We start from the raw sequence: 144,179 nt of genomic DNA on the forward strand, positions 1-144,179 counted from the left end.
TGTTCTGTTGAGATTGTAAGATCTGGCGAGTGAGTGGATGGATCAGACTCTGTGGAAGGCACTGGTTCTTCTGGTAAATCTCTCTCTGTCGTAGCTGCGGGAGCATAGTCGCCTTCATCAAATACTTGTGGGTTGAATGGCTCTATTCCAGTTGCTTCGAAACCTTTTATGGCATTGCTTACAGTCGCTGTTTTTGTGTAGGCTCCAGAAAAAACTCGTGCAATGTTTCGATCATTTATCTGATGTCCAGGATGAGACACCAGATAATTGTCACAAGCCTGCGAGTAAGCCGTCTTCAGGGGTCCAAAGAACGACACATCAAGTGGCTGCAGTCTGTGGGACGTATGTGGTGGCAATCCAATCATGACGATTCCTTTTTCCCGACAAAAATTGACTGCCTGTAAAAAAATGTGTGAACTATGGTTGTCCACAATCAGTAAAACAGGATCACTTTTACTGGGGTTTATATGATTCACAAAATGTTGTAAGTAAACAACAAACAGATCACTATTCATCCATCCTGTTTCATTTGCGTGTCCAACAGATCCAGGAAGAAGACCACTCAGTAGCTCTGGTTTCATCCTTTTTCTTGGAAAAATCAAAAATGGTGGGACATACTGTCCACTGGCACTCATGGCACAAACTAGAGTGATATTTCTGCCCCTGTCTGCGGACGTAATTTTAGCTACACGTCTAGTACCTTTTGGAGAGATCACTTTTGGTTGTCTATTGGGCACAGTGGAAAGACCTGATTCATCCGCATTGAATATCGCTTGTGGCGCAAAACCATATTTTAGGCGAATTTCTCTTAATATTGAATAAAATTTGTGCACTGCAGCCTTATTGAAACCCATCATACGCCCTATAGAGGATGCTTCAGGAGTTCTCATCGTAAAGTTGAAGTTCTTCAAGAAGTTAGTGAGCCAATCTTCTCCGGCCATTCATGTTACGTTGTTGAACGGATGAGCTATGTTGTTCGTCTCAGCGAAATCATACACTAATCTCCTGCACTGTATTTTGGTCATTCCAAAAAGTCTCTGATTTATTTCTGTAAGATATCTTTGTAATTCTAAAAGCTGTTCATGTGAAAATGTGTTGCGAAACCTTCCCCCATGCACCGGCAAGTCTTTGTCAGCTGTATTTATGTAACGTCTCAGTGTAGCTTCCGGAATGCCATGTAAAGATGCAGCGGCGTTACATGACATTCCTTCTCTTACTGCTCGGAGGGCTGCAGTCATATTTTCTCACTCCAGCTTCTCCTTTCCGTTTTGCGTTTATAATTTCTACGCCAAGGTGCCGGAATTTAGTCCCGCAGGAGTTCTTTTACGTGCCAGTAAATCTACCGACACGAGGCTGACGTATTTGAGCACCTTCAAATACCACCGGACTGAGCCAGGATCGAACCTGCCAAGTTGGGGTCAGAAGGCCAGCGCCTTAACCGTCTGAGCCACTCAGCCCGGCAAGACTGTTTCTCACATGAACAGTTCTATGTTGCATGGTCGTCTTAACCCCAAAAGGTAATACCACAAACATGGTTTACAAAGAATTTCTGGGGTAAATGAAACTCAATTTTTGGGTGAGTTTTTGACTTTAGGCATTTTCAGAAAATGTCTTAGTACAATGCCGACGAACGATTACGTTGATCAAATTACGAAATCCACGCGAGCGAAGCCGCGGGTAATTGCTAGGTAAGGTAAGGGTTATTCTGCCTGAAGGCAGGTCCGAACCTCCGCAGAGGTGTTCCTGAGCCGGAGTTTACGTGCGGTAGGGTGGCCAGTTCCTTTCCGCTCCTCCATTCCCTTGCCCCCACCAACAGCGCGTGGCAACCCATCCAACTCCTGACCACGCCCAATGTTGCTTAACTTCGGAGATCTCACGGGATCCGGTGTTCCAACACGGCTACGGCCGTTGGCGGTAATTGTTAGTACATACATAAAAGAAATATACTATTCTATTATAAAATCAAAGACAGCTAAGCTAAATAACAAATTTGGATAACATATGTCCGCCTCTGTGGTGTAGTGGTTAGCGTGATTAGCTGCCACCCCCGGAGGCCCGGGTTCGATTCCCGGCTCTGCCACGAAATTTGAAAAGTGGTACGAGGGCTGGAACGGGGTCCACTCAGCCTCGGGAGGTCAACTGAGTAGAGGTGGGTTCGATTCCCACCTCAGCCATCCTGGAAGTGGTTTTCCGTGGTTTCCCACTTCTCCTCCAGGGGAATGCCGGGATGGTACCTAACTGAAGGCCACGGCCGCTTCCTTCCCTCTTCCTTGCCTATCCCTCCCAATCTTCCCATCCCTCCACAAGGCCCCTGTTCAGCATAGCAGGTGAGGCCGCCTGGGCGAGGTACTGGTCATACTCCCCAGTTGTATCCCCCGACCAAGAGTCTGAAGCTCCAGGACACTGCCCTTGAGGCGGTAGAGGTGGGATCCCTCGCTAAGTCCGAGGGAAAAACCGAACCTAGAGGGTAAACAGATGATGATGATGATGATGGATAACATATAATGAGAAAAGAAAGCGAAGCTCAACAATTAAAATAAAAAGATATCCGGTGCATGAAAGTAAAACAGAAAGGGGAAGAAGTCATAATGAAAAGTACCATACAAACTGAAAAAATATACGCCAATGCATAAACAGAACACAATAAATAATAAGGTAACGGAAACACAAGCATGGCAATAAACAGTAATGTATGTACATGAGCTAAAAGCAAAATATTGTGTACATTTACTCTATAACAATAAATAATAACCTAATATTAATTATAAGAAACAACAGTGTTCTTCAGCTCTACAGTAAAATGGCAAAGTTGATTGCCTACATAAATGGCATGAGTCGTTAGCTGGTTGGTGACCTACAAAAACTGCACACGCTTCTTCAGTCGGTGGTCATAGTCCGAAGTGGTACAATATGAGTGATGTGCATTCTGATATGTTTGTGATGTTTAGTGAGAAGGGGCGTGAACCTAGGAAGGTAACTGACAAAAATTATCTTAAGTCAAAACATCAATCAATCAATCAATCAATCAATCAATCAATCAATCAATCAATCAATCAATCAATCAATCGAAAGATAAATACTTTAAGAATCTAATTTCTAGGATGGCTTATGTAGAAAAAAGTCTCTTTTCCATTTCAAAAAATAATTTTTTCAGGTGTATAGGTTTTTATGCTAATATTTTACTGAGAACGAAGTTACTCTGAGACAGAAGAACGAACGCTGCAACTCGGCATGTTTAGGACGGAGGAATATTTAGACCAGAGATTCTCAAACTATTATGAGATTGTACCTCTCACTCATGGCTAAAAACTCATTGTACCCTCACGAAAAAAATGCCTAAATGATTGGTTTTAAAAATATCAGTACCTGGCTGATTATTGCGGGATTTTTAAGTGATTATAAACCATTATTTTATATCATCATCATCATCTGTTTACCCTCCAGGGCCGGCTTTTCCCTCGGACACAGCGAGGGATCCCACCTCTACCGCCTCAAGGGCAGTGTCCTGGAGCTTCAGACTCTTGGTCGGGGATACAACTGGGGAGAATGACCAGTACCTCGCCCAGGCGGCCTCACCTGCTATGCTGAACAGGGGCCTTGTGGAGGGATGGGAAGATTGGAAGGGATAGGCAAGGAAGAGGGAAGGAAGCGGCCGTGGCCTTATGTTAGGTACCATCCCGGCATTCGCCTGGAGGAGAAGTGGGAAACCACGGAAAACCACTTCCAGGATGGCTGAGGTGGGAATCGAACCCACCTCTACTCAGTTGACCTCCCGAGGCTGAGTGGACCCCGTTCCAGCCCTCATGCCACTTTTCAAATTTCGTGGCAGAGCCGGGAATCGAACCCGGGCCTCCGGGGGTGGCAGCTAATCACACTAACCACTACACCACAGAGGCGGACCATTATTTTATATACACACGTAAAAAAAATCGTGTGGCTATTTCTAACCGAGTGCAGCCCTTGTAAGGCAGACCCTCCGATGAGGGTGGGCGGCATCTGCCATGTGTAGGTAACTGCGTGTTATTGTGGTGGAGGACAGTGTTATGTGTAGTGTGTGAGTTGCAGGGATGTTGGGGACAGCACAAACACCCAGTCCCCGGGCCAATGACGGTTAAAATCCTCGACCCGGCCTGGAATCGAACCCGGGACCCTCTGAACCGAAGGCCAGTACGCTGACCGTTCAGCCAACGAGAATAAGACAATATTATGAAATTAAATATAACTTATTTGTATTACACATCACAAGAACTTTAAGAGTTTGTGTCTATATCAAGTTTAATACAATAATAATAATAATAATAATAATAATAATAATAATAATAATAATAATAATAATAATGTTATTGGATTCACGTCCCACTAACTATTTTTACGGTTTCGGAGACGCCGTAGTGCTATAATTTTGTCCCGCAGGAGTTCTTTTACGTGCCAGTAAATCCGCTAACACCAGACTGGCATAATTGAGCGCCTTCAAATACCACCGGACTGAGCCAGGAGCGAACCTGCCAAGTTGGGGTCAGAAGGCCAGCGTTCTCCCGTCTGAAAGTATCGCAAAACGCAAAATATTAAAAACTATTGCTCTATCATTAGCTTAGAAGCATTCCAACGTTTATTCCCATACTGAATGTTTCTTAGCAGGCCCTATTGTCCCAAGCGGTTATTCCCCGGGCTACGATCACGAGTCTGACATGTGACTCATCGGTTTAGTGACGTACCACGTACTGGGCGGCGCTGCATGCAAACAATCTGCTGCGCCACATTTCCTGTTAGGCAAGCCACTGCTAGTCGCCAGTCAGTGTTGGTGTAGAGTGACAGAAGGAGCGAAGTGCAAGCAACACCTGGTAAGAAAGAAGCTACTGTACATTTCTATTAGCGTGTAGTGCGATCATTGTTTCTCTTTTTAAACAGTTTTTACATTTGACGGAAGATATATAATGTAATACATGCTATCTTGGTAATCTTTAACAGCCTTTTGTATAATACGCCGTCGTTATGGCTGTTCCACTTCACTGTGTATTATGACTGTATTTATAGCTTAATCAGTAAGAGCGACAGCGCGGCGAATGGGGAAGGAAACTCGCTGTTCTCACGTTGTGCAACAAGTGATTTCTTTACCCAACGGTTTTATTGTGCAGATTTTCACGCAACGATTTAGTGGGGCCTACACCATCAAGTTCGCGTTGATGTAAGCTGGTGTTCGGGAGATGATTTGCCATTTTCACAGCAGACTGAGTAGCTCGGACGGTAGAGCCGGCATTCGCTCTTCAAGTTTGCCGGTTCGACCCTGCCTCAGCGTGACGTCTCAGAACTCACGAGTATTCAAATTCACGAATTCCAAGAAGAGGATTAGTAAGAATAGATTGCTTTACCTGGACCAGCTCTTGTTTGAATGGACAAATGTTCACCTTACTCACATACGACTGTAGATATTTGAAAATGTAATCGGAATTGTGCGGAAAGTGTGACCTCTTCTAAATGGCATCTCTGTCCGACTCTGTGGCTAAATGGTCAGTGTGCTGGCCTCTGGTCACAGGGGTCCCGGGTTCGATTCGGCAGGGTCTGGAATTTTAACCATAATTGCTTAATTTCCATGGCACGGGGGCTGGGTATATGTGGCGTCTTCATCATTTCATCCTAGTCACGGGAGTCAAATAAAACGACCTGCATCTGGCGAGCCGAACTTGTCCTCGGACACTCCCGGCACTAAACAAGCATACGCCACGCATTTCATTTCATTGACACCTCGCTTATCACGGTATCAGTCTTGTAGCCTCGCACAAAGTATACGCGATAGGAGGTTGAGAAACCCACGAACATCTGCTACAACCTGACTGTTTCACTGTCACTTAAAATGCAATTGTAACTTGTAATTATAACTTTACCGGCACACGCGAATGACAGTATTTTATAATAAAACTGTTTCTCCCGTCTTGTTTTCTCTTTTGCTTATAAAATCTATAACCGTTGCACATTAAATTTAGTTTACCCTTTTGCGAAGTAATAAAATTCTCTGTCGGGCACGGCTTGATGACACCAAGCAGAATAACGAGTAAAAATCAGTGTTATACTTCGAGAATTTGGTCTATGGTATGGTGATACATTCGAATGGTGTGTCCACGCCAAGATGTTTTCGTTAACTTTGTTAATAAACATTGTTAATGAACAATGTTCGTGAACATTTGCCTGTTAATAAACAAAATAGCGTGTTCATTAACTATTCGAGAATGTTGATAAACAAAATTTCTTTAACTTTGCGAATGAAACTTTTAACATTTCGTGTTTTCGTTAATATTTCGGTTCGCACATGCGCAAAGACGCAATTAGAACATGCAAATTCATAGCGCGGATTACTCGAAATTGAATTGCAAGCAACTCGTATACACCCAAGACAGACTCTTGATACACCATACAATACAAACACAGAATCTTAGTCATATCTAGCCTAACATTAATGGAGATGGCATTCAGATAATTTGTATCATTTTTTTGCAATTTTAGGCCCAATTACTGTCAACAAGAACTGAAAGTCATGTAGGGACATTCTCAGAAAGTTTTGAAAGCCTGCTGCATCATGAATTAAGTTTTTTTCTTGCTATTTGCTTTACGTCGCTTCGACACAGACAGGACACGAAAGGCCTAGGAATGGAAATAAAGCGGCCGTGGCCTTAAGGTACAGCCCCAGCATTTGTCTGGTGTGAAAATGGGAAACCACGGAAAACCATCTTCAGGGCTGCCGACAGTGGGGTTCGAACCCACTATCTCCCGGATGGGAGATCACAGCTGCGCGTTCTTAACCGCACGGCCAACTCGCCCAGTAATTGAAAGTTCTGACATAAGTGTCCTCTCCAAACTTAATTCTAAACGCTTTACCAATATTTTTCTTTGCCACACTTTGCGTCTGCGCTTTTCACTAATTGCACTCATTAAAATAATGAAAGCTGCAGCTGTAAGTATTTTCTTCTTCTTGACCCTATCCATTGTAACCTCACACACAGATTTTGGTGTGGACACTGCTAAAGAAGTTTGTTAACAAAAGTTTCTTTGGTGTGGACACAATGTTAGAGTTTAACATATTGAGAAGCGTTTTCTTTAACCAGAAAGTGTGGGTGAACGAACAAACACGGGTTGAAGGTTAGCGTGAGTCATCGCGCACCTCATCACTCCCGCGGTCATCGCAGGCACCCACTTTCCGGAGTCGTGAATTTTGAGACTCATTACAATGTTCATTTAGCTACTAGTTTGTAGTCGAGAGTTTTGATCCTATTTTCTACTAATTTTAGCCTGTGAGTTTTGAGGCGTAACTTGGCTCGTTGGGGTGGTATTAAATACGCCAGCCTGGTGTTGGTATATTTACTAGCACGTAAATGAACGTTCTTTTGGGACAAACTACCGGCGTCTCTGAATCTCTGAAAACCATAAACGTTGCGTGGACTTTCCTTTACATTGAATATAATTTCCGTTTCTTTACACAAGATTTCGCCACAATTCTGTGAAAGCTTGAAAATATCTTTGGAACAGAATTCCTGTTTCAGTACACATTCTCTTTGGTTTCAGTAGTCCACAGCCATTGGTGGACTACGTCTCAGACCTTGGACAGCACATCTGTTATCACAACATAAAAATAAAAAGTGACGATAGAACGTCCTATGTCGGAACTAGGCAGAGTGCAGCATGAATTCCCACCCGCATTTTCCTCCTTGATGAACTGAACAGAGTGAGAGAAGTCATTATTCTATTGAAGGATCGCCGTCTTTCCAGGGCGTTTATTACACCATGCACGACGGCATTGCGAAATGATTGGACACAAGGTTTTACATCATGGTTTCCCTAGTTTCAACTAACAACCTGAAAGTACCATTTTGCCTCCCAGAAAACTACCAATTACTTTCCCACTGATCATCAGTGAGTATACCATATTGCCTTTGCTTTCTCTTTAGAAGGCTTCCGAGGCCAAGATGGCGGGTTCGACCCTGGCTCACTCTGGTGGTATTTTAAGTTTCTCTAATAAGCTTCTGTTGAGTCTGTAGATTTACCGGTTCTTGTGGGACAATTCCAGCGCCTCGGCGTCTCTATAATCGTGAAAGTAGTAAGTGGGATGTAAAATTATTATTTGCTAGTGGTTTTTTTTTTTTTTTTTTTTTTTTTTTTTTTTTTTTTTTTTTTTTTTTTTTTGCTTTACGTCGCGCCGACACAGATAGGTCTTATGGCGACGATGGGACAGGAAAGGCCTAGGAATGGGAAGGAAGCGGCCGTGGCCTTAATTTAGGTACAGCCCAGCATTTGCCTGGTGTGAAAATGGGAAACCACGGAAAACCATCTTCAGGGCTGCCGACAGTGCTGTTCGAACCCACTATCTCCCGGTTGCTAGTGGTTTAATGTCGTACTAACACATTGAAAATTTTCGGTGACACAATTGTAGGGAAGGTATAATAGCCAGCATGAATTTCCCTGGCGTGAAGATGGAAAACAGTGGAATACGATCTTCAGGGTTCGAACCTACGAACAGCAAAATGACCCGAACCGCGGCCATCTATTATTATTATTATTATTATTATTATTATTATTATTATTATTATTATTATTATTATTGAGTCTCCGTAGCTCAGGCGGCTTTTCACCGTTGGGATCCGTGGTTCAAATCCCGGTATCTCCATGTGAGATTTGTGCTGGGCAAAGCCGAGGCAGGGCAGGTTTTTCTCCGGGCATTCCGGTTTTCTCTGTCAGTTTTAATTCCAGCAACACTCTCTAGTATCATTTCATTTCATCTGTCAGTCATTAATCATTGCCCCAGAGGAGTGCGACAGGCTTCGGCAGCCGGCACAATTCCTGTCCTCGCCGCTAGAGGGGGGCTTCATTTATTCCATTCCTGACCCGGTCGAATGACTGGAAACAGGCTGAGGATGTTTATTTCATTATTATTATTATTATTATTCGGTAGCCCGCCTGGTGGCCATGATCGTTAAGGCGCTGAAGTCTAAACGGTCTAACACCGAGGTTAGCCGGTTCGAGTCCCGTTGGTCGAAAAAATTTTCACCATCAGAATGTTGGCCGGCAGGGTAGGGGAGGTGGTGGTATACAATTTCTAATCACTAGATTGCGTGCCAAAAGCCTGGATTAAATTCCAAACCTCTCCGCAGTGCTCATATGGAGTGAGGGCATATGACGCTGTTGATGGTGATTCGTCCGTCGGATGGGGACGTTAAGCCTTGAGCAGACCCCTTGGTGCTATTCGACAGGAGTAGGCTATGTGCCGGCACCGGGTTTCACCCTCTCCCTACTATCATATATCACGTCATTCATTTCATCTCTCATTAACTCCTCTGATGAGGTTGACGTCAGGAAGGGCATCCGGTCATTAAAAAAACGCCACGACAAATTCATCTCACCTCATACCCGACCCCGTAGAGAAACGGGACAAGGGCTGGACAAACATTATTATTATTATTCGGTGAATGCAGATTGTGCCTCTCCATGTTCTGTCGTTTTGTATCTGATTCTCGATGATAAAACCAGCTTTCATCCCCTGTCACTATATTCATTATCATGAAGACGGCCTTGAGGGATGGTTATTCTCTGAACTTTGTGGTTTTCCCTATTTTAAAAAAATAGGGAGACATGACTCTGTCGTACTCCGGAGCCGTCATCGGCTAAGTTCGTGCACAATCGTCGTGGCGGGATATTTAGCCACACCCTCCCCCTTCTTGAGCTTTCCAAAATTAAGAATTTTCACTTTCCTCGAGCTCAGTGTATTGTGAACAAAAATACAGGCTCATTGATATAACTGTTCGCTCACGATGCTATTGCGTGCCCGGCTTATAATCGGTTCTAATGCTACTTGTACACATTCATTATTTCTAACATCTTAAAGAGAACATAAGTGGCTAATATTATTACTATTATTATTATTATTATTATTATTATGAAAGACTTACATCTACTTACAAATATTCACATTACCATATCTTAAAGATGGAGGCCCAATAATATTGTAGTCGAAGAAGTCAATTGTAAATATCACGTTTTCACCTGAATGTTTCATCTTAAAATGACGATTGAAGTTTTTCTTTATTAAAATATGTAGAATATACTGAGCACACAAAGTTAAAAAAATTTCACTCAAAATTCTCAAAGAAAAATCTTAATTCCACGTGTTAACAAAGTTCATCTGACTACCGCAGGCTACAGATTACTGATTGAGGGCCGGTTCTACCACCTACTGGTAAAGTAGCGCGTAATTTGCCCTCCGCGTAAAAGGATGTTTCCGTCCGACCACTCCCAGGTAGCGCTATCGGCAGCATAAATCGTCGTTACCCGGCGCGTAATTTCTCGGCCACTTCGAGGGCCCGATAAGACTTTACCTGCCGGGCAAGTTCTGAGAGCTGAACATTATTAGCTGTATTTCTGGTGATATGCAACTCAAATTAGCTTAGTATACTGAAAAAAGCAGTATACTGTAACAGTGATCGATATTGTATTGCAGGATTTTGAACATTAATGCTTCCCTTTAGTTGCAACGGTCACACCAGCCTCTCGCATCGGTAGCGCAGGGAACACATTTTATACGTCAAGCTTTCGTAAAGAAACTCTAAAAGGATGTAAAATCAAAATCTATTTGGAAATCATGTCAAATGGACTTTAATTTTCTACTTTTTTCAGTTTTCGGACACGAGATATATATTACACTATGTATCTCACCTAAACCAAGCGTTTTCGTAGCGTAATTGTTAACACGTACGCTTCGTAATACGAAGTGTGGAGGTTCGAGTCTTTATTATGACGAATCTTTTTTATTTCCATTATTAGCGTTGTGTTAATCTGTATGCCTCTTTTCATACGTTCTTATCACAATATTATGTCTACGAGGAAAATTGCTTTATATGTATGCTACCTATAGCAAGTGATGTTATGATTAATAGCATATAGGACTGTCGCCCAGGTAGCAGATTCCCTATTAGTTGTTTACATAGGCTTGTAAATTATTTCGAAGAAATTGGAAACTATTCCATTCCCGAATTCCTCTTCCTATGAATGGATATTTATCCCGATTAGTTCTTTACATTTACAGTACCTTCCAACTTTATCTTCATAAAGTTAAAAATTAAACTGAAATGCTTTATCAATAAATGGAAGCATCTGGAACTAAACGAGGTCACAGAATTAGTTGCAAATAGAGCATCGCGGAGATACTTAATCAATTCACAGAAGCCTGCAGATAGAATGCTCAAAGGCAATAAGTCCGTAAAGAAGATGTGTGTGTATACGTATATGGAAGCGTGTAAAAGAGAGTTAAGAACAACGGCAGGGAACGAATATACACTTTAAAATGTAAATTAGAAATACGATGAAAACCTGCGTACCTTCTATTACGGAGCGAGCGACTTGACCAGTCTACTACGAGAATACCTTTCAAAAACGCTGCCTTGCATGACAGGTTATGACTGGCGTAAGAAAATGCAATCTCGAGATTTTAATCCCAATTAGGTATTGATATTGAAGATCATAGATTAAAATCACGAAAGCTTGACATGAATCGTTGTCCATAACTCTTAAGACTCCCCTTATTAGGCTTTTTGGTGATAATCAGCAGACGCAAGCACAGGGAAATAAGACAATCGAAATGGGTTTCATGCATCTGACGATAGATAGCACCACACTCGAAAGCGAGAAATCGCTGAAAATCAGTCTAGCCAACTTCGTATATCGGTGTCTAGCTCCTGGTAGCTACCTAGCGCTTGCGCGGAGGTGGTTGGACGCAAGCCAAAGTACCAGCCGATTTACACCTCCAGGTAGTTTACCTCCCGGGCAGCTGCCAGCCACTTTACCAGCAGATGGTAGAACCGGCCCTGAGAAGAAAACATTCTTCTTCTTCATAGTACCGTATCAGGTCCCCCTGACGTTGGCGATCACTGTGGCGAATGCAGAACGATCTCTTGCTAGGTGGAAAAGTCTTTCAACACTGTGAATTCCAGTCCATTCTTTGATGTTTCCAAGCCATGATGTTCTCCTCCTCCCGACACCTCTTCGACCCGGTATTTTGCCTTGTACAATCCGCTGTAAGATGAGGTAACGGTCATTTCTAAGGATGTGGCCAAGATAGGAGATCTTCCGGAGTTTTATTGTTTGAACGAGTACCCGACTTGCTCTTGCCCTTCTGAGTACTTCTTGGTTCGTTAGTCGTGCAACCCACTAAATCCTGAGCATCCTACGGTGGATCCACATTTCAAAGGCTTCCAAGCGTTTCACTGATATGTTCTTGAGAGTCCATGTTTCCACACCATATAGCAAGGCTGACCATATATTAATTATTAATCATTTCTCTCCGACATTCTTAAAGAATCAAAGGTGAGCGGTCCTTGTGACACGATGCTTTCGGCACTATGAGCCGAGTGACAGTGGCTTATTCTTCTTTCGTGGCCGTATATGCACGCATAAAACGGGCACTCTCGAGCTCACTCAGTGTCGGTTCGTCCCGTCGTTAAGTGACTCACAGAATGGAAGAAAATGACACGAACTAAAAATATTGAAATGTTATAATTATAGTAAAAAAAACTGTCTTAATCGGATCCGCTGTTAAGCGGAAACTTTGCCTTTAACGGAAAATTATCTCATTACCTTGATTTGGACGTAAAATGTAATTCTGGCCGTGCTGTTAGGGGGCGCGTAGCTGTGAGCTTGCATCCGGGAGATAGTGGGGTTCGAACCGCTCTGTCGGCAGCCTTGAAGATTTTCACACTACCCAATTGCTGGGGCTGTACTTTAATTAAGGCCACGGCCGTTTCCTTTCCATTTCTAGCCCTTTCCTATCCCATCGTCGCCATAAGACTTATCTCTGTCGGTGCGACTAAAAAAATTATGTATAAAAATAAATTAAAATGATGGGGTGAAAGTACCTCATGGGATCACTGTCAGCACCTAGGTGTTAATTTAAGGAATTCACTTCATTGGAGCAGTCACCACTGCAGTAGCGGCGATTGAGAATTAAAAGTGCGGGGGCGAAAAAAATATACAGACGACAAAAAGTACCCGGGTTTATGAAATATAGCGTTCGTCGGGTGGGGGGCGGGGGGTAAATACCTAGTCTAGCCATAAATACTGTTACAAACTTTCGACACACACACACACTGTAAACCGGTTTGGCAGGTAAAGAACTACCAGTGTGCACACGTTAACCTTGAACCATTGTTAACTTGTCTGTGAAAGAAGCATCTAGCTCTAGGTTTCAACATGGAATGGGGGTAGAGATGGGGAATCTGATTCATTTAGAAGAACTTATTCATTTGAAACGATTCGCTAAAATGATTCGTTCATTCGATTACCACGTGACGGCGAGCCGAAAGTGAAACCATAGACTCAGATGAAAAAATTCGTTGTGTTATTTATAACTGCTACTGCTTTTCAAGTTTCAAGAAGGGAAATGTTCAGGGTATTTGCTAGCATTTTAACAAGAGTAATAGGTATCCTTTTTAGAGGTTACAGTCCAAAAATGATACACAACTGTCCGACTATTCCTTTCCAAACTTAAGTAGCTACCATTTGAAACTATACGACAATCGAATTTGAAATTTATAGTAGATATGAACATTTTTGTGGCCATGTTTCACACGTTAGTTCACAGTAGTTCACGAGAACGGGAACCTTGAAGTAAACTTAACCTAACATTTCGCGACGAGCCGCAAGTTGAGTGTATATTACAGTTTCCGTGAAGTATGCGACTTGAAAAATTTCTTATTAAAAAAAAAAAAAAAAAAATACTTTTGCTGCAAGGTTATGTTAGGAGTACTTGACTTGTGAACCGTACTTTAGTTCAGGTTGAATAAAAAAAAAAAGTCATTCTTCACAAGTTGTCATTGATTCAAAAATGGTGGGTACCCGATTTGGCGATAGCCTATGAATCAGAACGAAGGAGGAACCAATGAACGAGTTGCTGCCATCTCTCGATTCAGTTTTCGATTCACAAACGAGTCGATTTATTTCGTTCACTGAATCATGATTCAATCGTTCAGGGGGGTGATTATGAAAATCAGAGACTCAGAGCCTGTATCAGTGTCAGAGGTGACCATTTCGAAAAGTGATTGGCGATTTGTGTGTAAAAAAAAAAAAAAAAAATACCTGTAAGAACATACTAACAGCAAATTAAAATACTTCTCATAATATTTGCTTTTTTCACTTTTTAAGTTGTAACAGTATTTATGGCTAGACTAGGTACACCAATACTGAAATAAAGCGCTACAAAATGGGAAGTTTTTGATACTCTCTTGCAGCGAATTTCCACAGAGAGGTAAAGGTTGAGTTTACCAAGTTAAGTGCGGTAATAATAGTTTTTTTGAGATTTTGATTCAATACTATACAATAAAACTTTCACCAAAGGAACAATATTACACATGTATTAAAATTAAATAGAAGTACGATGTGATTATACAGTTAAAAACATTTAGTGTTTGATTACACACTGAGAAACTAACAGGCGCTAAAGAGACCGCCAGACTGACGAATGCGCGCGGCAAGCGGGGGAATCTTACCTCAGGGTTTACCTTGGCGGAAAAAAAAAAAAAAAAAAAAAAAAAAAAACACCACACCTTTGCTACCCGTCCTCACAGCACTGATACTTGACTACAGAACCGTTTACAATTACCGGAGGAATGTCACTGTTGAAAAGATTTGATCAATTTCTTTGGTATCCTAGAAAAATAGCTAAGGTTTTGTTTTCATTTAATAATACAGGGGACCCAACACGGAGCCCTTACTGTTTTCTAACTTTGACAGTATTAATTAGTCAGATTAAACGCACAATCAAAATACTTCAGATATTTAATAAGAATGCTATGTATTGTAAATCGTGGAGTGTATTACACAGGCTATTGTTGTAGCTAATTTTCTGTTTCCCTGAAAATGAAACATACATGTTACTAAACAGAAGTTAGTATAGAGAGTAGTTTCTTACAATTTGCTTCACGTCGCATCGACACAGCTAGGTCTTATTGTGATGATAGGATAGGAAAGGGAAGAAAGCGGCCATGGCCTTAATTATGGTAAAGCCCAGGGTTCGAACCCACTATCTCCCGCATGCAAGCACACAGCTGGGCGCCCCTAATTGCACGGCCAACTCGCCCGGTAGAGTCTGTCTTTAAACACCAATTAACATAAATAATGTGTAGTGTTTTACCAAGTACTTCATGTTTTCCATTGTGATGTTTGGCGCTGATCTGATAAAATTCTCTTGTATGCTGAGAAGAACCGTTCAACATCTTAGAAAGTCGCTGATGCATATTTTGAAAGATAAAACTAGCCGGGTGGAATATCTTCCCGGGGCTCTTCTTCTTCACCACTAATGATCTTGCAAGTACTGTAGATAGAGAACTGGAATAACCTGGATTTCGTTTCAAGATTGCATGGAGTTTGTTAGAAACTCTGACCAATGAAAGGAATCTAGCCGTCCCAGATTCAGAGAAACAATTGGCGCTGTTTTATGCTGTTAAGGCATTCGGACCTACTATATTTTACAGACAACGAGTTAGATCCAATTTCGCCAATTATTTTACTAATAGTCTGAACATTAAACGAGCTGACGCAATTTATATATTTTCTGAATAATTATCTAGATATGTACAAAAGTGTTACATTCTTCACATAATATGCAATATTACTGAGAATATGTAAAATGAAACACAGGCATAACTATATCAGAACCACAATTCGCGGACATTTTACATTTTCAGCTGTCTACTACTATTAAAGGAATGGAATACGTAATGGCATAAGAATGCAGGCATTAGTAATCACTTTAACGAGGTTGTAAAGAAACGATAAAGATCTCTTCACATGGTTATGATGGTATTTGCGTTGTATTCCGACTGTAAACGAGAGATGGCGTGTAAGTCTTTCCCAAACAGAGTATGGTTCCAATGTATGGGACCCACAGCAGGATTACTTGATACGAGGGCATGAAAATATCCAAAAGGAAATCGGCACCATTTCTTGATATCCGAAAAAAGAAATACATCATCATTGTTTGTTTGTCCACCCTTGTTCCGTTTCTCTGCGGGGTCGGGTGTGAAGTGAGATGAATCTGTCGTGGCGGGTTTTTATGACCGGATGCCCTTCCTGACGTCAACCTCATCAGAGGAGTTAATGAGATGAAATGAATGATGTGATATATGATAAAGGGAGAGGGTGAAACCCGGTGCTGGCACATAGCCTACTCCTATTGAATAGCACCCCAAGGGGTCCGACGGACGAATCACCATCAACAGCGTCATATGCCCTCCATCCATATGAGCACTGCGGAGAGGTTTGGAATTTAATCCAGGCTCTTGGCCAGCAATCTAGTGATAAATTCTATAACACCACCTCTCCTTCCCTGCCGGCCAACATTTTGATAGTGATTTTTTTTTTCGGCCAACGGGACTCGAACCGGCTAACCACGGTGTCAGACCATTCAGACTTCAGCCCTAACGATCATGGCTACCAGGCGGGCTTTTATAGACCGTTATGACTTTCAGCGTTCAGTCTGCAAGCCTCTGTGAATTTACTAAACGTCGCCACAATCCTCTATTTGCAACTAGTGTTGTGGCCTCATTTAGTCCTATACCTCTCGTCTTTTGATCGTTAGAAACTGATTTTTAATCATCATCGTCTTGGTCTCCCTCTACTTTTCTTACCCTCCATAACAGAGTCCATTATTCTACTAGGTAACCTACTCTCCATTCGCCTAACATGACCCCACCACCGAAGCCGGTTTAACTTTTATCTCCTCATTCCGAGTACCCTCCTGCCATTGTTCCCACCTGTTTTGCACCAGCAATCATTCTCGTTACATTCATGTCTATTACTTGTAACTTTTGAATAAGATATCCTGAGTCCACCCAGCTTTCACTCCCGTAAAGCAAAGTTGGTCTGAAAACAGATCGATGTCTGGGAGCTGACTTCCTTCTTACAGAATACTGTTGATAGCAACTGCGAGCTCACTGCATTAGCTTTACTACACCTTGATTCAATCTCACTTACTATACTGTGTTACCATCCTGGGAGAACACACAACCTAAATGCTTGAAATTATCTACCTGTTCCAGCTTTGTATCACCAATCTGACAATACAGTTCTGTTGAATATCTTATTTACTGACATCACTTTAGTCTTCGAAAGAGGGTGTTAAGAAAATGTTGCAAAATTTGGGCTGGGAAGACTTGGAGATTAAGAGGACGGCTGCTCGACTAAGTAGCATGTTCCAAGCTGTCATTGAAGAGATGGCGTGGAATGACAGTAGATGAATAACAATGAGTGGAGGTTTATAAGAAAGAAAAATCATATGAAAATAAGGTTGGTATTCGAGGGGACAGATAGGAGCAATATTCATCTATAGGACGAGAAATAAGGAATTGAAATAATGTATAAAGGGAAATGTTCCATAAATTCTTCTTTGAAAACATTTAAGGAAAGGTTAGGGTAAACGAGTGACAGGGAATCTGCCATCTTTGCGTAATTCATAAATGCAAAGCATCGATTCGTGTTCTCTGTATTGTAGCACATTTATTAACCTGCTACTTTCTGTCAGAATACTTGGCTGAATGGTGAGCATCTTCGGTTCAGAGGGTCCGCGCTCGTTTCCCGGCTGGGCTGGTGATTTTAATCGCGGCTGGTTACTTCCTTTGATCCGGAGACAGACGGACTGTTTGTTTTAATACATTTCTTCGTAAACACTTTTTTTCATATATAAGGGTGCATAACGCTTCCGAACAATCACAGTAACTTGACTAGTGAATGCATTTCTCAATAGGGTTGGCGTCAGGAAGGGCACTCGGCTGTAAAACAGGCCAAATCTACAAGCGGCGACCCCAGGATACTGAAGGAGGATGATGATGATAATAATAATGTTTGAAACTTGTTTTGAATTCACTTCGTATCTGTGCAGTGGATGGCTTCCCTATTCGACTATTCAGTAACCCATAAACAGTGCTAAGCCGGGGACGGTTTATGCATTTCAGCGAGGCAGTTTTATGTGTGACGTCATTTGCTACTGCGCAAGCAAAGAGAAACAGCTTCTCGCACTCGGCGTGACCTTAGATCTTGTAAATTTAAGTAAAGAGGCTTAGTTTTCTGTGGCATTCAAACTGAAGGAAAGAGAGATGCAATTTGTAGATTTCTTCAGCCATTGACCATTATTCAAATTATGGCTGCCTTACTGGTAAGATTGTAAAGATAGAATTTAGTTTCTCTTACATACGGGACGATCTTAGTGGTAGATTTTTCTAGCATCACTATAGCCAACTTCCAAAGGTAAAATAATGGTATTATAATCGAAAAATTATCTCAAATAATACAAGTAGTAATAACATAGTGATATTAAAACGTGTCTCTTAATCCTGAACCTACCGGGCGTGTTGGCCGTGCGGTTAGGGGCGCGCGGCTGCGAGCTTGCATCCGGGAGATAGTGGGTTCGAATCCCACTATCGGCAGCCCTGAAGATGGTTTTCCGTGGTTTCCCATTTTCACACCAGACAAATGCTGGGACTGTACCTTAAGACCACGGCCGCTTCCTTCCAACTCCTAGGCCTCTCCTATCCCATTGTCGCCGTAAGACCTATTTGTGTCGGTGCGACGTTAAGCCACTAGAAAAAAGAAAATCCTGAACCTTGCCGGGCTGAGTAGCTCAGATGATTAAGGCGCTATTTCTCTGAACCCAAGTTGGCAGGTTAGATCCTGGCCCAGTCCGGTGGTATTTGTAGGGGCTCATGCAGCTAGCCCCGTGTCGGTATATTTACTGAGACATCGCATTGTTCAGACGGAGCGAGGGCATTATGACGCTGCTGATGGTGATTCATCCGTCGGATGGAGAAGTTAAACCTTGAGCAGACCCGTTGGTGTTATTCCACAGGAATAAGGTATGTGCCGGCAACGGGTTTCACTCTCTCGCTTCATGCTATACTCCACTTCTTAGACACTGTTTATCCTTGCCGTCCACTTCCGGCAACTTCTAGTCCCCACCACATATTTTGCGGCTCGGTTTGAATCTGGTCCATGGACGCGAACGTTATCCTTGGGCTTTATATTCTTACGAGAAGAAGTTTGAGATGAAAGAAGAGTACTAAGGTTCATTGGGTCCAATCATTGAATTCATACCACCTAGAACGAGGAGCTCATTGCTTTCTTCTAGATGAACGTGATCCAAAAATGTTCTTTAATTACATTCGTATGAGTGGGAATTTATTTGATGAATTGTAGTCAATCCTTAAAGAAAGTTTACAGCGTCAGGACACCAACATGAGAAAATGTATTCCACCGATATTTTGAGATAAAAACTTCGAAATTGTGAAGCACACGATGTTGACCGTCTGAACGACGATTTAGTGAGCTACCAGTAAGGCCTTGCTACCTACACCTAACTTCTGTAAATTTTTTGCTATTTGCTTTACGTCGCACTGACACAGATAGGTCTTATGGCGACGATGGGACAGGAAAGGCCTAGGAGATAGAAGGAAGCGGCCGTAGGCTTAATTATGGTACAGCCCCGGCATTTGCCTGGTGTGAAAATGGGAAACCACGGAAAACCATCTTCAAGGCTGCCGACAGTAGGACTCGAACCCACTATCTCCCGAATACTGGATACTGGCCGCAGTTAAGCGACTGAAGCTATCGAGCTCGGTACTTCTGTAAATAAAACACCGGTAGTTCTCACGAATAAGAAAATGGTAATTTAATTGGAAGCAATTCTTTTGAAATAAAGACTGCAAAAAAGCCTTGATTAATTTTTTCAATGACCTGTGTTATTGTAATATTGAATAAATAGTTAACATATAACACATTCAGCCTATTACTGTACTTATCAACTTCTCTCTCTTTGGAGTCGTCCAGTTCGGCAACATTTGGAATCACTTCACGGGAAACTTCACATTTGAAGCTTTTAATTTTATTTGAATAGCTTGTCGTTCTTAAATCCCACAGACAAGGGCGATTTTGTATTTCCATTATTAACTTTTCAGCATCTATGAATGGAACCCACATTTTGAAACGAAATTTCCGAACTTGTGGCGCACACAGTGTTGACCGTCTGAACGAGCTAATGTGATTTAGATTTAGTGAGCTTCCGGTTGCCGAGAGTGGAAGACACTTCAGGCCGGTTGACAGCAGCCGGCTGTTGACGAGAGTGGACGGAAAATGCACCATACGAAGTGTGTCGTGTGAATGCTACGGGCCTTTTTCTACACCTCTTGTGGAGTGGAGTGGCATGTAAAGCAGTGGATCGTGTGAAAGGAGCCTACCAGTTACCACTTGAGAAGGCCCTTGGCCGCCTAGAGTGAGAAGAGACGGCAGTGTCTGACTTATTTCCTGACTGCGATGTTACTAGCCCTCCGTCCCTCGCCACAGCTGACCGGAAATGCATTTCTATTTGCACACTATTGGATAACGTTCGCGTGACTTACCGAGGCGCACAACAGGCCTTCCGAGATGGTGACTGCTATCTACAGGAGAGTTTTGTCTGTACGGTGCTTAGAATTTGCGAAGAATGGTATTTTTGTATAGGTCATGTCCACAGTAACTCGGAAATGCACTTTTTACTTTTCCATAATGTCTGTCTGTCTGCATGTACACGCACCACGAGAAAACGGCTGAACAGAATTTGATGAAAATCGGTATGTAAAGTCCCGGGGTGAGCCACTTCAATCTAGGCTATAAATTATTTTATTTACGTTGAGTGCAATGGTAGTTTAGGGGAAGGTCTGAAATTTAATTCTCAAATATTTATATTATTAGTGGTCGTATCGATAAATACTACATAACTAAAAATATCAAGCCCTTATCAGACCCCCCTCCTCCACACCACAGCACCAGCACCTAATGTCAACACCTCCCTTACTTGTTCTGAGCACATTTAACAAAATGAAAAGTTAAGACTAAGCAGCATCGGGCGTTCTCACCAATTGGATGGGTGACCCTCCACCCGACATCGCTTCATCCCTTCCGTTGGCCTCTGGCAACAGAGAACCAACGCGCCCCCCCCCCCCCCCAAACATTCGCACCGCAAGGGGCGCAGGCCATATTCTGGCCAGTTCGATCTCCTAAAATAGTCCACAAAGTACCAATACCCATTTTGTCACAAATACTGTATCACGATTTCAAGAAATAGCACTCGAGGCCTGAAAGAGGTCGATGGGCTATAATCCTCACTAGTCCCCCGGGACCTATGAGAATTGTGGCTTCAAACACAAATAGATGGGAACACTGCTGCGTACCGAGTATAACAGCCTGACTGAATATTGGCGGGAAATAGCTGGGGATTTCGGAAACATTCTTCTTTATCATGCCATTCCGCTGGTTCATACATTTCCTGATGCTGCTGGTACGTAACCACTGGTTCATCATAGTATTCCAGCTATTCAATCCCTACTCTGACGCGTTGTCTTGAATGAGCAGTGTGCACACTTACGACAGAGCTTAGTAGTAGTAGTAGTAGTAGTAGTAGTATATGACCCGGTCTTGAATTACAATGTAGGCCTATTCCATATTATAGCGCCACAATTCACCAAATGACTCAAATTCTCTTTTATTAAATTCTACATTATTTTTATTCCAAATTAGCAGTGAAGAGGGGGGGGGGGTTTCTCCTCTGGCTTGGAGGAAAAATTTGCCTCCAAGTCAGATAGTTTTCCGCCACCAGTGTAGCGAATTGAAATTTTTCCGACTCATCGGGTACTCATAGGAAACAGATGAGAAAAACGGCATAGTTTTAGCCCTGGGACTCTACACTATTTGACCCCTCTCCCTCCCCGAAATTAGTGGTTCATGGCTGTCTGTGGCCTGGTTATCCAGATCTGGAACTTAGAACTGTTAGATCGGCAGCGTAGTACTGTTCGTTAATAGTGAGAAAATGTGTGGTTTTTCATTTAATCGAGTATTCCATATGATAGCAGTGCTTTTAATCGCGCCATTCCTATTGACATTGTAATGACCTATGTTCATTTCTAACATAGTCTTTCTGAGGATATAAAAAGGCAGGTGGAGAGAGTGTCTGCCATTATAATGAAAACTCCCCAACCTGATTGACTGATGGTAGGCAAACGGGCCTACAATTACAATGGAAATTCCCTAACCCAGTCTTCATATGAGAAAAGATGTTTGGTGACTTCCCCGTCGCGTTTCTGGGGTAACGTTAAGTGCTATGCAATTTAATACAATCTTGCTCACGTGTTCAGTACCTAAACTAGAATGTTGTATGCAATGTAGAATTCCGTAGCGAAGCGCGGGTACATCCGATAGTATTACATATAACGTCATTCACTTAATCTCATTTACTCCTTTGATGGCATTAACGTCAGGAAGGGTATCTCGTCGTAAAACTCAGCTACGAACACTCGTCTCCCTTCATACCCGATGCCGTAGAAAAAACGGGACAATAGTTGGACAACCATTCTTCTTGTTTCGTGCAGGCCGGCTAACGACCAGCACGCTAACCATTTAGCGATGGAGCCGGACAAGAAGGTCAAAATAAATTGACTGGAAGAAATTAAGGCGGGCCTCCAAGAAATGAATATGACGGACATCATGAAAAAAAGCAGAGCCTTTAGCACAATAGTAGCCAAGCACAAATTCACGGATAAACCTAAAAGGAAAACTGGTAGGAAGCGGTCCACAGAACGCAAGATGCAACGCAGTGCATTCAAGAAGAGATTTTGGGAGGATAAGAAGGCGAAAACCATCAGGCCAATGAACAAGTTAAAACGCGCTCTTTGAGTGGGCATAACGAAGAAACAAGAAGTAGCATAGCATCGGAGGATGAAAGATAATTTAAAGTAAAAATAAATAAATGTATACCGTGTTTCATCCGCCCTTTCGCACTCTATCATTGCGAATGTTGTCCGGCTCCATGGCTAAATGCTTAGCGTGCTGGCCTTCGGTCACAGGGATCCCGGGTTCGATTCCCGGCAGGGTCGGGAATTTTAACCATAATTGGTTAATTTCGCTTGCACGGGGGCTGGGTGTATGCGTCATCTTCATCATCATTTCATCCTCATGACGACGCACAGAACGCCTACGGGTGTCAAATCAAAAGACCTGCATCTGGGTCATGGAGATAAAAACGCTGAAGTGGAGTGGGCACCATTAAATCAGATCGAGTTTCCAACGGCAGCATCAGGAAACGGCCTGGCATTGGACCAATCCGCGAGGAAGTGCGCAAGAGCTGTCTCCGGTATTTTGGGCATCTTTTACGGACAACAGCCGACAAAATCGCCAAGACAGCCGTGACCTACAGATCGTCAGGAGAACAACAAAGCGTCAACGTTTGTAAGCAAAAAAGCAAACATTTATAGGCGTGAATATTCATCCAGATGTGGTCCGAGATGGAACCGAGTGGAGGCACGGATGCATGTAGCGGGCCTCGCAACCAGGTGGGATACTTGCTAAAGAAAACTTATTAGTGAATAATATTGTATTCAAATTCTGTTTTCATTCCTGTTTTTTCAGTTGAAGATGTACTTCTGACTCAACTGTTACGTTAAACTTTCGCTTTCACAGTCTTATGCACATTCAGCCTGCTCCTTCGAGTGTAGATCGTGTCTTCAACGCTACTAACAGGAAACCGTGACTCACAACTTTCTCTTTAATAGAAATGTATCATGCTGCTTCCAAGCAGTAATTACTGTTATTGAACTCGGCTCTTGCATTCTATAATACAGAACTATAATGAGTGTCCATCGCAACAGTTCTTAGTTTGTAATGCGATAATGTATAACTGTAACTTGTCAATCACTACTGATCTGCATTTAGGGCAGTCGCCCAGGTGCCAATATTCCCTATCTTGTTTTCCTAGCCTTTGTATTGAACATTGCCTTTGGTAAGTTATTCCAATCCCTACCTCCCCTTCTTATTCCTATTGTATTGTACAGTAGTTCTAAGAACCATCATTATAAGTAACAATCAAATGAAAAAAGGAAACCACTTTTCCCTTTATGAAAATCAAATGATCATAAATATAAGTTTGTTCGCAGAACAAATCCGTGATAGTTCGATTTATCGTCCATATGCGCACTTAAACTTAAATACAGAAGTGGGGTTATATTTATATTTTCTATATTTGGTAAATTTTACTTACTTCGTACGTTACTTGATAAACTAATCACGGCCATGCAGTAATTCTCTGGTCAGTTATGAAACGAACATACAGTAGATGGCACTGGATATGCGCGCGCATATTTCGACTCGCTGACTGATAAGAGTTTTCGTGAGTAGCTCAGACGGTTAAGGCGCTGGCCTTCTGACCCCAACTTGGCAGGTTCGATCCTGGCTCAGTCCGGTGCTATTTGAAGGTGCTCAAATACGTCAGCCTCGTGTCGGTAGATTTACTGGCACGTAAAAGAACTCCTGCAGGACTAAATTCCGGCAACCTCGACGTCTCCACAATCCGTAAGAGTAGTTAGTGGGACGTAAAACAAATATTATTATTATTATTATTATTATTATTATTATTATTATTATTATTATTATTATTATTATTATTATTATTATTAAGAGTTTTCGTCCACGATCAGAAACTGTTCCAACGGTTTGCTGATGGTTCCCAACAATTCGAAAACCTTGTACGAACAATACATTAGCATTCAGCATCTCTGATAATCGCTACTACGATCGCGAATTTCAATGTGGGCATGCGTCTGATAGTTGGCAACAGTTTGTGACTGTACTATGAACAAAGCTTATGTCTCCCGGTCATGGCCATCCATCAATGGCTGCTAATTTCTGATGGCCATATGACATAGCCTGTACAGTTGCTAGGTAACACTTCTGACCATCCAACCATACCTTACATCACAGCCTGCACGGTTGCTAGGTAGCATTGTTTGACCAGCCACTCTACCTTACAGCACAGCCTGCACGGTTGCTAGGGTTACACTTCCGCCATGCTAACTTCCGTAAAGCAAATTTTCAGATTTCCCACAGTCATAAAACGTATAAAACTTTTGTAAAGGCAGGTCACTTGCCAAAAAAGGATAGAATATTTCGCACCTCAAGGATAGTCTAAATCACCAGAACTGTTCATTTTATTCCACTGGGTGATGAAACTGTCAGTTGGCGGAACCACCTTTCTACCCAGTCACACACGTCGTCGTCCGAGGCAAACCGAAGTCCACGAATGTTCGTTTTCTGCTCGAGCTGCGGCCACAAGCAGTGCACAATGCTACGAAAACAGGTTGCAGAAACTGAGGCGTGTCATGAAGCCAAAACGCCCGGGCAAGCTGTCGAACAGCATTATCCTTCTTCATGACAACGTCCGCCGCCACATTGACAACTCTATATGAGGAACATGCTTCAGAGATTTGGGTGGGAAAACTAAACAGCCACCTTCTTACAGCCTAGATCTCCCCCATGCGATTTTAACATCTGAAGAAAGAGATTCGTGGACATCGATTTGCATCGGAGGACAACGTGTGTGACTGGGTGCAGATGTGGTTCCGTCGACAACCCGCCAAATTTTTCAAGAATAGGATTGACCGTATCCTCATCCAGTGGGATAATTTCTGGTGATTACTTGCGAATAGTCTCCGGATGTTTAGGGATGGGAAATATGACCAAACATGTGTACTTCCAACGAATTATTTTTGCCACTAATTTTCCTTCTATTAAGGATTCAGTTCATTATACAATGCATATGGCACTACCGAAATTAACGTCCTTGTTACTTCCTTTAACTTAATTCCACCAGTTTCTCATAAATGCAGTGTGATTCATTAAACTGTGGTCAGTACCGAATATATTTTTAAGTTCATATTGCAGTCTTACATAATGGTGACGGAGACCACATCCCTGCTCCCAGTAGTTAAACTCCTCACAATTCACATAATAAATATATATATATGTATATTCCGAACATGGGATTAAAAAGGCAACTACAAGATGGTGTATCGACATGAAAGATCTCTTCACTGTGAGCGTTGCCATGCACAATGCAGCCTAACAGATGTATGTCGAGTCCTCATTCTGAAAGTTAGTTGGATCCTCTCTAGATCCACTCATAAACTAAGCGTCACCAAAAATTCGTTTTAGGGAAAAATTAGGGTAGTTTCCCGTTGATTTTCTAACCGAACAAACTAGTTTTGCCAAGCCCATTGAAATGGGTATGGCAACCGACGTTATGAATAACCTTTTACAGCGTCAGAGTCGGGGACTGGCTGCATTAGAGAAAAAAAAACAAGCAACAACTTGATCTAGCCCATACCAAGAGACAGAGAGAGAGAGGGAGGGAGGGAGATTTCTACTAGCGTCGTCAGAGGCAGGAAAGCCTTTTGAACGGTAAATTACCCGAGTTTTGTCCAATGTAGCAGTGGGCTCATCACTTGGATTACTACAAGCGCACTTTGCAAGCAATATCGCACCTGGGTTAGAAGATCTGAGCAGCAACAGTTAGAAAACAACTATAAATCACTAGGTTTTATGAACAAATATTAAATGACGTGTCGTAAAGTATACACAGGGAAGTACCTCATTTATATGCTGATACAATATGACGAAACTTATCGTAAGGAAATTGTATAATACCACTGTTTATGTCTCATGTGCACTGGTTTCGCTAATTTAAGTTGGAGGTAATTAAAGACGCAGTTTATAATTATACCTGTTGTGTAAGCAGGTACTGTGAAATTACTTTGGGGAATTACATATTAAGAGTTTACACCCTAACACTTAACACAGTATCGACCCTAATACAAGACGAATTATCAACAGTGAATTGCCATTTTACCACTGCACCTTCAGATTATTTCTATTAAGTGCGACAGCATTCAAGGATTAATGTTTAATGTACGGTACTGATCAGTACTGATATAGCCTTTAATGATTAGCTACTAGGCTACGTTTTACGGGTTATTAGGCTGTGTAGAATATAAACGGGGACGTAATTTGTGCAGTGGTTCAGCCGTTGTATTTCTATCCGGACGGCTGAATTTTGAATTCCACAGGGGCGTAGCCAAGGGTGGGTACTGAGGGTTAGCCCCCGCCCCTCCAAAAAATCGGTCGATCCTGGCTACACTACTGTGATCACTGATCAGGTATCGAAATGGTGCAGCAATAGACAAACGGCACATCGTCCAGCCATGTGTCGACAGTAGGTCATTGATGCCAGAGACCAACGGAGGCTGTCTTGCATTGTTCTGAGCGACCACAAGATCACAGTACAACCTGTTGACAAGGGCAATGTTTCACAGCACATGGTTCAGCGGACATTGCTGCGAATAAGAGTCGCAGACTCAGCCGTACTCCAATGATAACTGCATTCCACTGACAGCAGCGCACGAGGTGGGGCACAAAATCCTCGACACTGGACTATGGACGATTATAAAAAGGTCCATTGGTTCATTAGATCGATGGCCGAACATGTGTATACCGATTACCGTAGGAGGCTATGACACCTATTGCACTGTTGGGCTAAGACAGGCCAGTGGATGAGGTGTGATGGTGTGGACGATGTTTTTATGGTGTGCAAGGGGAGCTATAATTTCTGGCATACCAATCCATGACAGCTATGTGGTATCTGGACGTGGCGAAGTTAGGGCTCGTGGTTCTCTCTTACATTTAACCCCGTAAATTACAAGATAACTACATTTTTTAACATTCCCCACAAATAAAAATTACATGCTGTTAAATCTGGGCTACGATGGGGCCACAGATGTTTACTTACGGTCCTCGTACCAAACACACTTCAGTAAGGAGATAACTACGTTTACGGCTATTTTTATTGTTTACTGAACCTGTACGTTTGAATCTCTTGGCCAGTTGTTCTATTGTCCGATTGATAGGAATGGGTCTCCCTGGAAATTTCGCTCGAAACTTTTGTTTTGTCCTAGCGCACGCTTTTCTGCACTTAATGTAAGTATTGTGCAGATGTACACGTTCACGTAACGAATATTTTACATACATTACAGCACTATACACAATCACAATAAAACACTATACAATAAGACATACAGTACGCAGTAACTTCATTGAACACCCTGCTATCTCGGAGCTTAGCTCTCTGCAACTGCTGGAAGTCCCGGAAACCGCGCGCGCCAGCGGCCGGTAGCGGCCTGTCATCGGCGGTCAAGGTCGAGCGAGCAAGTCCTTGCTAAGCATAAATAAAGACCCTGGATAAAAGAAAGGCACTATTCTATTATAAAACAAAGGATACCTAAGCTAAATAACACATAGGGAGAACATATAAAGAAGAATGAAAGCTAAGCTGAGCAAATATAAAGAAATCCGGAGCATAAAAGTAAAAAAGAATGAGGAAAAGTCGTAGTGAGAACGTTACATCATCATCATCATCATCATCTGTTTACCCTCCAGGGTCGGCTTTTCCCTCGGACACAGCGAGGGATCACACCTCTACCGCCTCAAGGGCAGTGTCCTGGAGCTTCAGACTCTTGGTCGGGGATACAACTGGGGAGAATGACCAGTACCTCGCCCAGGCGGCCTCACCTGCTATGCTGAACAGGGGCCTTGTGGAGGGATGGGGCGATTGGATGGGACAGGCAAGGAAGAGGGAAGGAAGCGGCCGTGGCATTATGTTAGGTACCATCCCGGCATTCGCCTGGAGGAGAAGTGGGAAACCACGGAAAACCACTTCCAGGATGGCTGAGGTGGGAATCGAACCCACCTCTACTCATTTGACCTCCCGAGGCTGAGTGGACCCCGTTCCAGCCCTCATACCACTTTTCAAATTTTCGTGGCAGAGCCGGGAATCGAACCCGGGCCTCCGGGGGTGGCAGCTAATCACGCTAACCACTACACCACAGAGGCGGACAGAACGTTACATACAAACCGAAAATACAAGCAATGCATAAACGAAACACAATACATAATAAAGTGACGGAAATGCAAGTATAGCCGTAAACAGTGATCTATGTACATGAGTCAAAATCTAAATATTGTGTTCATTTACTCTAAAATATATAATAATAATTGTTACCGTGTTTTAGCGGTAGATAGAGGTGAAAGAAGGTGCGGGTGTGAATGGATCTCAAGCTACGAAATTATAGTGCATGTAAACTAAATTTAAAATTTAATAAGGTTATATTTTCCTTTCAAAATAAATAAGTAACAAGCATGGCAGGTACAGAGTAGCAAGTCAAATAAGGTAGTTACAATATTTACAGGATTTGGGCTTCGCGCCCCGAATTCACAATGTTTGGGCAATCAGCTCAGTTTTACCCCAAACACAAGTTTTAACAGAGGGGCAGAAAACCCCATTCATACCTAGGAGCCCTTGCTCCAAATTACACTGAAAAGCCTCCTCGAGGCATACCACACTCAAGAGCCACTCGCTCTCAAATTTAAGCCTCTCCCAGGCCACACCAAACTCCACCTTCAAGCTGTCCTCAACGGACATAAACACAGGGGTAAAATACCCAATCTACTGAGGTCTATTAAACGAAAAGCATGTTAATTAAATGACCTCTAAAATAACAATTTGAGAGGAGGCGAACTTGCACACCTAATACACTTTGATTAAGACCTACTTGGCGCTAGGCCGTTAATACAAGGGCTGATCCCATACTAAAGAGGTGACTTAAGAAGAGAACGATTTGTTTTACATTAACGAAGAATAGGTGGAGAAAAGTAAGTTCACCTCAAAACAATATGAGTGGGAGCTCGAGAGGGTTAGCACTCTCTATCCCAGAATGTAGCTTTACAACAGAATAGATGAAAAGAGTAGTTACATTTTAGGAAAAGGTTACATAGTGGAACGCTTCGAACCCGCCCCGAAAGTTAAACTGCTGAGCTAGCAAAGAAAGAATTTATTAATCGGCCATTACCTTATTGCTGACCGCTGCCGAGGAAAGAGGCGCTTCCCGCCTCCTGCTATGTACTTTATACACTGAAAGATGGAACAGAAGTGGCCCGGAGACCCAAAAATCAGCAGTTTATATCCTCTCGCGGAAGGTTCTAGGTGTTAGGGGAAAGAAAACACCCTCCCACAAACTTTTTATTGGCTAGGGTACAGAAACATATTCAAGTTGGGGGAAGATACCTATGATTGGTCAGAAATTAATAACAGAAATTCGAGATTGGTCAAATGCAAAACAAGGGGAAAGAGAGGGGTATACAGCCAACTTAAATAATAACAGAAAGAAATTTAACAAAGAACAAACTTTTGAAATAAAATTTTCTCCAAAGAACAGTTATTTTTCTTCCCACTAGGGTGTACTATTGTAGTTTTTCAGTGGTGTCCTCTAGAAGAGAAAGTTCACACTTCATACTTCAAGCAAAACAAAACCACATCAAAAATGACACAGTTCTAAAACTCCGAAATGTACAGGTAGTGACATCTTCTGTGAAAGTAGAAAATTAATACCATCAATAAAGTTCAGACTTCCTCCAGCAGAGGAGTTTCAACTGGCGCAAATTTTAAATTAGCGGAGTGGAGGTGTACCGCCCGGTACAACAATAATAATAATAATAATAATAATAATAATAATACTTGTTACCGAGTTTTGTGTGGTAGTTATGCGTGAAAGAAGGTGCGGGCGTGAACGGGTCTCAAACTACGGAATCAAAGTTAATGTAAAATTTAACAAGGTTATATTTTCTTTTCAAAAACAAGGAAATAACAAGCATGGCAGGTACAAAGTAGCAAGTCCAAAGGGTAGTTACAATATTCACAGGATTTGGGCTTCGTGCCCTGTCTTTACAATACTTGGGCAATCAGCTCAGTTTTACCCCAAACAAAAGTTCTAACAGAGGGGCAGAAAACCCCATTCATACCTAGGAGCCCTTGCTCCAAATTACACTGAAAAGCCTCCACGAGGCATACAACACTCAATTTTCAAAAGAGCCACTCGCTCTCAAAATTTAAGCCTCTCAGAGGCCACACCAAACTCTACCTTCAAGCTGTCCTCTAAGGATATATACACAGGGGTACAATACCCAACCTACTGAGGTCTATTAAATGAAAAGAAGGTTGATTACATGACCTCTAAAATAACAATTTGAGAGGAGGCGAACTTGCACTCCTAATACACTTTGATTAAGACCTACTTGGCGCTAGGCCGTTAATACCAGGGCTAATCCCATACTAAAGAGGTGACTTAAGAAGAGAACAATTTGTTTTACGTTAACGAAGAATAGGTTGAGAAAAATAAGTTCACCTCAAAACAATATGAGTGGGAGCTCGAGAGGGTTAGCACTCTCTATCCCAGTATGTAGCTTTAAAAGAGAATAGATGAAAATAATCGTTACATTTTAGGAAAAGGTTACATGGTGGAACGCTTCGCACCCGCCCCGAGAGTTAAACTGCTGAGCTAGCAAAGAAAGAATTTATTAATCGTCCATTACCTTGTTGTTGACCGCTGCCGAGGAAAGAGGCGCTTCCCGCCTCCTGCTATGTACTTTATACACTGAAAGATGGAACAGAAGTGGCCCGGAGACCCTAAAATCAGCAGTTTAAATACTCTCGCAGAAGGTTCTAGGCGTTAGGGGAATGAAAACACCCTCCCACGAGGATTTTATTGGTAGATCAATAAACCCCCTACACAATACTAAGAAGAAACACATAATTGGTGGAAAATTAATTCAAGAAATTCGGGATAGGCTAGATTTAAAACAAGGGGAAAGAAGGGGTTAATATTGCCAACTTAACCAATGACTGAAAGAAATTTAGCAAAGAACAAACATTTGAAATAAAAATTTCTCCAACAAAATAGTTCTTTGACTCCGCACTAGGTTGCACTATTGTTGATCTTCAGTAGTGTCCTCTAGAAGAGAAAGTTCACACTTCTTACTTCAAGCGAAACAAAACCACATCAAAAATGACACAGTTCAAAAACTCAAAATTTTCCACGTGGTGACATCTTCTGAGAAAGTAGAGAATTAATAGCGTAGATAAAGTTCAGACTTCCTCCAGCAGAGGGGTTTCAACTGGCGCTAATTTTAAATTAGTGGCGTGGAGGTGTACCACCCGGTACAATAATAATAATAATAATAATAATAATAATAATAATAATAATAATAGTTATAAGAACAGTGTTCTTCAGCTGCGCGGAAAAATGCGAATGTTCCTAGCCTACCTACCGCAATCACACAATCTATCCTACGTCACCAATCACACGAAACAATCTGCAGTGTTCAACAGATAATCTCTGCATGCAGTTTTAAATTAAGATATTGACTTAGGGTTCCTGAGAGCAGCTGGACCGAGCTCGATAGCTGCAGTCGCTTAAGTGCGTGGTTTCCCATTTTCACACCAGGAAAATGCTGGGGCTGTATCTTAATTAAGGCCACGGCCGCTTCCTTCCCACTCCTAGCCCTCTCCTGTCCCATCGTCGCCTTAAGACCTATCTGTGTCGGTGCGACGTAAAGCAACTATACTGCTAATAATAAGAGTTGGTGTCTGACATTTCTTAGAGGGAGGTCCGTTTACTGCCTGCCGAGGCGGGATAAAGGGAGTGGCTGTGTGGTTGCCATGGAAACGAGGGTGGGGCGACTGCGGTTGCCATGGAGATGAAACTTCAGGGCAGCTCGTCTTGCTGGGAGTTGCCAAATCTGTCACTGTCACTGATAACAACCTGATTGTTTGTATAAGAGAGCATCTCCTCTCCTTTCTCCCTAGTCTTCCCAGCCCAAACTTTGTAACATTTTCGTAACGCTACTCTTTTGTCTTAAATCACCCAGAACAAATCGTGTTGCTTTTCATTGAATTTTTTCCAGTTCTCGCATCAAGTAATTCTGGCAAGGGTCCCGTACACCAGAACGATACTCTAATTGTGGTCTTACCACAGACGTACATGCCCCCTGCAACCCCTAAATACCCTCATAACCATGTGCAGAGATATGTAACCTTTGTTTGCAATCCCGTTTATGTGATTACCCCAATGAAAATCTTTCCTTATATTAACACCTAAGGAATTTTCTCCCCATCGACGCAGTAATTAAAAATGAGATGATTATTTCTCTTTGTGAAACTCAGAACCTGACCTTTCATCCCTTTGCCTGCTGTCCATATTACGACTTTGTCGAGGTATTTTTGCACCCGCTCAGAATCTTGTTTCATTTTATCACAGGAGAATACTTAAGCAGTCATTTTAGAAGCCCCACTCGAGGAGTGTAGGGAAAAAAAAAAGTTTGCCTTTGTCTCTCACCGGCAAATAACGTGCGACATACTCTCACCATCGCACTGAAGGTCACTGACAGTCTGGGCGAGTTTGCCGTTCAAGCGTTGCAAGCAACACGTGGCGTAAATCGGAAACATTTTTGTTTTGTGTTACTATGTGAACATCCACAGCCTGTTTCCAGTCATTCGACCGGGTCAGGAATGGAATGAATGAATCAAGCCCTCATCTAGTGGCCAGGATAGGAATCGTGCCGGCTGCCGAAGCCTGTCGCACTCCTCTGGAACAATGACAGATGATATGAAATGGTAATGACGGAGAATGTTGCTGGAATGAAAGATAACAGGGAAAACCGGAGTACCCGGAGAAAAACCTGTCCCGCCTCCGCTTTGTCCAGCACAAATCTCACATGGAGTGACCGGGATTTCAACAGCGGAACCCAGCGGTGAGAGGCTGACGCCTGAGCCACGGAGGCTCCTTGAGTTAAATTCTTCGGCGCTAGATGCTAATGGTATCTTTTGACATGTGTTACGGGAAGCTAGTGGATTGTATTGTTGACAGTAAACAGCCGCCACGCCACTCACTGAAATATTAAAACCTTAATATTTTGATATACCGTAAAATGGGGTAACTTCGGCCACTTTCTCGTATATTTTTTAAAATAAAATGCGAAATATTCCCTCTAATTTTTCTGAAAAATATAAGTTCTGTCATGTTTGTTCTTCATTTCTAAATATGAACATAATTTTAATTGTTATTAAGTAATGAATTATGGTTATCGAAAGAGTGGCCGGAGTTACCCCATATTTTGGGGTAACTTCGGCCGCCATAAAAATAACTCAGGAAACGAAGTTTTCTTCGATGTAGTGTTACTTCGGCCACTGTGAAAGTTTTATAAAAATCTGCAGAACGCCCAGTATCAACAATCACAAACACAGTAAAACGATTTTCAGTGAAACAGAAGTATAGTGATCAGATTCACATTTTTCACAAAGAAGAAACTATTTTATTTAGTCTGAGCGTATGATATTACAAATTACGTGTTGCATTGCGTAGTTGTTTGTAATGGTACAAAAGATAATAAATAAAAGGTACGAAAATCATAAAGCCCAAAAGTATGGAGAGAGAAAAGGAGATCGGAAAAGAAGCAATGTTGTAGACTGTTCTCATAATACACTGTCTCCTAAATTAGAAAATATCTGGGCCTCAATTAAGTTCTTAAGTGCGCATCGTCTGTGTCGTCTGATATCCGTCTGTTTATCATTGAAAATAGGAGCCGTCTTTCCTCTCCCTGTCGGGATAAACTTCCCCGTTTATTGTTATTGTGGCTTTAGGAATCTCTTTTTAAGCATTCTTGAAGTAAACAGGCTGCACAATGTTTTCCCGTACGTTCTTGGCATGGCCGAAGTTACCCCGGAAGAGGACAACTTTTATCACAAAACTATTCCCTGAAGAACCTATTTGAATAAAATGCATCAAATTAGGTTGCTCAGTTACCAGACGTACTTACATTTTGACCCCATAAACCACTGGAGTGGATGATCGAATGCTGGGACTAGAGAACAGTTTGGTTTCTGCTGTTACCAGACAAGATAATAGTCGGGGCTGCGAAAAACATTGATTGACTCAAAAATGAGCCCGCCAATGTTCTTTGGACTACCGAATGTTGATAGAGCATTCTGTTGTACGTGCATTTGAGTTGTTGCAAGTGGTTTATCTTTTTCAGTATAGGAGGCAGGAGAAAATAAGTGTTGCTATTCGTCAGTGGCCGAAGTTACCCCACTTTACGGTATTCATAACTGTACATGTTAATACCCTAAAAGAGCTTTTTTGAGTGTGATATTCTGTTCGACTTGTAAAAATCTTTACTGTATACATTTTGTCTGTAGCAGAAAAATAGAACTAGGGGCCATATTTCTGGATCGCCAGATGCAGATTGGGTCTCGGTCCACAAGTGGCCACGGCTCGGCTGTGGCTCTACGCTACTGTATTCGGGAGACGGAGAGGGGATGGTTCACACCGTCGGCTGTCCTGAGAATGTTTTTCGTGGGTTTCCTTCTTTTGCACTAAGGCGAATGCCACGACAGTTGCTAGTATAGGCCACGGCCGCCAACCCTCTCACGTTTACGCACATCTCCTTTTCCGATAAAAAATCTCCTGGCCTGAGAGACGGCGTCACCGTCTAGTAGGCCCGCCGACCCCTTCAGGGGAGGAATGAAAAAGTTTAGTAGTAGCATATTTCTCTAGTGCATTCGCAAGGTCAGTCTACGTCTTTATCAGCTCACTGCTTCGAGCCGCCGAGATATTTTCAAGCAATTAATTACTGTAAAACATTATCGTTGACTTTACGGCAAAATTATTACCATTTGATTTAGAATATGTTAATTGGTCATCCAGTCCGACTCATTGGCTGAATGGTCAGCGTTGAAACCTTCGGTTCAGAGGGTCCCGGGTTCGATTCCCGACCGGATCGGGGATTTTAATAGCCTTTGATTAATTTTCCTGGCCCGGGGACTGGGTGTTTGTGTTTGTCCCAACACTTTCCTCTTCATATTCAGACAGCACACTACACTACCAACCACCACAGAAATACACAATAATGATTCTACTTCTTTTCCTGCCGCTTTTTCACACACCTGTGGGATCGCGGTTGCGAACTGCGTCGCACATGTTGATTTGGCCCTGTTTTACGGCCGGATGCCCTTTCTGACGCCAACCATCTATGGAGGGATGTAATCATTATTGCGTGTTTCTGTGGTGGTTGGTGGGGTGGTGTGTTGTGTTGTCTGAATATGATGAGGAGAGTGTTGGGACTGACATATACACCCAGTCCCCGAGCCACAAGGAGTAATCAGAAGAAATACGCAATAGTGATTACATCCCTCGATATAGGGTTGGCGTCAGGAAGGGCATCCGTAAAACAGGACCAGATCCACATGTGCGACACATTTCTCACCCGCGGCCCCACGGCTATGGGAAAAGCCGTAAAAAAAGAAGAATTGATCATTCACGCAGGTTTTTTTTTTTACAAGTTGCTTTACGTCGTACAGACAGAGATGGATCTTATGGCGACATGGGAAAGGAAGGAGCTAGGAGTGGAAAGGAAGCGACCGTGACCTTAATTAAAGTACAGCCGCAGCATTTGCCTGGTGTGAAAATGGGAAACCTCGGAAAGCCATCTTCAGGGCTGCCAACAGTGTTGTTCGAACCCACTATCTCCCGAATACTGGATACTGGCCGATATTGAGCGATGCAACTATCGAACTCAGTCCCAAGTTTAATTAAAATCTGTCTCATCCAGCCTTCCCTTACAGATAACAATAGATTAAAACATTTAGTTTCAAAGTCTCGTTAGTACAATAATTTTATGACGATTTGAAATAGGCTATCTGTAGAAACATCGCTCTTCAAGGAGAGATTCTGTTTAAGTGATTCTCAGTAAAATGCTTCCACGTTCGCTAAGAGAAGGAAAGAACGTCACATAGAAAACCTGAGCCTAAGAAGAGAATTAGAGCTAGTACGTGCAGTGTATACCACAGTCTAATATATACAGTCGCGAAGCTCTAATAAGTGTAAGGTTCATCCACTTGACAGCTGGAGCGACACTAGGACCTCTAGCGGCTAGGTAGAGATAACTTGCTAGCAGACAACAGGGAACGAATTACCACTACAGTCTAAAATGGTCATAACTTCTGAACCATTCATGCAAATAATGTCCTGGCAAGGTTATTGTAATCCTTATGAAATAGTGGAGGAGGTCAAACAATTTATTTCGATGAAGAGTTCGAGGATTATATCGAAATATTTATTTAATCTTAAGGAGTTTTTTTTTACCGCGGACTATAACATAAAATCGCTTCTAGAGGGCAAAAACGGTTCGAAATAGGTATATTCTTTCGCGGACTTTTTTGTAGAGGTATTTTTTTACAATTCGTACGCTTACATTTGGGGTCTATCGTTGACGGTTTAGGCAGCGTAAGCCAAGAAAGCAAGGGACCGACCATGGTAGAGCGCTGGCCTTCTTAGCCCAACTTGGCAGGTTCGATGTCGGTCGGTCGGTCACTTGCTTTCTTGGCTTACGCTGCCTGAACCGTCAACGATAGACCCCAAGTGTAAGCGTACGAATTGTAGAGCATAGAAACCTCTACAAAAAGGTCCGCGATGGTATATACCTATTTCGAACCGGTTGCCCTCTAGAAGCGATTTTATGTTATAGTCCGCGGTCAAGAAAAATAACTCCTTAAGACTAAATACATATTTCGATATTATCCTCGAACTCCTCATCGAAATAAGTTGTTCGACCTCCTCCACTATTTCATAAGGATTACAATAACCTTGTCAGGACATTATTTGCATGAATGGTTCAGAAGTTATGACCATTTTAGACTGTAGTGGTATTTCGTTCCCTTTTTGTCTGCTAGCAACTTGCCTCTACCTCGCCGCTTGGTACGCTGTAGTCGCCTCGGATGAAAAATATCATCAGAGCTTCGCGACTGTATGTATTAGACTGTGTTTATACCTTAACGTTATCTTTCAAAGAGGACGGTATTAATGATAGCGCTTATCTTTACGTGCATTTCCGCTACGTATCCTCCGTCCACGCCATACACCGCGACGCTTTGGTGATCGCAAGTACCATGAAATGAAGTTGAACAAGGTCAATTGTACAGATGGCTATAATTAAAAGAAACAAAACAAATCTCTCTCTCTGTGTGTGTGTGTGTGTGTGTGTGTGTGTGTGTGTGTGTGTGTGTGTGTGTGTGTGTGTGTGTGTGTGTGTGTGTGTGTGTGTGTGTGTGTGTGTGTGTGTGTGTGTTTTCTTACTAGGGTTACCAACTCTCAGAGAAACATAATTCGGACACCCCCAGTCTGTCTCGAATTTTGTCACAGATGGAGTAGGGGTGGGAGGAGTGATTATTTCTTTGTACGTGATGGAACCGCACAATAACACTTGTTAATAACAAAAGAATGAAAGGTATACTAATTATAATTTCGTGTGGCTATTTCTAGCTGGGTGCAGCCCTTCGATGAGGGTGGGTGGCATCTGCCATGCGTAGGTAACTGAGTGTTATTGTGGTGGAGGATAGTGGTGTGTGAGTTTTAGGGATGTTGGGGACAGCACAAACACCCAGTTCTCGAGCCAAGGGAATTTCATTTAAGGTTACAATCTCCGACCCGGCCAGGAATCGAACCCGGGACCGTCTGGACCAAAGGCCAGAACGCTAAGCATTTAGCCATGGAGCCGGACAATGGACAGTAAAAAAAGTAATAAGAAACCCATACACACAAATGATGTCCTTCTAGGGTTGTTCTAGCGTTGAAGAAACACCACACATAAAACTACTATGTTGTTTCACACACATCATCTCACTGTAGTGTAATAAAATACTGTAGGGCTATTGATGCTAAGGTGACAATCGAATTTCGAAATTCAACCTTACTCACGCCGCCAATATACATTATAAATAAATCTCTCCTACTATGAAACTTAATAAAGAATGGGAAAAATAATTTTAAAATTATGCTATGGGGCAAGATTTTTTAAATTTTGCGTAACCACAAGTGGTAAAGGGTTGTCACTCGTCCAAGGATTCTTCAAGATTGTCCTGCATTAAATTCTTTGTATCCGACCCCGGTAGAGAATAATGGTGTCCCGGAATTTTGTCAGTGGTTCCGTTGCTCCTAGACACTCAACAAAGAAAATTCGTTCACGAGAAGAAATAATTTCAGCGAGTCAGCAGTGAATCATGATCAATCAATATTGGAACTACGAGGCACTGTATGTAATTATTTTTTTCTTCTTCCTCTTCCTCTTCCTCTTCTTGTGCCTATATTCTGAGTCACAGGAGTAAAAGGTGGCAATCCTAACTCTTAATATCTATTGCTGTTTTCCGAAGCCAACTAACTACAACTGGGCAACCATCCCCTATTAACACTAATCTGAGGGAAAAATTGGAAGGAATTCTGAGATATGAAGGTGTCGGCCAAATGAAGACAAGGGCCACGAGGGGTATGACAATGAAAGACTCCGTAGGATTCGAGAACCTAATACGGGTCTGAAAAGTACAAGAGTTGACCAAGAGATGTTGGTTGGATACATAAAAGTGAGGAGCCTCACACAAGTCGTAGCAGTGTCAGGATTTAGTTAAGGGCTCCGTGGTCGCCAACCCAAGCCCTCAAGTTCCTGGGGCCCCCTGAAAGTCTCCTCTTATGCCAGGCAGGTGATGCCGAGGGTGTTGCTCTACTGTCCCCACCCACAGGGGGATCACGCTTGTGTAGCAAAAATGACGAAGAAGCAGATGCGCTGTAGTAACCTGATACAATAATGGGAACAGAGTTAACGTATGTGGTTTTTCTTTCTTCCAAATATTATGTAGATTGCATAAATGCCTTGAGACATACTGTCAGAGATGTCTACAGACGATTATCCACATTACCAGAGAAGATCAACGAACACGTATGTCAGTATTCTAAAAGAAGCTAACTCTGCTAGTTTAGAGACTGTCGCTTAAGTGCGGCCAGTATTCAGTACATTCGGGAGATAGTAGGTTCGAACCCTACTGTCGGCAGCCCTGAAGATGGTTTTCCGTGGTTTCCCATTTTCACACCAGGCGCTGCTTCCTTCCCACTCCTAGCCCTTCCCGGTCCCATCGTCGCCGTAAGACCTATCTGTGTCGGTGCGATGTAAAGCAACTAGCAACAAAACTCATTTAGAGACTGTGATCATTCGGCATCAGATGCAGTGGACTGGGCGTGTGATTTGAACGTCCAGCCAATGTCTTCCGAAACAAAATCTATACTCAGACTTAAGTGATGGCAAAATGAACTTCGGTTGAAAAAAAAAAAAATAAAGGCGTAATTAAACAAAGCGTCGAAGGCTATTGCATTGCATTGACTGTCTTCATGTGACCATGTAATGTCTCATGCCAAATCAGTTTCGGACTTCCTCGTGGGCGGTGTCCATTAACTTCAAACTGGTGAGCAAGATTAGCAGCTGTTCCAGATACGGGTTGCAGCACATGGCCAAGCTGTTGGAGGCGTTTTTTCTCATCTTTTCTCTGTGATAGATGCGATGCCTATTTGCTGGCGAACAGTGTCATTGTTAACATGATCCAGAAGGGTAATGTCCAATGACAAACGAAGCTTTCGCATTTCCATGCTATGTAATTGGCGTTCCGTCTTCCGTGGATGCGTTAGATGGTCGACATTCAACACTGTATAAAGCAACAAGACCATGCGGTATATTTTGGATTTCAAATGCATTGGCATTCTTCTGTCACAAAGCACGCCTGTCACTTCCCTCTACATCACCCATGCAGCCCTTATTCTGCTGATCACGTCATCACCGATCCCGACATCGTTGTATACGCAGGACCAGAGATATCGAAAATTTTCGTCTCCGATAACGCCCCTGTCAACTTGGATGGAACCAGCCGTTGCTTGGAATAGTTTCCAGGTATTCGGTCTTTTTATTTTCATTTTATTTTTTTATGTTCAGTCTAAGACCATAACAACGAAAAGAGAAACAAAGAAAGATTAACCGTAAAGGTGCAGCGTATTCCCTGCTAGGGGTTCCAGGCGTTCCTCTGACTCGGCTTCAAATTTTCTTTCGCTGCAGGTAGCGGAACTGTAGGTAGCCTGTATGTTAACTAACTGAAGGTATCAGCTATAAGTTCGGCAAACTAGAGTTTGATCGATCTAGTGAAAAAAAAAAAAAAAAAGTATGGCTTTTAGTGCCGGGAGTGGCCGAGGACAAGTTCGGCTCGCCAGATGCAGGTCTTTTGATTTGACTCCCTAAGCGACCTGCGCGTCGTGGTGAGGATGAAATGGTAATGATGACACATACGCCCAGCCCCCGTGCCAGAGAAATTAACAAATTATGGTTAAAATTCCCGACCCTGCCGGGAATCGAACCCGCGACCCCTGTGACCAGTACGCTAACCATTTAGTTAGCCATGGAGCCGGACATCGATCTAGTAGATTTTTGTGAAAGGACAAAAGCACAGACCAACCTTAGATTTATATATTAGTAAAGTTTTTTAATTATTGGTGTTCGGTTCTGTGGTGACATCAACGACGGTATGTTCTGCTCGTGTATGCATATAGACCAAGTTTATTTAGGGGGAATTCCACACTTTAATGGCTGGTCGGTTATACGAACAGCTCTACAATGAGTTGATGGGAAATGGAAGGTGAGTTACGCAACAGTAGGACTCATCCAGTGTGGTGAAGGTTGTCGTGTTGTTCACTTATTTCTACACATGCTGCGCACTGTTGCCACTCGGTCACTGGTACGAACAACGGTTTTGACCGTATTGTACTGTAAACCGTTTTTCAGTTTGATGATGATTAAAGGGGCCTAACATCTAGGTTATCGGCCCCTCGACTTTCGGCTTATTGGGCGGTGCAGTCAATCTATTGAAAGCAATTTCTATATTAATTAACCTAACCCCATGGCACTACAGCCCGTGAAGGGCCTTGGTCTACCAAGCGACCGCTGCTAAGCCCGTAGGCCTGCAGAATACGACGTGTCATGTGGTCAGCACGACGATTCCTCTCGGCCATTATTCTTGGCCTTCTAGACCGGGGCCGCTATCTCACCGCCAGATAGCTCCTCGATTCTAATCACGTATAGGCTGAGTGGATCTCGAACCAGCCCTCAGATTCAGGTAAAAAATCCCTGACATGGCCGAGAATCGAACCCGGGGCCTCGAAGTAAGAGGCAGACACGCTACCCCTACACCACGGGACCGGCTTATTTCTATATTAGACTTCAGCCCTCCCCCCACCTGTGTGTGTTATTGCTGATGTTTTGATGAAAATATGCACAGTAAAAACCATTAATTTCAGTAATGTGTTCTACATTTTCCTCATTATTTTATAATGAAAAATTCCTCCCCCACCCCCGGGCATTTTTAGTGGGGGAGGGAGGGAACCTTTGAGATACAATCGTCGGTATGGTATGGGAGAAACGGTTCTAGGACATTTCGTACCACGACCGGTTGGTTACCTGCAAAGTGTCAGTTAATGACTTTAAAATATTTAGGAGAGGACATTCCGTACCACTTGAAAGAGTGGGGAATATTGCGAAGTAAAAACGATATCCTACTGCATGTATTCATTTGTATATCCATTGTCCACTGCTGACGCAGAAGCCACCGCACTGTGTGACCACTACTGATAACTCTACGTCGGGCGTAACTGACCTGACTGGCACACGTGTTAATTCTTATGTCATATCAGTCATTCGCGGGAACCTAGATGCTTCCACCTTTAAATAGTTTCCTGTTTCCGCTTGACCTTCGAGCACATATCGTCCAGTTCATCAGTAATAGTAATATTATCATCCTTGTGCTCGTCAGGCATATTGCGGCCGAACACGGTGTATATTTCTATTGTATTGTTTCGTTTCAGGATTTATACTTTAAGAAATCGACTTTCTTATGATAATATTTACGTAAATAAAAGTGATAAGTATAGTTTAAAGGGCAATTATTAAAATAATGTACAGTAGAAGTTTCTTCAGCAAATGTTGTAAATTATTTTTGTTTCCGATTTCTAAAGTGTGCCTGTTAAACTCATTACGTTCGCTGGCGTGGAAATGAAATTCCAATTTGACATCAGGTGGTACGGATTGTCCTGGTTTAAATATTTGAAGATTACAGGAAAACCGTTCGCAGGTAGATAACGACCTAGGTGGTACGAAATGTCCTCAAAAATCAAGTGGTACGGAATGTCCGTGGTACGAAATGTCCGGACACCGGAAGAAACTACCCCTTCCTCCCCCCACCCCGCGATTTCGGATCCCGCTCCCTCTGACACTCCCGGCACTAAAAGCCATACGCTAAAAAATAGACTATGCGTAAAATAAAAAAAAAATCTGAAAATGTTTCTATAGACGGTTAAATATTTGAAAAGCTAGTTACAGTACAGTCTGGGAAATCCAAGGATCCGTTAAATCCGAGCATTATTTGATTTATTTTATGTTATTTATTTACTTATTTGTTATCATTTATTTATTTATGTATTTATTTATTTATTTTGGTAGAAGACTTCCTCGTGGACAGTCGGGATTTTCTTCTGAAGACGGAGAGCCAAGTTCTCTGCGATACGTAAAGAGTTTCACCTTGTCTTCTTGACATGGCATAAGCCCAAAAGCCCATATCATGTCTATAAGTACGGGTCTTGAAAGCATCAATGTTAACATTACTCCTCGAAGTGGCGGCCATTTACCCTGTAGTGGCAGCGATATTTTACGGATGTTGCAGACTCTTGGTATAAATTGTGCCAAAAATCGTTGACATGTTATACATACTAAAACAACACATACCGGTACTTTTATCCTCCAAAGTACAAGGAACACATACTTTTATCCTCCAAAGTACAAGGAATAAGATGATGATTATACTGAAGCAGTTTGTTATCATCCAAAAAAACCGTAAGACCAAAAATGTATTGAATTTGTTTATATTATTTATTTTGCATAAGTTTTGCACCGTATAGTAACTTTATATTTAGGTAAATTTAAAAAAAAATGACATAGAAAATCACCAGGTCATAGCAAGTAGTTACGTATCGGTATATAGTCCATTATACGTTCTTAGCTGGAAAAAATATATATCAATGTATACAACAATTGTACACTACCACTTGTACATTTCACTCGAGTCACCTGGGTGGGTCTTTCTTTTTACTCCACGATTGTCAAGCCTCCAGAAGTGCACTAGTTTATGGCAACACCCCTAGTGAATACCACCGTTACATCCTGGATACCACAATGTAGACTACTACTTCTTCTCCCCCCCCCCTCTTCTCTGGCAAGCACACAACACATAGGCGATTGTTATTCTCTGGTAAGATATTCGAGAGCATGAGAAAGGCCTCCTGCATGACCTGTTGGTCTCACAACTGGAATTGGGAACTGTTCATTTAGCAATACCCTAGCTATACTGACCATGAAGTCTCGTCTTGCTAAAGATGTACAGGATGTATGCATCACAATGTCGTATCTAGGAGATTTGAAAACATTTGCTTCCAGTACCTTCTGGTCGGTGTGGAACAACTGGCCTGGTAAATGCACTTACCTTTATTATCTACACCTCCCATGAAGATTTTGTACTTATGATTCAGTAGTGGTTTCAACCCTTCACTTCCCTTTCGGCAACGCGATTTCCCTCTAACGACTGGCACGAAATGTGTCTCGTTAGCCAGCAATTCAGTCCGCCAGAAGAACGAGGAAATGTTTCAGTATCGCTGACATGAGTACATATCAACACTTGAGGTGATTGGCGACTAGATATAGCTGGCTCAGCTGAAACTGTAATAAATACATGCGGCCGGCCGCTGAGTATGTAGCAGCTAGCACAAGACAGCGGGATTATGACGCTACTTTGGCAAAGTTTTACATTCGATTAGTGCAGCATGCTGTTATATAAACTATTTCATGGTAATGACCGAATATTTCCCCTTCGTTTGATTAGTAATTAGCACATTTCGATAAATAATAATTCGATTAACGAAATGAAATAAAGAGCATATCAAAACGCCTAATACCAGGCGTTTGCCACTTGGAGAGTTACAATGAGTTTTCTACAGCATTTCATTCCCTGCTTATTCGTACTATGGCTCCCGTCTGCTGAGATGACGCGAGTGTTTGTTGTCGTGCCTGAAACTAAAACGTTTTTGAGAAAGACGGGTCTGCCTATTAAAGCAGGGTCACATCCAGATGAACAGGAAGTAGTACGTGATGGAATTCGTGCTTTATTTTTGCATGTAAAAACAAAAGTGCTGGCACCGCCTGCCACATTCACTCGTTGAAGCAACAGAACGTGAGGGAAACATCACGAACGTGTTCAGATAACCATGTGGAACGTAAATGAATTGGTTATCAGAATTTTGGGACGAAGTGCAGTCTGACTGAGACACTAAGGAAATCATGAAAGAATGTTAGAAAGTGCTGTGTCAGTTGACAGCGATGATGATGATGATGATGATGATTAATGACATACAAAACTTGTCGCATCTGATCTCACTGATACCCGGATGTAAAAGAAACAGGTGAAATTGAAGTTGCGGAATGGATTCAGAGCGACGAACAGTATGAGCTAGACACCTCAATCACTGAAATGTTGAATGAACCGACAGAAGATAGTGAAGAAGTTTTAGTAGAGACAGCGCCTAATATGCCTCACAGCGAGAATCTCACCGTGTTGAAGGCGGCACTACGCTGCGTAGAACAAGCGGTGGCGTGCCAGATGCGACCCGTGCCACTAGCGACCGCATAATCTGTAACCGTGCCAGATGCGACCGGCGTTGACAAGCAAATTGTCATTTGATAAGATGTGCTATCACCCAAAATAAGGTAAACTAGTGTAACCGTACAACAGGGTTACAGACTCCATTCTGTATTTATTATTAGTATTATTATTATTATTATTAACCTGATTCATTAGATTTTATATATTCTATTTCTCATCATTTAGACTGTAATAATTAGGTATCGCGTATATTATTGGATTTAATCATAGGTTAAGTGAATATGTTTGTAATTATTCTGTATTGTAGTAAGTGAGATTTGTTGGTTTCATATTGTCATGCTGTGGCTTGTAACTTTGGCTAGATGAGCTGGCATAGTATTTTGCAATCGAGGCTATGTTTAACTGGGAATGTTGTGTACAAGGAGATTTCCCGGTGACGCATTCGGCATAGTCATTCTCGGACCGCTTGGGTACGCTTAGACGACACATGACTGATGACATCAGTGCGTGGACACGTGATTGCGACCAAGTGTCAGTATTCGCCAGCTACTGTATGTGGAAGTGGAAGGGATGAACAGGAGTAGGGAGAGGAGTCGTCATCGCGAGGTTATATAAAGTCAAGGCGACGGTGGGGAGAGGTATTCTGTTCTTACTCAGTTCATCAGATCTACTCAGTTCATAAGCAGTTCATATCGTGCAGATCATATGTAACAGTCAGATGTATCAAATGGAAGAAGTGGTCTTAGTGTGATGGTAAGAGCTACGAGTTGTGTTTTCAAGAGGTCCGGTAATAATCGAGGAGGTCTACAAGTGGTGCTTGTATCCGAGCAGAGACGGGTACTATGCTGATAAAGAAACATCATCTTCTTGTGAGGATGGACTTCACAAGATGTCTCCATAATATTTTCCAATTAATTAAAATAGATTGAGTGGACGTAATTACATTGGAGCTCCCTACACGCGTACATGGTATGTAGGCCAACTCCTTGTGACAAGAAGATTACAGCAGACGGCTCCCGACTTCAGCTCACAGGTTTTCCCAAGAATTTTCAAGTTCAACATCGGTGTATGCAGACAACAGGTAATTAAAGCATCAGACATGTTATGCATTCATAACATGAAGAAGAGTGTAATCAGCGGCGATATCACATCTCACTTCAAGTTCATGCCAATAGCTTTTTTGTTTAGATTAAATTTTCCTCTTCTTAGTACCGCAAATCTCACGATATATTTCTTTAGTTAAATTAAAAGACGTCAATGATTGTTCATTGTGACGTAAATTATAGTCATAAACTCAGTTTTATTTTAATTATAATAAGTGATTCCAGTTCCATGTACAATCCTCAATTGTGGAAATGCAACAGTAATTTAATATTGTCCTGATCCATATCCCTGTATATTGCCAGATATGTGAGTTTATCACCTCACGCCTTGAGATAATTGATATAAGAGGTATGCTCTACCGAATTTTGTTGTTTTTCTTAAAAAAGCAACTGGCGCTCAAACAAATGTTATTTATATTGTGTGGAAGATATGAAGGTATAAGAGTAGTGGTTGGAGTAGCAACACTAGACGAAGTACAATGCCATTTCAATAAGTCCTATAAGTAGCTACTGCCCCTACTTTACAAAACACTTCTGGGGGAAACTCGTTTTACAGCACGAAACATGGTGATGCGTTTACGTCTTTTCCCACCGGGCGAGTTGGCCATGCGGTTAGAGGCGCGCGGCCCTGAGCTTGCATTCGGGAGATAGTGGGTTCGAATCCCACTGTCGGCAGCCCTGAAGATGGTTTTCCGTGGTTTCCCATTTTCACACCAGGAAAATGCTGGGGCTGTACTTTAAGACCAGGGCCGCTTCCTTCCCATTCCTAGCCCTTTCATATCCCATCGTCGCCTTAAGACCTGTGTGTGTCGGTGCGACGTAATGCCACTAGCAATAAAAAAGATCCTAATTCTCTGAAATTATTTACGACTTAGGCCTACTTATTTATCGTGTCCTATTAATACCAGGAGTGTCCGAGGACGTGTTCGGCTTGCCTGGTGCAGGTCTTTCTACCTGACTCCCGTGGGCGGCCTGCGCGTCTGGATGTGGGATTATGATGGAGTAGGGAGAGATGTAACCCGGTTTCGGCACGTAGCCTACTCCTCTCGAATAATACCAAGGGGTCTGCTCAATGCATTACGTCGCCATCCGACGGCCGAATCACCATAAACAGCATCATATCCCCTCACTCCATTTGAACACTGCGAAAAGGTTTGGATTTGATTCCCGGCTTTTGGCATGCAATTTAGTGATTAGAAACTGTCTACCACCAACTTTCCTACCCTGCCGGCCAACATTCTGATGGTGATTTTTTTTCATCCAGGCTAAATGGCTCAGACGGTTAAGATGCTGCTCTTCCGACTCCAACTTGGCAGGTTCGATCCTGGCTCAGTCCGGTGGTATTTCAACGTGCTCAAATACGTCAGCTTTGTGTCGGTGGATTTACTGGCACGTAAAATAAGCCCTGCGGGACTAAATTCCGGGACCTCGGCGTCTCCTTAAACCATAAAAGTAGTTACTGGGACGTAAAGCCAGCAACATAATTATATTTTTCATTCGACCAACGGCACCCATGTTCACACCAGGCAAATGCTGGGGCTGTACTTTAATTAAGACCAGGGCCGCTTCCTTCCCATTCCTATTACTTTCCTAGCCCATCGTCGCCTTAAGACCTGTCTGTGTCGGTGTGACATAATACCACATGGTCGGAATCACCCCTTCTGACCCTGATGTTTTACAGTAGGCCTATATTGTATTTGGGAAACAACCAAGCATGATACAAGAGACTCCTGCATGACGCCATTGACATTAAAAATGGAATCTTCACAGGCAATAAATTATATCCATCAACCGAATGAGAATTAACAGTGGAAGCTTCTGTACGCTTTAAACGTAGTTTGATTGCGCTTGGCCTCCGAAAAGGACTGATGCACGTCTTTATTTGAGGCATGCGTGTCTGGATGGCGTAAGTGGTGGCGATATGAGAAGGTGAAACCCTGTCTCGACACATAGCTTACTCCTGTCGAATAAAAGCAAGCGGTCTGCTCAAGGCTCAACGTCTCCACCCGACGAACAAATCACTATCAACAGCGTCATCTGCCCTCACTCCATATGGAGGTTTGGGATTGAACCCAGGCTTTTGCCACAGTCTAGTGATTATAGATTGTATACCACCACTTTTCTTACCCTACCGGCCGCCCAACCTCCTCCTCCTCCTTCCTAGCGCTTTCCCAGTTACCTGGGATTGGCACTGTATGGGTTCAGCTCAATTTTACGACCAGATTCCTGACGCCAACCCTATGTGGACGGATGTATTCACTACTGCGCGTGTCTTTGGTCGTTTTGTAAGGTGGTTTGGTGGGTATAGATGAAGATGTGTATTGAGAAAAACATAAACACCCCGTCCCCCAACCAGGAGAATTTACTACACTGAGTGGCCAAAAGTCATGGGAAGACACTGAATGTGATGTTAATGACGAGTTGCTCCTCAGCGAGCCCACAAAACGGTAGCAATACGGCGGGGCACCGACTCTACAAGGTGTTGGAATCGTTCTGGAGGGGTTTGGATCCACTCACTTTGCACTGCTACCCACAACTGGTCTTGTGTAGTTGGTGCGGGGTTAAAATGAGCCAACTTCCGCCTGGATTTAACCTTATCGACACGCAGGAACCATAGCTGCATGGGACATACGCCACACTCTCACGCGCCCATCAGCTCGATAAAAGTGGAACCCGGATTCGTCGGACCATGCCACACGCCGCCACAGTTCCATGGTTCATTGCCGAAATTCGCGGGCCCGTGCACGATGTTGAGCTCTGTGTCGAGGTACGGCAAAGAGACAGGAGTTGGTCGTCGGCTGTTGGTGCAATTGTCTCCTTACAGTCATGGTATAAATGGGTCCCTGACTCCCAACATTCAACTGGATGGTGATCTGACACAGCCCATCGAGCGCCCAGTATGGTTCTGCAGAGGCGACGTGATGTCCGTTCGTTAAACACCTGTGGTCTTCCCGTGCGGCGGTTTACGCGGGTGGTAACATTCTCTCTACGTTATTGAAGATCCACCTTCGACACTGCTGACCTCGAAACTCGAATTCGTGTGCAATCTCAGCAATGCTATGACCCATACGCCGATGACCATCCCACGTTCAAAATTGCTTAACTCGCTACGCATTGCCATCTTCACGACACTTGTCTGTGACAGACTGCTCAGATACGCCGCAGCTAGCCGCAACTCTCAGGGGTCATATACGGCACATTTTCTAATGGGACACTCCTTCCCGTGACTTTTGGCCAATCAGTGTATACTCAGTTTAAATTCTGACTCAGTCGGGAATCGAACCCGGCGTTCTCTGAACAGAAGGCTAGTAGCAAGATGTTTTTTCTCTTTTGTGGTACTGTGTTGCATTGCTTAAGCATGTTAATACAGTATTTTTTTCTATTTGCTTTACGTCGCACTGACACAGATAGGTCTTATGCTGACGATGGGATAGGAGAGGCCTAGGAAGTGGAAGGAAGCGGCCGTGGCCTTAATTAAGGTACAGCCCCGGCATTTTCCTGGTGTAAAAATGGGAAACCACGGAAAACCATCTTCAGGGCTGCCGACAGTGGGGCTCGAACCCACTATCTCCCGACTACTGAATACTGGCCGCACTTAAGCGACTGCAGCTATCGAGCTCGGTTAATACAGTATTAAGAAATGCTCTCTAGTAACTGGAATTTGAAAACTTAATGATTTGATAATGTTTGGCTTTATTAGCTGTTTTATTAAAATTTAGGGGTGAAATTAAATACTTTGCAGGAGGTATTTCTCAAAGGGGCCCCGAAGAGCTTAATCCAGTGCTGCTCAAAAAATCGGATTTTTTCATTCGTGGTAGTTTCGTAGGCCTTGAGTCGGTTCCCCCTCTTTCGATGTTCTGAATTCTACACTTGTAGACTCCAAATTCAATACAGAGTCTCTATTCGTTAGATGCAAATATGTTAATCGTTATCAGTTTGAGTTCTATTTATTGATAAACACATTATTACGATCGTTTGATTTTCGCAAAGAGAAATTTGACACCATTTGGGCGTCTATGGCTGAGATTTAATTAATTTTGTCGGGTAAATACCAAATGTATCAAGATCTTTTACATGCCGACATCGTACGACATGGAGTGTCGAGTGGACTTTTTTCCGCCCTTCAAAAATACGACTACCTCTGCCGGGTTTGAACCCGCTATCTTGGGATCCGGAGGCCGACACTACCACGGAGCCACAGAGGCAGCTAACCTGTACTGATCTGGGTCCATACGAACGTTTTCTAATTAGTTTCTTCTGTTACCTCTGTGGCTTGTAAGTTGTCAGCGACGTGTAGCTACTACAGCAAGTTCGATAATAAGTGACCTCTACTGTCGTTGTTTTGTGTTGCAACACATAGTTGTTAATATTGTAAGCCGAGACTTAACCTTGCCATCGTGCTCACGGCGCAAAGTCCCTTGTTTCCTGTCTACTGTAACATCATTATGTGATGTATGCTAAGCAAAAAAGAGTACTCCGTGTTGCCAAGCGACACAGGTTAGGATGACCATATTTCAGATTGTCATCATACGGAGTCCATCTCCCATATTGCACCATTTATTCGCCACTAGCCTCTCGCGTATAATTTGTCTCATAGAGATAAAATTACAGTATTATTTAACTAGTGGCTTGTTGAGGAAACGATCTGGATTTATTGAAAACTAGCTATCGAACTACCCCCTGTGGGTGGGGAACGCAGACGAAGAATTCACCCACGGTATCCCATGCCTGTCGTAAGAGGCAACTAAAAGGGACGACCAAGGGATGATCAAGTTAGAACCATGAAACTACTTGTGATTAGTGCCACCACGCGGGGAACACCATGGGTCGCTTTTACTTGCGCGTAGTACCACTATGTTGCGTACCAAATAGTTTTGCGATTAGTACCTGTGATTAATAGCAGTATATGAGCGACACCATGGGATGAGGGAACCCATGGTTCTGGCTTGCCTATGATTAGTACCCCCCATATGAGGAACATCACGGGATAGTACGAGTCCCTGTGGTTAGTACCCTTGTGTAATAAACACCATAGGTTTGCGTTGCCTGTAAATAGCGCCGCAATGTGCAAAACACCGAAGGTCTGACATGTGTGAATTTCATTACCTGTGAGTAGTACCATAATGTGTGGAATACCGCGAGTCCACGCTACTCTTGATTAGTACCGCAACATGACAAATACCATGGTTCTACTTTCCTAGCTATAAGTACCATTGTGAGGGCCCGCTGACTTGGATTTTGGACCCCCTTTCGACTACAAGTATCATCGATTCAGTATTGTGCTATAGAAGCAGTCCCTTGGTCAGTAATACTATTGTTATACGCCAGCTTCTGTGCATGTGAAGGACTGTCGGTCGGTTCCACTGATCGTTTGAAATTCAAATCCATCCATCCATTCATTCACTCTTCGCCCTCACGTTTTGAATTTTGGTCAGTGGATATTTTTGGGCTTTTAATTTGTTATTTCATTTCGTCTCATTTCGTACAATTAGGGGGCCGATGACTTAGATGTTAGGCCCCTTTAAACAACAAGCATCATCATCATCATCATTATCATCAGCTGTCGAACTTGAGTTTGACTCGCGTTACCATATTTCAGAATTTTAAAAATCCCCTTACATCCTTTATTCTGATGATTTACACATTAATTTGAAAAGAGTATACGTTTTGAGGAAATTATACAGGGTGTATCGTTGGCTGAATGGTCAGCGTACCGGCCTTCGGTACAGTGGGTCTCGGGTTCGATTCCAAGCCGGGTGGGGGATTTTAACCTTAATTGGTTAATTCCAATGGCTCGGGGGCTGGGTGTGTGTGTGACGTATTCAGCATTAGAAATCATCCTGGGTAGGGCCCTCATCTTCACAGACATGCAGGTCGCTTAATAGGCTGTCTACGAGAAAAAGCAATGCGATCATATGAAATGTTCGATGAATTGTCAAGCGACACAGCTTCTAGTTTGCGATCTACATATGCGAAGTTCCACTGCTGGAACGAACTGGCTACAGACAACAGTAGCCAGTACAATGTATGCAACGTCCCATTAGGGCACATAACTGTAGAGCGTGCACCCCGCAATGTATAATCCTTTATCCCAGTAATGTAGTGCAGTACCCATTGCATATTCACCATAGAGTTTTTTTTACAATTTGCTTTACGTCGCACCAAAAGCATATTCATAGTTCTATGTTTTTCCGTGTAGCGAAGACATTTTCTGTATAAAATATTACCTTCTGTTTGAAGCTTGCTTTATATGAAATTCTTCGCTTTTTGTCTTCTATCTCTTTATTTTAAAACTCACAATTAAGCATTTATTGTCAATAATGCCTACAAAAATACAATATTGGTACCTAGTTAAAAAAATACGTAAGAGCAAGAAGCGAGGAATGATGAGCAATCAGTTAACACGTACAGAACATAAGCACACTAAAAATGAAACCAAATCCCATGGCACAACAGCTCCGAAGGGCCTTTGCCTGCCAAGCGACCGCTGCTCATCCCGAAGGCTTGCAGATTACAAGGTGTCGTGTGACCAACACATCGAATCCTCTCGGCCGTTATTCTTGCCTTTCTAGACCGGGGCCGCTATCTCACCGTCAGATAGCTCCTCAATTGTAATCACGTAGGCTGAGTGGACCTGGAACCAGCCCTCAGATACAGGTAAAAATCTCTGACCTGGCCGGGAATCGAACCCGGGACCTCCGGTAAGAAGCAGGCACGCTACCCTTATGCCATAGGGCCGGCACCTGAGCACACAGAAGTAGAAAATTAAGCATAATTTTCGAGTTTGCATACGAATCTCATGGCTTATCGTTTCTAATGCGCACACCTATTTTGGAGACTACATTTAGGTAAAGAGGGTGCGTTTTACAGTAGGGTAAAAAGCAGTATTTTGTTCATAAACCGTTAAACCGCTTGTACTAGTAATGCTTGCAATAAATGAACACTCTTCCCAGTTGCTGGTCATCCGTGATTCACTCAACATAAAGAGCCAGTAATAAAACCAGGGCATTGTTGCTGCATTTGACTAAACCTTATAAATTAAAAACTGCCAATAACTGTGCTTGCATATGTGAACACCCACGACGAGGTCCAGTATACGTAGATAAAATGCTTTATCGCTTAAGATAACAGTTAGGCATTGATTCTGTGACTCATCTCAGAAACTGCGTGCGACTGCGTAAAGCTGGTGATTGTTTTAAGAGGAAGTACAACTGGGCAACCATCCGCTATTAACACTAATCAGAGGAAAACAAATGGAATGGGCCCGACACTTCGAAAAATGAAGGTATCGGCCAAAGACCACGAAGGACGTGAAAGTAAGATTCCCTAGGCCTCGATACCAAATACCGTCGGTGTCGGAAAAAGAACAAGAGTTGATGAAGAGAGGTCGGATAGGATGGATGAAAGTCGGGATCCTGGCACAAGTAGGTGGAAGCAATGCCAGAACTCAGCTAAGGGCCCCGCGGTCGCCAACCTACGCTCCTCGAGTTAAGAGCCCCTGGGGCCCCTTTCAGTCGCCTCCGACTGTTTTATCTGGAGACGTTTTGCAGTCGACAGCCTCGTCTTCTCCGGTGTACGCTCAGCCTAACTTTGTTACATCACAGTGAGGTATAACGGTAGTAATGTACGTATGTATGTATGTATGTATGTATGTATGTATGTATGTATGTATGTATGTATGTATGTTGGGTATTCAGCCCGAAGGCTGGTTTGATCATCTACAGCTCCGCCAACAGCTGTCATAAATAGCCTAGGCGTCACTGAAGAGGCGTACTAGGAAAATGAGGAGTGATGTAGTTTCCCGTTGCTTTCCTCACCGAGCCAGCCGTTGCTATTACATATCAGTCTGCGAAGCCCACTGAAATGCATGCACCAACCAACTCTATGAGCGATATTTTCACACCATTCATAACAGGGACTGGCTGCATAAGCAATGGTATTACTAGCATCACTCATACCTCAGTCACTTTCATATTGTCAAAGCCAAGGATGAGACTGAGACAGGTCAATGGAAGTAACAAATTTGATATAGCTCGTACCAGAAGACATAGTGCACTATAAACGCTACATCTCGCCAGCAAAGGCATGCGGTAGTAGTATCTAAAATAAATAAATAAATAAATAAATAAATAAATAAATAAATAAATAAATAAATAAATAAATAAATTAGCCGCGTGAATCCCCTAAGGGCTATGGCCTCCTGCAATGCTGGGACAGTGCTCAGTTTAGCTCATCAGGTGAGCAGGTCCTGAAGATCATTATTATATTGGTTAATCTGTAGTTTGTTTCATGATAACGTATTACCGCATATTGTACACTTGTGTAGTCTCACCCCCGAGTGAATGCAATGGTGTTTTTCTGGATCAACAATTCGCGAAAACGCACTGTTGCATTAATGACATGTATACACTTTTTTTCCCAGGGTGGCTTTAGGTTCATTCTAGGTGAAAGCGTAAACTTGCACTCTTCGTTCTTGCATAGTTTCTTCTCCGAATGTTGCAGACGTTTCTTGTAATTTCTTGACCTTATTCTCCGCTGAAATTCTCTAGACATACATTACAAGTGCATATCCTCCATCCACTATGTGTTCCGTGATATCATATCACTACTTCATGCAAATGCCTTTGCTGGCGAGATGTAGTGTTTACAGTGCACTATGTCTTCTGGTATGGGCTACATCAAATTTGTTACTTTCATTGACCTGTCTCAGTCTCATCCTTGGCTTTGACAATATGCAAGTGACTGAGGTATGAGTGATGCTAGTAATACCATTGCTTATGCAGCCAGTCCCTGTTATGAATGGTGTGAAAATATCACTCATAGGGTCGGTTGGTGCATGCATTTCAGTGGGCTTGGCAGACTGATATTAATAGCAACGGCTGGCTTGGTGAGGAAAGCAACGGGTAACTACCTCACTTCTCATTTCCCTAGTACGCCTCTTCAGTGACACCTAGGCTATTTATGACAGCTGTAGGAAGAGCTGCAGAGGATCAAACCAGCCTTCGGGCTGAATACCCAACATACATACATACATACATACATACATACATACATACATACATACATACATACATACATACATACATACATACATACTTCATGCAAACGTCTGTGTGTTTGACATTCGTCTTGCTATTCTCCCGAGTGCTCAGAAGATGACCATCACGATATCCTCTTCGTCGAAGCGTACAATTGTATGTTGTATATATCGTCCCTGTCCTGAGAACGTACTTCAACATACTTCTTTCCGCAGTGTATCTATAATGTTCTTTTAACGTGAAATAACTTGCAAACTCTTGGCAGGATTTATACCTGTCCTCTTTGGGATTCCTTTCCATATTGACTTCAGTAGTTAATAAAATGGCCAGTCACAACAGAGAAGCCTACTTGGTGGCCATGATCGTTGTCATTTAAGGCTATGTGGTCCGACACCGTGATTAGCGGTTCGAGTCCTGCTGGTCGAGAAATATTTCACTATCAGAATGTTGGATGGCAAAGTAGGGGAGGTGGAGGCGTACAATATTTAATCACACGTTAGGTGTATTTTAGTTTTCCCAGAAAACTAGAACGGATCCCTTAATTTCTATTCACATAACGTTGACGAAACTGTTGTCGTGTTCTTGATCGAGAAGGTAAAAGGAAGCCGTTGGAAGATAAGACTATCTACATAGTTTGTCAACAAGATAACAAATTCCATTCTGTGCTGTACACCTCAAGAAAGTTTCTAATATTGTGGGATTAGGTACGTATTTAGTAGAGCGTGTGTAGTCCTGTTATAAGTAGTAGTCCGCACTGTGCCTATACACACAAGTAATTCAATTGCTTCTTTACATAGTACAGCAGATTTCGCTGCCTACGCTCTGTACTTAGCCTGGGGTGAACTTTGCCATTTCAAGTGAAGACTGCTAGAACTGTAGTGCAAACCAGTAGTATTCAAAGTATGGTACGCGTACCGCATGCAAATTTATCGTAGCTTCTAAATGTTTTCAGTGAGCATTGTCGGGCTGAGTGGCTCAGACGGCGGAGGGGCTGGCCTTCTGATCCCAACTTGGCAGGTTCGATCCTGGCTCAGTCCGGTGGTATTTGAAAGTGCTCAAATACGCCAGGGTCGTGTCGGTAGATTTACTGGCACGTAAAAGAACTCATGCGGGACTAAATTACGGCACCTTGGTGTCTCCGAAAACCGTAAAAGAAGTTAGTGGGACATAAGGAAAATATTATTATTATTATTATTATTATTATTATTATTATTATTATTATTATTATTTCAGAAAAGAGTTGAGCCTGCTCATTTTCAGTAAAATCTTGTTTTGATTTAGTATTTTTGTCTGCCACTACAGAGAGTCCCATTTCCAAACTATTCATGCTAAAAAGTGTATCAGTTCGTACCTCCCATTGATTGTGTAAAACGGTGGTTCAGAGAGTGAAAGACATTGAAAGACAAAAGAATAAGGACAGAATGTAATAGCAAGAGAACACTGGTTGAATTTTGTAAAAGAAGTGAAAATATGACAGTAAGGACTGAAATGTTAATAAAAACGGAAATGAGAGGGATAATTTGGTGGCTGATGGGAGTATATAAGAATAAAGCTCTAAGACAAAAACATGAGAAAAATCTTTGCATTTTATGCAATAAAGACATGGAAGTTGTTCACTTACTAAAAGACTGTAAGGAAACAAGAAAGGTAAGAGAGAGATAGAAAGGATATAAGTAAAATCGAAAATGAACCTGAATTTTACACCATTGCTAAGTTACTAAACAGAAAATGGAAGGTACAGGAAAACCAGCAAAACTTTGTAATATTATAAGAGGAATGTGGGAAAGGAAATTAAGAGGATGAAAACAGATTAATGTAGTTATAGCTCATTCCACGTCAAGAAAACAGTATTGCTCTTATGGACCTACAAGGAGTGAACACACCCCCTCTGAGTCACCCATAATTCCGCGTGATACTTAAATCGTGTTAGGGGACTAGCCTAGCTCCCCTGACGGCACGTCACTGGAACACTCTTCATGAGTGGGAATTACAAATTCCTGCAAGATTCTAAATTTTTAAAATTTTGCACTAAAGACTTAAGACATTGTTTCTCTTTTATTATTTCGCTAATTAAATGGCTAATTTGAGGCAATTTGCTTTCTTTTAAACTCAGTTTGGTATCATTCTATGAGAACATTTGACTATTATGTTTTTTTACCTTAAGATTTTAGAGCTACAATTTGTATTTCTATAGCTTCCAAACTTAAGAAAATTATTACATATCTTGTAAGAATTTATATTGCCGGACTGAATGGCTCTGACGGTTGAGTCACTAGCCTTCTGACCCCAACTTGGCCGTTTCAGTTCTGTAGTACTTTTTCATTATTTAAAACACACCGTTACATTTTATGCGGATTTTATGTCGATTGTATGTGGACCTCCGTCTGTACTCTTTCATTATTGTTGAAAGAGCAACCATTAAAATATTTTATTTTCGATCAAGAGGAGTTCATTTTTCATCAAGTGTTGTTCATTCAAAGCACCTCAGACTGCATTTTCATGAGGATTAAATTTTGACATTTCCCGAAATTCTCCCTTTTAGACTGTGAATTTTTACAATTACGCCGCACCGACGCAGATATGCCTTAATAGCGACGATTGGATAGGAAAGGGCTAGGAGTGAGAATGAAGCGACCATGGCCTTAATTAAGGTACAGCCCGGGCATTTGCCTGGTGTGAAAATAGGAAACCTTGGAGAAACATCTTCTGGGCTGCCCAGTAGCGGCTATTGGGAATTAGAAGCAGGGAGGCAAAAAATAAATAAATAAATAAATAAATAAATAAATAAATAAAATAAAAAATGTACAGATAACAAAGAACCCGTGTTTGTGGGATATAGTTGGAGGAGGGGGGGGGGGGAGGGCGGTATATACATACAAACTGAAGAATTGCCAACAAAAATGGTAAGTTTTAATGCTCTCTGAGCAAATTTCGACACAGAGATACAGGTTGACAGCCTACCAAGTTAAGTGCGGTGAAAACAATTTTGTGAGATTTTGATTCAATACTACACAATAAAACTTTCACGAAAGGAACAATAATTACACATGTATTACAATTAAATAGAAGTACGGCGTGATTATACAATTAAAAATAATTTAGTATGTAACTGCACACTAATAAACTAACAGATACTAAAAACACTGCCAGACTTGGAATGCGCGCGGCAAGCGGTTGGATCATAACTCAGTGCCCATGACCTTGGCAAAAATAATATACCCCTGCTACCCTTCCTCAGAGCACATGCAAAGTGTCCACTACTTGCTGTGGCTCTAAACAAATCGGTTAGCCGCGACGAACGACATTTTATGTATATTCCTGCTAATAAAGGGAAAAATAAATAATTACGTTTCGCAGTTCTCTGTAATCGTTCTCTGCAAAACTTAAAGAATTTCACCCTATTTTCTTGACACGGCATAAGCCCAAAAGCCTATACCATGTCTATAAGTACGGGTCGTGAAAGCATCAATGGCAGGAAGTACTTACTAGTATATTCAACAGATGCATGCTTGATATAATGTTTTGGGCTGGGATTATGCACGGCCGTCATACACTTTTGATACCAGTTCGCGGGACCTTTAACTGCGGTATACCGATGAAATTCTTCGACAGTTTGTACAAACTTTATGGTTAAATATGGCGCTGAATTCATTTTCGTCGACGACAATGCTCGTTCTCATCGAGTTGCATCAGTGAAGAACTTCATAGAGAGGTGGGTATCAACTACATAAATTGAGTAGCTGATTCACCGGACATGAACTGCATTGAGCATGACTTTCTTCCTCAAGATGACGTCGGTGTACTGATAGCAAGTTTGACGCAGCATTTCCGGGAAATGAACAGTGCCAGAAGTGGCTATACATGGTACAGGCAGAGGCCAACCTTACCTTAAAAAGTAAAACATCACAAATTGTAAACTTTTCTTTACTGTATTACTGATTATTTGCATTAGATATTGGAAGATTGGACCAAGCTATCTGAGATTCTGAAGGTGATCGGGATCAGATACCGAGAAAGGAGGATTATCTTCAAACTTCAACAAAAAATGGTCTGCAGTGATAGGAATCAAGGATTATGAATAAGAAGTAGCAATCCATAAAGAAGTGAGGCAAGGTTGCCGTCTGTCCAGTTTCCTTTACATTGTTTGTATAGAACATACAGTAAAGGAAATCAATGAGGAATTTGTTTAAAGGAATCACAATCTAAGGAGAGGAAATAACTGTTCTGGGATTTGCCAATAATATTATTTTATCTGAGTCTGCTGAAGATCTGGAGAAATTGCGGAAAAGTATGGACACGGCCTTGGAGCAAGACGAAAATAAATAATTCTGAAACGAAAGTAATGGAGTGCAGTCTCAAAGGTGTGCAACCTGGTAACTGATGCTTTAAAACTCTATTATTATTATTATTATTATTATTATTATTATTATTATTATTATTATTATTATTATTATTATTATTATTATTAGAATCTGATCAATCGCAATTCAAATAACTGGGGTAAGGTCTGGGGCATAGTCAATGAAATAACACAAAGGTCACTTAGAAAAGAAGAGATCAAGGAAATCAGATATAAAGGTGAAATCTGTAAAGATGACTTAAATATTTCTAATAAATTTAACAATTATTTCATTGACGAAACCACTGAGAAAGCAAAGCATCACAGACAGATTTCCGACTCCACATTAAATATTGCTCGCAACCCCCATAGTTTCTTCCTTGCACCGGTAACAGAATACGATCTGAAGAGATGTTTGAGTGAAGTACATGAAAACAAAGCTGTAGGAATAGACAATATTTCGGCTCGAATTATTAAAGAATATATAGTCATTAAAGGAACTGTTGCTGAATATTATCAATACCGTCAACTGGGGTTACTATGGTCACTTTTTTTCAGTTTTTGTTAATATCTTGCACATTTTATGAGATATCCTTGTAAAAATGAAATATGATTTAGTATAAAGTGTTGGGTATCATCTCTTTACTAAAATAAATTTTTCGAACATCCAGTAATTGTCTCACATCTGAAAATGTAGTGACCATAGTAACCCCATGGGGTGGGGACACTATGGTCATATATTAAAATCACTCAATAATTGTTACTAAATATGCAGGAATTAGTAGGAGGTGACTATGGTCAAACAGAACATGTTTTTTAAAAGCATATTGATGTAAGAAATCTTATATTTAACTATAGTCTAAAGCTAAAAAATTACAATTATGACAAACATTACAGAAAAAATTTCTAAATGTGTTTAATTTGTCCTCTTCATTTATAATTGTCTCATTTCAAGTTGAAGCCAGTAAACTTTATATAGAAGCTTAGCTTACCCCCACCTTTGCTCAACTGGATGTGGTGGTATTTTAAGAATTTCATTTGCTTTGATAACAGAAATGTATGCTTCCTTTAGTCACACAAAATATTCATGACATCTTCTAAGAAATGTAACTTTCTCTTAATCTTCTTGACAAGTACCATCATCATCTATCATTTTACAATGTAATGCAGTTTTTTTTTGGTACTAAACTCAACCAGAACATAGTCTCCTGCTGCTGGTTTCCTACAGCATTCATCATTATCTTCTTCTCCTTCTGCCATCATGCCTACTTTCATCTCTTACCAAGTTTCTTCATCACTTCCATTTAAATGAATTTCAACATCATTTTCAGAGTCTGATGAATCTTTTCTTGTATGCCTTTTCTGCTTCTTTCTGAAGACTGGTAGCACTGATGTTTCACCACTTGTTCCTGCTTGAAAATGATCTTGAAGAGGTGGACAAGGTTCAATATCCTCCAAAGAGACACTTTTTCCTGGCTCAACAAAACATCTCTTCTTTCTTGTGGGGCCATTTCTTTACTTTGAAAAGCGCATTTCTTCCAAGAAACTTAAAACTGACTCAGCAGTGTCACTAACAACTGAAGAATTACTGTCAGTTTCTAGGACTGACCTCACCATTTTGCCACTAACACTGAAATAAAAAGGACACAAACATGAAGTATGAAACAAACAAGTGAATAAAAAAATATAAATATATTAATTGTATACAATATTCAACGAGAGTAATCTAATATAACCCAGAAGACAATTGCAATGAATTGATACTCATGACCATAGTAATCCCAAAAAACAAGACAATTGTACTATTGTTTATAAATTTGCACTTTTAAAGTACAAAACACTTTCTTATAAAGATAAAATTACATACATACGTTCACAAGGAATAAACAAAGGTAAACAACACTTCCAGATGACATTTAGAAGTGATGACCTAGGAGCAACAATGAACAGTTTAGCCAAATGTTGTTTTTGTCAAAAAATAAGTGTTGAAACAAATGATAGTCAGAAAAATGCTTTTCAGGTTAGAATCACAAGTTTTCCCTTTCTGGAAAGAAAAATGTGCCTAAATTGGAGGGAAATTTGAACACTGAGATTTTAAAAATATATAAATAAGCCCCAATAACATTTTTCCTCAGTTTTGACCATAGTCACCCCTGGGACCGTTGTCACCCCGGCTGACGGTAATTCCTTCAGCTTAGGTTACTTTCCAAATCGGCTTAAAACAGTAAAACCTCTTCACGAGTCTGGAAATATTTATGACATTAGAAATTACAGACCCATTTTGATAACTACAACATCAAAAATATTCGAGAAATGCGTAAAGAACAATATTTACCAATTTTTAGAAAAACACCACATACTTTCGCCCAGACAGTTTGGATTCATTAAAAAGCTCGGAATGACCGAGATGCTGTATCCACCTTAACAATGGGAATATATGAAAACTTAATTCTCCTCTGCTCTTCACAGGGATATTTCTGGACCTTGAAAAGGAATTCAGTAATGTGTCACACCACTTGCTCCTCCAGAAATTGGAAAAATACGGCTTTAGGGGTAATGTGCTGGATTTGCTTGAGAGTTACTTGACAGATCGAGGACAGTATGTCAAAATGAATCAACATCTAAGCACACTGGTGAAGATAATAAAGGGTGTCCCAAAAGACACAGTATTAGGTCCACTATTGTTTATTCTATTTATTAATGATCTAGAGAAGACAATAGCAAATGCCGAACATACGCACATCATAACATATGCAGATGATACAGTCATTTATGTAGAGGGTGATAGCGGGAATCTCGTCGGACAGAGAGCAACTCGAGCACTGTTTAAAGTTAAAGCATGGTTAGATAATAATGAATTATTTTTAAACATTAAAAAGACAAAATTTATGAATTTTTCAGTAACAGATACATGGAACGATTTTAATGAATTAACTGTACAAAACATCAACTGTAAATTTAATTGCAACTGCTACAAAATTTATAAAGTAAGTAATGTTAAGTATTTGGGATTATTAATTGATTCAGACATGAAATGGAAAAGTCACATTACTGATTTAAGAAAGAAAATCAGAAGAACTGTTTATATATTTCACAATTTAAAATACATATCCAGTATGAAATTTTTAAGAGAGTTTTATTACGCTTTAGTTCAGTCTATTCTTAGCTACAAAATATTGGCATGGAAAGGAGCCTACAAAAATGTAATCAATAAAATACAGGTTGTTCAAAACCTTATATTACGAATAATGTACCAGAAAGGAAGATTATACCCAAGTAGTCTATTATATGCTGAAGCAAATATATTTAATGTAAAACAGCTCTATGCCCTTGAAATACAAAAATATATTAACAAAAACAAAAATATAATTGAGAACATTAAGCATGAATATTCAACATGCAGTAAGATGTACCACTGTTGTATGTTATACAAACCCAAACTTAGCATAACAATGCGCAATTTCTTCTACTTCATTCCAGAATTCTTTAATGTCCTTTCTGGTTCTTTACAAACAAACTACTTCATTAAGTCAGAAAATGAGTCTGAAGTGTCTTAAATCCTTTGTCCTGGATAATAAAACTGTTATTGAAGAAATAACTAAATGATAATATCACGTCATCATATTCAATTTCTATTCGATGCTCCACCATGTGCTGTTGATCATACCTATCATTAACTCATACCCATACTCGTACTTCAGGCATCATTTTAAAATATGGTTTTACCTTATGTGGTATTTTACTGATATCTACTTGACTGTTGAAGTTGGTGTGATTTTGTTATGTATTACAATAATAATAATAATAATAATAATAATAATAATAATAATAATAATAATAATAATAATAATAATAATAATAATAATAATAATAATAATTTATTTAATGTGTGCAAGAGATAGTTACAAATTAAATTTATTTTAAGTACTAATATGTTAAAAATAATACTACTTCTGTAATATATGTGGTTTAATTACAAGATTAATTTTTCTCAAGTAATAATGTTATTAGAAGAGTTATGAATATAAGAAAGAGTCCTGTAAATATGTAAACAACATAACGAGTGAATAGATACTCTACTATTATTATTATTATTATTATTATTATTATTATTATTATTATTATTAACAACAAGCTGTATGTCTCGTTTCAGCAGTCATCTTCGTAACCTATTAGAAGTGACACAATGGGAGCAACAAGGGGTGTGAACGAATGTTGCTGCGGCTGTTCTCTGAAGACAGGATGCATCCTTATCGGTGGCCTCTCCTTGGTAAGTGGTGTAATTGATGAGGAGGAAAGTATTCATAAACATGCTTTAAAATACAATGCATTCAATAAACAATAAGATCAAACTACACTGCTGGCCAAAAAAAAAAAAAAAAAAATCATAACACTTGGATGTTTTAAAAGATTATTAATTTTATGTTATTTTACTTTCAATATTTTGAAAGGGAAGGATCATTTTTCACTTTAATGTTTACTTTGAAATGAAAATGAATGAGGTTCTATGATTTTTGGCAAATTTTTGTTTATGCAAGCCTCTAGTTTATATCCATTTTTTTCCCACACTTAAAAACAGATTTCTGGCACTAAACATCCCAACAAATCCTTCACATTCAATTTCCACTCAGTAAGATGTGTTACCACCACTGGCTCCTGCTCTGTCCAGTGGGCATGATCCCGGGCAAACTGCAGATGAGCTCCTTAGTGTTGTGGAGACGAATATGGCCCTGTAGCAGTTTGTTCTTAAAATTTTATTTTATGCCAGGTTTGCTTCTCTGAATAGTTGACTGTTGTATATCTTGGATGACTGGATCTCGGATGCCTGCTATAAGTATAGTGTTCCCGAAATTATTTTGCAGCTCAGAACTAGACAAAAGAGTGACTGAATGGATGGCTATATTTCTGGAAAATAGAACTCGTAGAATTAGAATCGGTGAAGCTTTATTTGATCCTCTAATCCTTAAGAGGGGAATTCTGTATGTTCTGTATAGAGTAATAAATCGGTTACAAGATTGTGAGCAACTGCAGATCTCGATAATGTTGTGAGATGGACAGTAGACAATGGTATGATGACAAATGGGGTTAAAAGTCAGGTTGAGAGTTTCACAAATAAGGAAAGTCCTCAGTTTTAATTACTGTGTTGATGGCGTGAAAGTTCCTTATGGGGATCACAGTAAGTACCTAGGTGTTAATATAAGGAAAGATCTTCATTGGGGTAATCATGGGATTGTAAATAAAGGGCACAGATCTCTGCACATGATTATGAGGGTATTTACGGGTGGTGGTAGTAGTAGTAGTAGTAGTAGTAGTAGTAGTAGTAGTAGTAAGGATGTAAAGGAAGGGCATGTAAGTCCCTGGTATGGGACCCTCACCAGGATTACTTGATTCAAGAACTGGAAGGCATCCAAAGAAAAGCAGGTTGATTTTTTTTCTGGGTGCTTTCCGACAAAAGAGTAGCATTACAAAAATGTTGCAAAATTTGGGCTGGGGAGACTTGGGGAAAAAGGAGACTAAAGTGGTACGTTCTGAGTTGTCAGTGGAGAGATGTCGTGGAATGACATTAGTAGACAAATTTGATTCATGTTTTTAAAAGAAGGAACGATCACAATATCAAGATAAAGTTGGAATTCAAGATAACCAATTGGGGCAAATATTTGTTTATAGGTAGGGGAGTTAGGGATTGGAAAAATTTACCAAGGGAGATGTTCAATAAATTTCCAATTTTTTTGAAATCGTTTAAGAAAAGGCTAAGAAAACAACAGATAGTGAATCTGCCACCTGGGCGACTGCCCTAAATGCAGATCAGTGTTGATAATGTTGATAGTCTTCTGCAAGTACGTACACTAATGTTTACATTATAAGCTTGTTCCAGTTGTTATTTTGCATCTACTGCAGTTAAATAGCAGTCTCTCAACCCTAGGTAACAATCTAGAGTGGCCTTTATAAACTGGATGATTTCATATTCTTGGCCTTAAACAGCATAATAAATTAAAATGAACATAATTGAAAAATACATTCTGATAACTTCATTTTTTGTAAGTGTTCTTTTCTTTTTGGCTGGTAAAGTATAAAAGTATAGTCCTGAGCTGTACTTAAAAAAAAGAAGGAATGTTATAAATACTTCTATTTCCATATAGCCCACTTGGTGACCGTAATCATTAAGGCATTGAAGTCTTGTACAGTTTGACACCGTGGTTACCCGGTTTGAGTCCCGGTATTACATGTTATAAATTTCATGACTAGTCCGTATTGAAATTTTTTTTTTTTTGCTAGTTGCTTTACGTCGCGCCGACACAGATAGGTCTTATGGCGACGATGGGACAGGGAAGGGCTGGGAGTGGGAAGGAAGCGGCCGTGGCCTTAATTAAGGTACAGCCCCAGCATTTGCCTGGTGTGAAAATGGGAAACCACGGAAAACCATTTTCAGGGCTGCTGACAGTGGGGTTCGAACCTACTATCTCCCGAATATCGTATTGAAATGTACATTAGTAAAAAATGTTACAAAAGTTTATTAAGATCAACCTATTCTATACAGTTGATTTCTTAAAGTTAAGATTTACATCTTGTTATACTAATTTGATGGGACATGTTTTGCCCATTGTGTGGGTATCATCAGCTGTATCCTCACACCTAAAAGACAAAGATCAGGTTCCAACAACTCTTATCACACACACAGCTTCATACTATAATAGGTTAACACTACAAGCTTCCAACAAGAAAGTTTCAATGTCATCTTAAATGATTAAGCTACAGTACTTAAGGTTCATTTTAACCTTTTCTACAACTTCAAATTGGGTTGCCTTTAACCAGATTCCACTCTTACTTTGATACTGTAACTCAAGACCTCAATTTTAGCCATAGACTTTCTTATTATTTATGTAAATATGGACTAGTTGGCTATTTTATAAAGAGTTTTAAATTGTTAGTGTAAAATCGCACCAGCATTACTTATTTTTCTCGCAAGCATTTTAAAATAAGTTTTAATTGTATAAATTGTCATTTAAGAACTCACAAGTTCACATTTTTATAATACTCACATTTCTCTATGTAACATCTTTGTAATTCAGCGTTATGCTGTTGCTGATTCTGAATAAATAAATAAATAAATAAATAAATAAATAAATAAATAAATAAATAAATAAATAAGCAAAGCAATCAGGATCCTAATCTTTGTCTTTTAGGCGTGAGGGTACGGCTGATGATGCCCATACAATGGGCAAAATATGTTCCGTCAAATTAGTATAACATGATGTAAATCTAAACTTTAAGAACTCATCTGTATTGAATAGGTTGATCTTAATAAACTTTCGTAACATTTTTAACTATTGACTCCCAGTAGTCGAAAAAATGTTCACTATTAAAATGTTGGCCGGCAGGGTAGGGAAGGTCGTGATATACAATTTATTAAATTGCGTGCCTTAAGCCTGGAATAAATTCCAAACCTCCCCGCAGTGCTCATATGGAGTGAGGGCACATGCGCTTTTGATGGTGATTTGTCCGTTGGATGGCGAAGTAAAGCCTTGAGCAGAACCCTTGGTGCTATTAGAGACGGGTAGGCTATGTGCTGACACCGGGTTTCACCCTCCCTTCCTTCTGTCCTATATCAAGCTGCCTCTGCAGATCATTGGTAGTGTGTCGGCCTTCAGATCCCAAGATGGAATGGTGCAACGCCAGACTATTTTGTGATGCTGTAGTTTTAAATGCAATCTATTTTAGTGATAACCGTGGTCCACCTCAGTATCCTTGTCTCCATTATGCTAAGGTAGTCTGAATTTTGAAGGTCGGAAAAAAAGTCCATTCGACACTTACATGTCGTATGATGTTGGCGTGTAAAAGATCTCTGGCGACACATTTGATGTTTACCCGACAAAATAATTAAATCTCAGCCAGAGACATCCAAGAGAGATTCGGTATACCGTGTCTGCCATTTAATAGGCCTAGAGAAAAACGGAACATTGAAATTGACGAGCAGCCAGTCGGATGCGGTCAAATTAAAATGTCTGCTCGCGGTAGCTAAGGCCCTTACGATCGTTATTTATCATACATCAAGTCATTCATTTCATCTCTCTCATTAACTCGTTAGATGAGGTTGACGTCAGGAAGGGCATCCGGTCATAAAAATTTGCTACGAAGATTCATCTCACTTCATACCCGACCCCATAGAGGAATGGGACAAAGGTTGGACAACAAGCTGGATTTCCATATGATGTACTGTATGTTTACAATAGCACAGCTGAAATCATGCCATTCTGATGCTTTATTGTCTAAGAAAGTTAACGTTCCTTAGTTAAGAGTTAAGACTATTATCTCTTCACTTTCTGTTCACCTTATAGTTTTATGACTGTTGACATTGTGATCTCCAGTGTACTATAAGAGGAAAGGTGGATAAAGACAGGAAAAGGGAAGAAAAAGATAAAGATAAATCCAGGTAATAAAAGGAATATAGGAAAAACAGGAGGAGGAAAGGATCCCAACGAGTCAGAAAAAGGACCGAGCATATGATAACTCATCTCTTTTGTACTAGGGATAAATAGTCGTCGTCATCATCATCATCATCAATGTCCCACTCCAGTCGTCTGGGTGTGGTTAACAAGCCTCCTACACTCCTTTCTGTCCTTCCACTTTTCCTGCACCATTACTTCTTCCACATCCAGTCCAGCTTCTCTGTCCTTCCAAATCGGATCCATCCACCTTTCTCCTTTAACTTCTTATTCTCCCTTCTTGCTGATTTTAAGGAGACAAGTTTGAAGTTTTAAACAGAGATAGTATTAATGGTCAAAGGTTTGAAATGAATAGGCCTACATAAACATATATATTATAGAAAATTGTATTTTCTCTTTTTGTTTTTGTTTTCTTCTGTCTACTGCTGAAAATTAAATTGGTAAATGTGTAATACTAATTATATGAATGAAAATCCACAGCTTGTTTCCAGTCATTCGACCGGGTCAGGAATGGAATGAATGAAGCCCTCATATAGCGGCAAGGATAGGAATTGTGCCGGCTACTGAAGCCTGTAGCACTCTTCTGAGGCAATGATTAATGAATGACAGATGAAATGAAATGATACTGGAGAGTGTTGCTGGAATGAAATATGACAGGGAAAACCGGAGTACGCGGAGAAAAACCTGTCCCGCCTCCACTTTGTCCAGCACAAATCTCACATGGAGTGATCGGGATTTGAACTTTGGAACCCAGCGGTGAGAGGCCGGTGCACTGCCGTTAGAGTCACAGAGGCTCTAATATCCAGGTCTGGTTTTGGAATTGTCCTAGAAAATTTTACTGATAGCTACATGCTACTACTACTACTGCTGTTACTACCCTGTAGGCTTCATTTATAATACAATAAAATGAGAGGGGACTGCCAAATGGACTGTGCCCAGGGCATGAAGCACCCTGAATCCGAGCCTGTCTTTGAAGATGGCAATGTATGAGATGTGGATAGTGTCCTTCTCTCCACTTTCTAATGCGCCTCCCTCTTCAGATGATGATCTGTCATTGTGTACTATTAATATATGTTTCTTTCCATTACTTATCAAAAATTCAGTAACACATCTATAGTTGGAGCACAGTCTAATATATACAGTCGCAAAGCTCTAATAAGAGGAAGGTTCATCCACTTGATAGCTGAAGCGACACTAGCACCTCTAGTGGCAAGGTAGAGGCAACTTGCTAGCAGACAACAGGGACCGAATTACCACTACAGTCTAAAATGGTCATAACTTCTGAACTATTCATGCAAATAATGTCCTGACAAGGTTATTGTAATCCTTATGAAATAGTGGAGGAGGTCAATTTATTTCGATGTGGAATTCGAGGATAATATCGAAATATTTATTTAATCTTAAGGAGTTCTTGGCTTGCTTTCTTGGCTTACGCTGCGAGAACAGTCAACGATAGACCCCAAGTGTAAGCGTAAAAATTGTAGAGCATGGAAACCTCTACAAAATAGTCTGCGATGGTATATACCTATTTCGAACTGGTTGCCCTCTAGAAGCGATTTTATGTTATAGTCCGAGGTAAAGAAAAATAACTCCTTAAGATTAAATAAATATTTCGATATTATTCTCACACTCCTCATCGAAATAAATTGTTTGACCTCCTCCACTATTTCATAACGATTACAATAACCTTGTCAGGACATTATTTGCATGAATGGTTCAGAAATTATGACCATTTTATACTGTAGTGGTAATTCGTTCTCTGCTGTCTGCTAGCAAGTTGCCTCTACCTCACCGCTTGGAACGCTGTAGTCGCATCGGATGAAAAATATTGTCAGAGCTTCGCGACTGTATATATTAGACTGTGGTTACAGGTCAACTCTTCTTTAGCATTTATCCTGCCTGGTCGTGGGGTTTGCTACATGGATTTACTGTCTCCATTTAGTTTAGTCTCGGGGTGCATCTGGATGGACAGTCACATTCTTGAGGTCTCTATCTAGTGTGTTTTTAGGCCATCTCTTTGGTCTTCCGCAGTGACCTCCAGGTTTTAGCCTGTCTTGGCATTGTTGGCTCATGCAAATAACATATGTCCAAACCATTGGAGGCAGCTCTCGCGCACATTCTTGTCGATTAGTGCAACGCCAGACTATTTTGTGATCCTGTAGTTTTAAATGCGATTTAATTTAGCGATAACCGTGGTCCACTTCAGTATCCTTGTCTCCATTATGCTAAGGCAGTGTTCTGTCTCTCATAGTCGGCCAGCATTCGCCGCCATTGTGTGACGGGATGGATGACAGTATGGTAGATGTTAGATTTTGGTTCCACAACAGCTGGCAGTAGCCAACTTGTCAAAAGGTAACGTGAGAATTAATGCAGCCTGGATGAAGTGGTGCACTCCTCAGGGTTTATAGAAGTACATTAGCAGGAGATAATGCGACTCCTTGATCTGAGACTTTACTCCTCTTGTAACATTCATACTTTGTGTGTTTCAGCTCAGTGGTTCTGTCACCCTCGTCATGATAATGCAGAGTGTGCAGGACTCAACTACTGATTCCTTTGTAGGTAAGTAGCCATGGTGGTGGCATGAGTGAGACTTTGTACTGATATTTTTTAACATAGCTTTGATTCACGCATCAATAATCTGCATTTAGGGCTGTCGCCCAAGTGGTGGCAGATTCCCTATCAGTTGTTTACCTCATACTTACATTTACAATTCTTTACCTAGCTTTTTCTTAAATATTTTCAACGAACTTTGAAATTTATCGAACATTTCCCATGTTAATTCTAATCCCTTACTTCTCGTCCTATAAATGAATATTTTCCCTATTCTGCCCTTTTGAATTCCAACTTTATCTTCATATTATGATCTTTCCTACTTTTAAAAGTTCCCCTCAAGCTTATTTTTCTACTTATGTCATTCCACGCCAACTCACCACTGACAGCTGAAAACATAGCCTACCACATAGTCGAGCATCTCGTCTCCTTACTCCCAAGTCTTCCCAACGCAAAGTTTGCACGTCTGATGCGTTAGTGTGACGTTAAACCACTAGCAAAAAACAGCAGAACAATAGAGCAGAGGTCAAAACAATAGAGTAGATGTCAAAAACATGCAAATAACATCAGGAATGAGAGACGAAATATTAAATGTTCACATTATAATATTTTCTTATTCTTCAGTTCACATTAATAATTGCTTTTACTTTCCGGTTTTCGGAGATCATGACGTGCTGGAATTTTGTCCCGCAGAGTTTTTTTACGCGCCGATAAACCTACCGACATGAGGCTGGTGAGCCAGGATCGAACGTGACTACTTTAAAGAATCCCTTTACAGGACGAAATTCTGGCACTAACATCGATCAAAATCTTCAGCAATTGAAGGCACGTTGGTCATATAGTAGCATCATCATCATCATATAAATAGTTGTCAGAGGCTCCAAGATGTGGAAATACTGTCTCTCCGAAAACCTGTTACATGGCGATAAATCTATACATTATGTAATAGAGTTTCCGAATCTTCAAATGTCGTCAACATGATCTGTAATTGCTATAGATCAGGCCTGGGTAGTTTCTTTGTGTGAACCAACTTTTTCCATTAAGATCAGCCACAGTACAAGATTATGAAATAGGTTATGATTTAGGCAGATTTGCACCAGCCTATGGTGTTCTTTTGTGTATTCATGTTTGTCCTGTCTCCTCGTTCGGTTGTTCCCTCTTTACAAACACCGACCTGCCTTTATGTTAGTCGTATTTTTTTGTTCCTTTTCTTGTTTCTAGGGGCTGCCTGGCCGAGGCGGTAAAAGTGTACTTGGTTCACGTGCAAGGATGCAGGTTCGATTCCCCGTCAGGAATGAACGCATTTGTTCAGAAATTTCTTGATGAAGTGTCATAGGCACAGATTTACATAATTGTAAACAGATTTGAAACTACTGGCTCAGTGCTCAATAAAAAAAACGTGCGCACATGAACAGTTTTAACAGATGAAAAGCAAATCTTGAACGGTCACCCAATAAATCACTAACAAAATGGCGTATCTCCAACTGTTTGACTAGAGATTGATCCAAACAGTTGGAGATACTCCAGTTCACTCTGTGATCAACCTCTAGCCAATGCGTACACATTTGCAAACTTTCATCCAGACGTCTCAGACGTTTTCTAGTCATCGTAAAATAAAATATTTTATTGCGTACTTGTTCACAAATTCTGACATTTAGTTAATGTACATATTGTAAACTATGTAAATATATAATAAAGCATAAGACCATTGTATTTAGTATTTGATATTAATTTAAGTTTAATTTAATTTAAGTTTAGTATTAAGGTCCAATGTTAATAGAGTTAAGACCTGACCTTAAGAGTAGTATTAGGCTGAAGATTTCCAAAACTAGGACGAAACATGTCCCTAACTAGTGTTTATATTTCATGTAGATTGTAATGACTACAAAACATAATTGTATTGAATAGGTGGACACAGTAATTTTATTAAAAAAGTAATTTTACTTATTGTATCTGCAATACGGAACAAAATGAGATAAGTTATCGTATGACATGGAGTATCGAATGGACTTTTTTCCGCCCTTCAAAAATCAGACTACCTCTACCGGATTTGAACCCGCTATCTTGGGATCCGGAGGCTGACACTTTACCACGGATCCACAGAGGCCTGGTTACATCTTAATGGTCGTGTGAACATTCATAACTCTCGCTATTGGTGTGCAGAAAATCCTAATGGTGTTTATGAAGTCCTGTCCCTCATTATGAAGGATGGCACTTCCAGCATCTTTTATAAGGTAAGATTTCATATAAGATTGCATACATGCTTAAAACAGAGTGGCTGCACGTGACGTAAGTTGGGCTGAGGCAGCTGCCATAGCGGAGAGCACAAACACCGTGCGCTTGGTCTGGGTTTATAAGAAAGACCCTGTATTTGTACATGTATTATTCATTCTTCATACATCACACTTAGACCTTACTGTCCAAGGAAAAACACCAGGGAGAAGGCCAAGAAAATGCTGGATAGACATGGTGAAATCAAATGTGGAGGAGAGGTCTCAAGTGGGAAGATGTCCTGGAACAGAAGGTGTATGCAGACAGGAAGAGATGAGTGCTTGTACACCACACCCGGGAAACTGGAGTTGGAAAATGATGATGATTAGTCATTTTCAATACCAATATAAATGGTCCGTTATTGGACATTATAAATTTTCCAGCTAACTCATTCCTGGTTGCCAGCGTTTCGCCCCCGTGTGCTAGGCTGGGCTCATCAGTTGGTACCTAGCACACCTATCAAGATGCTGGATAGTGCATACCGTGGAGGCATCAATTTTTGATAATGAGACAATGTCTCTCATAGTGCATTGGCACTGCCGGTGGCTACAATTAGCCTACGCAGTGGCCTCCACGGTATGCACTATCCAGCGTCTTGGTAGGTGTGCTACGTACCAATTGATGAGCCGAGCCCAGCCTAGCACACGGGGGCGAAACGCTGGCAACCAGGAATGAGTTAGCTGGAAAATTTATAATGTCCAATAACGGACCATTTATATTGGTATTATAAATTTACTCATTCGGAACAATTATTTCTGATTCCCTATGGGAATCAACATCTACATCATAGTCATTTTCATTCAAGCATATCTTCCCATCTGTTTAGAACTGTGGCTTTGGACGGACCACTGGCAGGGTTAATTTTTTTTTCTTCAAAATCATTACCTGATATGAACAAAAGAGCCTCCTCCACAGTATAAAGTTTCTCATGCATAGTGAAATACGGTACCACAATATGTTCAAGCTACTTATATAAGCGCTAATACGATGGCGGTGAACAGAAATTCTTACGCGGCAAATGACGAGTGCGAAGGTCACTCTGGCCCTTATCTTCTGATTGCCCCGGACATCTGGTGACCGTATGAGTAAATATATCCTCGCAAGACAGTTGCTAGATATCATGAAGATCAAACTTCCCCAGCAGTTTCCCACAGCAAAGCACAGAAAAGCCAAACACTACAATGTTACAGTAGTCTACCAGATTGAAAAGGTTAATTAACTGACCAACCAAACAGCTAACTCACTCTACAAGTAAAGTTCCAGGAACAAGTAAGGCAGGTCCCTTTTCCACCTCCTGATGCCAGAGTGCCGTAGTTCTCCTCATCTCAAAGAACCCCTTTTCTGATTCCTTAATCTTCCAAGGTCCATTCTGTAGTGTCCAAAGAACGTGGCCTTTTATTTCTGGATGCACTGATATCGATCAACAAGATAACCTGGCATACAGACTAACAATGGAGACCTACAACCAGATGATTTTTTGATCAATATAAAACTGAGATATTACCAGACAGTGATCCATCTGGAAGCTTTATATGCAGCTGAATGCCTAAGCTTGACTAAAACAGGATTCCAGGAAGGTATTGGGACCTCAGAGAATAAAAGACTCATCATATAGAAAGAAAAGTACCAAGCGAGTCAGCCTTGTGGTAAGGGTCAAGTGACTGTGAGCTTGCATTAGGTAGATAGTGGGGTTTGAACCCCATTGAAGATGGTTTTCCGTGGTTTCCCATTTTCACACCAGCTTCTTTCCCACTCCTAGCCCTTTCCTATCCCATCGTCACCGTAAGACCTATCTCTGTCGGTGCAACGTAAAGCAAACCGTAAAAAAAAAAAAAGAAAAGTAACCAAGAATTCCATCTCAAGATGGAAAAGATTTCAGACACCCTTCAGAAAAGAAGTCATGCTTTTTGGACACTTCTACAGAATGGACCAGGGAAGGTTAACTATCGTATAGTGAGGTTCTATGAGACTAGAACTACAAGTCTCTGGCATCAAGAGGTGTAAAAGGACCTAGAAGAAATTGGAATGCAAGTAATAGAAATTGGCAACACCCCCTGTGGGTGGGGGATGCAGACAAAGAATTCACCCACAGTATCTCCTGCCTATTGTCAGAGGCAACTAAAAGGGCGACCAATGGATGATCAAATTAGAACCATGAAACTACTTGTGATTACCACCACGCGGGGAACACCATAGGTCGCTTTTACTTGCGCATAGTACCACTATGTTGGGTACCAAATAGGTTTGTGATTAGTAGCAAAGGAGAGCACAGTGGCTTTTACAGTACCTGGGATTAGTATCACTATATGAGCAACACAACGGTATGAGAGAACCCGTGGTTCTGGCTTGCCTATAATTAGTACCCACTAAATGAGGAACACCACGGGATAGTAAGAGTCCCTGTGGTTAGTACACTTATGTGATGAACACAATAGGTTTGCGTTCCTGGAAATGGCACCACAATGTGCAAAACAGCTTAGGTCTGTAATACATGTGTGAATTTCATTACCTGTGAGTAGTACCATAATGTGTGGAATACTGAGAGTGTACGCTACTCTCGATTAGTACCGCAACATGACAAATACCATGGTTCTACCTTCGTACCATTGTGAGGGGCTGCTGACTTGGATTTAGGACCCCTTTCGCTTACAAGTATCATTGATTCAGTATTGTGCTATAGAAGCAGTCCCTTGGTCAGTAATACTATTGTTCTATGCCAGCTTCTGTGCATGTGAGGCACTGTGGGTCGGTTCCACTGATCGTTTTAAATTCCCATCCGTCCGTCCTTCCTCATGTTTTGAATTTTGGTCAGTGGATGTTTTTGGGCTTTTCATTTGTTGTTTCATTTCGTACCATTAGGCCCCTTTAAACAGCAAGCATCACTATCATCAGAAATCAGCAACAGGGAAGCCTACAAGTCTAGAATCAGAACACCAAGAATTTCCAAGGAAAGCTTTGATCCTGGACTCAACCACCCTGGATGGAAGAAGGGAGAAGAATATAGATTGAAAGAATGGGGGAGTGGTGGGAGTGGATCAAAGCCCAGTTAGCCTTAACGATAAGGACACATCAAATAAATATTAGTAGTGATAAAACTAATTAAATTAAATAACAAATAGGTTAATGATAGTTAAATTCTGATTCTAGTGAGAAGTAATATTTTTTTTTTTTTTTTAACTTTAAAATGACCAGTGGATCTTAATGCACACTGGGGTTTCTATGACAATTTTTCCAAGACTTCTTTCTGGCATCTTCAGGTAATCTAAGAGGATAATTTAATGAATGTTTCTTTTTCAGTTCTCTGATAATCATAGCATTTTTCTAGGAAGTTTTGCAGACTAGTAAAAATAGATGGTGATATTTGCCACAATCCTATCTTTTACTAGACTAGCTGATGTACCCGTGCTTAGCTACGGAATTCTACATTGTATACAGAATTCTAGGTTAGGTAGTGTACACATTGTGAGCAAGATTGTATTAAATTGTATAGCCCTTAACGTTACCCTAGAAACGCGATGGGAAGTCACCCAACATCTTTTCTCATATGAAGACTGAGTTAGGGAATTTTCACTGTAATGGTAGACCCAATTGCATGCCATCAGTCACAATCAGGTTGGGATGTTTTCAGTATGCCTTTTTACATCCTCAGAAAGACTGTCTTAGTGGTTTTCCCAACTGAAATGAACATACATTACAATGACGTCAGTAGGAATGACGTGATTAAAAGCAATGCTTTCATATTATGAAATACTCGTTCAAATGAAATGCCGCACATTTTTTCACTTTTAACGGACAGGACTACGCTGCCGATCTACCAGTCTAAAGTTCCAGAGCTGGAATGACAAAGCCGCAGACAGCCGTGATCCGTGAACACTCTTCGGCTTTCTTCGGCGGTGAGAGGGTTGAATAGTGGAGACTCCCAGGGCCAAAAACTATGCCCAATTACTAATCTGTTTCCTAGGAGTACCCGATGAGTCTGAAAATATGAATTCACTACACTAGCGGCAGAAAAACCTATCTGACTTGAAGGCAAATTTTTTCCTCCAAGCCAGAGTAGAAACCCCCTCTTCACTGCTAATTTGGAATAAATTGAATGTAGAATTTAATAAAAGTGAAGAGAGAGAGAAGCTTTTCTTAAGAAACGGCTCTTTTCAGGGTTGAATTTTGAGTTATTTAGTGAATATTGTGATGCTATAATTTGGAATAGGCCTAAATCGTTATTCTAGACCGGGCCATACTACTACTACTACTACTACTACTACTACTACCACCACCACCACCATTAAGTGAGGCTCTGCCTTAAGTATGCACACTGCACAATCAAAACGGCACGTCAGAGTAGCGATCAAATAGCTGAAATACTATGATGAACCAGTGTGTTACGTACCACCTGTATCAGAAAATGAATGAACCAGAGGAATGGCATGCTAAAGAAGAAAGTTTTCTAACTCCCCGGCTATTTCCCACCAGTATTCAGTCAGGCTGTTATACTCAGCACGCAGCAGTAATCCCATCTATCGGAGTTGAGAGGCTGCATAAGAGACAAAGAACATTACAACAAACAATGGTTGGTCTAATGTTTTTGTTGATCAATGTTATGCGCTTTCAATATTGTAGGCCTTCACATTTTGCTTTATTCCGACTCTGAAATACCACTCTTATCATAGTCGGTATGTAAAACTGAATAAAAGATAAATGATCGGAAATTGTGTTCTCTATAACTTTAATAGTACTTTTTAATAGGACTAATAACATTGGTATTAAAAAATTCTATTTTAGGCGCCTTCCCCTAAACTACAATTTCCTCCGGGATGAATAAAATTGTTTATAGCTTAGACTGTAGTTTCTTATTCCCCGACTATATATACCGATTTTCATTAAATTCTGTTTACCCATTTTCTCGTGGCTTGGCGTTAATATGGACTTACCAACAAAAATACAAATTCATGAATATCTGTGTTATCATAGCTGGTATGATAAAAATGTATAAGACAAGTGGTCGGAAATTTAATTCTATATAACTTTGGTTATGTACTGTTGTGACTTTCCCTCTCGGAGAACAATCATCAAACGAGAAATGCAACCAAGCAAGTAAAGGGCGCCAATCTTTAAGTTGAGGACTTAAAGATAAAATTTATAATCAAGCTTGGACAGACTCTTATCACAGGGGTGAGGTGATAGTACACTAATCATTAAGCAGGAGAATTAGAAATCAAAAGGCTAATTAAGGCAGATTAAAGTAAACTAGAAAAATACTATTTATTATATTTAATATGAATGACGACGGTTTAACGAGAACTGAATTTAAATTAGAAAATGAATTTAATAAAAAATTGAATGACTCTACTTCGCGAAAACTTGCAATATCTTTAACTCGCTTGCTCACCATGTCGTCTTGTTCTGCTGGTCCTTGGAAAGCTTCCATCCTTGCAGCTGGAACATCACCGGTCGTCTTTGATATCTCTTCATCTGCAGTTCAGTACCATTCCTTCCTTGCAAATTGCACCCACCACTAATTGGAAGATGACTTCAAAACTAACACTCCCTATTATGCTTTATCCCATAGATTGGAGATAAGCCCTATGTCACAGTTAGAAGAACCACCTTGGGTTTTATGGAGAGGATACTCAATTAAGAATCCTTCCAACTTTACTGAAAATGTTCTCTGAAGTTTCATTTCTATCTAGATTAAAACTATCTATTGACTTAGACTGGTTCAAACCGGTCTTATAGCCGTGCTGTACGTACTTCCTCATGAGAGTGGCTATACCCCTCATTCAGAATTTCTAAGTATCGAGACGCAGAATCAAGTAGAAAATCAAGTAGAAGCTGTAGAATAACTCGTAGAATAATGTAGAGAGACTCGCAGAAGCGAATAAGACGTTGTAGAGAGACTCCAGGAGCTCCAACACGCCCTTTTATAACTTTCTCTCGCGCTAATTACAGGCCGCTACACGTGGTCCAATCATATGACACTTCTCTCCCCACTCCAGAAATTAGAGTTGACGGGCCATATCCATGATATCAACTGTTCTTCTATTCGTCCTTTCACTCAGTATCCATGGCAACATGACGCTCCTTTGAAAATATAGGCGTTGATCAGTTCGAATAATTCTGGTCGAAATACGGTAGCTTACGTTAGGACGCGTGAACACGTGCTCGCTTTTCTCAGAACTCGGTGTTTAAATTTGTCCTCCCTTCCTCCTCGGTGATGTGGCAAGATAACTGAAATCTACTGCAAGTTTATTTTAACCAACTGTCGCAAGAATCTAAGTGAATATTAGGATATTCAGCCCTCGTTTACAAGTCGTAGTTACAAAGTAATGAAATGATAGTGAGCAAATGATTAAACATGAATTATAATACAATTACATACCAAATAAATATCATGACGTTAAATTCCTGAATTAATTACACATAATAAAATTAACATAATTACACTGTAACGTCTGGAACGTTACATACGCCCCCATGAGTTCTTAACAAATATTACATGAGTTGAGAACTCACACACTTACTCCCACATTGACTTGAAATACCTCTATTACCTGCCCATAACGAGCGACATTATTTACATACAATTAATTATATCTCACTCTTTCCATCATATCTCTCTTAGACTGCTTACCATTGCGACTGTCTGTTATTTCAGTTCATCTTGAGGTATAGCTACAAAATTATGCCCAACATGAGCAACTTTTCACTTTTGTAAAAAAAACAAGATTATCCTAGAAAATATAACATAATATATACAATTCAGATTACAAACTCTGCCGAGTGTTTATCTGTCCTTTGACTCCCCATCTTTCCGACATTCTGTGCTAGATAGCAGTAACACGTTCTCTTCCAATCTTTTACATTAAAAACATGGAAAACAAATGATACAAACAATTTACACTTTTATCACTCTTTCGAATGTTTCAACTTTATCTTGAAGTAGGATGCAATACACTTCACTCGAATACACACGTGATTTAAGCTCACGGTAAAATTATTGCAAGTTATAAATGCACATACGGGAAAATTAATTATTTGCCGTCGTCAGCTTTAATTAGCCTTCTGTAACATCTCAGAAAACAAATAATATATCTAATTTCATGGCCTCACATACGGAAAACAGATGATCTATCGTTAATGAACGAGCGTAAATCTACCGTCACACAAACATCTCCCTTGTTTACAAACACAACTAGGAAATACCACCACAATTGAGACGTAAACACATACCGCTCGAAGTCTGACATAACAAGTAGCAACTTCCCCGAGTTACTGACCTATATCTCACAATCCGGTTCAGCCACCTCACACGACAGGTATCTCCTTAAACTACTAATGTTGTACGAACCATTCATTACGCTCTCGCCATCCGCTAACTTGTAAGCACAGGGTCCTAGTTTTCTATGTACTTTATAAGGGCCTTGATATAAAAGAAAAAATTTCTTTGTTACCTTATCCTCACTATTTGACAACATGGGAACTCTCATCAAAACCATATCCCCTACCTCAAAGTTATCAAGTACCTTACGTTTCTGTTGCCTTTTACGTTTATCTCCAGATTTAATCAGGTTCTCCCGTGCCAGTCGGACGTAAAATTCAGCATTACGAGGTGGTTCCTCAGGCAAACCTAACACTCTCACTAGTTCATTCTGAGGCTTACAACCAAAATGAACTTGTGACGGCGTCAAACTCGTGCTTTCATGTTGAACTGCATTGATCCATGTCTCTATGCGGGATAAATGAGCCACCCAGGCTGTATGCTTGTCGAACACTAAGCATCTAAACATGCGAGATAACTCTTTCATAACGCGCTCACACATATTACCCTGAGGGTATCTAATGGATGAATGAACCTGTGTAATACCTAGCTCTCTAATTATGGACTTCCATTTTCTCGAAATAAATTGCGGTCCACTGTCTGATAATATACTAAGAGGAGTACCTAATTCAAGTATATACTTCTCTTTGATTATACGACTACAAGATTTTCCAGTGGCTTTTCTCATACCGTATAATCTGACCAATTTCGAGAAGGCATCAATAATGACTAAAATATATTGGAAGCCGAACTGTCCCTTAACCACAGGTCCAAATAAATCAGTACACACCAAGTCACCAGGTCTTTCTGAGATTACTGCCTGACGAGGTCCTTCTAAATAGCGGTTAGGAACTTTGCTACGCTGACACAGATCTCAAGTGGAAAGAATTTTTCTTATATCTCTTCCCATCTTGTCCCATATAAAATTCTGTCGGATCTCATACAGAACTTTATTAGCTCCATAATGTCCTAATTCTTTGTGGATAAACCAAATCAATTCCACACGTAGCGCTTTGGGTACACAAATCCCCCAGAGATCCTCGCCACATTTCCTGGCTAGAAACCCGTTAACCAGTTTGTACGTGTGCCTACCATGCGACACAGTGAGCTGCTCTCCTCCCTGAAGTACAGACAAAGGTTCCCGACATTCTTCGTCTACCGACTGTTCAACCAATAGGTTACGTAGTCTATTTAGAGCAGTTTCATTTTCCTTAGACAGACATGTACATATAATAATGCCCTCACGTGGCTCTAGAAGGCTACCTTCTTCGCACAACTTCGGGTCACGTGACAATAAATCAGCAAGGACATTATTCTTTCCCTTAATGTGAGTTACCTTAAAATCATACTCTTGTAGGGCGAGTATCCATCTACTAACTCTGTTAGATGATAATTTACACTTGGATACAAAAGAAAGAGCATGATGATCCGTCCTAATTTCAAATTCGGTACCTAAAACATACATCCTAAATTTACTCAGGGAGTATACGATAGCTAGGAATTCAAGTTCCGTTATAGTATAACGCTTTTCAGCAGCACTTAAACCTCTGGAAGCTAAAGACACAATCCCTAAATTACCATCATCATCTACTTGACATAGTGCACCAGCGATACCACAGTGAGATGCGTCCGTCAGCAACACATACTTCCTATAGGGCATGGGGTATCTCAAAACAACTGCCTGCCTGAATCCTTCTTTTAATTTTAGGAAAGCTCTATCATGATCTTGTGTCCATTCCCACTTACTGCCAGCTTTCAATAGTTCTCTAAATGGCTCTAGTAAGTTACCAAATCTCACTACAAATCGTCTGAAAAAATTACATACACCAATATACGATCTGAGCTCCTTAATATTTCTAGGTGTCGTAGTATTCAATATTTTTTCAATTCTTGTGCTCTCAGGCGTCACTCCCATTGCCGATACACGGTGCCCCAAAAAAGTCACCTCTCGTCTACTGAAAACACATTTGTCAAGTTTCAGAGTAAAACCAGCATACTCTAATTTAGAAAAAACCCTCTCCAAGTGGTCCAAGTGCTCTTCAAAGGTACTAGATCCTATAACCAAATCATCGATATAAATAGTAGCATAATCTCCAGTATCATCTCCCAAGGCAATACTAAGTGCGCGAATAAGAGCTGCCGAACTCGTACGGGTCCCAAAAGGAACACGCCTAAATTGGTACAAACTATGCTTATAGCTGAAAGCAATAAGAGGCCTGTCTTCTGATCTCAAAGGTATCTGCCAAAAACTACTCCTAAGATCTAACGTAGAAAACCAACTCTTACCCTGAAAATTCTGTATCAACTCTTCAATGGTTTGTGATCTCAACTGATCAGCACCAATACGTCGGTTCATCTCCCTGCCATCAATACACAAACGTATTGATCCATCAGACTTAGGCACGACAATTAAGGGATTAACATATTGACTGTTTGATAATTCAATCACATCGTCTGCTAACATAGCTTGAATTTGATCCTCTACGGCTTTTGCATATTTGTGTGGTATCGGATATCGCGGTCCGCTGAATGGAGTCTTATCCAGCACAGAAAAAGAATGTTCATACAGATGGGTAACACCAGGTTTCTCGGAGAAAATCTCCACGTGTTCACATAACACTTCAAATAACTTGTCCTTCTGGACTTCATTTAACTCATTTCTACTTACGGCTTCTTTCAAGCCACATATTTTATCCTCATGAATCCACAACTGACACAACTTCAGGCCCTCACTAGCCTCTTCATTTACTTCAGAAACCTCTCTCATTCTCCACACTGTACTAACTTCCGTTTTCCTCTGAATTTCCTCCTCAAACTTGACCTTAATATCCTCATTATTCCACCTCAAATTTAGCACTAGATCATTGTAATTTAACTGAGCCAATTTTAACGTTAACCAGTCAGATCCCAAGATAAGATCAAATATTAAATGCGGAATTACCAAACATATCTGAACGCTAATAAAATTATTAATACAGATCGGGACAGTTACTTGTTTACAAATTTGCTTAGACCTCTTTCCAACAGCCGTAATGATGAAAGTAGACTTAACAGGCATTTCCTCCAACTGAATACCCTGTTTCACTAATGACTCATACCACTGAGAACTAATACCTGATATTTGGCTACCAGAATCAATCAAAACTTTAACCCACGCCCCCCAAACTTTCAATTTAACAACGGGATTGACTACTTTATTACTTGACTCTTCATTATTCTGCTCGGGTTCATACAACAAATCGTCCCTAACATCTAGGTCATATGGTAACACTTTCATGGCAAGACACTTCGCTACCTTCTTACTAGGCTGGAATTCTGACCTAACATTACAGCCTCTCGTTAGTTTAAAGGTTCCCTTTGTGTATTGACGTTGGACTCATTAGTACATTGCTCTGGCCTCCGTTGGGAATTTCCTGTCCTATATTCAGCTGCTCCGCTCCTGCTGTTCTGCTGAGTTCTGAACTGATTGCGAGCTTCGTGATTCTGTGTTCTACCGTTATGTCTCATTCTGTTGTGATGACTAAAGTTCTGAATATTCTCCGTTCTACTCCTAAGGTTACCTAACGCATCAAAACTGCCTAGTAGATTCTCCATCTCCTGAATAGTTCCAACTTTTTGCATACAGGCCGCTTCTCTCACCCTCTCCGGAAAATGTCTCAAAAGTAGTCTTACTACATCAGACCCTTCGGTTATACCATCTAAGTTCTGACAAATCATGACATGTGCCAGGAAGTACTCGGTCATAGTAACTCCTTCATGCTGTTTGTACCTCCCAAATACCACCCTTTCTCTCTCCCGAGCTTGTATCGCTTCATTCCAGAATTTCTCTCTAAACTTATTTCTGAATTCTTTCAGGTTCGTCATCGTCTGCCTATATACCATGAACCAAGACCGAGTTTCTCCTACAAAAGCATGGTCAATATTTTCCATAACGTCTTCCCAGTCCATAGACCCTTCCTCTAGACGCTTTTCAAACCGTTTCTCTATCATCTTAAGGAAATCTAGCGGGTTCGTTTGTTTCCCATTAAATTTAGGTAGTTCAATTTCCCTAATGTAGCTATTTCCTAGACATTGCCTTCCCGTGAAAACCTGTTTATCCTTTGCCACCTGTTTTAACTGATTTTCTGCTTTCTCCATCCGGCATTCTACATCTCTGTCTCTCCTATCAATTTCTCTCTCCAAATTAACCTGCTTCTCTTTCAATGTCCTAATTTCAATCTTATTCTCTTCAGCTATCGCAAACCTTTCTTCCCTTGCCCGGGTCTCATCTTCTATTCTAAGCTTTACCGTGTCAATCTCTTGTTGGACGTGGTCTTTAAATACCCGTATTTCCCCTCTTTGAGTCTCAACTCTCTTATCAATACTAATGACGTGCCTCATTACTTCCTCCCTAGTAGAGTTGTTTTCCTTCCCCATTAATTCCAGGAATTCACTTCTCTGTTCCGCAAACTTTTCTTCTACCTTTTTCCCTTGCCGTACATATTCACTTTCCTGGTCCTCTAATCGCTTATTAAAATGTTCATTTTTTACCACCAGATCGCGTAACTGCTTACTGTGTTCGTCCATTCTCCGATTCGCTTCCTCCTTATTTTCCCTCATCTCCCTACTTAATTCAGCTTTAGTTTGCTCTAACTGTTCTTTAAGTTCATATTTAATACTCTCAATTTTAGTGTTATTTTGTTCTACATCTGTTTTAATTTGTTCCAGTTCACTCTTAAGCTCAGATTTAGTGTCCTCTATCTTACTTAACATTAACTGCATCATTCCCATTAACTGATCATTGTTATTACTTTCATTGTTAGTGTTTACTTCCGCTTCGCCCCCCATCCTACTATCATCTGACTCCATACTGACTTCTTTCTGCTTGCCTTCACTCTCCATACTACTTACACTTCTATCTTCAATTTCCTCTACTAGACTACACAACTCTTCCTCTGAACTCAATACGTTATTGCCTTTTATCGCCCGTCCACTGCGCAACATCCTCTCCTCTTTCGTTTGATCAGCCATGACCCTTCCCACAATCAAACACTCTTAATGAAACGTGGATATCCAAATTTTGCCCATAATACGAATTCTGATATTGTTACTGTTATTAACTGCTCCGTACTTAATGATTTTCTCGCCACACGTTGGAGCGGCATTTATGTGACTTCCCCTCTCGGAGAACAATCATCAAACGAGAAATGCAACCAAGCAAGTAAAGGGCGCCAATCTTTAAGTTGAGGACTTAAAGATAAAATTTATAATCAAGCTTGGACAGACTCTTATCACAGGGGTGAGGTGATAGTACACTAATCATTAAGCAGGAGAATTAGAAATCAAAAGGCTAATTAAGGCAGATTAAAGTAAACTAGAAAAATACTATTTATTATATTTAATATGAATGACGACGGTTTAACGAGAACTGAATTTAAATTAGAAAATGAATTTAATAAAAAATTGAATGACTCTACTTCGCGAAAACTTGCAATATCTTTAACTCGCTTGCTCACCATGTCGTCTTGTTCTGCTGCTCCTTGGAAAGCTTCCATCCTTGCAACTGGAACATCACCGGTCGTCTTTGATATCTCTTCATCTGCAGTTCAGTACCATTCCTTCCTTGCAAATTGCACCCACCACTAATTGGAAGATGACTTCAAAACTAACACTCCCTATTATGCTTTATCCCATAGATTGGAGATAAGCCCTATGTCACAGTTAGAAGAACCACCTTGGGTTTTATGGAGAGGATACTCAATTAAGAATCCTTCCAACTTTACTGAAAATGTTCTCTGAAGTTTCATTTCTATCTAGATTAAAACTATCTATTGACTTAGACTGGTTCAAACCGGTCTTATAGCCGTGCTGTACGTACTTCCTCATGAGTGGCTATACCCCTCATTCAGAATTTCTAAGTATCGAGACGCAGAATCAAGTAGAAAATCAAGTAGAAGCTGTAGAATAACTCGTAGAATAATGTAGAGAGACTCGCAGAAGCGAATAAGACGTTGTAGAGAGACTCCAGGAGCTCCAACACGCCCTTTTATAACTTTCTCTCGCGCTAATTACAGGCCGCTACACGTGGTCCAATCATATGACACTTCTCTCCCCACTCCAGAAATTAGAGTTGACGGGCCATATCCATGATATCAACTGTTCTTCTATTCGTCCTTTCACTCAGTATCCATGGCAACATGACGCTCCTTTGAAAATATAGGCGTTGATCAGTTCGAATAATTCTGGTCGAAATACGGTAGCTTACGTTAGGACGCGTGAACACGTGCTCGCTTTTCTCAGAACTCGGTGTTTAAATTTGTCCTCCCTTCCTCCTCGGTGATGTGGCAAGATAACTGAAATCTACTGCAAGTTTATTTTAACCAACTGTCGCAAGAATCTAAGTGAATATTAGGATATTCAGCCCTCGTTTACAAGTCGTAGTTACAAAGTAATGAAATGATAGTGAGCAAATGATTAAACATGAATTATAATACAATTACATACCAAATAAATATCATGACGTTAAATTCCTGAATTAATTACACATAATAAAATTAACATAATTACACTGTAACGTCTGGAACGTTACACTGTTTATCGATACGACCACTAATAATATAAATATTTGATAATTAAATTTTAGGCCTTCCCCTAAACTACCATTTCTATCAGCATGAATACAATTATTTATGGCCTAGATTGTAGCGACTTATTCCCCGACTTTGCGTACCGATTTTCATTAAATTCTCTTTGGCCGTTTTCTAGTGATGCGTGGGCAGGACAAGGCAGGGCTTATGGAAAAGTAAAAAGTGCATTTCCTTGTTACTGTGGACATGACTGATACAAAAATACCATTCTTTTCAAATTCTGAGCAATGTACAGACAAAACTCTTATTTTATATATAGATGAATATGATATTCTCAAGAATAGGATTCTTATAACATGAACAGTTTTGAAACTAGACTGTCTATTAAAATGAATTCATCTTCACTACTTGAATCCATGGAAAAATATGTCTGCATGCACCACCAGACTATCTAGCATCTATTGGCGCTAGTTCATGCATAAGAATGGATAACTTAATTTGATTAACCGAGTGGTGCAAACCAGAAAGAAGCTTGTGTGTGTACATGCATGTTCGCTGTACAGCTAGCGGAATAAAATAATCTTGCATAGCCTTCACATTGTTCTTAGAGTATAAAATTGTTGTACCTTATTTTCACAAATTATTCTTGGTCATTTGAATATTTACATTTGTTTGCACTTTTCCAGAAGGATATGGACACTACTCTACTGTGGGAATCTATATGTCTCTTGTTTTTGCTGCCATTGTTGCCTTCTGCCAGGTCGTGATGGGTATCCTGCTCATCAAGGGTGCTGATATGGTAAGTTGCATGTAGAACTCGTGCATTATTTCATTGCACGTCTTGAAATGAGTGGCTTTACTAAAAACTGTCTTTTTCAGACCAAAATGAATCTGCTTTCATAGTGATGCCACTGAATGTTGATTTCTTATCCAGCAAAGCTTGAAGTACTAGCTGACATATTTTCAAAAAACAAATGTGATATCCTTTTTAACCAGTGGCTACCAGCTGTTCAAGGAACACTACTGATTATTATTGCCCAAGCTCCTTGTACAGTATTGTAGCACTGTCTTCTGCAGACCTGGGCTGACAATCTTGTCCACAGCCATAAGTGAGAAGGAAGATACTGAAATTCTAACTGAAGAAATCAAAAAGTGTTACTATAAAATCATTGTGGAAACTCTCTTCAAAAGAGCTTGCTTTTATGGAATTTGCAGTCACTGAGCTAAGATTGTTATAGCCCTCTTCAGCAGTCTCAGTACGAGTTGAGGATATAATAAGACTGATGAAAATAGGAAAGCTGTTGAGCATTGTGCGGAGGGGGAAAAAAATAAATTAAAAAATCAGTGTGTCATACGCAACTCTCAAACAGCCCAAGTCATTCAGGCCAAACATTGGTTTAGTCTTTATCAGCAACAGCAGACAAACTCGTGACTGCTTTCCACTCAGCCAACATGATTCATTATGTGCAGAATTACGTCTCGTATTCATCCTCTGCACACTCTATCAAGTCAAGCCAACCCCATTTATATTTCATTATATCAGGCCAACTCCGTTTGAATTTCAGTAATGCTGATTGCAAGGAATTGAAACTACAGCTGGACTGTGTTACTGAAATCCTACGAACTGTGAAGAAAACAGATACTTCACTAATGCTATATGAGAAATCTTGAAAGAAGAATGAGCATTGTTTTATGCAAGTTCCTCTCACAGCTACACTTTCACAGATGCCTATAAGTATAATGTTTGTGGGTATTTACAGGATTGTATCTACACGGAAGGTGAATTATCATTTGATATTAGTTAAAATTCAGTCTGAAGTTCTCTTTTTTTTTTTTTTTTTTTTTTTTTTTTTTGGGAGCAACTATACTGTACATTCCCAGGACCAACTGAGGACGAGGAATTGCTTCTTAAAGATCTCCATGCTATCTGTTGTGTAAATCTTGCCTCAGAAGTGGTTACCGGCTTATCCAACAAGTTCACTAGCTCTTCAGTAAAAGAAAGAGTACATTGGCAAGACTGTTATCAAGATTAATATGTCTTAACACATTGGAGGCGTGGCCATATTTAAATGTGCTACCTTCCAGAAATTGCTCGATTTTTAATCGAGCCAGAAACTGAATGACTTGATTTGCGACATGAGGCCGTGCATTGTCATGATGAAGTGGCCACCCATTCCAAGAAAGATCTGGTTGTTTCTTTGCAATGGCTTCCTCAGTGTAGCCACTACTGACATGTAGTAACAGTAATGTGAGCAGGAACTGCATGCTGGTAAATCATTCCATTAGTCACTAAATGAGATCAGCAGATGGAACAATTTTTGCCTTTTTTGGCAATTTCCACACTGTGCTGGCTTGTTTTCCTTCAGGATCATAGTGATGCTTCAGCTTTTCGTAAGTTTCAGTGGCTGTATGGTTTAAACGAAAACAGAATTTGATTGTGGTGTACTGCTCCTCTCGCCTCACCTCCACTGTCTGGTATGCGAAATGCAGGTAGCATCTACAAAATAGAGTATTACTACCAACTTACCGATACGAGAGTGCTGCCACCTACGGACATTATATATAAAAACCCACTCTTTTCAAATATTTGTTACAGATAGGAAACTATCACGGAAGCAACAGGAAAAAATCAGTCTGTCTTTGTTGATCAGCCGTCGTATTTTATATTGACGCATTCGGAATCTGAATCATATTTTATTTTTTTATGTGTTTCTAATGTCCTTGTTATATTTTTAATTCATCCTGTGTAAAACCAGCTGAAGATGTCCACAATAATGGACAAAACATGGTCCCGATAATTATTAATTTTGACTTCAAGAATAAAAACACAGTATCAGTATTGTAAAGGTAGAGTTTTTGATTAAGAGTCTCACAAGATTATCCTGTCAAAAATAGGAGCTTTAAGATTAAATGTTTTTATGCAATTAGTTAAAATAAAGTTTTTTCAGTCTGTTGAATGTGATATACAGTGTGGTCGGAAACAACGTCAACCGGCTATAGGAGTGTTAGAGGGTTGGTCATACTTATAAATAATTTCAAATGTCGCACCATTGAAGTTAGCCAATCGGATCACTTCATGGGTGAATTCAAATAAATAGGCTTTGCGAGGTGGTGTTGCTTAATCTGTACGTGACCCAAGACTGGCATCAGAGCACCAGTCGAAGAATAAAACTTAGCCAGGGAGTATGGATACAGACCTCCGAGCTAACAGGATCACACCATAGCAAGGAGGCTACAGTGACACCGGCTGAAAGCAATGTGTTTTTTTTTTTTTTTTTTTTTTTTTTTAATGTTGATTTATCGGCATGGCTCTCGAGCTGGCCTTAGGTCACGTACAAGTTTAGCAACATCGACGCGCAAAGCCCATTTGCATTTGCCCGCGAAGCAATCTGATGGGCTAACTTCAGCACCTGGTAAAATAATAATGGTGTGAGATTTTGAAATGTTTTTCCAAGCAGTTATCAGTATGACCAACCCTCTATATAAAGTAGTCTTTCTGTCCACACTGTTTGAATATTATCCTGATATTTTTTTTTTTTTTTTTTTAAGGACAGGACAAAAATATTGACCTATATAGAGTTCAGTTTAATTTTGTCTGTTTTTTACAGCATAATGAGATTTTAATTTTGCAAGCTGCTTTACATCGCACTGACACAGATAGGTCTTACGGCGACTGTGGTATAGGAAAGGGCTAGGAGTGCGAAGGAAGCTTCCGGGACCTTAATTAAGGTACAGCCCCAGCATTTGCCTTGTGTGAAAATGGGAAACCACGAAAAACCATCTTCAGGGCTGCCGACAGTGGGGTTCGAACCCACTATCTCCCAAATACTGGCCGCACTTAAGCGACTGCAGCTATCGAGCACGTTCATAATGAGAATAATGATAGAGCGGTTTTCATGAAACTTGGTATTCAAGTAAGGATAAGAGCAAATGGTATCATGGCTGTAAGTTGTTCAAAACAATTTGCAGGACCGGGGGTATGGAGAAGGGATTCAGAGGGGCCCTAAAACATAACACTCACTGTATCTTTCTTACAGTTGGTTTTACAGGAAAATAGCTTATGACAAAAACTGGTTTAGAGTATTGTTTTCAAACTTATACAGACAAATACCAGTGACCACCAAAAGTCAAAGTGCAAGAGCCAATAACTAAATATGTGGAGAGTTGCTATGGAGATCATACCAGTATTGTTTTACATGCTTTGTGCATCTCTCTGTGCTTTTTGAATATCAACCTGATACTTGGCTGGGCTGGCTCAGACGGTTGAGATGCTGGCCTTCTCACTCCAACTTGGCAGGTTCGATCCTGGCTCAGTCTGGTGGTTGTAGAAGGTGCTCAAATACGTCAGCCTCATGTTGGTAGACTTACTGGTACATTATAGAACTCCTGAAGGACTAAATTCCGGCACCTTGGCATCTCCGAAAATCGTAAAAGTAGTTAGTAGTTAGCCGCCGCCTTCCTACTTGACCGAGAATCTCGATGACAACAACATGAGGAATCTACAGAAATGTAATAGTTCATGTGCTGTGATGGTTCTGCCACGACGGGAAACCATTTTCTCTTAATTTGGACTCGGTTAATATATAACTTTGAAGTTTTTCAGCTTGTCCAAACTAATACAAGATTAAGAAAACTAGGAAATACCTAAAAAAGAAAAAGGAAACATTCAATTAATAATAGAATGACATATTTTCTTCTTGAAAGAACATCAGGTTGTATGAAATCATACTTTAATAAGAAGCGTTTCAGGTATATTATGTTATAAATTGAATGCATTCTTTTTCAGGTATAAATTGAATGGTGGTTTTTTTTTTTTTGCTAATGGCTTTACATCGCACCAATGCAGATAGGTCTTACGGCGACGAAAATTGAATGTATTCTTTTTCAGGTATTTCCTAGTTCTATTAATCTTCCGATAGTTTAGACAGACGGGTAAAACTTCAAAGTTACATGTAATTTGTCGGGTATATCTTGTGTTTGACACACTGAAAAGCTTAAAGAATATATTTATTACAATAGATGTTTACATGAGAGTAGAGAGCAAACAGATGGAACATTATCCATTGATAACCACAAACTTTACCTGATCTTTGCTATCTAGGATCACATCTCGCATTTGATGGATAACCTACAGAGGTTCAGTACCACCTGGATGAAGTTGTGGCAAGTTTCAGAGATACTCTGTGATAGTAAAGTGTCAGTTTACCTCAGTTCTCAAATTACAAAAAAAAATAAAAAATAATAAAAGACCGTAACGGGACACATGGCCCAATACTTGGAAGGAAGATGATGATGACAAAGACTGTGACGAGATCTGTGCTGCTGTATAGGATAGACAGTTGGCCCATTACTAGAAAATAGGAACGGAAGGTCCATGTAGCAGAAATCAAGATGCTGCATTGGTCACTAGGTCCTCCTTGATTTGATTACGTAATATATTAAGAGTTCATAGAAACATTTGGTTTAGCCTGCATACTGGACAAATCTCCTGAGGCACTGATCAAGAGGACTGCCAAAGAAATAGTGGATGGAAGTTATCAAAGAGCATATGACCAAGAGTCTGAGTGACAACAGATAATGCTGAAGATCCGCACAAAGTGGCGAGTCGTACGCTGTAGCGGAATGAGCTACTAAGATAGATGCCAAGACAAGGAATAATAGAAGAGTAATTGCAAAAAGGAAAAATAAAATATGCGTTATTGGAGATCGTATAACTGCCGTCCTTATTTGTATATTTCTGTTCCAGTGCCGTCCTCAGCTGGTGCGCCCATGGCTCCTTTTCAGCTACTTCAAGTTTGGTATGGATCTTATGAGTGCAGGTTTCGCTATCTACACTGCCATCAGTAGCCACAGTTCAGTCAACTACCCTGCTATGCTGGCAGCTCTAGGTGTTGCCTTGTGTAAGTATATGTCTACATTATTAACCTAAATGTTTGCCCTCTTTAAATAATAATAATAATAATAATAATAATAATAATAATAATAATAATAATAATAATAATAATAATTGTACCGGGCGGTACACCTCTACACCGTTTATTTAAAAGTTGCGCCAGTTGAAACTCCTCTTCTGGAGGAAGGTTGAACTTTATCTACTCTATTAATTCTCTACTTTCTCAGAAGATGTCACCACGTGGAAAATTTTGAGTTTTTGAACTGTGTCACTTTTGATGTGTTTTTGTTTCGCTTGAAGTAAGAAGTGTGAACTTTCTCTTCTAGAGGACACTACTGAAGATCAACAATAGCGCACCCTAGTGCGGAGTCAAAGAACTATTTTGTTGGAGAAAATTTTATTTCAAAAGTTTGTTTCTTGTTAAATTTCTTTCTGTTATTGCTTAAGTTGGCTGTATACCCCTCTTTTTCCCCTTGTTTTAGATTTATCCAATCCCGAATTTCTTTTAGTAATTTCTGACCAATCTGGTGTATCTTCCCCCAACTTGTATCTGTTGCGGGGTCCTATCCAATAAAAACATTGTGGGCGGGTGTTTTCATTCCCCTAACGCCTAGAAACTTCCGCGAGAGTATATAAACTGCTGATTTTAGGGTCTCCGGGCCACTTCTGTTCCATCTTTCAGTGTATTAAGTACATAGCAGGAGGCGGGAAGCGCCTCTTTCCTCGGCGGCGGTCAACAATAAGGTAATGGCCGATTAATAAATTCTTTCTTTTCTTGCTCAGCAGTTTAACTTTCGGGGCGGGTTCTAAGCGTTCAACCATGTAACCTTTTCCTAAAATGTAAAAACAACTGGTATCTATTCTATTTTAAAATGACATATCGGGATAGAGAGTGCTTAACCCTCTCGAGCTCCCACTCACATCGTCTTGAGGTGAACTTATTCTCTCAACCAATTCTTCCGTAATGTAATGTAAATTGCTATTAAGTCACCTCTGTAGTATGGGATTAGCCCTTGTAATAACGGCCTAGTGCCAAAGTAGGTTTTAAAATCAAAGTGTATTAGGAGTGCAAGTTCGCCTCCTCTTAAATTGTTTTAGAGGTCATTCAATTAACCTGCTTTTCATTTAATAGACCTCAGTAGATTGGGTATTTTACCCCTGTGTTTATGTCCGTTGAGGACAACTTGAAGGTGGAGTTTGGTGTGGCCTAGGAGAGGCTTAAATTAAAGAGTGTGTGGCTCTTTTGGAAACGGAGTGTTGTATGCCTCGAGGAGGCTTTACTGTGTAATTTGGAGCAAGTGCTCCAGGGTTTGATTGGGGTCTTCTGCCCCTTTGTTAAAATTTGTATATCGGAAAGTTGGGCTAGTTGCTCAAAAATTGTGAATTCAGGGCTCGAAGCCCAAACTCTGTAATCCCTGAAATTGTACATTTCAAATTGTGTTTCGGCTACTAAGTACCTGTTCTTTGTTATTACTTAATATTGAAAAAGAAATATAACCTTGTTAACTTTTACATTAACTTTGATTCCGTAGTTTGAGACCCATTCACGCCCGCACCTTCTTACACCTCTACCTACCACCAAAACTCGGTAACAAGTGGTAGCAGAGCGTGGTTGAATGGGTCTCAATTTAGCCCCCTTTGACGGCTAAACATTGTTTGTTCCGAACTCTAACCATTTTCTCAGTTGCTGGAATTTTTTGATTTTTTTCAAGTTGTTCTGTCATCATGCCCGGCCCTCGCGATGTTCTCCTTCTTAACTATTTGCGCAAGGAGGAGTTGATCTATGAATTGACTATTAGAAATGTACAATCTGGAGGCACGGTTGCAATAGACACTAACAAGCTTAGAGAGTCCCTTGATTTGCCCATTTCCATCCCCAATTTGGGAGAGAAAGAAATTGATGACTCTCTTTCCACGATCACGGAGAATATTACTGGGCTAGCTTCTGTAGTTAGTTTTTTTGATGAAAATGATCCGTCTCCAAATCAAATTAAGCGTGTGCAAGGCAGGCTATATCATTTTTCGAATAGGGTTAACGATCTGTTGTCTCTAAAACTGAATGACGTTCAGAGGAAGGAAGCTAGTACGCTCCTGGAAAATATTTCCGAGTTATCTAGTAAGGTCACTCAATTGTTAACTGGGGAAGTTCCTCCTAAATCTGATCAACCCACTATAGTGAATCCAGGTAGTGAGGAAGCGCCTCCCAAGGGAAAAGTTAATAGGATAACCGTTGCTGCTCAAACTATCCCTGCCCCATTGGACAACGAATCTGAACGTCGTGCATCATTGAGTAACATCCGTTCTGAATTGACTTCCTTGCCATTGAAACCTTTACCTACTATGTCACCCAGATTTAGTAGCTTGCCTCATCCATTGGCAATGTTGCTCAGAGGTATATCCAAGTTTTCTGTTAATACCACCAGTGACGTAATTTCATTTTTAAGATTTCTAGTGGAATTTCAGGATCATGCCCTGGTTTTTTCTCTGTCTCCATGTCAAATCTTGCAAATTATCTATCCGTATGCTATTGGTATTCTCTCCGACAAAATAGTAAGAGCCATAGCTGAACAGTCATCTATTGAAGATTTTCATGCACACTTGCTTGCAAACTTTATTCCCGCCCGCGCGAGGTCATCTCTGATTCAAAAGTACTATTATCGAGTACAGAGGTTGGATGAAAACTTGGCTGATTTCATACAAGACATTAAGTTTTATACCAGGGTGTTTGCTCTTCACTTCCCTGAGGATCAAATTGTACAAGCTATTGTGGAAGGCATTTCACCATCTTATAGGTCATACTTGTGTTTTGCGGCGTGCCCGCAAACTTTCTCTGAACTTGAAGCGTTGGCCGTCTCAGCGGAAGGAGTTAGATACGCCGATTCTTTGCGTGTAGCGAAAGAACCCCCGCCTTCCTTTAGTAACACTCGGCCTCCACCTCGCCGACCAGTCACGCCCCATAAATGTTATGCTTGCGGGTCGCCTGACCATCTTCGCAATAAATGTCCATTAGTCAAAAGTAGTAGGGCAAATAATGGAGCTGGTTCAGCACAAGGCTGTTTTAAATGTGGGGCCTTCTCACATATCGCCAAGAATTGCCCAAGCTCAAATAGCACCCCCTCCTGCTCAACTTCTGGTGCAAATTCCACCTATGCCAATAATAAAAAGTGACTAGTGGCTTCGGCTGAGTCGACTAATCAATCTTCCCGAGACTCAGCCCCTAGTAAACAGATTGTAAATGCAGAGAACGATCAGCCTTCAAGTTCATCTTTTGAATGCCCTAAAGAATGTCTTAGGATTGCGGCGGATACCCCCGCACCTGTTCCTTTTCTTAAGATTGAGGTAAATAACGAGCCTATAACAGCTCTCTTAGATTCAGGTAGTGTTTGTTCGATTATTGCGGCTGAATGGTATTCTAAATTGAAAACGGTTTGTAAACTTCCTGACTATGTCTCTTCCCCTGTTCAATACGTTTCGGCTAATTCATCTCCATTAGAAATTCTAGGTTCCTTACTGGTCAAAATTCGTGTTTTTAAGTTTACATGGAAAGTTAAATTGTTGTGGCCAAGCAATTGTCTTGCCCCATTATATTGGGAGCTGACTTTATTTCTCACACTGGTCTTGTGCTCGATCTGCAGTCTAGGTCGTGCACATTCAAATTTGCTTCTAGTTGTAAAATTCCACTATTAAAGTGTAATTCTGTGTCATGTGCTTCTATTTCGCCTACCCAGGATGAGATGTTGTTAGACCTTAGACATCTACCTGAGGAGCAGGCTGATAGTATTCGCAAACTGTGTCAGTCGTTTCCCGAGGTGTTCTCTGATACTCTTGGTGTCACTGACCTTATTGAATACAAAATTGAGGTTACGGATTCGATTCCTGTCCGTTTTCCACCGTATAGGCTATCTCCACCTAAAATGAAGGCTCTGAAGGAAATCATCGATCAGATGTTGAAGGACGGTATTATTAGGCCCTCTAAGTCAGCGTATTCTTCGCCTATTTTTCTAGTACCGAAACCTCAAGGAGGTTTCAGGCCTGTCATTGATTACAGGGCTCTCAATCGGAAGGTGGTGTTACAATCTGTGCCCCTTCCCGACCTTCATTCTTGTTTTTCATGGTTTCGTAAGGCCAAGTTCTTCACCATCTTGGACTTAAGTCAGGCCTATAATCAAATTCCCCTTGCCGAAGAGTCTAAACACCTTACAGCGTTTGCCACGGACTGGAATTTATACGAATACAACCGCGTGCCTTTCGGGCTCCCCACGGGGGCAGCTGTGCTACTAGGCTACTAGATAGGGTCTTCTCCGACATCAAATTCGAGTACCTATATCACTACTTAGATGATGTCGTAGTATTTTCAGAGACTTTTGAAGAACATCTAGATCATCTGCGAGAAGTTCTCGATCGCCTTCGTAAGGCTGGGTTAACTGTTAAGTTGTCCAAGGTTGCCTTTGCTAAGCCCTCTATGTCATTCCTAGGGCATATTGTGTCACCCGATGGTGTAGCAGTCGATCATTCTAGAACACAGGCCATCCGTGATTTTAAACCTCCCAAGGACATTAAAGGTATCGCCAGGTTCATTGGTATGGTGAATTTCTTCAGAAAGTTCATTCCTAACTTTGCTAATAGAGCGGCGCCCTTAAACCTTCTTCGTAGGAAAGGCATCAAATTCGAGTGGGGACCTCAACAAGCCGCTTTTGAAGACCTTAAATTAGCTCTTTGTAATGCCCCTGTACTTGCTATGCCTGATTTCTCGAAGAAATTCATCGTCCAAACCGACGCGTCGTCGTCAGCAGTAGCTGCAGTCCTTCTTCAAGAGACTGAACTAGGGAGGCGACCCATCGCCTATGCGTCTAGGACATTGTCGGCTCAAGAAGCCAAGTATTCCATCTATGAGCTCGAAGGTTTGGCAGTCTTATTTGCCTTAGAAAAGTTCCGTCTCTATCTGGAACACGTTAAATTCGACCTGGAGACAGATAATCAAGCCTTAAGCTGGGTCTTAGGTAGGCCGCGTCGTACTGGTCGTATAGCCCGCTGGGCTATTCGTATTTCCGCCTTCCAGTTTGATGTTAGACATATCAGAGGTACCGAAAATGTTGTTGCTGATGGACTCAGCCGTATGTTTCATAACGACGTAGAGACCCACGAACCGGTCGACAGTTCATCACCTTCCGAGTCCATACTATCTGGTGTTAATGCCATCTTAACAGATGCTCCCATGCTTTTTAGGGATATTGAGAAATACCAACGTGAAGATCCGACGCTGGCTCCGATAATGGAAACCCTTTCTTCTGGGGAACATGCTGTCCCTTATGTTCTGAGGAATGGTGTTCTATGTTGCCCTTCGAGGCATGATAAGTTGATGAAAGTTGTTGTTCCAGCGGTTCTTGTACCTATGATCTTCAAATACTATCATGAGACCCCATTGGGGGGGCATCTTGGAATCTTTAAAACTCGTGAAAAGATTCGTGAAATGTTCATATGGAAAGGTATGGACGGTGAAATTCGGGAACTTGTAAAAGCTTGTAAATCTTGTTTGATCAGTAAACCCACCATGTCCACTAAAGTAGGCCTTTTGTCTTCTCATCAAGCGTCGCGCCCCATGGAACGCCTGTATATTGATTATGTAGGACCCTTCCCCCAGTCGAAGGGAAATGCCAACAAATTCATCTTTGTATGTGTAGATGGTTTTACCAGATTTTCTTGGTTATTTCCGACTAAGCTGGCTACCGCTCAGTCCATCATTACCTGTCTAAATTCTATTTTTGCTTCTTTTGGTCCGTGCCAATATATTGTATCTGATAATGCTAAGGCGTTCACATCAAATCTTTTTCGTAAATTCTGTTTTGACTTGTCCATCTCTCATGTAACCACTTCTGCTTATTACCCTCAACCATCTCTGGCTGAACGGGTTAACCGTAATCTCAGGTCCGCACTCATTGCCTATCATCATGAAGATCCTTCCAGGTGGGACACCCCAGTCCCTGCATTGGATAGCTTTTGCTTTGAATTCGGCGGTTCATGAATCTCACAAGTTCACTCCAGCTTCTTTAATGTTCAAGTTTGTTCCCAACTCGCTGCTCTCTAACCTCTGGTCTCTGAATGACATTCTACCCGAGATAATAGATCCGGACAACATTAAAGATCTTTGGAAGAAGGCTAAAGCCAATCTTAAAGTGTCTCATGAAAAGGTTAGGGAAAGGTATGATCGTGGACGGAGACCAACCCCTTTGAAGGTAGGTGACCAGGTTATGGTCAAAAATTTTGTTCCCGCGGGCAAGCTTGCCCCCAGATTTCATGGGCCTTGTATCATTCTCGATTTTCTTACGCCGGTTACCTTATTGCTAAGTAATCCAGCCACCGAGAGGATATTTAGAGTTCACCTGTCCCAGGTGAAACCGGTGTAATTTCTGTGTTAACTTGCTTCATATCATTTTGAAAGGATATGAAGGTTATATTTTTTTTTGAGTTTCACTTTTAAGGCATTCTGCCCCTTCTGTAATATTTTGGTTTTAGATGTAAGCCTTGTGTAAAATCTGCCCCGACCCGTTAAACTGCCATCCTGTTCTTGCCACGGCCATTACCACGCTCCCGTCTCCTGCTCCACCTTACACTGTGGCTTCATAATAGTAAATGCCATGGATATCTACACGCCGCTGGCCCCTCAACCTCTCCACAAGCCTGTACCCTCAAAGAAGATGATAGTCCAACACAATTCTGCCGCCTAGCTTTAATGTTTCAGCGCCCCCGCAGCCGCGCAGCGCCGTGCAGCGACTGGGGAGGGGGATGGGCCCCCTCCTCTCCAGCGAGGACGACATGTGCACGGCGAGCCGGAACTCTCCTCCCGGCCAAGGCTGATGTGCGGCGCACGACCTGCTACTGGCCCGCAGCCTGTATATGTTCACCGCGGGCGCGGCGCGCTTCAACACCTCTGCTCCCCTCATAGTGCGGGCGAGCGGTATCTCAGGGTACTTGAGGGGTCCGAGCGGCCTCCTTTTGGACGCAAGCTGCAACGGCCGGTCCGGCCATCCAACTTCATCAACATCAACTACATGGATAGTTACCATAAGAGATAACTACATTTGGGAATTCAACAGCAATATTTGGTGGACCGTGCAAAAAATTTTTCTTCACTTCTAAGTATTAAAAGTTTATCTTCAGAAATTCAAATTCTACAACTTAAAGACTTTCATTCACCTGCAACAACAACATTTTGAAACTGAATTAAGAAATCTTGTAAATGCTTCTGCTATCTATCTTCGTATCAACATCATCACTTGGACTTTGTTTCAAACTGATTTCATGTGTCACCCCTGGAGGAACTTTTGGGGGGGGGAGGTCTGTACCGGGCGGTACACCTCTACACCGTTTATTTAAAAGTTGCGCCAGTTGAAACTCCTCTTCTGGAGGAAGGTTGAACTTTATCTACTCTATTAATTCTCTACTTTCTCAGAAGATGTCACCACGTGGAAAATTTTGAGTTTTTGAACTGTGTCACTTTTGATGTGTTTTTGTTTCGCTTGAAGTAAGAAGTGTGAACTTTCTCTTCTAGAGGACACTACTGAAGATCAACAATAGCGCACCCTAGTGCGGAGTCAAAGAACTATTTTGTTGGAGAAAATTTTATTTCAAAAGTTTGTTTCTTGTTAAATTTCTTTCTGTTATTGCTTAAGTTGGCTGTATACCCCTCTTTTTCCCCTTGTTTTAGATTTATCCAATCCCGAATTTCTTTTAGTAATTTCTGACCAATCTGGTGTATCTTCCCCCAACTTGTATCTGTTGCGGGGTCCTATCCAATAAAAACATTGTGGGCGGGTGTTTTCATTCCCCTAACGCCTAGAAACTTCCGCGAGAGTATATAAACTGCTGATTTTAGGGTCTCCTGGCCACTTCTGTTCCATCTTTCAGTGTATTAAGTACATAGCAGGAGGCGGGAAGCGCCTCTTTCCTCGGCGGCGGTCAACGATAAGGTAATGGCCGATTAATAAATTCTTTCTTTTCTTGCTCAGCAGTTTAACTTTCGGGGCGGGTTCTAAGCGTTCAACCATGTAACCTTTTCCTAAAATGTAAAAACAACTGGTATCTATTCTATTTTAAAACGACATATCGGGATAGAGAGTGCTTAACCCTCTCGAGCTCCCACTCACATCGTCTTGAGGTGAACTTATTCTCTCAACCAATTCTTCCGTAATGTAATGTAAATTGCTATTAAGTCACCTCTGTAGTATGGGATTAGCCCTTGTAATAACGGCCTAGTGCCAAAGTAGGTTTTAAAATCAAAGTGTATTAGGAGTGCAAGTTCGCCTCCTCTCAAATTGTTTTAGAGGTCATTCAATTAACCTGCTTTTCATTTAATAGACCTCAGTAGATTGGGTATTTTACCCCTGTGTTTATGTCCGTTGAGGACAACTTGAAGGTGGAGTTTGGTGTGGCCTAGGAGAGGCTTAAATTAAAGAGTGTGTGGCTCTTTTGGAAACGGAGTGTTGTATGCCTCGAGGAGGCTTTACTGTGTAATTTGGAGCAAGTGCTCCAGGGTTTGATTGGGGTCTTCTGCCCCTTTGTTAAAATTTGTATATCGGAAAGTTGGGCTAGTTGCTCAAAAATTGTGAATTCAGGGCTCGAAGCCCAAACTCTGTAATCCCTGTAATTGTACATTTCAAATTGTGTTTCGGCTACTAAGTACCTGTTCTTTGTTATTACTTAATATTGAAAAAGAAATATAACCTTGTTAACTTTTACATTAACTTTGATTCCGTAGTTTGAGACCCATTCACGCCCGCACCTTCTTACACCTCTACCTACCACCAAAACTCGGTAACAATAATAATAATAATAATAATCATAATCATCATCATCATCATAGACTGTGTTTCTCAAGGGGATAGCAAAATAAAAATAAGAAGTTAGATGGGAATAGAAAAGATTTTCTGGGAAAAACAAAAACACATTTCTTCTTTACCTTCTTTTGTCAGCCTTCTTCAGGGAGCTTCCGGGTTGGGCAGTGAATCGTAGACTTCCATCCACTTCTCGCACCTTCCTGGAGACGCAAGAAATCTGTGTTGCTTCTGGGGTACTCCTTAGCTCTTTGTCCTGATCCACTTTGATCCATTATTATGATGGGCTCGTCACACACAAAAGTATTTTCTTCTTTTATGACCGCATAGGATCACTTTAGTCAGTCCATCATTCAGGTCTCTTTGAAGGGATTGTTCGGGCTTTGCGGTCCTCCCAGTACTACTTCAGATGCTCCGTTCCCTTTCCCCAGTTGAAAATATGCGTGTTGTTGGTTTGTTTAGTGTAAGGGTAAAGCGGAGGTTTGTATTCTTGAGTTTTGTATTCAATTTTATCTTATTTGTGGTGTATTCTGTTGTAAGGCCTATTTCCTTCAGATCCTCTCTTACTTCTCTGATCCATTTACATCCTGTTGTGGTATTTTTTGAGACGAGATTGTGTTGTACTAGTTGTTTTAGAAGTCTCGAATCCTGCATCCTTATGGTATGTCCAAAGAATCCCAGTCTCCTCTTACGCATAGCATCTGTAATGGGTTCTAGCTCTTTGTACACAACTTTGTTAGGTATTATCCGCCACTGTCCATCTTTCTGGTATTTTTTGTTGATGCAGGTTCTTCCAATCCTCCTTTCTGCTGCATATGTAGCTTCCAGTTTTATAACTGTGTTGTAGTTTTATTTTTGCATTTATTGATATATATATATATATATATTGTTTTTGTTTGTTTGTTTGTAGATATCCCATGTTAATTTTTGTGCTTTGGCTAATCTATTTGTTCTAGTTTGGTTTGAGATTTTTTCATTTTGGTTATGTGTTATTACTTCTCCAAGATATTTCAATTGGTTACTATTTTGATTTAATTACCATTTATGGTAAAATCTTTTAGTTGTGTTGGTTTTTGGGGCATAATTTCTGTTTTTTCAAATAATATTTTGAGGCCAATTTTATTTGCAATGGTTTGAAGTTCTGATATCTGGGTTTTTGCTTCTTTTATGTCCACTGCTAGTAATGCTAAATTGTCAGCGAAACCCAGGCAATTTGTTTTGATTTTTCGGCCAATCTTCATTTTTGGGGGACATTTCCTAAACCATTCCCTCATTACCATTTCTAGAGCACAATTAAACAATAGTGGTGAGAGCCCATCTCTCTGCCGTAATCCAGTTTCAGTTTCAAATGACTCTGATATTTCACCCCTAAACTTCACTTTTGATTTGGTGTTAGTGAGTCAGCTTGGGGTGTAGTTTAAGATGTCTTAAAATTTTAAACAGAGATTCTGTATAGATGCAATGTAAGCTTTCTTGAAATCTACAAATGTTATCACCATATCTCTGTTTCTTCTCCTGTTATAGTCCATTATCAACTTCAGACTCATGATCTGATCAGGACAGCTCCTCCAGGGTCTGCAACCTCCTTGGTATTCTCCTATTTTTTCCTCAATTTGTATACTTATCTTATTATGGATGATTATTGAAAATATTTTGTGTTATGTCTAGGAGTAAGATTCTCCCGTAGTTATTACGGTCAGTTTTATCTCCTTTTTTTGGGCAGTGGGTGAATGAGGGCTGTTGTCCAGTGTTCTGGCAGTTCTTTGTTAATCCAGATAGACAAGTTGTTGATGGAGGGCAACTTTTGCTGATCTTCCTGCATATTTCCAGATTTCTGTAAAAGTCTGATCTCCTGGCACTTTGTAGTTTTTTTAATTTATTCAGTGCTTGGTAGACTTCCTTTATTGTGGGGGGGATTGATGTTTTCTGGTGGTGTTTTTATTGGGGTGTTGGTGTCCAAATGAAGGAGTTCTGTGGGTTCCTCACAATTTAGAAGCTCGTTGAAATATTTAGCCAGAATTTCTGCATTGCCGTTATTCTTATGAGTGCCGTTATTCTTATGAGCCAACTTATCATTTTCATCCTTCATCAGTAGGGTCGGGGGTTCATATTTTTGGAGCTGTTTTCTGAAGGGTTTGTAGTAGACCTTTGATTGATTTTTATTGAATTCTCCTTAAATTAATTGTAGTGTGTCCTTATGATGCTGTCTTTTTATTCTTCTTAAGACTTGGGTAGTTTCTTTTCTCTGTTTTACTGGATTTTGATAGGATATTTCTTATTTTTGGGACTGATGTAATAGCCATGCCTGATGTCTTTTATCCACTTTTTCAACACATTAATGTTCCACCATTGGTGGTGTTTTTTATGTGGGTTTAATTGGAGCCAGGTCTTCTGCAGTTTGTTTAAGGTTGTGTTCTAAGTCTTCAAGTGTATCTGTGAGTTTTATTTTTTCAGTTGCTTTTTGGTAATTTTCATTGTTGATTAACTGGGTAGGATCTATTTTTCTTTTAGATTTAGGGGCTTGCTTTTGTTGTCTCTGGGGAGTGAGTTTAATTTTTATTTTAACTACATAGTGATCTGAACCTGTGTCTATTCCTCGGAGGACTTTGACATTATAGATCTCTTTGTGGTGATATTTGTTCATGCAGATGTGATCCAGTTGCCATTCTCCTTTAGTGTAGTCAGGGTGTTTCCATGCTTTGTGTTTTTGAGGTTTTCTTTTAAAAGATGTAGATTTTGAGATTAAAGTATGGTTTCTACACAGATCAACTAGTCCATTTTTATTTGTTTTCTTGTGTGCTGGCCATTTTCCAATCATGTCACGGTATTTTATTCCTAACTGCCAGGTTTCAGTGAGGAGAATAGATGCTGGTTGCTGCGTTTCACTGAGACTTCCTCCACAGGGGGACCAGAACCCCAAAACTGTTAGCTAGCCCCTTGGCATTGATTACAAGTAATACCAGACATGTTTACCCATATTGTCAAAGTTTAAAGATATTAGCATTAAAAGTTCCACCTTTAAAAAACTTATAAAAGTTTTTATTGTTAAAGTGAAGATATAGATTTCATCCCTCTTGGGGACACCCTCATCCTAGCAAAGAACAAAAGTTAACTAATAAAATTAGCGTAAAAAAAGTGTTATATACACGTTTTTTAGCAAATAAAATTAAGTGTGCCACTACGACCATATAAATTTGATTTGCTGTAGATATGTATATGATGTTCCAAAAGGAAAACACCGACAATGCTTAATATGTTGTGCGGGAAGGTAAACTGATCCATTTTCAAGAAGGAACCCATATCCAGAAACGCATGGCTTGGATGCTGTAGTGTATCGAAGTGTGGGATGGGTGTGCATTCCGCATGTCGTCAATAAACCCAACATGAGGAGCACATCGGGCTCATCACAAATGGGGTTCGAATTGCGTACTTCCTACATCATTGTAGAGCCTACATCGGCGGTGCTGAGCCTCGCGTACGTGCCCCAATATGTGCGGTTATCTTTGAAGAATTTCAGTCGCTACGTGGACTTGAGCAATAGGGTCCTCCGCTGACATTACAGGAGTGTCGTACACCATACTCTTCATGCTACCTACGTGGAACTGTCTGGCTTCTCTTAGTCGTCTCTCGATGGCCACGAACATGGAATGATATGGAGTACGTCTGTTTCGAAAACGTTCCACATACAATCCTGCAGCAGCTCTACCACTGCAATCCGCTTTGCCGTGTGCAAGCATATTGCCGGTCATTTCCACAACTGTTTACTGGTACATGTCGCACTACTGTTAACAGCTTTACTGCACTGGCAGACTACAGAACACAAGTAACGCAGTAGGATGCGCATCAAGGACTGTGTGGAGGAATGTAGCGCATGCGAAGAAATATTATTAGGCTGAATTTGTTCATCCGCAGTACACAGGTGTCTAAAGGGTTGCATACCTTCTGTATTAAAACACTAAATCGGAACAAATTGTCACAACCGTTCTCAGACCTCAGTGCTCTCCAGCGCCCAAAACTTGCGTTTCCGGACAGGGGCTCCTTCTTGAAAACCAATCAGTCCACCATCCCGCACAACATACTAAGCCTTGTCGGTGTTTTTTGGGGACATCCTGTATAACACCTTTGTTTGTTATGCTAATTTTACTATTTAACTTTCATTCTTTGATAGGCTGAGGATGCCTCCAAGAGGGACAAAACATGTACCTATAACTTTGCTTTAATAATAAAAACTTTTGTGAGTTTTGTAAAGGTAGAACTTAAACTTGGCATTGAGTCGCAGGCTGTACAGTCTGCTTCATCCTGTAGCAGGTAACCCCTAACCAGATAATAAGCACAGCATGTTTATTGGTGCACCACACAAAGATGTTTTTGTCAACTTTGTTACTGAACACGGTTAAGCAACAATGTTCATGAACATTTTTTACTATTATTAATAAACAAAATAGCCTGTTTGTTTTGGTCATGTTTATGAACAAAATATCTTTAAATTTTGTGAATGAAACTTTTCAATAAATTTTTGTGACTCTGCTAGCATTCGAGTTCGCACATGCATGAAGATGCAATTAGACCATGCAAATTCATAGTGCAGGATACAATACTTTCTTATTTCTTAAAATTGACTATCAAATCACAAGCAAAAGTTCTTTTTTTAAGTCGCACAGACACAGATAAGTCTTTTGGCGACGATGGTACAGGAAAGGCCTAGGAATGGGAAGGAAGCGGCCATGGCCTTAATTAAGGTACAGCTCCAGCATTTGCCTGGTATGAAAATGGGAAACCACGGAAAACTATCTTCAGAGCTGCCGACAGTGGGGTTCGAACCCACTATCTCCTGGATGCAAGCTCACAGCTGCGCGCTCCTAACCGCATGGCCAACTCGCCTGGTAGCAAAAGTTCTAACATCCCTCGCATTACCAAGAGGAGTATTCCGATTTTCCTAGGGCGATTCTTTTCCCTGTAAAAATTTTACCTGAAGAGCTACATACCTGTGGTTTCATGACTTTCTCCTAAAATGATTGAATTTTAATTTACACCTGTGACTGACCAAATTTCTTTGTTTCTTAGTTATTAAATGATGGGATATATTGGTGGGGTTGTGAGACTACCCCGCTAGGTGTGAAATGTCGTATTTTGCTATTTGTCAAAATGGAGGGTTTACAAAATATTTCTCTCCATCTTCGTTATTTAATTTTTACATTGTTGAATTTTACTCTACACCTATTATTTAGCTCCAATACACACATTGTTATCTATTGTTTCAGTTGAGTTGAATTAGATGTTAGCTGTTGTGTTGAAATTACATGATTATAATAGATTTCAACTGCAAATAAGGATGCCAAAAGGATAATCTACAGAGAGGATTCATTGAAAATAATAGAAAATAGAATAAAACAAAATAAAAATACCGTATTTACGCAAATAATCCCCGCACCCTAATTTTAGGAAGGCTTATTTTGAAAAAATGAAATGAACTAAAATTACTTCCACCGAAAGAGTAACGTAGGCATAAAGAAACATTTCATATCACTCCGCGAGGTACACATGGTCTTTATGCAAATATGAATGTGTAAATTTACAGATATAGCTGTTTTGCTTGAACATATTTGAGATAATTAAAATACATTATCACTGCTATAAAATATATATGCCATGAAAATTAGCAAGTAGGCCTTCGTATTTCATTAATCTGAACTTGCAACAGCCTCTATTCCCTGTAGATCGGAAGATTCGTTGTCTCTTGCAACACTAGAATCCTCTCTTAAATTACTTACAAATTCGTCACACTCCACGTCAAAAACACTTTTCACGTGTGGTCTCCTTTTACTTGGATATTAACACGACCGGTTGTGGATAATCCTTTTCGCGCAATATAAACACTTGAAGCAGACACACCGACAAACTCGGATGTTAGTTTTCCAATACAGTGAAACCTCATTAATCTGAAGTCGTTTGGACGCAAAAATTGGACTTTGAAATTGCATGATTTTGAATTAACCGCCAGCTTGTGCTTCGGAAATGCCAACCTTTGCCGCGTCATAAAATATTCTAAGACCCATTACTGCATGCAGTTAACATTGATTCACAGTTTAAACGTATCAAATGCCATAAGAAGGAACTGTTTCCAAAATGTATCCAACAAGGTGCATTTACATTATTCAAATAATGCAATTGGATAAATTGCTGACAAACATAACCTCACGTGACAAAAGAAAAAATCACTAATCAAAGATGAGGACAAATTTTGCTGGCTCCCCTGTGCAAGTGCTTTATTTTTTGGATTACTGTACTGTTTGCATTTTTAGATGCCTTGTACTTGCACGGAAAGTACCCGACACCCTTCAAATTTTGTGGTTTATCAAACTTTCCAATGACGAGGGGAGGAAATCTTTCGCTTCCGTCTGCATTGCAACACAGTACCGTAACCCCATCACCTTTAAAAAAAGTCTGTTTGGGCTAGGCATTAAAAAAATGCAGTTTCATTGGCATTGACAATATTGTTTGGTGTGTATGAATTGATTATAATTATGAGCCACGTTTTTTTGCCAACTGTCGGCATTGCCAGTGTTCGCGGATTCCGCTTCTCTGCACACTGCCTCATCATCATCATCAATGTCCCACTCCAGTCGCCCGGGTGTGGTTAACAAGCCTCCTCCACTCCTTTCTGTCCTACCACTTTTCCTGCTCCATTACTTCCGCGACATCCAATCCAGCTTCTCTATGTCCTTCCAAATCTAATCCATCCATCCAGTCTTCCAACTGGTCTCTTTCACTTTACTTCTCTTTCCAATTCCCTTTTTGCTACCCGTTCCTTTCCCCGTTCTTTTTACATGTCCTAACTATCTCGATCTTGCTTTCTGTATCTTCTGTACTAATGGTTCTATATTTAGCTCTTCTCTGATTTTAATATTTTGAATTCTAACTCTTCTTGTCCTTTTAACCGAAGTTCTTAAAAATTTTATTTCTACTGCTTGGATCTTGCTATCTTGTCTCTTATTAGTTACCAGTGTTTCTAGTCCGTATGTTACAATTGGTATGAAATACTGTTTATATAATGTTAATTTCGTTCTCTTGGGTACTTTGTCATCCCATACAAGCTCTCTGACTTGATGATAAAGTGCTGTACCTTTACTTAGTCTGTTACTAATTTCAGGGTTTATTTCATTACTTCCATTAATAATGCTTCCCAGATATGTAAACTGTTCTACATTCTCTAACTGTTCTCAGTCTATGTTCACTTGGCTTCTCTTTTTTTCTTTTCCACAGTGCATGACTACAGTTTTTGTTTTACTAATTACCATTCCAAACTCCTTCAGATTTTCATTCCAAACGTGCAGTATCCTTTGTACTTCCTTTTCTCCCTTTCCACAAATCACCACATCATATGCAAATACCAAAGCATTCACTTCATCACTACTGATATTCTGTTTTACACGTTTTATGATTTCGTCCATCAATGTAATAAACGATATTGCCGACAGTGCACTTTCTTGCTTGAGACCTTTCTTTGTATAAAGTGTTTCAGAGTCACCTCTCCCCACTTGTACACTGCTTTTACTCTCATGATACAACATTTTTATCTTGTTAATAAATGATTTTGGTACATTCCTTTTCAATAGGCATTCCCATACATGTTTTCTCTTAACTGTATCTAAGCTTTTTCCAAATCCAAAAATACGAAGATTATTTCCTTGTTCCTTTCCATATGTTTTTCCATTATCGTTCGCACTGTAAATATAAAGTCTATTGTTGATCTATTCAGTCTAAAGCCATATTGTTCTTCCTCTGTGTTTCTATTATATCTCTGACTTTTGTCTATGACTTTCTCCATTATTTTTACCCTATGTGATAATAGGGTTATACCTCTATGATTTTCACATTTCTTCCTATTTCCTTTTTTGAACAATGGTACAGTGCTTCCTTGTTAACAATTTTCAGGTATCCTTTCATTCTTCCATATGGCATTGTGAGAGCTTGGTATAGCCACTGTAGTCCAATGCCTATTACATGATATTGTGGCATTCTTAAAACACTGAATACAAAAGAATTAAGATTTCAGTTGAACTTAGCGACTATGAAACACACTGTCAATGCATCGAAGTGAAAGTGCACAAAACCACCCCTGCACGTTCCGGAAGATGCATTCTATCGTGACACAGAGAAATTTTGAATTTAAATCACTCTGTAAAATACTATTTTTAAAAATGTAAACAGTTTTAAATTAGAAGTCTGAATTGTTTTCCATTTAAATATGACAAATATGGGCAGTTTTCTTCCATCTGCAGTTAGACAAAGCATAACTGTACACCCAACATCGAAAACTAGGTGAGCAGGAGTGTGTTGCCAACCTTGACGCAAATAAAACCCGCACCCGAATTTCATCTTTCAAATTTTTAAATAACATTTGCAGGGATTATTCGCGTAAATATGGTAATGGAATCTGAAAACAAATATTATAGTAAAACACAAAATTATATTGGGGTAGCCAAAATACCACGCTTCGTAAAACAAAGGTGTCGAAAAGCTTGGCAATTGGAGGGATATTTGGTATTTTTAATTCTGTTTTGCTGGCAGGACCTAGTGTTTACAGTGCACTATGTCTTCTGGTATGGGCTAGAGCAATTTTGTTACTTTCATTGATCTGTCTCAGCTTTATCCTTGGCTTTGACAAAATGAAAGTGACTGAGGTATGAGTGATGCTAGTAATGCCATTCCTTCTGCAGCCAGTCCCTGCTATGAATGGCGTGAAAATATTGCTCATAGGGTTGGTTGGTGCATGCATTTCAGTGGGCTTGGCAGACTGATATGTAATAGCAACCTCTGGCTCGGCGAGGAAAGCAACGGGAAACTACCTCACTCCTCATGTCCCTAGTACGCCTCTTCAGTGATGCCTAGGCCATCTATGACAGCTGACGGCGGAGCTGTTGAGGATCCAACCAGCCTTCGGTCTGAGGACTAAACAAACATACATACATACATACATACATACATACATTCTTATCTTTTAGCTATGTTCTAATGTAGTTTTATTTCCAGAGAATGGTTTTCTGTGGTTTTCCATGTTCACTTCAGTTAATAGGCTACAGCTGAATCCTTCCACCTCCTTCAATTTCATTCACATCATTCATTTCATCTTCGTTACTTGCTCAACTAAGCTTGGCACCAGGAAGGGCATCCAGCCATAAGAACACACCATACATTTTCATCTTTCCTCATCCCTTACTCCATATTAGGAAATGGGACTACCGAGCTCGATAGCTGCAGTCGCTTAAGTGCGGCCAGTATCCAGTATTTGGGAGATAGTTGGTTCGAACCCCACTGTCAGCAGCCCTCAAAATGGTTTTCCGTAGTTTCCTATTTTCACACCAGGCAAATGCTGTACGTTAAGGCCATGGACACTTCCCACTCCTAGCCCTTTCCTGTCCCATCATTGCCATAAGATCTATCTGTGCCGGTGCGGCATAAAGCAACTTGTAAATAAAAAAACAAGAAATGTGACTAATGTGTGGACATAAAATTTATTTTTTATCCAATCTCTAAGTTTGATTTATCCTGTGGCTAATATGACTGTTAAATGTGTACTGTATTGCCTTGATTAATTATATTTAATGTGACCATTTGCTCATTTTGGGGCCTATTAAATAAAGAAATGCAAATTTAAAAAAAAGTACCTGTAATGCTAGCTGCATATGAATGAATCTATTTAAACATAGTATTTTTTTGTTTTTGTTTATAGCAATCGAGATATACTGCATTATGGTGGTGTACAGTTTCTACAAGCAACTGGTGGCACATGGCGACATTCATCCTCTCAAGGAACAAATATAGGCTACAATGATTTTATCCTCATTTAGTCGGTTCTTTGCAAAAAGATTAAATGTATACACTTCATTTAGATGGTATTCAAATGAAGGTTGTTGCCAAGAACTTTGTCAACCATGGTATGCAATGTATATCTGAATTCTTTTTATAAGGTTATCAGATGTGCAAGTATGAAACAATAGTTCTGCAATATATCATTGTCTTTTTTGTCAAGGTCCTGAATATTACATTACAAGTATTATAATAATAATGAGGAATTTGAAGACTCAATTTTATATTGTACTTTTAAACTTGGTTCAAATGTGTCCTGTTTTACAGACAGTTTGATAACTTCTGGATCTGTTCAAATGTATTTGTAAGATTGCTAACAATAAAGTTTCTATCTCTTTATCATTTGTACTCTAAATTGTGGTTTATAATTGTGTGCAGTGTAAACCCGCATTTAACAGAAAAATTTCAAGTCCCGAAAATTATTCCATAAGAGCAATGCAATTTTATCTTTGATTTAATGTAATTCACATTTGGCATAAGGAAATGTTAAAATTCTCAAGTATTTTTATTTGTTATGGTTTTGGAACATTAGGAACCTGTAAAAACAACGTAATGACTGTATTATTATGCCCTTCGAAAATTCATCTGTTATTACAGGCAAATTCGGGCATGTTAGTTTTTCCGTTATCAAAATTCGTACACTACTACAGCATTTCTGTTCAATGCAGTCAATCATATTCCGTATAGATTCCTCACTACATGCACAAGCGAGCTCTCCCCAACATTCAAAGCCAAGGTGCTGTTGACCTATGTAGACAAACATTGGGAGAACCTGTTTTTGCAATAAGTGCACTGACAGCAGTTGTTAACTTCATAGAATAAAAGGCTGAAGTAACCGATTGCTTAATTTTAATACTAGGAACTGAAATAAAATAGGAATGTGACACTTCTCTTAAGATACAGCAGTGTGCATAACTAATTTCAGAGGTTAGGTTATGTACTTTTGCATCATCATCATCATCATCCTAAACCATCTCCAGTTTCCCGGGTGTGGTATATGAGCCTCCTCCATCTCATCCTGTCCTTGTACCATTCTTCCTCCACCAACTTGTCCCAATCATGACCTCTCAGCATTACATCGCTCTTAACTAAATCTATCCATTTCCTTCGTGGCCTTCCCACGGGTCGTCTTCCTTCTACCTTTCTGTCAAATTCCTTCCTTGCAGTTCTGTTTACTGGCATCCTCTTCATGTGACCAAACCACTTCAGTCTTGATATCTGAATCTTATTTAGGAGAGAATTGTCTATTCCTACTTCTCTAATTTTCTCATTCCTAATCATGTCTTTCCTGGTTTTCTGGATGTGGTTAAATTTCAGAAAGGCTGTTTTCATATAAATTTATAGTGAAAAGATTATCATTACCCTACACGGAGCTTGAAATATGTGCACGTAAACCTAGATTAGGTGATGCTGTTTGAAGTAATTTGATTTGCCACAAACCTCTGGAGTGATACTATTACAATTTTTAAGAAGGAAGCTGAATACGCGTGTTCAGACTATTGGAATTGGAAAATACAGTGCTAATGAGTAAGCCGCTGTTTGGAAAACATCCATGAAATTTTTTAAACAAACAGATTGCTGTTTCCTGCTGATTTTAATGATTTTGTGCAAGTTTGGTATCTTTTCTGACTTTCATGGAAAATTGTGTATGACCTTATAAGAATACCTTTAAACCAAAGCAGTTTTTCACTCGCTGTCAAAAGGAAGGGTTAACTATGAGCTGACCATTATCGGGAATAATAGCAAACTAAAAGAAGCTACAGAGTTGGTTACAAGTGGAGGATTATGGAAGCACTTAAGTTAATTCACAGAGGCTTGCAGACTGAATGCTAAAATGCGTAACAGTGTACAATGAAAATGTGTGTGTGTGAGATGATCCACCATCTGGCAACCACATTTCCCTGTGTATGTGGTGAGGATCATCAACCATAGCCTTCAGCTGGGTTCTGCAAGTAGCATAGGTCTGTTAATCTGATGATGGTGCAAAAGTACAAATTTGTTAGGCTGTACCCAAGCATGCTCATTATTTAATTAATTTCCCAAGAACAGTCTGAGGCAAAGCTAGTTATGGTGCAATACAATCTCTTGCTTAGATACCAGGGGTAGTTTAACACAGGAGGAATCTTTGACGCAAACTGTACAAAGTTGTGACTACAGTATTGTGTGGGGTAGATATCTCCTTGTTTTATCGCTGTCACTGCATAGATAATGTGTGTTGGTGCATTCTGTCAATACAGGCAAAGATTTCTGGAAAACGTGTGCTTTCTGCTGAAACCTCTAAGGTAGGCCTAAACCCCCATTTAAAGTTTAAAAATTTGGGCCCCTGTAAAATTGCTAAATAGGGGTTCTATTGCATTTTCCTATCCTAGTATTAGTCATTTCAGTAAGGGCCAAGTCTACCATCTGGTGGTAAAGGAGCATATAACTTACCCATAATACTAAAGTTCTTTTCCTGATTTGATTGCTGACTTACAGGTTGTGATGGGTAGAGTACAAGGAAAAGGTACTTGGGAGGAATTACAGTAACATTACTTTTTCAACAAGTATTCGGTAAAATTACAATTATTGCAATTACTTTACAGGATATCGGTCTTCAGGAAATTGCTGATATTTTTTCTGCATAACACAAAATTTGTTAGGTAAAGATATTACTTCATTTCAAGAGTTTTTTTTTTTTAAGCATAGAGAATACTAGGTGAGGCTAAACATGATACCTTGTAACTTTTGAAATACTAGTTTTCTATCATTTTTATTTTAGTTGACAACTTCTAGCATTTTCATTAATTTGTTATTAACTTTGCAAATAAATTACCGAGCTCGATAGCTGCAGTCGCTTAAGTGCAGCCAGTATTCGGGAGATAGTAGGTTCGAACCCCACTGTTGGCAACCCTGAAAATGGTTTTCCGTGGTTTCCCATTTTCACACCAGACAAATGTTGAGGCTGTACCTTAAAGCCACGGCCGCTTCCTTCTCACTCCTAGCCCTTCCCTGTCCCATCGTCGCCATAAGACCTATCTGTGTCGATGCGATGTAAAGCAACTAGCAAATAAATTACTTGGATTTTAAAATTCTCATCTCTAAGCCTCAACGTGTTTGGGGGAAGTACACCTTTGCATTTAGTGAAAAGATACCTTGTGGTGAAGTTTAAGAATATCGTTTGTGTAATAATGATGTCTCTGGAAGTACTTGAGAGGTAACAGAGTACTTCATTCAGTACTGTCGATGTTCCTGGCTCTGCTGCAATAGTAATGAAAAAAATATCTTCATAATTATTTTTTTCCCCCCATTTCTGTTTCCGTGCGATGTATATACATTACTTCAGTGTAATGTTTACTCATGACTGTCCAGATGGAATGATCTACACTCCAAAGCATATCTGAGGGTTAGGTCTGACGCAAGCCAAGTGGGAAGATTGTTTACAAGACTTACGGGCAGAAAAGAAATAGGTAATGGAGAAGTTAGATAATGATACTAATAATCCATTGACTGGTCGGCGAATTCGTAAGCTACTATGAGAACAAAGCTTCTGCACTTAGACACTACGCTCTTTAAAAGGAAAAGGCATTGAAGTTTGCCGACCACCCTAAAGCAAACTTCTGGATAAGTAACAGGAAAGGACTGTCAAAATCTCAATGGGCAAATGTTCTCACAATGTCGTGCAACATCTCGGCGGTTCGAGCACTTCCTGGTAGATGTCCTGGCAGAATCCGCTGTCGTCATCCAGACTGCAGCAAGAATGAAACTCTTGGTCATGTGATACGATACTGCCGCAAAGGAGAATGGCTCAGGAACACCCATCATCAAAGAGTGAAAGGAACCTTAGCCTCTTGAAGTGGAGAGTTTATGAAGAAGTACACCGTATCTCTTCCACAGGGTCCAGCAGAAGAGCAGATATTGTTGCCATCCACCAGCAAACTCGAACAGACTCTTGATCCAACCAACCGGTTAGAAAGAGACTTATCCCAGGAACTTGACCAGGAAAAGAAGAGCATTTATGAACCATGCATCACATATCTGAGTAAGAGACATAACATTCGCCCAGAAAACTGGTCCATGATGGAAGTATGGTTTCTGAATCTCTGCTTAATCAGAATGAACTCTATTTGATTCCCTCCAGTATCTCCAGGTCTCCTCCACGTATACAGCCGTCGTTTGTGGTGTTTGAACCAATTATTAGCAAGGACTTAATTATGATTGGTGCAGAATTCAACCAGCTGACTTCTTCTTTCATTCCTTTGTCCCAATCCGAATTCTCCTACTGTATTACCTTCTCTTCCTTGGCCTACCACTGCATTCCAGTCTGCCATCACAATTAGAGATTCTCATCACCTTTTACATATTTCATATAATCTTTCACTTTCTTCATCTGCTAAACTAGAAGGCATATAGACCTGCACTATTGTGGTGGGCATTGGTTTGGTGTCTTATCTTGACAATAATCCTTCCACTATGCTGGTCGTAGTAGCTTACCCGATGCCTTAATTGATCTTCTTGTGACAAATCAACCTCAGAAAGTAATTAAGCATGCACAGATCCCTGCTCCTGACATTTCTTCACATGACCTATTGTACATGTGTTACTCTACGTGAATACCTAAGTACAAACCACGCTACATTACAATACGAGACTTACGACATATGGACCGGAATAAACTGCGCCACGATGCATATAACTTGCCTTGGGACAGTATACGTAATTTTCAGAACATAAACTCTAAAGTAAACAAATTCAATTCAATGGTATTGGAAATATTTGATAAGCACGCACCAAAGAAACAGGTAAGAATCACTCGCCATTCATCCGCGTGGCTAACGGCCAAGATAAGATCTGCTATGGCCAGTCGTGACAAACTGTACAGACAATACAAACTGATGCATGACACGGATGATTTTGAGTGGTACAGGATTCTGAGAAACAGAACCAAGCAGCTAATTAGGAATTCTAAATATAAATACTTTCAGGAGCTGATGAACACTAACAGCCTGAGACAAAAATGGAGTAAATTACGTACGGTAGGTATACGTAAAACCGTAGAAAAACATGTACCAAGCATATCACTAGAGGTTTTAAATGATTATTTATATAGGTTTTCTTGCTCTTCATCAGTGGGCAAATTTTAGGCCTAACAAACGGTGGGCAGTGGGAAATTAGTCTTTTTCATGCATACCAGTATATCAGTGGATATTCTTGTGAATCTTCAATTAAAATGTTATGCATTCTGATGGAGAGTGTAATCATCATCATCATTATCATGAATTTCCTTTCAGCAAGCTGGGTAGGATTTTTAAGAACGATGTGCCTCCATTTATTATGGTCCTGGTATGCTGCTTTTCTCTCTACGGCATCCCATTTTTCTCCTATACTAGTTATAGTTTTTTACGGTGACAGTCGTCCCATTAAAATCGAGCCAGAGAAGACCTGAGATGTAGGGGATTTCCTGAAAAATAATGAAGTAACGCATTAATGCGTCTTTCTTTCTTTCTTTCTCTCATAGTGAAGTGTTACTTCTTCAAGTATCAAATACATGTAAGGTTGTTTTAGAGTCGCCGATTCCTCCTCTTGAATGATTTACATAAACAAATTTATGTAAATCATCCAAGACGATTTTGTATTGATTAGGTGGTCTAATAAATAACTTAATGTTATTATTCCTCCTCTTGAATCGTGTAATTAAGATGCCAGCACAAAGGTTATTAAAACTAAGCCAAAAATGGAATGGGACCCAAAGTGATATATTTGCTTATATCAATTCGGGCAGGAGTGAGGAAAAACAAACAATGCCGGTATATGAGCTACCAAACGAACTAATACAGTAAGTAGGTACTGTGAAAACATATGAGACATCTGTTTTTATTCCTGCTTATTCCTCTGAGCCTTATATTGAAGTGTTAGAGAAATACATCAATGATCCCGGACTATTTGATATGGTAAGTACACCTTAAAATGTATTTTGAATAATTTTAATCATCGAATGACAAGGATACACTTACATTTCGTGTTGATATAATATTTTCATAACTCAACAAAGCTTAAGGAGGGGAGGGGGCGGGGCTAGTGGTTTCTGGTGGTTTTCAAGCAGCCGTTTATAGTGGGAAATGCTATTTTACTGTTGGCATCACTGACTACAAAGTCTACAATGTATTTGATTATACTTTTTCATTGTAATAAATACACAATGCAGGTAAACAAATCCATTAAGAAATGAATTTTGTTAAGGTATCGATTACCTCTCAATGTTAACCGTTTAATATACAAACCAACATTTCTTTACATACACACATCATTATTATAGACCTTTATGCCTTTCAGCATTCAGTCTGCAAGCCTCTGTGAATTTACTAAATGTTGCCACAATCTTCTATTTGCGACTAATGCTGTGGCCTCATTTATCTTTAAATTGTTCCAAACCGAGTCTAACCATCGTCGTCTTGGTCTCCCTCTACTTCTCTTACCCTCCATAACCCAGTCCATTATTTTCCTAGGTAACCTATCTTCCTCCATTCGCCTCACATGACCCACCTCCGAAGCCGATTTATGCGTACAGCTTCATCCATCGAGTTCACTCCTAATTTAGCCTTTATGTAATCATTCCGAGTACCCTCCTGCCATTGTTCCCACCTGTTTGTACCAGCAATCATTCTCGCTACTTTCATGTCTGTTACTTCTATGAATAAGGTATCCTGAGTCCACCCAGCTTTCACTTCCGTAAAGCAAAGTTGGTCTGAAAACAAACCGATGTAAATATAGTTTCGTCCGGGAACTGACTTCCTTCTTACAGAATAAAGTAAAATTAAAATAAAAAATAACCTAACTTTTATGTGGGTTCCATTTAGGCGATAAGACACCTATTATGATATCCCTCTTGATATAGAATATATGAATAGTAGAAAGATATCTAGGTATTCATTTTGATTTTATCAATTCACAACAGCTGTCCTATTTATGTTTGCATATCAAATTACATACAGACTGGTTGTAGAACAAATGCGGAGTCCAACTGATTTCAAAGAAGAAAAAATATAAAGGAGGTCCCGTAGCTAGGACAGCGCCTCCTAGAGACGCTAGGATCAGGTAGACATAAAGCCAACTACTTAGGTTGACAATTCCGCTTCCTCCTACGGTGCCACGATCTTTCTCCCTTATCCTCTACCCTCCGCATTCGACTCAGAACAGAAGTCACTTTTAGCCTCTTTGCAATGAATCGTCTTGACGCAGTAGTTGGTGTTTACCTGCTTTTATCAATCCATTTTCGTGTAAACCAATTTATTCACCACGTTTACACCAAGCTTACACGGTCGAGTCTCACCGGCTCGCCAAGCTGCGGTACCGGTAATTTTCGCTAGCGCGAGCATCGCTGTTGAGAACAAAGATAACCGGGCTTTGAGTGTGTTTAAGCTGTTAACCTGTACCGTTGCTTGCCTGTCTGTACATACCACATACTCTTTGCTGTTAACCAAACTTCAATCATGGCAACCGATACGCAGCTGGAAAATGTTAATATTGTGACACGTTTTATAAAGTGTTCACCTCCTGGTGAAATCAACGATGTGTTTAATGATGTACGCATTCTCCTAAATAACGACGCTCTAATGAAGAAACTTGCATGTGCTGCTCTTCGCGATTATAACAAAGATCAGTTTACTCCGGTAAGCATTCACGGTTCCGATCGTAAAGTCCTGTTAACAGAACATAATGATCTAGGTGGTGGCACGTACTTTGATGATAGAACGCAGCAGATTTTCAAGTACGACGATTTAAAGAAAGAAGTCCTTGAATGCGATGCGTGGAATCCCGATCCTTTTGCAGAGCCTTGGCGAGCGGATTTGGATTTCGAAATGAATGCTTATCTTCGAAATCACTACAGTAATGGTGTATGCAGCATCTTCGGGAAGAGTCGAGATAAAGATACTATTATCTTGATTGTGTGCCTTGAAGATCATAATTATCAACCCAGAAATTTCTGGAATGGATCCTGGCGATCACAGTGGACTGTGAAATTGGACATTAAGGGATGTGTTGGAGTGTTGGAAGGAGAATTTAAAATCCATGTACACTACTACGAAAATGGCAACGTTCAGCTTGTTAGCTCAAAAACTGTCATGAAAGCTCTTCCTCTCAGCAGTTCTCGTACTTTCGCCGTGGAAGTGACTGATATAATTCAAGCAGCAGAGGATGAATATCAAATAGCCCTCACGGACAACTACAAAACAATGTCTGATACAACTTTCAAAGCTTTACGTCGTCAACTGCCAGTTACCCGAGCAAAACTTGACTGGAATAAACTCTTGTCATATAACATTATTAAAGACCTTAAAATTCAGTGATTTTGTTCGAAAAGAATTGTGCAAGAAAATCCAAATAAGGAATTGCGCGCGAGTCCTATGAACTGTGAGATAATTGACACTGCAGGTAGCCTATGACTTGTTGGTATTATTATTATCATCAAAGTTTTGAGTATTGATGTTGAATAGAACAATTTGTTCTTTAGAAAGATGGCAGACGGAAAGTCGTGAAGAACTTTAAAAATTCGTACCGTAACCTCTTAAAAATTAATGCTACGGTACTGCCTACTAGTTCAGTTGGTGTAGGCTATTTTTATTGAAAGGTATGCAAAGTTAATGTATTTTATACTTTTTTATGTAGTTTATGTGTGAATTTTATAGAAGGCATTAAAAGCATGAAGTGTTCTGTAGGTGTTCTGTAATTTCTTCCATTCATTTGTTGTTTGCTCTGTGATTTCTTGTAGGCCTACTTCCACATTCTGTGGCTTGAAATGATCAAAGAGTATAACTGTCCAATTACAGGTCTCTTTTTGAGTCTTTCTGTGTATTACTAACACTATTAGTTGCCAAATAACCTATAATTTGCATTACATGCTCCCACTGAAAAAAATATGTTAGACCTACAGTATATAGACCTAATAAGCTTTATCCGGTGTGTCTGTTCATAATCTGGTCTTCATCTCTACAGATGAAATAATGTGCTACCTTGAATCTTACTTTTGCCTACTGACCATTATGGTTTCATGTCTGCTATACCTTGTTTTATATTGAATGCCCTCAACTTTTATTGTTAGAAAAGCAGACTTAAAAACTGAATAATGTGAATATACTTAGCCTAATGTGGTGTAAATTATGTACTACTGAATAGTTTATTTGGTTGTATTTATGATGAATTTATATACCTCGATAATGTAGTAGAAGGCAGCTCTATACTGTATTGTTGTGGAAATTATCAGTATGACTTAAGATACTTGTTTGCACAGGATTGTTAAAGAATGTCACTGGATAATGGCCTAGTATTTTTATGATATTCATTGCGGTGTTCAGCGGAATGAGGATCCATGCCAACTCTGGCAACTTTTGATAAAAATGGGGCTTTACTGAATTTTATTGTGAATGACTTGTTTTGTGTTTGAAATATAGGATCATCAATCTTCTTCATCATCCAAGCGTTTGTTCCACTGGTGCAGGGTCTGCTTTTTTGATTTTGGAATGCCATTTTACTTGATCAAATGCATTTTCTGATTTCAAATGCAGAAGCTCCATGTCAGCATTCCAGGTGTGCTGTTGCAGCTGTTTGGGTCTTCCTCTCGGATGATGTCCAAATTCTGAATGGTAAGCATCATTAGCAATGATATTTGATGCACCACACAGGAGGTGACCATACCGCTGGAGATGATTCTTGCATTCTTGTTTTCAGTAGACGCTCCCCATTGATTTGGATGTTACTGTCACTTTGGCATGCCAATTTTTCGTCTAGTAACATTTGGAATGTGGTCAGGGGGTGGGATGCCCATTGACTACTGCAGCATACATATCTCCACGATAATTCGTGCTCTCCTTTCTTGGGACCTAGTCAATACTTGGTTCCATGGAGGACTATTGGGCAAACTACTGTCCAGTATATTTTTGATTTTAGGTGTATTGGCATCCGCCCGTCACAAAGCACGCTAGTAAATTTCATATAACCGGGTGAGTTCGCTGTGCGGTTAGGGGCTGAAGCTGTAAGCTCGTATCTGGGAGATAATGGGTTCGAACCCCCACTGTCGGCAGCCCTGAAGATGGTTTTCCGTGGTTTCCCATTTTCACACCAGGCAAACGCTGGGGCTGTACCTCAGTTAAGGCCACGGCCGCTTCCTTCCCATTCCTAGGCCTTTCCTGTCCCATCGTCGCCATAGGGCCTGTGTCGGTGCGATGTAAAGCAAAATAGCAATAACAAATTCACCTATAGCTTATAGTGGTGATGGAGGCACTTTTGTGTATGTGGAGCTATGCCCTTTATCCATTCACCATCCATAAATTGTACCTACAATTAGTGGAAAATAAATAATAATAATAATAATAATAATAATAATAATAATAATTCATGGGGGAGATCTCTGAACCATTCCCGATTAAAACTGGCGTCTGACAAGGTGACGGCTTATCTCCGCTTCTTTTCAACCTCGGTCCTAGACAAAGTCATCTGCAAGTGGGAGAAGGCATTGAAAGACATGGGATACTGGCACCCCATACGACTAGGACGACCCGAAGACGGTATTGAGATATTATGCCTCGCTTTTGCAGATGACCTTGCCATACTGACAGATGATGCAGTCACAGACGTTAAACAAATTGAAACCGTTGGCGAATGTGCTGCAAAGGTTGGCCTACAAATTTCCTTTGAAAAGACGAAGTTCTTCTGCTCAAAACTTGACATCCAAAATTTGAACAAGACATATGGGCAAATCAACCAAGTACCACACTTCAAGTACTTGGGAGAAATACTTGGACCAATGGGAGGCGAGAAGGCTGCCCAGAAAATTTGCTTACAAAAATTTCGGAAAGCCTACGGTAGGGTTCACAACATATACAATAAAAAGTGCTTGTCCCGCCATGGAAAGTTCAGACACTATAATACAGTAATCAAGCCCGAAGTCTTATATGCCAGTGAGACCCCTACACTAAATGGGAAAGGTGACCTAGAAAACATTTTAAAAGAAGAAAGAAGAATCCTGAGGAAATTCTCGGCCCCCGAAAAACAGAAGATGGATATAGACTGAGGTCAAGCAAAGTGACAGAAGAGCTTTCCAACATTGCAGCAGACATCCGCAAAAGACGTTTGAAATTTTATGGGCACGTTTGCTGACTGCCGGCAAGTAGACTGACACACAAGATTCTCACCTACATAGAACATAAAAAAATATTCCATGGGTACTGGAAGTGAAGAAGGATCTGGAAAAAGCCCAGATGAACTCAACTGACACTACGGACAGAAACCTCTACAGGAAAAAAATTAATGGATGGAAAGTGCAACCAGAGAACGAAGTGAAAAAGAAGACTGGAGCAAACTGGACAGAAGAACGAAAAAGGATCCACGGAGAAAGGATGAGAGCTGTTTGGCAACTCAGAAAACAGAATCGTTACAGCTTTGCGTGATCCATTGGGTCCATACGCACATAATAATAATAATAATAATAATAATAATAATAATAATAATAATAATCATTATAATTCACTCTTGTTCTTGCTTCCTCACTGACATCAGCATCACTATACTGACGAGATCAATGGAGAAGGGAGGAAGGAAGATGAGCATTCTTGTCTTCAGTAGATGCTCCCCATTGATTTGGATGTTACTGTCACTTTGGCATGACACAAAGTACTCCATCATGATAGTGTTAAATCAGTGACCAAACCTGCAAAATGTGTCATTCCAAGCTTGGACCTGATGCTGCAGATTATCCAGGTTGGTGCTGGCATGTGTGACGTCATCAGAAGAAAGCAAGTAAAGAGAGTTCTTTGAACTTCTAGTTATTAGACACTGATCCTATTATTTTATTTCTTTTAAAAACATAAACCTCCCTTTCCCATTTGTTGTTCATACCCAAGGGGTGCATCACATAGTATTTATGAGATATGCTTGTACTGTGCATTGATACCGTACATACATTACCAGTTGTGTGGCTGGGATCACAAGGAAGCAGCTTGTGTGTCAAGATCTTGCATAGCGAACGGTCTCATAAGGCAAGACAAATGCCTGCTTAAAGCCACAAAAATTTCAAGTTGAAGCATTATTAATATTCCCTAATTAATTGCCCAATGTATTAATTACATGTCTGAATTCATAACAGTTTGAATTTTTCTGCTAGGGGCAGATATTACTAATATATTTATTGGTTTTACATCCTGCTATGGTTTTCGGAGACACCAAGGTGCCAGAATTTGATCCCGCAGGATGTTTATAATGTGCCAGTAAAACTAGTGACATGAGGCCGACGTATTTGAGCACCTTCAAATACCACTGGACTGAGCCAGAATAGAACCTGTCAAGTTGGGGTCAGAACGTCGGTGCCTCAACCATCTGAGCCACAGCCCAGCCGGCAGAAATTACTAGTTTAATATTTTAGGTGAATAACTGTGTATAACACCAAGTTATTATGAACATATTTATCAGAGTGCAAAATGTATGAAGCCAATGTGGTGGCTCAACAATCGCAGCATACCTTTATCATTAATTATGTGTATAGATTGAATAGAGTTGGACCGAGCGAGATGCCAGTGCGGTTAGGGGTGCACAGCTGTGAGTTTGCATTCAGGAGATAGTGTGCTCGAACGCCGCTGTCGGCAGGCCTTAAGATGGTTTTCTGTGGTTTCCCTTTTGTACACGAAGCAAATGCTGGGGCTGTACGTTAATTAAAGCCACGGATACATCCTTCCCACTCCTAGCACTTTCCTATCCCATCATCGCCATAAGACCCCGTCTGTGCTGGTGCGACATAAAGCAAATTGTAAAAATAAAAGTAATCTTAATGTGGTATGGACTGTATGAAGAAAGAATGCCAAGATACAGATCAACATGAACAAGGTAAAGATGAAGTGGTAGCTTAAAGTTTTGTATAGAGGAGTAAAGTAAGGTTGCCAAACATCCCTTTTTACCTAGGACAGTCCTGGTTTTTAGGAATTTTGTCCCAGTGTCTCAACAAAATATAACTGGGATGCAAGATGTCCTACATTTCACTAAAGAAGCTGAAATATCTAGCGAGTCTTTTTTTAACTTTCTACACTCTTGAGGCATTGTCCAGGTTTGCATATTTAAACCAGGAAACTTTGAATAGTAATAAGGATATTCAAATGCTATTATACAGGGTGAGCAACATAAAGCGGAACCAGTCCTGCAGCCTGCACACGGGAGGTGCGTGCGTGACAGGAAGTCGGTAGTAGATGCCTTGTCGCGAAAGCTACTGTAATTCTAACAAACAAACAAACAACACAAAAAATAAAAGTACTCACATATATCATGCCAGGAGACATTGAAATTGCCTCCCTTCATTGTTCAAGCATTTCTGGCACCTTACCCTCTGCAGTTCTCTCTGAGAAATGGCAGCAATTTCTTAATGGATGTTATTTCGAAAATCATGTGTAAGTGTGTAGATTTGTTTTGTATACTTTCTTTTGGCGGGGAGTAAACGTAAACTCATCCACACTCACTCATATAATACAAGGAGTGCAAACAGAACAACAAGTAGTTCTCAAGAGGCTAGGAGTAACACTAAACAATTACGCAGCAGAAAGAAAAATATACGAACAAGCCATTTTGGAACATACGAGAACATTTAAAATCCTATATCACATTAGAAAGTGTTTCATCAACAAGTTTGTTCACGAACAATATTCTCCTATTGACAATATAAAATTAATGCCAATACATTTGTATAAATGTTACTCCAGCAACAACGAGAACCAGTCAAATGTCCATAACATAGACAATTATCAACTGCAGAAAATTGTCAATATACTTTACAAAGTTTTAACGACAATCATACAAGTTAAGCAACATTGAATCAATACAATTAGCCAGATTTCAAAAGTTTTTTATTTAAAAAAAATAATTTTAAAGGATGTTCACCAGATGAGTTTCGTCAATAAAATGTTAGACTTAGATAGATTTTAGACAAATATGTTTTAACTTAAAGACATCATTTTATTGTTATATGACTTGTAAAATATTATAAGATCTGTCAATTAGTTTTATAGGCGTAATCTTAATCCAAAAGAATTGTTTCATGATCTTATATAACCTTAAGGAAATAATAATTGGCTGATGATGCTCACGAAAAAGGAGCGAAACATGTACCATATGTAAGTTTGTACTATTTTTTTATTGTATTGAATAGGTGGCAATTAACAAAATTATAAGAATTTGTATCACAAGTAGATCTTCAATACGGACAGAGAAAATGAAATTTATAATCTGCAATACTGGAAGTGTGTCGAAAAAATGTTGTGCTTCCTGTCTGCAGAATTTCTTCAAGGATTGAATGTTTCTGTATTTTGCTGCATTCAAAGGAATACGTTCTTTATATAACAATTCGGGTTCTATGTGCCGTAGGTGATCAGGTTGTTTGTTACTTTGTTTACCTGTTTTTTTTTTTTTACAATGACGGTTGATCTGTATGCACCATTGTACGTGTCCCGATGCTGAATCGTTTGAGTATTTTCAGCTGTAACCACAATCTGCTTTATAGGGCGTGTAGCAACTGCCAACTTCTTGCTGTGGTTCTGTTGTAAGGCATTTCCCCAAGCTTTGAACATTTTCGAAGAACATTCCACGACCCCAAAGGGCACTAGAAATTGCGTCCCGCCAGTCTCCTGGAGTTTCGGCTGGCGTCTTTTGGTTAATGAGGGCCATATTTCAGTCACATGCCATATATGAATGCCCTCACACAGGGTAAGTCACTGTAATTTTGTCAAACCTCTTTAACACAACTGTTGTGTAATGTGGAAACCGAATAACTGTAAAATTCTTATTCTGTCCACTACAGGCATCGCAGAAAATGTGTAATTCACGGACTTCAGGGCTTAGAAAGTTTGTAAAAAAGTGGTGAAGCATAGATACCACATCATCACTTCCCTTTCTGGCAACTGTTTGATTATAAGTGTAAAAAACAGCTGATCCATTGGAAAGAATGTGTACATTAAAAAGATAAAAAGACAGTTGTCTTTTGTAGTACACATCATTCATCGTTATATTTGGAACAGGCAAGTTTTCACCAAAGTCTATAGTGATTGCTTCGTATCCTTCAGTCTTCTGTGCATGCTTTCTGGCATTCCGTTTCACACGGTGAAACCAGTCAGCGTTGCTCTTATGATGCTGCATCTCATTGTGAAGGGTTTTCAATTGTTGATCAAATTCCTTAATTTTCTCTGGATCTGCAGAGTGTTACTTTTGGCTTTTTCTATATTAACTTCTTGTGCCTTTTGAACATCACAGGTGTCGGAACGTGGGTATCCGAAGGAAAAGTTGTAATGCGTTACAAAATGTTCTCTAAATTTTTCGTATGAAATTTGAATACTAGGGTTACTTTGAAGAAACATTCCCAAAAGCTTTTTGACAGTTAAATCCTCAGGTAGGTATACCTTCTGTGTGTCACTAAGACTGTAGTGTGCTTTACGCCCTTTCAGAGATTTGAAAAATGTGTCCATTGCCTCATAAGTTGATTGTGGTAATTTATTCTCCCCCTCGATTCTCATGTTTTCCCCTTTGATCCACTGGAGCTCTTCCAGTCCTTGATAATGATGTATTAATTGTATGAAGCCAACGGGGTGTTACACCGAATATAGACAAAAAGCCCTTAAAATAAACCAGAATCTCAGCAAGTTTTTCACCTCGGGAAATTCGTACCTTGTAAGTGTAGGAGAAGCTGTTTAAATGGGCATTCTGTTCATCCTGCCTAGGTTGCCTTTGTTTAACTGCATTTACACTGATCAAACCTGATAAGTAAGCGTTATGAGAATTTCTATCTCCAAGTGCATTAAAATCCCTAATGAGGGCATCTCGCTCACATTCTGAAACATTTTTAAAACATTCATAACGCTTACAGCTGCAGTCACTGCCTGTTTCATGCGTTGTGTCTCTTAACTTTTTTGATGCACTAAAGATAATGCCATATTTACGTTTCTTTTTGGAAGAACCACTTATGTAACTGACATTACACTGTTCACCATCACTTGAGCCTGCACTCATCTCTGCGAACTTTTACAAAACTGTGTATAAACAGATTAATGAACACAGTCTCTAAACAATGACTTTTCACTTCACAACCACCGTAACCTCAGAACGAGTTTCAGCTGGCAAGCTATGGTGCCACGTGCAGTATGCAGGGGCAGGCTAGGCAATATCCTGACTCTTTGCGTTTCTTCTCTGTTTGAGGTTGACTCTGATCGATACTTCTCTGTGCACAAAATATTTTCCAGCGCATAACACAGACTACGTTCGTTTATTGTCTGCACGTGGTTATGCCTTACATGGTGATGAATCCAATGGTACCAATAACTAAAAAATAGCTTTCTTTGACTCTGATCGTTCTTTCTCTGTACCCTTCATTTGAAAAAATAACACAACAATAAAGAATAGATCTAAAGGAATTGGCACACCCAGGCCAGGATAAGATTTTACTTTAGATTTACTATTATTGACTATTACTTCTATAAGTTATACAGTATACATGTGCAGGCACAGAGATTTAAAGACAAAAAATGTGCATGATTAATTGCTATAATTAAATAATGTACCAATGGTTAAACAGTGTTGAAATTCATTACGATTATGATGATCTGAATAAGTTTGCATAGTTAATTCTATTCTATACCAACAAGACTTCACAAATAAACGCAGTTACATTTACCTGTTTAGGAATAGTTTGTTTTGGTATAGTAGCCCTGGAAACATTGGGCTATGCACAGTACAACCTTGCACTCCTTGCACCACCATCTAGCAACCACAAAAAGACCCAGATGATGATGTGAGAAGGACAGCAGACAATGGTATGATGATAAACAGGATGAAAAGTTGGGTCGTATCTTTCACCAAGAGCCGAAGTCCTCTCAGTTTTAATTACTGCACTGATGGCATGAAAGGACCCCACGGGGTTAACGGTAAGTACTTAATTGTTAATACAGTGAGTTTCTCTCATCGATGGGCTGGCAGGCGCACCCAACTTACCTGCCTCCCGTTGACTCATCACTTCCCGCTCCGTGGCATAGCAACAATGCATGACATGATGAGATAACAATTAAAATTAAGAAAATAAGAGTTAAGAAAATTAGTAGTTGAGAATTAAGAAAATAAGCTCATACGTTATGTCAGGAGATGTTGGAAACATTCTCCTCTTGTATCCACACATTTCTGGTGTTGTCTTAGGGAACTCATACGCACAAGTCCATCTTCCGTAATTGAGGCTATTTCTGTCTGGATGTGTTCCTTCAGTTGTATGGTTTCAATTTCAACATTTTCGTAGCCTGCATGCTGATCTCTTCGAAACCCTGGCTTCTTGTTTAAGTGTTAGGGATTCTGTAGGCGTATGTTCTAATGTTTCTGCTATTTCATTTACTTTTTCCTCATTAACTACACGTTTTTCAACACTTCTTATCGAGTAAAGACCCAGTTCCTCTCAATTTGTTTACGAGTTTCTGCATGGTCTCTCTATGTGGAGGGCATACACCTGGAAATTTTATTACAAATTGCCTAATGACTTCCCTGCAGACTGTTTTCACATAATTGTCATACATAAATACACTTTCCTCTACCGTGTACGTGTGCAAGCATTGTGAGAATTATACCCCAAAGTTACACTTCACAATTCGAGAACAGTTGGAGTGACAGATCAACACTTGATACACGTTCTAAGCACGGACCTTAAGTGAGGGCATTCCCGTGCTGTCGCTGCGCTATTTAATGGGAAGTGAAGAGTCAATGGGAAAAAGCTGGGTGTGCTTGCTGACCAACCGATGAGAGAAACTCACTGTAGCATATGGAAAGATCTTCATTAGGGTAATCAGATTAACGAGTTTGTAAATAAAGGTTACAGATCTCTTTATATGGTTGGGAGAGTATTTAGGGGTTGAAGTAAGGATGTAAAGAACAGGGCATATAAGTTTCTGGTAAACCCCAATTAGAGTATGGTTCCAGTGTATGGGACCCCACACAATGATTACATCATATGAAAACTGGAAATAATAAAAAAAAGAAAGCAGCACAATTTGTCTCCAACAAAAGGGTAGTTTTACAAAAATGTTGCAAATTTAGGGCTGGGAAGACTTCGGAATAAGGAGATGGATGAGCTGCTTGACTAAATGAGATGTTCCGAACTGCCAGTGGAGAGATGGCATGCAGTGACATAATAGGATGAATAAGCATGAGTAGAGCTGTAGAGAGAAGAGACAGAGCCATAAGATAACACGATGCAGTTGGGATGGACTACAAAGGACTGTAATTGATATCATCTCAGATGAAGAAAGGAGCAGAATGGTAACAGATGTCAGAGTAATACCTAACGAGAGTCTTGACAGTGACCACCGTCTATTAGTAGCGGACCTGAGAAACTTCTATGTGCCAAAAGTACAGAACAGGAAAATGCCAAAAATCGAAGTATGGGAACTCCAGAAAACAGATAAGAGAACTGAGCATCAGAACCAGATAAAAACCCTCTTACCAAGAGATGAAAGGAAAAAATGGAGAGGCAGAATGGACCAGACTAAGGGACACATTGGTTAAGGAAGCAACTGAAGTTTGTGGAAAGACAACTATGAAAACAAGGGAGAAGGAAACACCTTGGTGGAATGAAAGAGTGAGAGCAGCAATCTGGGAAAGAAAGTACATGCAGAAAGAAAGGGATCAGGAGAAAAATAAATCAAATCTTACTAGAGACGAAGCAAAGATCAGAAACCTAGAACAATTATACCGAAACAAGAAACTGGATGTTAAAAGAACCGTTACAGAAGAAAAGACCAAGGCATGGAATATGTTCACTCAGAAACTGGAGGAAGACAGCAGAGGCAATAAGCTACTGTATAGTGTTATTAGAGGTAAAAGGAAGCCAATGAATACCATAAAGGCACTTGAAGATGAAAATGGAAATCTGGTTAGGACAGATAGTGACATGAGAGAAGTCCTGAAGAACCATTTTGACCACCTACTGAATAGACCAGTTCAAGAACAAAGTGCAGAACCAGAAATCCAAGCGTACAAAAAGAAACTTCCCATCACCTGGACAGAAACTGAGACAGCCTTAAAATCTTCAGGTGCAGATGAAGTGAGTACGGACGTGATAAAGGCAGCAGGCACCCGGGGTATACAATGGCTGCACAGAGTACTGAATGCTGTGTGGAGAGATTGGAGCAAGGGCATTATAATTCGCCTGTTTAAGAAAGGTAGCAGACGGAAACCCACCAACTATAGAGGAATAACACTGCTGCCTCATGGGCTAAAAATTCTAGAGAAGATCATAGAAAGGACATTGAGAACCATCATTGAACCATATGGATTCAGAAGTAACAGATCAACAATGGATCTAATTTTTAGCACCCGCATGCTGATGGAAAATTATTGGGAGAAAGGCAAGAACCTGGTCATTGTATTCGTGGATATAGAAAAGGCCTATGATAGTGTTATAAGAGATAAGATCTGGGAGTGCTTGCGTAAAAGAAATGTTCCTGAAGGACTGGTAAGGAAAATTCAGGTGTTGTACAAAGACTGTACTAGCTGTGTACAAATTAGGGAAGGTCGATCATCATGGTTTGAGACCAAGAGTGGAGTTCAGCAAGGAAGTGCACCGTCCCCACTACTGTTCATCACTGTTATGGACAATATAATGAACATCAAAGAAAAGTCAGGTGAACTAAATGCATTGGCCTTTGCTGATATCTTTTTTTTTTTTTTTTTTTTTTTGCTAGGGGCTTTATGTCGCACCGACACAGATAGGTCTTATGGCGACGATGGGATAGGAAAGGCCTAGGAGTTGGAAGGAAGTGGCCGTGGCCTTAATTAAGGTACAGCCCCAGCATTTGCCTGGTGTGAAAATGGGAAACCACGGAAAACCATCTTCAGGGCTGCCGATAGTGGGATTCGAACCTACTATCTCCCGGATGCAAGCTCACAGCCGCGCGCCTCTACGCGCACGGCCAACCCTGATGATGTCATGATATGATTTGGGGTGAAACAGAAACGGAAGTACAGATCAGACTCAACATATGGAAATCCCAGTTCCATGAATATACTCTCAACATCAGAGAGACCAAGACAGTGGGGATGGCAGTCAATGGAGAAGGGCATCCAGTAAGTGTAAAACTAGGAAACGACCATCTAGAGTGTGTGGATAGCTTTCCTTACGTTGGAAGTGTAATCTCCAGTGATAATTTGGTCAGAAAGGAAATTACAAACAGAGTGCAAAAGGGATCAGAATTCTATCAACAAGTAACAACACTTTTATGGGATGACGTGATTCCAAAACTGGCGAAACTGATTATGTTTAACAGCTATTTCATACCAAAACTGACCTATGGTATTGAAGCGTGCACCCTCACAAAAAGAGATTCATCAAGACTGCAAGCATCAGAGATGAAATTTCCACCATCCACCATCCAGAAGACCAAGATGGACCAGTTAAGAAATGAGGTGGTGAGGAAAGAAGCTGGAATAAAGACATCCCTATTAGACAGAATCGGCACATCCAGACTACGGTGGTACTGGCATGTGATGAGGATGGAGCCTACAAGAACAGCCACAATAAATTTGAAAAGACAGGTGGAGGGGAAAAGACCCACAGGAAGACCTAAAACTCGATGGATGGACATGATCAAGGTTGATCTAGTTGCCAGAGGATGGACAGTGGATGATGTTCTCCATGACAAGTTGTATATGGACAGGAAGAAGTGGAAGAGGCTCATTAACAGTACCCAGGAAACTGGAACTGTACAATGATGATGATGATCAGAGCTGTTAAAGGAAGGAAAGATCTTCATTGGAGTTTGTACCGGTTGGTACACCTATACGCCGCACATTTGAATTTTCCGCCTTAAATTACTTCTCTACCGAAGAAATTCTGAACTTTAACAACTGAATTAATTCAACAGTTCCTCAGAAGATGCCACTGTGTGTATTTCGATTTTTTTTTTTTTTTGGTTGATCAAGAAGTGTGGACCCTCTCTGACAGATGTCTCTACTAATAAACTATGGTCACGCACCCTGGTGCGAAGGGAAGGAATTTTTTGAAGACATTTTGTATTCGAAAGTTTGTCTTTACTAAATTTTGTTCTTTCATTTTTTGGGTTGGCAATATTAATCTTTCTTTCCGCCAGTTTTGAACTCAGCCAATCCCGAATTTCTTTAATTAATTTTTGACCAATAGTGTCTTTCTTCTTCGATGTTGATGTATAACTTTTAGCTACCCAATAAAGTTAAGTGGGTGTGTCTTAATCATTCATGAAAGGTCTCGAAGCTTCCATGAAGGTTTAAAAACTGCTGATTTTCTCGGCTCTTGGCAACTTCAACAACATCTTGCTTAGTGTATAGAAGTATAGCAGGGGGCGGGTAGCACCTCTTCCTTCGGGCAGCAGCTCTTCAATAAGGTAATGGCCGTTTAACAGCTTTCTTGACTCTTTGCTAGCTCAGCAGTTTAACCCGCGGGGCAGGTCCGAAACCTTTAATATGTAACCTTTAAACATGTAAATCTTTTTCCTACGTTGTAAAACTTCATACATTTTTAAATGTAATTCGGGGATAGAGAGTGCTTTACCCTGTCGAGCTCCCCTTCATTTTGAATTTGAGGTGACTGTGTTTCGTAACCATTTTTCTCTTCCTTCTTAATGTGTTAAATTTATCTTGCATACAAGTCACCTCCATAGATTGGGATTAGCCCCTGTGCAATAGGCCTAGTGCCTCTTAGGTTTTAAGAGGTGTATTTAGGAGTGCTAATTCACGCCTCCATTCCTTTTGTGTTTAGGGCCATTTAAAATTAACCTAGTTTTTGTCCACTAAGGCCTGGTAGAATGGGTACATGATACCCCTGTTTCTTTGTAAGTGTGCCTTGAGGGCAGTTTATAGTAAGTCCGTTTATGGCCTTTTAATAGGCTTGAAAGATTGAGAGTGGCTCAGTTCTTTCTGGTATTTTGAAAAGTGCCTCGGGGAGGCGTGACATTTTGATTGCTGGGAGCAAGTGCTCCATTGTAGTGAGGGAATTTCTGCCCTTTTCTAAAATATGTAGTTGTGAGCTGATGGCTCAGGAATTGTAACTTGGGGCATGAAGCCCAGAATTTGTAAAGACCTCTTAACTTGTACTTTATTTGTAAAACTACTATCGTACCTGAATTTTCATTGTTATTTCACCTAGTGAAAAGTTGTTAAATTTTGTTGTCTGTTGAAAATATAACCTTTATTTAAATTTTAAATTCACTTTTCTGACTTGTAGTTAGACCTATTCCAGCCCGCACCTTCTTTCACCTCTGCTGATCCACCAAAACACGGTAACAGAGTTAATCACATTAAGGTTGTAAATAAACATTACAGATCTCTTCACATAGTTATGAGGTTGTTGAGGGGTTGTAGTAAGGATAGAAAGGAGAGGGCATTCTAGAGAACAAACTAGGCAATATTCATTTACGGGAAAAAGAACTGGGGAATGGAATAATTTATCAAGGGAAATGTTTGATTCTTCTTCTTCTTTTGGAGCTTATCCGTTTTGGATGTTGGCGATCATGATGGCTATATTTGTCTTGCTTGTGGCAGCGCAGAACCGTTCAGCTGATGACATATTGCACCAGCCTCTAAGATTATCAAGCCAAGATATTCGTCTTCTTCCAGGACCTCTTTTGCTGTTAATTTTCCCCTGAAATATTTTTTTTGGAGTAGGTCGTATCTATCTGTATTTCGCATGATATGTCCAAGATACTGCCGCTTTTGGCATTTCACTATCTTGATCCACTGAGGTGTTGTGTTCATCCTTCTCATTACCTCCATGTTTATTATTTTCTGGGTCCAAGATATTCTGAGGATCTGCCTATAAAGCCATGTTTCAAAGGCCTCCAGCTTTAACTCTGTGATTTTATTTAAGATCCATGTCTCTACACCATATAAAAGAACAGAAAATACATAGCAGTGCAAAAGTCTGATTTTAGTTCCTAAAGTTTGATTGTGGACTTTAAACACATTACTCATACAAATATTTCAGATTCCATCTGGGAATCAACATGTATATCATCTGATGGCCGAGCAGGCATCAATTTTTGATAATGGGACAAAGTCTCTTTTAGTGCATTGGCACTGCTGGTGGCTTCAAGTAGCCTACGCAGTGGCCTCCACGTTATGCACTAGCCATGCGTCTTGGTAGGTGTGCTAAGTACCAACTGGTGAGCCCAACCTAGCACACGGGGGCGAAACGCTGGCAACCAGGAGTGAGTTAGCTGGAAAATTTATTGTACCGGGCGGTACACCTCCACGCCGCTAATTTAAAATTTGCGCCAGTTGAAACTCCTCTGCTGGAGGAAGTTTGAACTTTATTGACGGTATTGATTTTCAAGTTTCTCAGAAGATGTCACTACTTGGAAAGTTTGGAGTTTTTGAACTGTGCCACTTTTGATGTATTTTTGTTTTACCGGTAGTAAGAAGTGTGAACTTTCTCTTCTAGAGGACACGACTGAAAAATTACTATGGTGCACCCTAGTGCGATGTGAAAGAACTGCTTTTTGGAGAAATTTGGATTTCAAAAGTTTGTTTCTTGTTAAATTTCTTTCTGTTATTGTTTAAGTTGGCTGTATACCCCTCTCTTTCCCCTTGTTTTGTATTTAGCCAATCCCGAATTTCTTTAATTAATTTCTGACCAATCTGATGTTTCTTCCCCCAACTTGAATATGCTGCTTATCCCTAACCAATAAAGTAATTGTGGGCGGGTGTTTTTTTCCCTGAAACGCCTCGAACTTTCCGCGAGAGTATATAAACTGCTGATTTTAGGGTCTCGGTGCCACTTCTGTTCCATCTTTTAGTGTGTAAAGTACATAGCAGGGGGCGGGAAGCGCCTCTTTCTTCGGGGAGCAGTTCTACACCAAGGTAATGGCCTTTTAATAACTTCTTTTCTTGCTAGCTCAGCAGTTTAACTCTCGGGGCGGGTCCGAAGCGTTTCTATCATGTAACCTTTTCCTAAAATGTAACTACTCTTAGCATCTGTTATCTTTTAAAGCTACATATTGGGATAGAGAGTGCTTAACCCTCTCGAGCTCCCACTCATTTTGTTTTGAGGTGAACTTATTTCTCACAACCGATTCTTCCTTAACTGTAATGTAAATTGTCCTTTTCTAAAGTCACCTCGGTAGTATGGGATTAGCCCTTGCATTAGTGGCCTAGAGCCAAATTAGGTTTTGAAACAAATACATTAGGAGTGCAGATCGCCTCCTCTCAAATTGTTATTTTAGAGGTCATGTAATTACCCTTTTTCATTTAATAGACCTCAGTAGGTTGGGTATGTTACCCCTGTGTCTATGTCCTGAGAGGACAACTTGAAGGTGGAGTTTGGTGTGGCCTTTGAGAGGCCTAAAGGTTGAGAGCGTGTGGCTCTTTCTTGAAAATTGAGTGTTGTATGCCTCGAGGAGGCTTTTCTGTGTAATTTGGAGCAAGTGCTCCTGAACATGAATGGGGTTTTCTGCCCCTCTGGTAAAACTTATTTTTGGAGTAACATTGGGCTAATTGCCCTAGAAGTGTGAATTCAGGGCTCGAAGCCCAAATACTGTAAATACTGTAATTGCTCCTTTTGTTGCCTTGCTATTCTGTACCTGCCGTACTTGTTTTTTTTCTTAATTTTGAAAAGAAAATATAACCTTGTTAAATTTTACATTAACTTTGATTCCGTAGTTTGAGACCCGTTCAAGCCCGCACCTTCTTTCACCTCTGCCTACCGCTAAAACACGGTAACATTTATAATGCCCAATAACGGACCATTTATATTGGTATTATAATCTCGCCATTGTTTTGCAATTGGCTTTTTTGGTAAGGTGATGAACTCTGATTTGAGCCATTCCGATGGAATGTCTTTAATTTCTTTCAGATGACGCTATTCACAGTGTAGTGCATGGATGGAGTGTTGGATGGATGAGTCCATGTAGTGTGAGGTAAACTGGGACGTAACAATGCAGAAAGATTTTGTCATGTCATTATTCCATTTTTGATACATTTCCAAATTCTTTGAATTCATTTAAGAAAAGACTAGGCAGACAATTGATAGGGAATATATTGCCTGGGTGACAACCCTAAATGCAGATTGATTGATTGATTGATTGATTGATTGATTGATTGATTGATTGATTGATTGATTGATTGATTGAATTTGGCAGAAAGTGACCCACATGCAATGATTTTTAAGTCATTCTTCATGGCACACATTGCATGAGACATCTGGTATCAAGTACTGGAACTGCAACAGTCTGCCACAGACTTATGCTTTCATAGTTAGTCTGTCTTGCGATAGCTTCTTTCACTTGCATGGCTGTTGAGAGCAAAACCAGTGGTAATGGTTCCTTCTCTGCCTATTTCACTTGCCATACCAAAGTCCATCTCCATCAAGTGAACTGTTGGGGTCTTCACTCATAACCATGAGATTAAGCCCTCCATATTTATAACTCCTAGAAAGAGAGTATCTGAGCATTCCAAAGCCTCCCTATCTGTGACCTGGGAGGATGATTGAGCACTTTGTAGACGCATCGGTTACCTGAAAAATCATGGGAGGCAAAAAGTGTTGTTGCCTCTTGCACAATGCTGGTTGCAGGTGATGTTCCAAAAATAAACAGTAATTTATTTCCTTCGTAGTCTGTCTTTGGGGTACAGTATATGGTACCATCACAGTTGTGCACTAGATTGACCTTCATCTTCACACTTTTGACTTTCATGCACACTAACCGTTCAACTGATCTCTTATAGATGATGCTATTCACAGTGTAGTGCATGCGTGGAGCGTTGGATGGACGAGTCCATGTACTGTGAGGTAAACTGGAACGTAATGATGCAGAAAGATTTTGTCATGTCATTATTTCATATTTGGTAAATGGCAAAGAATCAACGCCCAGTTCAGTGGGCATATCACTGATTTATATGTCACTGAAGTCTGCGATGACAGTCTTTAATCTATTTTTGTCAGTGATGATCACCAGTTTATAAAATTATGTTTGGTCTGTGTTAACAGTGCGTTAGTTAATTTCCAGTGATATTCATAATGTTAGTTAAGTCTGTGATGGCAATGCTTAGTTATTTTCAGTGAATGTTATTATTGGAGATAGATGTTCAGTTCACTCTGCGATGATCAGTGCCTAGTTATTTTCAGTGATTATTATTATTATTATTATTATTATTATTATTATTATTATTATTATTATTATTATTATTATTATTATTATTATTATTATTATTGTTGTTGTACCGGTCGGTACACCTCTACGCCGCACATTTAAATCTTGCGCCAATTAGAACTCCTCTACAGGAGAAACACAGAAATTGGAACTAAATCTACTTAAACTTTTCCTCAGAAGATGTCACCTCCTTAATTTTGTGATTGTGAAGTGTCCAGTACTGTATAAAATTCTACATGTTTTCTTTACCATTTATCAGGAAGTTTGGACTTTCTGCAACAGAGGTCACTACAAAAACTATAATCATGCACCCTGGTGCGAAGTGAAGGAACTTTATTTGAAAACATTTTGTATTCATAAGTTTGTTCTTTACTAAATTGTTCATTCATTTTTGGGTTGGCAATATTGATATTTTCTTTACGCCAGTTTTGAATTCAGCCAATCCCTAATTTCTGTAATTAATTTCTAACCAATGACGGGTTTCTTCTTCGATTTGATGTGTAACTTTAAGCTAGCCAATAAAAGTGAGAGGGTGTGGCTTGATTATTCATGAAAGGTCTCGAACTTTAAACTGCGGATTTTCACGTCTCTTGGCCATTTTTTGTTATCAACATCTAACGGAGTGTGTGTATGTGAAGCAGGAGGCGGGTGGTGCCTCTTTCATCAGGCAGCAGTTCTTCAGCAAGGTAATGGCCGTTTAACATCTTTATTTCTTGCTAGCTCAACAGTTTAACCCGCGGGAAAGGTCCGAAACTTTTACCATGTAATCTACTTTTCTAAAAATGTAAAATTCTGCCAGCTTATGTAAAAACTTCATAAAACCTGCAACTGTAATTCGGGGATAGAGAGTGATTTACCCTCTCGAGCTCCCCTTCATATTGGTTTGAGGTGACTACGTTTTGTAACTGGTTTTCTTCCTTTCTGTAATGTCTTAAATTATTCTTATACGAGTCACCTCCATAGTTTGGGAATAGCCCCTGTTTCATCGGCCTAGTGCCTTTTAGGTTTTAAGAATGCATATTTAGGAGTGCAAGTACACGCCTCCATTCAACTTGGTGTTTCGGGCCATTTACTTAACCTGTTCTTTTTCTGCTAAGGCCCAGTATGTTGGGTACGAGATACCCCCGTTTCATTTGTGTAAGTTGTGCCTTGATAGCAAGTAATTGTAAAGTTTGATATTGCCTTGAATAGGCTTGAAAAAACTGTGAGCGTGTCAGCTCTTTTCTAGTGTTGTAAGAATGCCTCTGGGAGGCTTGCCATTGTAAAGTGGGAGCATGTGCTCCATGTTATTAGGGGATTTCTGCCCTTGAACAAATTTGGGCGTTGAGCTAGGAGCTCGAAATTGTAAAACTAGGGGCTTGTAGCCCAAGAGAGTTAAAATTCTTGGATCCTTCTAAGTTTTGTTTTTAGATTGCTATGTCTTTGTAATTTCCCTAAAGTGAAAAGTTATCAAATTTCTATTGTTTTCTGGAAAATATAACCTTTGTTAAAATGTTAAATTAACTTTGACTCTGTAGTTAGACCCATTCATTCCGGCACCTTATTTCACCTCTGCTGATCCACCAACCTCGGTAACAATTATTATTATTATTATTATTATTATTATTATTATTATTATTATTATTATTATTATTATTATTATTATTCGAATTAGATAATCAGTTCAGTCTACAGTGACATTGCTTTAGCTGAATTTTATTGATGATTATTACAAATTCAGTTCAGTCTGCAATTGTAGTGCATTAGCTAAATTGTAATGGTCTTGCTTATTGAAGTTACGTGTTTAGGATATAATTTTGTTCAGGAGAGTACTGATCATAGTTATCGAGTAGTACTTTTCTCCATTGGTCATGATGATGATGGTGATCACTGAGCCCATAATATAGGCCAAATCTTTCTTTCACATGAGTGAGATGTCTTACGTTTGTCTCATCCATTTTCACAGATCAAGTGAACCAACCAACGGCGTTACTTGCAATCCGATAATGATTTTCAGGATTTTCCAGTGCTTTAATCATTTTCATTTCTAGCTATGGCAATTTACGTTATATTAAATATTATATTAACTATTATATTATATTGAAGTCTTCATCTTTACCAACATTTGTGTTAAATTTCTGTCATATGTTTTTAATGCCAATCTTCTTTAACAGATGTGATGCATCAAAAAGTTAAATTCAGTTACCTGTACCTTTTTGAGATAAATAAATCCATCTTAGCCCACTTCCTGAATTATTATTTCAAGTAATAATTAAATTTCCTTACGCTGTCCACCGATATATATCAACAAGTGACTGAAGGACCCGGAACCCATGAGATCAAAATCTACATTTACAAGAGCCAGAGGCAGATGTTGACAATCAGTAAGCAAAGGTGCAGAATGTTAGATATTCAGTTTGAAAGCTGGTTTGATCTAAAACAGCTCCACCATCAACTCTCATAGACGGTCTAGATGTCGCTGCAGATGCATATTAGGGAAATAAGAAGTGAGGTAGTTTTCCGTTGCTTTCCCCGCCAAGCCAGAAGTTGCTATTACATAAATCAGTCTGCCAACCCATTTTCACATCGTTCATAACAGGGACTGTGTACATGAGGAATGTCATCATTACTATCGTTCATAATTATTAAAGACAAGGATGGGACTGATATAGATAAATGAAAGTAACAAATTTGATCTCGCTTATCCCAAACACTGTAAACACTAGGGAAAGGCACTAAAAGCGAAGTATGGGGCAAACATTTGAAGTGTTCAGATTAAACTACACTGGCTTAGCAAATGTCATGGGATAGTCACATAATAGCTTGTGGGGCCTCCTCTGGCCCTGCGAACTGCAGTGAGACACAGTGGAAGTGAGTCGACAAGTCCCTGGTAGTCTTCTGGGCGCAGCTGACACCAAATCGTTTGCAGAGCGGCCGCCAAAGCTGGTCTGTTCGTGGGTGCAGGATCCATGGCACGGAGCCTGCGTTCCAGGACATCCCAGATATGCTCGATAGGATTCATATCTGGGCTCCTTGGTGGCCATGGCAGTCGTTGGACCTCCGCTGCATGTTCCTGGAACCATTCCCGGACGACGTGGGAGCGATGTGACGGCGCATTATCATCTTGAAACACCGCAGAACCGTCTGGGCGCAGGAAGGCCAAAAATGGGTGGAGATGGTCTCCGAGCAGCTCAACATACCGCGTACCATTCAAAGTCTCTTCCAGAACAACTAGGGGGCCCATTCCATACCAGGAAAATGCACCCCAGACCATAACAGGGACACCAGCGCCCTCGGCCACACCTTCGAGGCAGGCGGGATCCATCGCTTCATGTGGTCTGCGCCGTACACGGTGCCTCCCATCGGCATGGTGCAGTTGAAATCGTGATTCGTCCGACCATATCACGTTACGCCATTGTTCCAGTGTCCATCCCTGGTGACTGGCGACAAATGCACGTCGTTATGCCCGATGACGCTGAGTTAACAGTGGCACCCGTGTGCGGCGCCGGCTCCCATACCCCATAGAACCCATGTTCCTACAGATTGTCCACTGGGAGACGTGTCTAGCACGGCCTGTGCTGAATTGAGCCGTGATTTTGTTGCACGGTTGCCTGTCTGTCACTATTGACAATCCGTCTCAGATGTCGCCGGCCACGGTCATCGAGGGTGGCTGGACGGCCGGTCGTTCGTCTGTTGTGGACGGTGACACCCGCATTCAACCATTCACGATACACCCTGGACACGGTTGATCGTGTGAAGCCGAATTCCCGCACTACTTCCGAAATCACACTTCCCATCCGTCGGGCACCGACCACCATACCCCGTTCGAACGGTGTCAGCTCACGACAACGTTCCATGTTACACCTGTCACATGCACAGCCACTGCTGACAAGGTCTCCTATACAACTGCCGCTGGCACAGGGGACGTGTGGTGCGCAGACAACACACCTGCGCATCAGTGCTCCGCTATCCCATGACATTTGCTCAGTCAGTGTATATTTTTTATTTATATAGATTTAGAATTTTTTTGAGGTTTAAATACAATGCACATTTGAAACACTAAGATAAACTCAAAACAGTATTGAGAAAACTGTGCCCCTGGAATCATCCGCGCGAATATCGGAATACCAAAATCTTTAGAGACAAAATTGGTGTTCTGTGGAGACAAATGCAATGCTAACAATGAACAACAATACAACAGCGGTCCAGCACATCCATAGTTACCTGGAATTACAGAGGGTACAAGATTAAACCGATTAAAACTATGTCCGACGACGACGACGATTATGTTGTCCGCGACGACGATGACGATGACGATGACGATGACGTTGATATTGACGCACTTGATAGGAAAGCGCTATGTGGCATTCGAATGCCGGAAGTCAACTTTTGTTGCTTCTGCTTCCCTCTCAAGACAGGATGCATTATCATCGGCGTACTTCTAACCGTGAGTCGCAATAAACATTACAGTATCTCTCGTAAGTATTTTTTTCTCTGAAAGCTTCAGTACGAAGCCTGGGAGTAAATAATGTAATCTGAGCCCCCCCCCCCAATACCAACGAAAAAGTATTTTGGGGGAATAAAGGCAAATATTTTATTTGAATTTCAATATGTTACTGATATCAGCGCGCACCAAGGTGAGGATGCTTACCTACTGTAGTTGTACTTCCTCTTCAAACAAAAACCACCACCACCACTTTGGCAACGCGAGTAAAAGCATTCTTTTTGTTTTAACGCAGATACGCAAGGTCTATATACGCAAGTCTGGTCACGCTCCCAGAATTCTTTGCGGCAGCGGCCATATTGGGACTAAACGTCTCCACTTTGTGGAGTACAGAGCAGTGGGATTAAGTTGTCGTGGATTATTTTCGCTCCCAATTGTAGAATAGTGATGGGACATTCTATTAATTTTACTGAATCGATTAATTTGATTCCGTTCACGTTACTGAATCGATAGGCTACAGTGATCCGATTCACGGCACATTAGTCACCGCTCCTACTGCATCTGTGTAGTATGTACTGGTAAGACAGCAGCAACAGCATTCAGTGCTCGCAGCTGCCATCTGGTCTTCATACTATGAGCTCTTCTTAGAAAAAAAATGCTAGTCACTCTAATACATCGAAGGTTTCCGGCGACCCAGGGTGGGAAATGTTAGGATTAGGAAGGTACCAGCCATGGCATGAATTAAGGTACAGTCCCAGCATTTCCTGGTGTGAAAATGGGGAAACTATGGAAAACCATCTTAACGGCTGCCGACGGTGGTATTCGAACCCACCATCCCCCGAATACAAACGCATAGCTGTGCGATACTAACCGCACGACAGTCAGTCATTTTTGAAAATATGTATTTTTCTATCAGCTGAGGATTTTTTAAATCGTCATATTTTGTATAGGCTACCCGAGATGTACAGTAGCCCGCTGGCTTTCTGATTCAACATACTGTTAGTTAAGTTATTGCGTCTGTCCACATATGATTGAAGTCTTGTGCAACGATGTGACATATGAACTGAGAGAATACTGAGTCGTTCTTCCCAATATAAAACAGGTACTTTTAAGTGGTCATGAGCACGACTCATAGTCATAGGGCAGGCTAGAGTCGAGTTTAATTGTCAAATGTCAACTAAGTTATAACACAAAGATTCATTAAACTAATAAATAGTATAACCTACTAGCCTACCTACTTACTAGCTACTTCAGAATTATGTTTTGACTACCTTTTTAACGCTGCAAATAAATCCATCTATTATTTAAACCTCCCTGTAAGAAGAGGACAGTGAATGCAAATGGGTATTATTTTCAAATGAGCTGAGCTCGAGAGTCCATTATAGCATACTATTCTTTCAGTGTACCATGGCTCACTGTATGTCTCGCTGCAGCGGAAGCTCGGCTCTCCGCCAGTGTCCAGTGAGCCGATAAGGAGCCGTGTGTATCTTGTGTCTCACTGAGCCGCGCTCGTTCACGATTCTTTCGATGTGCCATGATTCACTGTCTCGCTGCAGCGGAAGCTCGGCTCCCCGTCAACGTCCAGTGAGTGCGCCACTCAGCACTGTCCGCTGGGAGTAAGCTGAATCGTGTGCCGTGAGCTCGCCGTTCCTGTGAATCGATTCACTCGGACACTTGAATGAATCGATACACTGCTTCAAATCATGCATTCAGTAGCCAACACTATTGTAGAAGTCATTCCTGTAAAGGGACTAGGTTATTTAGATTCCCGAAAGATAAGAACAGGAGGTCAAAATGGGTTCAAAATTGCCGACGTGGTAAGTGGTAGCACATAGAACATTCGCAGCTGTGTGAGGTTAGTATAACCTTTGCTAAATAAAAATAAATTATCACCAAGTTTAATTATATTTGCTTTTGTGGTGCAGCGGTTAGTGTGATTAGGTGCCACTCCTGGGGGCCCGGGATCGATTCCCGGCTCTGCCACGAAGTTTGTAAAGTGTTACGAGGACTGGAACGGGGTCCACTTAGCCTCGGGAGGTCAACTGAGTAGAAGCGTATTCG

At 40.4% G+C, this 144,179-nt stretch overlaps 1 protein-coding gene across 3 annotated transcripts; it reads left to right on the top strand.

Annotated features, from left to right (window-relative positions):
• The first annotated feature begins 4,721 nt into the window (after nt 1–4,721).
• Nucleotides 4,722–111,903, top strand: LOC136883308 (uncharacterized). 3 transcript variants are annotated; one of them, XM_067155543.2, is made up of 6 exons: nt 4,722–4,841; nt 63,962–64,078; nt 70,742–70,811; nt 87,641–87,753; nt 92,701–92,854; nt 111,412–111,903. In XM_067155543.2, the coding sequence occupies exons 2-6, from the start codon at nt 63,995–63,997 to the stop codon at nt 111,501–111,503; spliced, it is 513 nt and encodes a 170-aa protein (XP_067011644.1). In that variant the 5' UTR covers nt 4,722–4,841; nt 63,962–63,994; the 3' UTR covers nt 111,504–111,903. The 3 variants fall into 3 exon arrangements, with proteins under 3 accessions (XP_067011644.1, XP_067011647.1, XP_067011645.1); XM_067155546.2 differs by having other exon boundaries at nt 87,644–87,753; XM_067155544.2 differs by having other exon boundaries at nt 4,779–4,841; nt 63,965–64,078.
• Nucleotides 111,904–144,179: the final 32,276 nt, after the last annotated feature.

This window comes from Anabrus simplex, chromosome 11 (genome assembly GCF_040414725.1).
Source record: "Anabrus simplex isolate iqAnaSimp1 chromosome 11, ASM4041472v1, whole genome shotgun sequence".
Lineage (NCBI taxonomy): Eukaryota > Metazoa > Arthropoda > Insecta > Orthoptera > Tettigoniidae > Anabrus > Anabrus simplex.

What these genes read in the sequence shown, in the direction of transcription:
- LOC136883308 (XM_067155543.2), top strand. Translation starts at nt 63,995, where the DNA reads ATGGGAGCAACAAGGGGTGTGAACGAATGTTGCTGCGGCTGTTCTCTG. An exon ending in TTATCGGTGGCCTCTCCTTG is followed by an intron (nt 64,079 to 70,741) that starts GTAAGTGGTGTA and finishes TGTGTGTTTCAG; the next exon opens with CTCAGTGGTTCTGTCACCCT. An exon ending in AGCTCTAGGTGTTGCCTTGT is followed by an intron (nt 92,855 to 111,411) that starts GTAAGTATATGT and finishes TTTTGTTTATAG; the next exon opens with CAATCGAGATATACTGCATT.